The sequence below is a fragment of the Pristiophorus japonicus genome, chromosome 9 (genome assembly GCF_044704955.1).
Source record: "Pristiophorus japonicus isolate sPriJap1 chromosome 9, sPriJap1.hap1, whole genome shotgun sequence".
Classification (NCBI taxonomy): domain Eukaryota; kingdom Metazoa; phylum Chordata; class Chondrichthyes; family Pristiophoridae; genus Pristiophorus; species Pristiophorus japonicus.
Genome location: NC_091985.1, coordinates 58,785,842 through 58,930,020, shown reverse-complemented (window position 1 = coordinate 58,930,020; position 144,179 = coordinate 58,785,842). Strand labels below are relative to the sequence as shown.

At 44.7% G+C, this 144,179-nt stretch overlaps 1 long non-coding RNA gene across 1 annotated transcript; it reads right to left on the bottom strand.

The window, feature by feature from the left end:
* Positions 1-43,298: 43,298 nt before the first annotated feature.
* LOC139272613 (uncharacterized) lies at positions 43,299-132,413 on the bottom strand. Its single transcript, XR_011594908.1, has 3 exons — positions 132,369-132,413; positions 102,009-102,116; positions 43,299-43,651 (listed from the first exon to the last, which is right to left on the bottom strand). It is a non-coding gene; the product is annotated as an uncharacterized lncRNA (long non-coding RNA).
* Positions 132,414-144,179: the final 11,766 nt, after the last annotated feature.

Below are 144,179 nucleotides of genomic sequence, written 5' to 3'. Positions count from 1 at the left end.
AATGTTTCAATTACATTTTTGAGCACTTGATTTATAAATCATATAAGAGTAAAATTATCTATGATGGTTCTCACTGGAAGATGAGAGTGAAAAGTGTTAATCTTGAAAATAATTTACTTTATTAAAATTAGTTATGGAGAATATTTTCCCAGTGAATGCTACACAAGGCTTATCCTGGATATATATTCCATTTAATCTGTTGAATAAGTTGTTTTATTTTCTCCCAGAACCATCTCCCCCAAAAACAGATTGAAATGCTTTGCCATTTTGTTCTTGTAGTTAAAAATACTGAAGATGCCCACATGGGGGCGCCATAAATATACACAGAGGATTGGCAAGAACAGCATACAAATTGGGTGAACATCTCTTAAAGGAATAGGCATCCTTTCTGAATTCCTCCTCCTCATCGCTTCGCTCTCGCCTACGAGTTGTGATGGTTAAGTCAATGCAAAGAATGAGAAACAATACGCCGTGGTGTAGGCAACTAACTTTCATTTTCAAATGACTGTGTGTTAGTTAAATCTGAAATTATTTAGCCCATTGCCAAATTTCCAATGTGTAGCGTGTCTTTACAGTCTGGAATGAATTTTAAATGTGACGTTTCAGTTAATTTTTTGAGCACTTGATTCATAAATCACATTAAAGTAAAATTATCTATGTGCAAAAATTTGGAATAAGAGTAAAAAGACGTGGTGTACTTTAGGATCATTGCTTTTTATCTTTTGCCGACATGACCCAAAAATGAGATATCCTCACTGAAGCCAAAGAAACAAAAAAAAAAAATGCTTATGTGAGAAAGCTTTTTCCACTTGACTAGTCTTTGCGGGCACTTTGCCATATTTCCCCGTTCAGTAATCGGATGAACATCTTGAACTAGCTCTTGATGCCATCAGCTCCTTGAGCCGTGCCCGAACAAGCCAGTGATAAACAATAGTTAATAGCCCAGGGGGGAGGGGGTTGGCATATCTCAGCTCTTTTCCTGCTGATCTTTCACATACGTCCATGCAAGCTTCCAAGAACAGAGCAAACACCGAATCTTGTACCAAGTGTCTGCTGCAAACTGCAGCACATCAAAACGCTTTTCGCTCATGTAACTGTATGGCGGCAGCAGAGTCCTTTTTTAAGCACTGTGCAAAGAATGGAAACTATGCTCACGTAACATCTAGCTAGTGCATTTAAGCTGTTTTTTTGTATGAATGTAAGCCTCGAGCATTTAAAAGGGGGCTGGCTGTATCATCTTGCAGAGTGAAAACTCCAAGGGGCCTAATCAAGGTATCCAATATGGCTGCAGTCATTGAGTCTGCCTCAACTAACATAACTTTTTATATCTTTTTTCAAAGTTGAGCCACAGAACTATGTACATCCACAGTGTTTTATGCTTTGCAAGTTTACATAGCAAAATGGTATAACCCATTTCATGGTTGCCATTACATACATACAGAGATACTATCATTTTGTGTGGCTTATTTTTGCATATAATCTTCATTATTTCGATGGTAATGAAAACACACCGGCTCCAATTAGCATTTGTTAGTTAGCTATTTCACTTTTAATCATATAGCTGAACAGAAAGCATGCATTGAAACCTTGTTGAATCGCCTTTGCGAAAATAAAGCCCATGTTACAGCGTGCAGTCATTTTTCATTCATTCATTCAATGCAGGATAAATGTGCCAAATCACCAGCATGTTTCACATAATGTCAGATACAGACAGGCCAGCATTCCCACTCAGTGGGAGATGAGTACAGAGCAGGTCAGTGGTATGGGTTTGCTTGCTGCTGACCCAGGAGCTGAAAATAGAAAGATCATCGTACTTTAAATGAGGCTTTTTTTATTGTGCAAGAGCAGCTTGCAAGACAAAAATTGACAGCTGTGACGAGAGGGGTTATTTCTGATACCTACCGATGGTTGCCATCGTGTCTGCTGTAACTATTAGAGCAATAATCATGTTTCTGGTTCGTTTCTAAGCATGTTTTATAATGGACTTTTGAAACTGTGCAAGAAATGTTATTATTGTGATAATTGTTGCAGATTTCAGGTTGACTGCCATTTTGGAACTGTTAAGCAAGTTTTTCTTTCTCAGCCCTTGTTTAAAAATAACAGTGTATGGGTGTAGTGACATGTTCGAGAACCCAACAAGCTGGGACACGGCAGGCTTGCGACACATTAACTTAATTCCTAATCTTGCCTCTGCTACTCTAAGGAGAAGCTGAGTTGAGGTGAGGCATCATCCGCCATGAAAGGGGGATGAGGAATTAAACAGACAGTCCACCCTGGACTGCTCTTGTGTCATTCCTAGTGGCTGACTCAGTGTGACATTGGTGGATGTCGGGAAGCAACTTCTGCCATTGTTGGTGCAGGAACTGGTAGAGCAGTGAAGCTGGGCAGATTACCTACACTAAAAAAGAGCCTATTAACTAAAATACATAACTACGTATGACATACTTTGATAGTGGTCATTTTTCTTTTTTTTATGTTACAAACCATAACGCCCATAATCATGCAGTGCATTTTTGTTATTTTTTTCCCCAACGTGAAACAAAGAAAGACTTGCATTTCTCAGGATATCCTAAAAGCACTTTACAGCCAAAGAAGTACTTTAGAAGTGTAGTCACTGTTGTAATATAAGAAACTATTGTAGTGAACTATCATAGTATCATCATTTGTAATTAAATTGGAAGCAAGTACATGTCAGATAAAGTATGTGATGGAGGAGAGTAGGTATATCATGGAAATTGAGGGAACTATCCTACAAAAAGTGAAGTGATCACATAATGGAATGACGTGACCATTCACCAAATGTTGTCCCCACTGGAAAAAATAATGTCAGTGTCCGTTTTATAATTAGTGAACAAATTCTTCATCATCAGTAATGAAGAAGCATGAAATAAATATGCCATTCATTGGACTACAAGTTTGTTTTTTGCAATTGCATCACATGGGATTCACACATTTGGCTGAGACATGTAGGTACATGCATAATGAGCTGATGGACTCCACTATAAGTGAGAAAGGTTTGGTTCAAAACTTAACATCAAAATCCCTCCCCTGCAAAAAAATAACAGGTTTCAATAGCTTGCACCACAGCAGAAAGTCTTTCCTGCATGACAAACTTAGTTCTTGTCAGAATTTGGGGCAATTTTTTCAGGGTAGAATGTTTCTAACTGTTCCAGAAATGTAGCCTGACCCAAACCCCGTAATATAGTGGTTTAAATACCCAAAGACTTACTGTTGCTTCCTTCCCCGAGCATCGCCTTCCTACTGCTCTAAAACTATCTTACAACCAAACTGCCACTCCTCCACCCTCTGCTTGCTGATATCATCAAACTATGTCTGTCATCTGGCAGAACCTTCTTCAAAATAGCCTCGATCACTTCCCTCCTCAAAAAACTTATACTTTAAATCTCTCTTCTGTCTCCAATTATCACAAGTCCCAAATGACTTTTCCAGCTGAAAAGCATTCTCCTCCAGATCGATTGTAAAATCCTTATCCTGATCTTCAAATGCCTCAATGGCCTTGCCCCACCCTAACTCAGTGACTTTCTTCCATGCTATGTCCCTAATTTTACTCTTTGCTTCTTTGTTATTTGTCTGCTCCTTTTTCCCCATCCTCTGATTTCCGTCGATGGTGGCTGCTCTTTCAGTTATCGTGCTTTGTCCTCCAGAACTCTTTTATTGAAGCCCTCAGCCTTACTTGCTCCCTTCCTGTTTTCAAATGTCTTCTCAAAACCTTTAACCCACTTTATATAGATGCAACTTGTTCTTAATCTATATTTCGATTTTAAGCTCAACACAAATGACTAGAGGATTGAAGAGATCTGGGTTTTGCAACCAATAGATCAGGACTATGCTGGTCCAGGATTCCATGCAAGAAAATGACATGTGGGGTAGATCTTGACTTTGTGCCATAGTGTATACTGGGTGATAGCGGAATTCAATCGGGAGAGATGTAAAATGGGCTGCTGACTCGCCATCACCCATTTTACAACTTGGGCAGGATTTTCGGCTTTGATGATTTTGGAGCGGTATTGGCAGTCAGGCGGTAAAGTTTGAACAGTTTGCGCCTCATTCATTAAAATTGGACAGCTGAGCCTTGAGTGTGGGGTGCAGCGCTAAGGGAGGTGTCTTAGGATGTTAGCATGGGAAAATCCCGAGCTAAAGAGCCGGGCCGGGAGTGCTCTGAGAGACGCCTGAGGAGAAAAAAAAACGAAAAATAAAAACCCACAAAAACATTCCCATTACATAGCCCACACCACCACAACGTAAATCGCAAAAAAAATTAAAAGAAAAAACAATCACATTTACCTTATTACTTATCTCTCTGCAGTCGGTATAGGTTGGACCGCCCGATTTCCCAGGCGGTCAGTGTTGGGCGCGCTATGGGGCATACGGGTCGGGCGGGAGTTAAAAAGCGCGTTGGTGTCGAAACCAGGGACGTTGCACACCAGCGCAGCTCTTCCGGGTGGTACTGCTCCGCGCCGCCACAATACCAGCCCCAAAACCCCCCGTGGGGCGCTGGAGGCTGACCGCCCTCCCAGAAGGCTTCTCCGCCGCCATTGCCGCCGCTCCGGGGTGAAAAACAGAGCACGAAGGACCGGAAAATCTAGCTTCAAAGTCAAAATCTAGCCTAGCATACCACAAAAGTCTAAGCAGGAGCTCATCAATGGGTCCCTCTCCAGTCATAGCAATATGCTATTTGGTAGATGGAGTGAAAACAAACATTCGGGGACAGAGTCCTTTTAATATTTCAAAAATGTATCTTCATTCCTGTCATAGATTGAGCTTTTCCCAGTGCTCTTGCTACTATAAGCATAAATTACTTTCAGCTAATTATGTATTCAGTACAAGTACTTACAGTTATGTTCAGCAGGGTTGTGGCATGCCACGCCCATCAGAAATACCCTTGGACTGGAGCTGGCTGCATAGAGCTATTTTATGGGAGGGAAATTCTCTCACTGTATTAAATGTAAATTTACAGTAAACTATTTGAGATTTTTTAAGATACAGTTCTATTTCTGACTTTACCCAAATGTCCTCACATATACTGAAAGTGGGACTTGCCCTAGCCAGTTCACATATCCTGAAGCAGAACGCTAAGAATTATTGAATTTATTGAGCTGTGTGGGCGTGCTGCATTGCGTACCTTTAGAATTATCCAGGCAGAGGGGTGGATTTTTTCAGCAACATTTTAAAATAACGTTGATCATGTTCAGATATATATTTTGTTGGACATTGCGTGAGAAACAGGATCAAGCTTGTTTGTGTTGCCACCCACAGTTGATTAGGTCAGATTCACACACGAAGGATAATCTATTGGAGAGATGCTGCTAGTCATAGAACCCTATCTAGTCTAAGCTGGCGGCTTCTGGAGCTAAGGGAGAAAATGTATAAAAGGAAAAGAGAATGCTTAACCTTCAAAAAAAGTATTTTTTCTAGTTTTCTTGAACATTGTTTGGGCTCCTGTTTTTACAATAATGAGAATTAAGTTGTGAACATCCATTAAAATAAAATCTAGTACACTGAGAGTGTGCATTGTACCTACACAGGTAAAAATCTTTAGTGTGTTCTTTTCAACTCTGAGCTGAGTGTCCAACGCAAAGATCACCAACTTCCGCCACTGAAACATTGCCCACTTAAAGGGTTCAATTTTCCTCAGTATTTACACCGTTGTTTTTGGAGTCGGCTGCTTTTTCTGGCCTAACTTAAAAATCCCCAGTTTCCCCAATCAATTTGCACCAGCATAACTCAGTTAGTTATGTTTTTTTTCGCCACTTGGGCAACTTTGGCCAGCTAATAGTTACTCCATTTCTACTTAGGCCAGCGTATGTGGCCACTCGAAAAAATCCTTGCGGAGAGTTAAAGAAATCGGTGCAGGTAAGGAAATCGGTACAGGTAAGTGCAGCAGATGCCCGGACAGCAGCAGAAGGAAAGGTAAGAGAGAGGGGGAGAGAGAGGTGGGGGAGGAAGAGAGAGGCGGGGGGAGAGAGACGGGGTGGGGGGAAGCCTTTCGGGTGTAGTTAGGTGCAGGGACCAGGAGGAAGGAGACCATTCGGCCAGGGCTAGGGGTGGGAGAACACAACGGCAGGAGAATCGAACCAGTGGAGACCGAGAATGGCACTGGACCGGCAAGTCCTTCTGGCAGGGTTGGAGGTAAGTTGCTATTATGTGTTTTTCAATTCTTTTAATTGCTGGGAACTGGCTGTATGCTTCACTTTGCAGCCTCAGCTCGCATTGTGTCCCTGGTTACCATGGCAACCCGATCTTTTTGGCACAGATCAAGGCTCCACCACCCTCGGGTTAGGTCACGCCAAAATGAAGAGATCCTAAGGGGAAACTTACAACACTTTTTTTTGGTGTACTTGGGCCACAAAAAATTGGGCGTAACTCTTCAAGTACGCCAAAAAAATGCTTTGGGGAAAATTGAGCCTAAAGTGCTGCCACAGTTCATCTGCTGCTGAAACGCTCAATCATGACTTTGTCTCCTCCAGACTCGACTATTCCAATGTTCTCCTGTACGCCGTCCTGTCCTCCATCCTGCATAAACTTCAACTCATACAAAACTTTGCTGCTCATAATCTATCCCGTTCCAAGTCTCGTTCACCCATCACCGTCGCTGATTTACCTTGGCTCCCGGAACCCCAAATACCTCCGAATTTAAAATTCGGATCTTTGTGCTTAAAACCCCTTCATGGCCACGCCCCTCCCTATCTCTGTATCCTCTTCCACCCCTACAACTTCCCCTTGAAAACTTTGCTCCTCTGACTCTAGCCCTTTGAGCATCCCTCCTTTCCGTCCACCATTGGCAGCCATGCCTTCAGCTGTCTAGGCTCTGAAACTCCCTCCCTTAAATCACCCTCCTCTCCACTTCCCTCTCCTCCTTTAAGACCTTCCTTAAAACCCGCCTCTTTGACTGAGCTTATGGTCACCCTGCTAATATTACCTTCTTTTCCTTACGCCTCTGTGCGTGCCCTGGAATGATTTTTCTGATGTTAAACCTGTTATATAAATGTAGGTTGCTGTGCACATAGATGCATGGAGTTTTTTTAATAGCTGTGCAAATAGGATTTCTTCGTTATCCAGAAACTATCTTATTAAATGCAAGAACGACAAAAAATACTCAAGATAAATAATCAAACAAACATGGGCTATAAAATAATGTTGCCAATATTAGTGGATGGGGGATGTGGGTTCGGGCTGGTTAACGGGGAGAGGGAAATGCTTTTTAACCCGGGCCTGAGCAGAGAAACCATTGTGGCTTTCCTGCCAAGGGAAGGCAGGTCGGCAGCTGTTAGGAAGGACGAAGTGGCCCTCCAAGGTTAGCAAGAAACTCCTCTAGGCTCCATTAGGAAATTCAGGGCCTCCCCTGCCCAGGAGGTCCGTCTCCCCACATGCATCCCATGAGACCTTCCCGAAACCCCCTCCCTGCGACTTACCTGATTGCTGGCGAGCGTTCCACTGGTGGTAGCCAGCAGCCCCTGGCCACCCAAACTTCTGCTGCCACCTAGAGGCCAGCTGATGCTTTCTGCCCCGCCCCTCAAACCTAGGCCAGCAAGTACGTCAGGTATTCACCCAGCCCCTGCCTGCCTGTGCTGAGTTAGCCAATCTCAGCTTGGGTGGCAGTAGGGTTACAGACATTAGCCTCAGTGCCCCTGGGCCAGGGGAAGGAAAAGTCAGCCAAGGTTCCCAATCCTGACAACGATCCAGTGGCTTGTACTGAACACTGTGATTGTTGAGTGAGGACAGGACTGGGCTCAGCTGTAAGCAGTTGAACAGCTCGCTGATATTTGCAGTTGAGGCTCACACTTGGGGTTAAAATCGACCCTGATATCGGTGAGTGAAGCCGGTTGTTAACCCCCTTGTGCACTGTGATGGAATTAAAAAAGCCAATAGACTGCTGAGTGTTCGACAAAAATACTTAACTTGTTTCCCCAGCATGTACCTCCTTGTTCAGAGATGTCCTCCCATGTAACAGAAATGTGAATGATCAGTTCTGGCAACTGGGAGGAAATGGAGCGAATGTGTTCTCCAGCCAGATGTGTACGTCACAGTTATATAAATTAACTCAATGTTAAACACAACCGTGGGGATAAATGCAAGAAACCAAAAAAAAGGAGATTTTCTTTAGGAATGCTGGAATCCGACAAGAGTTCCAGTGGAAACAGATGCACTCCATTTGAGTGTTTACGTACCATGACTGCCAGTATCAGGTTTACAGCATCTTCTTTCCATCAAGAAATTGCAATCCCAATTGGTCATGAATGTCATGGTGATTTATAAAGTCATGTAAATTACAAAATACATCGACAGTAAAAAGTTTTTTTTTCTCTCCCATCTTTTTATCCCCTCCTCCTTTCTGAAGGTGCTCACTGTTGCTGGGGTTATGGATCCATGGCGGGCTCCGAGTGTGAGCCTCGACGGTGAATATCAGTGAGCTGTTCAACTGCTTACAGCTGAGCCCAGTCCTGTCCTCGCTCAACGATCACAGTGTTCAGTACGAGCCACTGGATTGTTGTCAGGATTGGGAACCTTGGCTGACTTTTCCTTCCCCTGGCCCAGGGGCACTGAGTCCAATGGCTGTGACCTGACTGCCACCCAAGCTGAGATTGGCTAACTCAGCACAGACAGGCAAGCCAAGCTGTAACCCTCTGCTCTCAGTTTCATGCTGTCAATGCCGGCTGAATCACAAGAACTCCAACAGCTGTTTAGAATATAAACTGTAATTAGCAGATCAAAGAATCTGGGCCCCCATTCTAACCCAAACTGCCCGGCGGGATCAGGGTGGGTGAATGGTTAAAATTGCAAAAATCGACTCAGCGTCTCATTCCTGGCAGAAAGCTGCTGAGCACCATTCTAACTCTGGAGCCGACTCAGGTGACAAACGCACCCCCTGGAAAGAGGCAGGTACTTCATGAATAAATTAGAATAGGGATCTGATCACGTCATTTGGACCCCGATGTGATTTTAACTGGGTGGATTAGGGTTCGGGTTGCCACCTCCCCAGTGGCAGAGCGCTAAGTACAAACAAGCAGAATGGGCTGCGCAATCTGACTGACATGACTGCAAGCTGCATTTAAAGGGCCACTCACCAGCAGGCACTTCGCCCATCAGGATCTGTGTGGCATGGTGAGGAGGAGTGCATTTCCAAGGTAGTTCTGGGCTTCCAATTAGCTTTTTGTCTGATTCCCCCCCCCTCCCCCCTTGCCCTCATTAAGTACACACTGCCTGACCCGGAGCGCTTCACTGTTTACTTCACTCCTTTGGATAGACAAACAGTTCGAGGAGGAGGAGCAGCATCAGCAGCAGCCTCGCCAGCCAGGACAAGCAAAAGATGGGCCTGTTAGGCCACAGCAAGTGAGGGGTGATGCTCATAGAAGGCCATATCCAACCCACAGGGTCTATAGGCTAAGAGTTGCTTTTTGGATATCTCTGAGGAGCAGTGCCTACAGAGGCTGTGCTTCACCAGGTAGGCTGTTGTTGCCCTATTGCAGCACCTTGCAGCAGGACCTGCTGCTTGCTGGACCAGGGGGCTATGCTTAATGTTTTTGTCCCAGGATGCTTCAGGGTATATCACCCGCAACTCCCAGTTTGCAGTGCACAGCTGCATCAAGCAAGTCACCAGAGCAAGTCACCGAGAGAGGGAATGTACTAGTCTGCTCCAGCCCTCCTGGGCAGAGAAGATTAGTACGTTACCTCCATTATGGATGTCAACAGGTAGAATGAGGGAGCTATGGGGTTAGCAGCAGTGGCCAGCTTCCCTCACGTCGAGTGCATAATAGACTGCACTGATGTAGCTATCGGGCAGCTTACGGAAACAGGAAAGGCTTTCCACTCCATCAATGTTAAACTGGTGTGTGATCACTACAGAAGGATAATGCAAGTCTGCGCCAGTTTTACTGGCAGTTGCCACAACACCTTCATTCTGCGACACTCATCCATCCCCCCACTAATCCATCCACCCAAGAATGTCAGAGATTCGCTGCTCGGGGACAAGGAATATCCCCTACACACATGGCTGATGACATCGCTCCGCAACCTCACCACGCCTGAATAACACAGATATAATGGGAGCCATGGGACCCCCTGAACCATCATAAAACATTCCTTTGGCATATTGAAGCAAAGATTTAAATCCCTCGATCACTTCAGGGACTGGCTAAATATGGCACAGATAAAGTGGGCCACGTCATTGTTTTTTTGCACAACCTGGCAATGCAAAGAGCACTGATTGTTGGAGGAGGCACAGTAACAAGAAGAGGCAGCACCAAAGGAGGAAGAATTGGATGAAGGCGAGTGAGAACCAGAAGAAGGAAGGTCAGCAGAACACATTGCAGCCAAAGGGACTGGGGAGCAGTTGATAGGACAACACTTTTGGTGATCTCAATCTCATTTCCTGCAAAGTCAGAAAATGCACCACAGCAGTAACAGTCCTTGTTGCCCCGACATCACTCCCTTGATTCTGTATTGAAGGACATTGAAACCATTCAGTCAGCCTCTATGTCAATGACATTCTCACAATGCAAACTAAGAAATTGTAATGAGAAGAAACTATAGACCAACTTTGCAAATGCAATAAAGGTGTCAATTTTAATTCCAAACACAATATTCTAGTGCACTCTTTTGTCACCCAAGTGATCAACCCATGGTGCTTTCTTAACAGAAGGTTTCCTCATTCTGATACTTCTATAGGTGCTTCCCCCAGTGGCTTCAGCACATCTGATGGGAGGCTCATGTTAGGATCCTTGAGATACTGTGGTTGCTAACCTCTGGGAGCTCTATCCTCTGTTAGCCTGGTTGCAGAATGCAGGACTTCAATTACTGCCGGGGCAGTCTGGCCCAGCAGGCTTTCTGACACTGTGGCTGGTATTGGTTGAGGGGGTGGTGAGGGACTAGACATGCTAACATCTTGAGTAAGGGCAACATGTACTGCTACCACTGCCCCACTGCCACTCACATGGGGCCGGGGATTAGCACATTCACTGATTTGCGGTAAAGCAAATTGCAGGAGGTGAGTGACTTCTTCAAAGCCCTCAGTCTCTCCAAGGTGAATGTCTGTCAATCTAAGGCAGAGCACAGGTTTGAGCCCAAGCCTGCAATACTGAGTGATATAATGGCAAACTCTTATTCAGATAAGGTTACTTCAGCATATGGAAGTCAATGTGTTAAGAATAATGCCTTTGTTGTTTGTCAAAGGTAAGATACCTATACTATGAGGAAATTAAACATGAACCAACCCCTCACTGACTGTCAAACTACATGCAAAATATTTGACAGATAGCAGGAAGTATGAATCATTAAAAATAAAACCTTAAGTCTTGTGATCCAAAAATCTCCATTCCTTTGTTCTCCGATGGGCTGTACTGAATAGATATCAAAAAGTCATAACTGCACAATATCCTGAGAAATCATATATTCCTGTCTGAATTAACCAGAAACGGAAACATTTGGACTATTGTCAGCTAGTTAGTCTGAGACTGTGATGTTACTTTTAAAAGACTAATAATTCTTATGCATTTCCCTATATTTGTACTAAGCTACTACAATAGTTTTCCCTTCATTCAAAGCCAGTCTATTTTTTGTTACAAAAACAGAAAATGCTGGAAACACCCAGCAGGTCAGGTGGCATCTGTGGAGAGAGAAACAGAGCTAAAGTTTCAGGTCAGTGCCCTTTTGTCAGAACTGGCAGATGTGAGTGGCAGAGCAGGCTCTGGGAGCTGAATGGCTCACTCCTGTTCATATGTTCCTATTACTGCACCCATATAAGTGCTTAATCAGATACAACATCCCTCTCCCGAACACAATCGTCTCCGCAGCCCCTCCTGTACAATTTACTTAGTGCTGGGGACCATTCCCTCGGGTCCCCAGCGATGTCACCTCCGAGTGCCAGATTTGAATGGCTGGGTAGCCGCTTCCTGCCGACTTTGTGGGCATTTGGTCGGAAAGTCGGCAAATGGCATATTATTGAGGCCCGCCTGTTAAAATGGGCTGAGCCTCCCTACTGGACTCCAGCCTTCTGGACGGGACCTGGCACTCCCAAGGCAATGTTCCACTCTGGGAGTTAAAATAGACTCCAAAGCAATGTATTATGGAGCTCTTATATTGAGATAGCATACCAAAGGTTATGGGTGAGTGGCAGTACAGAATTACGTGCATCCATGCCTGTTATAACTTGTCTATATCCAGTTCAATTAACGATACATGATACACGGCGGGGAGAGAACTTTTGTCATCGGGGCCTGTTTATAGCAGTTGTTTTTTTAAACTGGCTGTAGCAGATGCTAGGTCTATTTGGCTCTGACAGCACTTCATCAGAAAAAGCCATCTGAGGACAGAATGGATTTAACATTTAACGTCCCAGTTAATTAAAGGCCTTTTTATTAGATTTCAAATGCAATGAGCTTTCCTTCAGTTAAATGGGAAGGGAAATCTAGAGGCTGTACTCTTTGTTCAACCTGCTCTCCATTTTGAATAAAAGAAAGTGACAATTATGCCAAACATTTCCATGATGCTTTACATATTTGAAGTAATTCCCTTAATTATTAGAACAGCCAAGCAGGGAGGAAGACCCCCATGAAGGGTTTACATGCCAATAAAAGTTGACAATTTTAAAGAAAAGTGTCATGAACATTGTTGGTGGCTCACAGACACACTACACTTGCTACATTATGGATTAGTCGGATGAGGGGCTTTCCCTGTAATTGTCCATACGTGTGTTCCAATATCAGCCACATCAAGTAATATCAGGACTCAAGGATTTGAACAGGACATTGAGAAAACTTCTAAACTGATCACTGTCATGGCTACAACCAGCACAGGACCCCAATGTGCATGTTTGAGCACCTGCAGCCGGAATTAGACGGGTCATGCTGCTCACCCATTTATAGGCTTGCCTAAAAATTGCTTTGGGACAATGGGTGGCCCATGTGCCTGTCTGATTTTCAGCAGGTGAGGAACGGGTGGCCAATAGTGGCCAAACATTTCCTCCACCTGTCTGATCTTTCCTGTCCAGTAGTATCTCCACTGGCGGTGCGACTAAGATCGAGAACTCATGAACTGGGAGACACAAATCCACAACCCTCCACTCCAACGCATTGTGAATTGATAGTTCACTACATTTCCTTTGAGCCATTGTTGTGAACCTTGCATGTGTACTGGAAATGATTTTCATAGATTCAATCCATGTTCTTGACCCAGTGCTGTAGCATTTTACAGTTCTAAAAATCTTGGACTGTCTCAAATTCATTTACACATGTGGAATGAGTGGAGCAAGTGTGACTGGTTCCAAGTTACTAATTTGACTTCTCCTGTACACAAGGAGTACAAGGAGTTCAGAGGTTTGAGATTAAGCAGAATGATGACACACACCACCAAAGGAAGAAGTTTCTTATTAGTGAGCGTGTGTGTTGGGTAGGGAAGGAAATTATTCTAGCACATTAAATAGCCTGGGATAGTACCAGTACCTCTTCCCATCCAAACCCACCCACCCCACCATCCCCCGCCCATTGATAATGCTAAATCCTAGCAGGGATGCTCCAGCATTCAGAGGTGGTAGTTAAGACTCTTTTTTTTTTACTTTCTCCCACCCTTTCCACATTTCAAAGTCAATTTTCCACTCTGCGCTTCCAGCATAGAACCTCTCTTGCTGGCATTAGATATCCAACAATCACACAGACACAATCTCAATTTTCCAGCCATTTCCACAGAAGTAAAAAAGTTACCCTCTATGCATAATCGTCATCATCATTATCATCATAGGCAGTCCCTTGGAATCGAGGAAGACTTGCTTCCACTCTTAGCATGAGTTCTTAGATGGCTATACAGTCCAATATGAGAACCACAGTCTCTGTCACAGGTGAGACAGTCAGTGGTTGAAAGAAAGGATGGGCAAGGAATCTGGTTTGCCACACGCTCCTTCCACTGCCTGCGCTTGATTTCTGCATGCTCTTGGTGACGAGACTCGAGGAGCTCAGCGCCCTCCCGGATGCACTTTCTCCACTTAGGGCGGTCTTTGGCCAGGGATTCCCAGGTGTCAGTGGGGATGTCGCACTTTATCAGGGAGGCTTTGAGGGTGTCCTTGTAATGTTTCCGCTGCCCACCTTTGGCTTGTTTGCCGTGGACGAGTTCCGAGTAGAGCGCTTGCTTTGGGAGTCTCATGTCTGGCATGCGAACTATGTGGCCTGCCCAGCGGAGCTGATCGAGTGTGGTCAGTGCTTCAATGCTGGGGATGTTGGTCTGGTCGAGGGCGCTAACGTTGGTGCGTCTGTCCTCCCAGGGGATTTGTAGGATCTTGCAGAGACATCGTTGGTGGTATTTCTACATGGCGGTTACAACGGTGGCTATACTCCAAAAGTACTTCATTGGCTGTAAAGTGCTTTGAGATGTCCGGTGGTTGTGAAAGGCACCAGTTAAATGCAAGTCTTTCTTTCTTTCTTGATTTGCCTCATCTTTCCAACCTCATAGTCGTCTTGCACTGTGTTCCCGGTGCCTCACTTAGCTTTCTCACGATAAAACAAAGTTCATTCTGGTGTGGCTGGCTAGGGGGCAGCAGCGTGGGGAGGGAGTAACATTGCTACATTTATTCTGGTCTGTTGCGGGGTCGGGGGGAAGTGTGGTTCTATTGCCTGGCTAACTCGCATGAATTTGGCATCATAAACAAGGCCAATGTGTACCTAAATATCTTCTCCAACTATCTTTTCAAGCTTTCATCTCCAACTGTATGACCCTTGCACCCACCATTGTTCTTGTAATTAATTACTGTTGATTGGTTTAATTTACTGTTCATTGTTTCTGTGCATGATCAAAGACTGACCTCAATTAAACCACTGAAGCAAATGTCAGATTAGCAAATTCTTTAGTGTTATTATAGAGATTTTCTCTTAAATTACGGCTTGTCAAGAATGATTGCTGTAAAGTTCATCGCGGAGGTCAATCTGGAAATCAGTGTTTTCAGTCTTTAGAAGCAACAGGTTGTACTGGGAATTCATGGTCACTGCAAAAGTACAGATTCCATATTATTAAAGCAAGAATTTACTGCTTCATTTGTTGCTGTTAAATACCATCCTGACATCTGACTGCTGTCCAGTGGGGACAACAAGTAGAATTTAACAATATCCCCTTTATTTAGTATAAATTTGGATTTAAAACTATAGAAAACAGCTTACATGTATTATTATATCCTGTGATTGTGGGTCTCAGCATGTAATAGTCATGTCTTAGGGCTTTAAACTTTCCATCAATCAATTTCAAAGTAGACCAGTTAACATTTTTGATATGTCGATGGGCAGGAATTGCTCTGGTTGCTATATGTAGCAATACTGTGAATATATTAAAAACCATGTTTCCATTGTTGATACATGGAATAACCAAGGCAATTCATACCCCACAAAAATAATGTTGTTGAAACAGGTTGCACAAAGTTTGCCAACAGAAAGTAGCCCTAAAGTTGTAAGATTCTACTTCTGGTGGAGTCCCGCTCGATGGAATGGCAGCTTGTCGAATCGGATGTGGAGGTCAGTGCTTCCGATTCGTGGTACTTTTTATTTTCAGGCCATTAATTTTAATCTCAGTGCAATCCCATTGTTCGTCTTACATCTCACTTTGTTTGCCCAAGGCAAAAACAGCTTGCAAGTAGTTTCAGCTGCCTGTTTGATTTGCTAATGCAACTTGCAAAAGTTACTTGCCTTATTAGCGGTTTTCAAGAGTCAGCCACAAAAATTCGACCTGCAGCATTTTGGAATTGCAGGTGTGAAAGATCGGAAAGGTTGCTGTGTTAGTGCCTCTTTTCTAATGCTGCATTGTGATCATGCCGAGTACTAGTGCCGCAGGGATCAGTGCTGGGGCCTCAACTATTTACAATCTATATTAATGACTTGGATGAAGGGACAGAGTGTAATGTAGCCAAATTTGCCGATGATACAAAGATGGGTGGGAAAGCAAATTGTGAGGAGGACACAAAAAATCTGCAAAGGGATATAAATAGGCTAAGTGAGTGGGCAAAAATTTGGCAGATGGAGTATAATGTGGGAAAACGTGAGGTTATCCACTTTGGTAGAAATAATAGAAAAGCAAATTATAATTTAAATGGAAAAAAATTGCAAAGTGCTGCAGTACAGCGAGGCCTGGGGGTCCTTGTGCATGAAACACAAAAAGTTAGTATGCAGGTACAGCAAGTAATCAGGAAGGCAAATGGAATGTTGGACTTTATTGCAAGGGGGATAGAGTATAAAAGCAGAGAAGTCCTGCTACAACTGTACAGGGTATTGGTGAGGCCAGACCTGGAGTACTGCATACAGTTTTGGTCTCCATATTTAACGAAGGATATACTTGCATTGGAGGCTGTTCAGAGAAGATTCACTCGGTTGATTCCGGAGATGAGGGGGTTGACTAATGAAGATAGGTTGAGTAGGTTGGGAGTTCAGATGAATGAGAGGTGATCTTATTGAAACTTAGAAGATTATGAGGGGGCTCGGCAAGGTGGATGCAGGGAGGATATTTCCACTCATAGGGGAAACTAAAATTAGAGGACATAGTCTTAGAATAAGGGGCCGCTCATTTAAAACTGAGATGAGGAGAAATTTCTTCTCTGTGAGGGTTGTAAATCTGTGGAATTCTCTGCCCCAGAGAGCTGTGGAGGCTGGGTCATTGAATATATTTAAAGCAGATATAGATACATTTTTGAGCGATAAGGGAGTAAAGGGTTATGGGGAGCAGGCAGAGAAGTAGAGCTGAGTCCATGATCAGATTAGCCATGATCTTATTGAATGGCGGAGCAGGCTCGAGGTACCAAATGGCCTAATCCTGCTCCTATTTCTGATGTTCTTATGTTCTTATGTACACTATGACCACAGACTGTACTCCAATTAGAATACTGTGGCCTGACTTAACTTGCCACTCTTCTTCAAGGAAACTTTTTTCTCACTTCCTCCTATGATTTATGATTGTGTGAGTCAGCATTAACTTGAACTTCCACCTCCTGCCGGGCTTGCTCCACAAAATGGGTGGGGGTTCTCTTCGATCATAGTATGGCGAACCTCCTCTGCTGTCACTCTTTTAATTGAACATCCAAGCTGTGTTCATCAAACGGGCCACTTCCGGACACATTTCTTTGCCCACCTCCATTGCTGATCTGGTAGATTTGCCACAGCAAGTTTGATCGAGAAGGGAGGAACAGGTCTTTAAGAGCCCAGTGAAGTCAGCTGCCCACGAGAGGAACCATCATAGGTGGTCCCTCGAAACGAGGATGACTTGCCTCCATGCCAAAAAGAGGACGAGTTCACAGGTGTTTCAATGAAGGACTCGAACTACATCCTGAAGGGTGGAAGATGCCTGTGCGTGGATTTTTTTAATGTGTGGTGACTGTTGCACACCAGTCACCACATGGGCTTGACAGAGCTAGGTCTTGGTCCAGTGGCAAGGATTACCCAAGACGATTGGAGACCAGCTCTGCTGCGTCAACCTAGTGCACACACATATCACAGTGTGGGCTGGCCCGTGCTGCCCCTGGGCCCCTGGCTCTCTGGCCCCGAACTCATGCCTCCCCTGGACCCCGATCACATCCCTCTACAGTCTCTCGCTGCTCCTTCGTCCGATTTTGCCGCTCCTGCTGTGTCTGCCCACGCTCCAATCACCGACCTGGATCTTGATGATGCCACTCTTCGCTGCCGTCACCTTCCTGCACCAGCTCGCGCTGTACCAACACTGTGGTGCTGACATCATTTCAGTCAGTGTTGCTCAATTGATCTTTATCGCTTTTCTATTTTTGTTTTACTTTGATGTTTGTTATTAATTACTGTACCCACCATTGAGTTTTATATTTGCTTCATTTTTTTCACCTTTTCACCATTTCTGAAGATGCTGATTCCTGCAGGAACTGGCATCTATCCGGTATCTTGGCCAAGTGGCTGTGAGTATAGATAATGATGTCAGCAAGCAATTAAACTGTGGTTGTGACAGGGCCAGGAGAATCACAGTCAAGTCAGGTCCTGTCCTGACCCAATATCCACATGTGCATACTATCCAGCAGGGTTGACCATCATACTTGCCAACCTACCGTGACTGATGTGCCTTCCAGGGGCCCTGTCTGCGTGTCCACATTTGCAGTAGCATGGACAAGACCTCCACCCCAAGGACGGTCCCCGAACTCCAAACGTCTCATGCTCCTCTTCTGCTTGATGGTGCTGTACAGCCTATTGAGAATTCTGGTGAAATTGGGATTTCAACAACAACAATTTGCATTTATATAGCGCCTTTAACGTAGTAAATCTGTCCCAAGGTGCTTCACAGGAGCATTATCAAACAAAATTTGACACCGAGCCACTTAAGGAGAGAGGTAGGTTTTATGGAGCATCTTAAAGAAGGAGTGAGAGGTGGCGAGGCGGAGAGGGTTAGGGAGGGAATTCCCACTCACAGAGTACAGCTCCATCAGGAGCATGAGTGAAAGTGGTGTTTGTGAGTTGGAGATGGGGATCGATGGTCTTTGGAGTGAAGGGAAAAAAGGGAAGGAGTGCTTTTAGGAAAAGTGTGGGAGAGGGGAACTGCCAGAACCAGTGTTTTGGTAAGATGTGGGAAGAGAGAGAGAGATATAGACTAGCAACAGAACTTCAGAGGGGGAAAGGACGGAGAAGCTGGCAGCGGCATTTGGTGGAGGTGGGGAAAGTCAAGAGCAGCATTCGCAGGGCGGGGGAGGGGGGCTGGGAGCTGTACATTGGGAAACCTGTGTCTGGTTGCTCTGTTGGTTTTTCCTTTTTACTAAAGATTTAAATTAATAATTGTGAAATATAAAAGTGTTGAAAATTAACAGATTCCACTCATTTTAATTAAAACATCAGAATTTTGCAGGGGAGCATGTCCCTGAACCCTTAGAGTGCAGCACCTGAAGGGAAGAGTGGGAGCTGTATTTGTAAGGACAGTCCCAATTCTAACGTTGCTGAATGTTGGGTGTGCTCACAGCTTAACTTACAAGTGCCACTGCACTTGCAGTATAATTATTTTATGTGCCATAGGCTTTTATTCAGGGCATGATTCCTTTGTCAGATTTTTGGGACAGTCAGCTTTTGCAAATTTTTCAGGATGGTATGTACCAGATAGCAACATGGATGGGAATCCTGGTTGATATTTTTTCTCCCTAGTCTGGGAGTTCTGAAACCAATCATGGAATCCCCACTGGAGCTCCTGCCGAAATCTGTTAACTCAGCACACACCAGGACTCAAACCCGGAACTTTGCTGCTTTATATGTTTCCGTGGCATTCTGAGCCGCTTTTGCTCATTGTTTACCTCAGCACTGGGACTAATTCCGATTTCAGGCCTTGATCTGCCCTAGCCTTCTCCTGCACACCACGGACTCAACAGACATATCTGAGCCACTGTAACTGAGGGCAACACCTTTATTTGCATTTGGTTGTATTTTGTACAAAACAGCAAACTCTTGAGTTTTGTAAGAAACAGAAAAGCAAGATGATTACAGCTTGGTTGTTTGTGCTTTAGCCTGACTGAACTTGCCAAGTTTGAGATGTTCACATTTCTGGGCACAGTTCCATACCTCGTTTCCCCTTCTCCCTCCGCTCCCCCACCACTCCCCACCACCTATCCCCCACATACACAGACATACTTGATATCCCTAACAAAACTGACTAGTGATTATCCTCATCACAAATGCAGCATTGTCAGTTGATTATGATGTTTGACACTGAAGTCAGCTGGGTTAAAATTAGCACTGCAGTAATATTGGTTCACAAGGAATGTGATTTATATTTCCATGGGCCAGGGTTACAAATACTCCTGAGGGGATTGAACCATTTCCTGCAAATCTGCAAAACGAAGTAAGGTCAGATTGCATCTGAATGGTTTTCCACATGCTTACAGACTCAGTCCATCCCTAGGACAAAGGATAGCAGAGCAGCTGAAGGGCATTAATATTCAGCTCGACACGTGAACAAATCGAATTTGTCACTTTCTCCTAAAACATTTAACATCATTTTTATTTTAAATATGCTATATGGCTCCACATGGATATCATTTTATCTTAGCATTTTGTCAATCTTGTCATGAAACCTATTTAGTATCCATAAAGATGTTATCAAGTGAGAGAATTCGTAACCTGTGTCTATGATCCTCGAATACATGTGTATGTGAGAATTTAATTGCAATTCTTTCACCAGAGGTTGGACTCTATTCTTTGCTGAGTGTTCAAAAATGGAGATTTCTCCCACTTTTCAGTCAGGGTCAGGATAAAATACTCTTCAGTCAGATATGCTGTGGGTCAGAGGTGAAGATGAACGTGTTGGCAAGGCACTAAAAAAGGATCTGGAAAAAAGAGTGCTCTATATTCAAAACCAGTGCATACCCTGCCTTCATTACAAGGCTCTAGTTACCAAGCTATCTCTCTTAAGCTGCTTTCATACTGCAGCCTGGGTTTTGGGAGAGCAACTTAATTGCACTCTTGTCCCACATTTAGCAGTAGATAATGCAGCTAGTCTTCCCGTAGACTGGCTGTTTTGTGGGCTCTATATTTTGCACGTGTTTCACATCTTGGCCAGTGTGAATATGCAAAGTGCTGATGTCATAACGCTGCAAGCATGTAGTGATGCCTGACATTGCGTCACTACCAATAAATGTGTTGTTGCGGCTGGAACAGAATGTTTATTCTCCTGGCCGGTCTCCCATCTTTCACCCTCTCTAAACTTGAGCTCATTTAAAACTCTGCTGCCCGTATCCTGACTTGCACCCAGTCTTGTTCACCCATCATCCCTGTGTTCGCTGACCTACATTGGCTCCCAGTCCAGCAACGCTTAGTTTTAAAATTCTCATCCGTTTGTTTAAATCCCTTCATGGCCTCGCCTAACGACCCCATTAAGCTGTACGTCAGCGAGGCCGTGCAGTTGTCTGGAGGCCTCGCACAGGCCATTTGCTGGCTTTTCAGTTGGAGATTTTGCCTTTGCACAAAATTTTGGGGCAGAACATTAATGGGACCGCCCGCCCCCAAAAAACTTAGGGTGGACATTGGCCTCACCCCTCCCTATCTCTGTAAGCTCCTCCAGCCCTACAAAAAATATTCCCTTTAATTTTTTCTGGCTGTACGATCCCTTTAAAGGGCTGTGCGGCCCATTCAAAATACCACACATGCACGTTTTTTCCCTTGTAAAAGCTGGTGAACCGGCTGTGCAGGGGCTCCAGAATGCTGCGCAGCTTAAAGGGAACATTGCCAGCAGCCCTCCGAGATCTCTGCATTCCTCCAATTCTGGCCTCTTGTACATCCCCGATTTCCTTTGCCCCTCTATTGGCGGCTGTGCCTTCAGCTGCCTAAGATAAGAAGGCATAAGAATTAGGAGCAGGATTAGGCCATTGGGCCCCTCGAGCCTGCTACGCCATTCAATAACATCATGGCTAATCTTTGACCTCAACTCCACTTTCCTGCCTTATTGCCGTATCCCTTGATCCCTTTAGATTCCAAAAATCTATCTATCTCAGCTTGAATATACTCTAAAGCTCTGTAACTCTTTCCTAAACTTCTTCGCCTCTCTACCTTTCACTCGTCCTTTTAGATGCTCCTTAAAACCTACCTGTCTTAACATCTCCTTATGTGGCTCGGTGTCAAATTTGGTCTGATAACGCTCCTGTGAAGCGCTTTGGTACGTTTTACTATGTTAAAGGCGCTATATAAATGCAAGTTGTTTTGTTGATACTGGCCCGAGGAAGACCAGCATACAAAAAAACAATGGGTATATCGAACTGCCAGCCTTAAAGAATTCTGCAAAATTATCTTCAGGCTGCCATCGGCTGCACAAGACCCATGCAACAGGAGCCAATGGCTGAAGAACAAAAGTGCCTTTATAAGATGGCTGAACTTTAACTCTAGTGTTTTGCTATGACACGTGAGATTAGTAAGAAATGTAACTTATAAAATGCGCTGTATTTGAGGAGGGCATTATAACAATGGTGGCCTTCTAGAGAAAGTGTTTGGGGAGGATGAAGTGCTGTGTGCCATTTTCACCACAATGATGTTGCCTGGAAGTGAAGCAATGCTACATTTTGTTGTGCCTTCTGCCACTATTCCTGTAAACAAAGTACAGCCGTAAGTCTAATTCTGAAGATAGTTCCCCATTTATTTTCTTTGTTCCACAGCCTCCTTCAAAGTTGTAACATCAGCTGGACTTCATCTCACTGGAATCAATAGAAACATGGACAGACAGTGAGAAATGCCAAGTAGTCTGGAGTATACCGTAGCCAAGCTCTGTTACACTTGTAGAGAAACAGGACACCTCAGGGTGAAATCTAGTCAAGGATCTGAAATCATTAGTGTTGCACAAAAAATGATGGCCTTTGGGATGGTGTGCATGCGGAGTAGACTGCACCAAGCCATTGTTCCTTTCTCCTCATTCTCAGTCTGGATCTCTAATGCTGCCGTATCACAAAGTGAATTCTAGTACATGTACTCCTCCGATGAAAGTTCATATCTTTCCTTAGTCATACCAATTTTCAGAGTCCAGTGTAGTCTCAGATTTCAGGCATTAATTTCATTGCAATGGCCTTCATTTACAGAATGGGTTTTGGTGAGGGATGGTATGCTTCACTCCCACTAACAACAAAGTAATGTCTGGGTTCATATGCTTTAAAAGTTCATTTCCTTTACAAACATATCAGATTGAGACACCTATTAAAGTCTTTATATATTACAATCACACTGCTTGTGTTTTCCTATCGACGGTGTTCCTCTCAAGTACATTTGCTGAGGGGGGACCAATGTCAAGGCCTGGGGTGGGGTGTGGGGGGAGGCAGGGGACAAAGTTTCCCCGTGGCCCATCCGGGGTGCTAACGAGGCATAAAAAGAGACAATTTTGGCCCATGGGTGTTTTATATTGTGGTTCCTTCAGCACAAAAATGTCCCCTCGGAGGAATGAGATTATTTTTGCGCAGTCCCAGCTGGGATCAATGTGGCACAATGTTTGTGAGTACCTGTATAAACAATGTTTCAGCTTCTTTTGAAATCCATACACATCAAGGAATAAAATTCACCTGTTTGTGGTAAATCACTATCCCCATTTGTTCCCCTCAGATTGACCCCAAGCTATTGTAAAGAACATAATAAGAAATAGGAGCAGGAGTAAGCCATCCGGTCCCTCGAGCTTGCTCCGCCATTTAATGAGATCATGGCTGATCTGATCTTGGTCTCAACTCCACTTCCCCGCCTGCTCCCCATAAGCCTTGACTCCCTTATCACTCAAAAATCTGTCTATATCCATCTTAAATGTATTCAATTTTTAATTAATTAAAGACCAAAGGCAGTGGCTGTGGCCTACTGACGATGTAGAGAAGATAAGCAGGAATGATCGTCTGATCAAAATATTTTGTCTGCGCTTCTGAAACCTATTTTTCGAGAGCCAGCATCAGTGCTCATCCGGCGCTCATGGTTGTCATGGTTTGGGCATGTGTGCCGGATGTCTACAAAGTCATCTTCCACAAAAAAATGCTTGATTAACTGCCTGAGGGAAAGAGACATCATGGGAGACACAACAGGCTCAACATGTGCTGGATTGATGTGGTGTCAAACGACTGTGACCATCTGGGAATAATGTCAGACAAGGCCAAACACCTGATGGCTGGTCGGATGAGTCAGGGAAAAACTGATGTCAGCCTCAAATCGCCTTATCATTTCTTGAGTCTAATAATTTCAAGCTGTAGCCAAGCATCCTCTTACGTTTCTCAGGCTTTACTATTAACAACATATCATGTTAACAATGTGACACCAGGCTTATAGGATTTGAAATGCACATCTGTTGCAGCTCAGAGTTCTGCAAGATTCAAAGCTCACTTCAAATGTCAAGAACAACACTGTTAAATGACAAGGACTAAACAATTATTTTTCAAAACGTTGCCATTTGAAAACTCATAAATCACCATCTTTAAAACATGTGCTTGTCATTTCAAACTTTATGCAAACTAATAACTTACAAATGAATGTCTCTGAAAATATTCAAGGATTTTGCCATTTGAGCAAAATGGAAATGCAGCGGCCAATTTGTTTTTCCATATTAAAAATGCATTTGTCAAACAGCACTTATGCTTTTATTGAGGGAGGCAATAATGTTTCGCTTGGCATGCCTTGAAATGCCAATATTTGTGTTCAAGAACATTAAAGTCTTGGACTTACTGGCTATATTTACTTACTGGTAATACACACAAACAAAATGTGTAATGTGAAGACATGTGGTTCTAATCTTTACCATCCCATCATGTGGCAGGCTCAATGTTCCCATTTATTTCCCGTGGGACATTAAACATTGGGTATCATTGGGCACATTCTTAAAAGTACCACAATTCCCCAAGGCAACAGGAATTACATTTAGAGTATGTGTTTATTAAATACAGTGAAATCATGATAAATGCACAAATAGTTTGCCAAGAAATATCTTGCTTGGATGAGACTTCAAATATTATTAAAACTGAATGCAAATGATAGAAGACTTCTTTTGATCGGGCTCATAGTATTTATCAAGATTGGAGCAGGCACCTTATGTTGCCTCAGACTGGACCTGACACAGGGAGATAAACTTTCAAAGGCTCTGTTAGAAGTGCAAAGATATTTTTATTTTGAAAGGAATGGCGCTCGCATGATAAAGTGTCATATGTTAAAGGTTAAAGGCTGGATTTTCCTCATTGTGGTGGTATCATGGCAAGGCAAGATTTCCACCCGGCATGCCGGCACTAACCCATTTCCATGGGTCAGGGGTCATTAAACAGGCAGGAAGGGTTCTGGGCCTGATCCCCGCCATCAAGTCTCAGTAAAAAATATTGAAAGGGAGTGTGGGTAGAATTTCCGCACAGTCCTGCAATCTCAATACCCCGGATAAGTGGCTGCTAATGCCGTTTCTCCAGGGGTTCCGCCCCTATTTAAAAAAGGTGGCAGACAAAAAGCAGGAAACTATAGACCAGTTAGCCTAACATCTGTCGTTGGAAAAATGCTGTTTTCCATTATTAAGGAAGCAGAAGCGGGACATTTGGAAAAGCATAATTCAATCAAACAGTGTCAGCATGGTTTTATGAAAGGGAAATCATATTTGACAAATTTGCTGGAGTTCTTTGAGGATGTAATGAGCAGGGTGGATAAGGGGAACCAGTGAATGTGGTGTATTTGAATTTCCAGAAGGCATTCGATAAGGTGCCATATAAAAAGTTACTGCACAAGATAAAAGCTCACGGGGTTGGGGTAATATATTAGCACGGATAGAGGATTGGTTAACTGACAGACAACAGAGAGTTGGGATAAATGGGTCATTTTCTGGTTGGCAAACAATAACTAGTGAGGTGCCGCAGGGATCGGTGCTGGGGCCTCAACTATTTACAATCTATATTAATGACTCGGATGAAGGGACCGAGTGTAATGTAGCCAAGTTTGCTGATGATACAAAGATGGGTAGGAAAGCAAATTGTGAGGAGGACACAAAAAATCTGCAAAGTGATATAGTTAGGCTAAGTGAGTGGGCAAAAATTTGGCAGATGGAGTATAATGTGGAAAAATGTGAGGTTATCTACTTTGGCAGAAAAAAAAGAAAAGCAAATTATAATTTAAATGGAGAAAATTTGTAAAGTGCTGCAGTACAGAGAGACCTGGGGGTCCTTGTGCATGAAACACAAAAGGTTAGTATGCAGGTACAGCAAGTAATCAGGAAGGCAAATGGAATCTTGGCCTTTATTGCAAGGGGGATAGAGTATAAAAGCAGAGAAGTCCTGCTACAATTGTACAGGGTATTGGTGAGGCCACACCTGGAATACTGCGTACAGTTTTGGTCTCCGTATTTAAGGAAGGATATAGGAAGGCTGTTCAGAGAAAGTTCACGAGGTTGATTTCGGAGATGAGGGGGTTGACTTATGAAGATAGGTTGAGTAGGTTGGGGCTGTACTCAATGGAGGTGATCTTATCGAAACATATACGATAATGAGGGGGCTCGACAAAGTGGATGTAGAGAGGATAGGGGAAACTAAAACTAGGGGACATAGTCTCAGAATAAGTGGCCGTCCATTTAAAACTGAGATGAGGAGGAATTTCTTCTCTCAGAGGGCTGTAAATCTATGGAATTCTATGCTCCAGCGAGCTATGGAGGCTGCGTCATTGAATATATTTAAGGCGGAGAAAGACAGATTTTTGAGCGATAAAGGAATAAAGGGTTATGGGGAGCGGGCAGGGTAGTGGAGCTGAGTCCATGATCAGATCAGCCACGGTCTTATTAAATGGTGGAGCAGGCTCGAGGGGCCAGGTGGCCTACTCCTGTTCTTATGTTCTTATGGTCTTCTGCCAAACTAACGGTCGGAGAGCAGGAGAACCCCCACATAAATTCCAGGATTTAATCTTCAGGAGGGAATTGAGGTTGGGAGCTGGATGGTGGGGTTCAGGCCGCTGTGAGCGGGTAGACTAATAGGTGTGCATGTAAAGCATCAAAGAATGCTTAGTGTGCCAGTCATTGGCAGAGATGGTGAACAAAGAAGATTAAGGTGCCATCTGTAATTAAAAATTTATATTGGGAAAAATCGATTGGAGCTGAAATGTGGACAGCATCCCAGCATATGTGCCACGATATGCCAGCCCAGTACCTCTGGTGCTGGCCCTGCCAAAGTATGATCCTGTGCCAGCAGAATACATGTCGGGTGCCTACTTGCCAAAGGAGGCTGCATATTATGGCATAGTGTGCTGGTTTTGGGGAGGGAACACTGGAATTCCCCAAAAAGAAAGTATAATTGCCCCTTGGTCCTCTTTAATTGCCTCATCTTTAAGGCTCTTGGTCATGACCCCGACATGGATCTCCAACTGCTCCCTAGTCCCACCGCTGAAATGACCAAACCACCTCCTTGACCTCGCTGCAGCCTTTGACATGGTCAACCACATCATCTTCCTTCATTGCTTCTCTCCATTGTCCAGCTCAGTGAGGCAGCTTGAGGACTAAACATTTGGGGAACTCAACGTGCACAACTCAGAGGGTTAAAAGATGAATCACAAAAGTTAGAACATTTTTGCAAATGTTGGAGACAGATGCTGTATTATCAGCCTCTTTTTTTTAGTACAGTAGGATGTATGGAGAACTTTGCTGCAGCAACCTAAAGCTTTTTATGAATCAGATTTCTGGTTGGGTTTTTAGAGCAGAATATGAATGCTCTCGGGTAAATTCCAATATTATTTTTGGCAGGTCTAAAGAGGAAGCTGATCACACTAAGAAAATATACTATTCTTTAGAGGAAACGCTAAAGCCCTTGGGGATCTTCATATGTTTTTAATATTTCAGCCCACAATAGTTGCATTTTTTGCTCTGATTTCATTTTTGGCCTCGTTTCTATTTTGCAATTCCTCTCCTCCATTTTGTGAATTATATATTTTTCTATTTCTGTCCACACATCACTAACCCACTTAAAGCGGGGGGGGGGGGGGGGGGGGGGAACGGGGGGGTGGTCAAACATGCTCTCAGGCTGATGCTGGTGCTGCTCTGTTGCAACCACAGGGAGGTGTTTGAGGACAGCAGTAAATGCTAACGAGTCATTCTCAGTCCTCAGGAGAAGGATGCCTGCACAACACTTCCCAAGTTGGCCTGGTGGCTATAGCAACTCATGAGAGGGAACCCAGGAGTTAGCACTGTATCAATGGACTTCAACTTAATTTTATTTTTGCTTGGCGATTTCCGTCTCCTTTCTCTCTTTCTCCTCCTCTCCTGAAGACATTAACTTCTTGCAGGTGTACATTCCAGGTGTCAGGGCACCCTCTGATATCTCACTCAGTCATTCTTCATGTGAGTCAGGCAGTGAGCGATGACAAGCTATTCAACTATATGGGGCATGCTGCATAGTGCGGCACAATCCTGTCCTCAGCCAACGTCCATGCACAGCATGGATTATTGAATAGTGATGTGGAACAAAAACCGTGGCTGTTTAATGCCTTCCTAGCCCATGTACACTGAAATCACTTTCAGCACCAGTACTGCAACCTAATCAACAAATTCAGTACACACTGAGAATCGAACCGGATACTTTCACCCAATGTGGCTCAGCAATACACTGCTTTTGAAAGTATAAGGGTTGGTAAATTCTTGGCTTTCTTTCCTGCTCTGAAAATATCCTTTGTTTCTCACAATCTGCACCTATTATTGATTTTCCCTAAAGTACACAAATCTTCCCACAAAAGGGCAGCCAGTGAGGCTGTTTTGGTAGTAACAACAACTTGCATTTATATAGTGCCTTTAACATAGTAAAACATCCCAAGGTACTTCGCAGGAGCATTATCAAACAAATTTGACACCGAGCCACATAAGGAGATGCAGTGACCAAAACCTTAGTCAAAGAGGTAGGTTTGAAGGAACGACTTAAAGGAGGAGACAGAGGTAGAGAGGTGGAGGTGTTTAATGAGGGAATTCTAGATCTTAGGGCCTCAGCAGCTGAAGGCACAGCAAAGAAAATTGGGAATTCATAAGAGGCTAGAATTTGAGGAATGCAGAGAGCTCAGAGGGTTGTAGGGCTGGAGGAGGTTATAGCGATAGAGAGGGGTGAGGCCATGGAGTGATTTGAAAATAAAGATGAGAATTTTAAAATTGAGGCGTCCACTTTGTTGTACGTTCCGTAAACAAACACATAACGGTCGATTCAGCGATGGTGATCTCGCAGAGTGTACCCATACATTCCAGGAGCTGGCATCACTGAATCAGGCAAGTAGGCCTGAGCACCTGATTTGCAGGGCACCAAATTCCCCAGGTACAGTGCAAGTTTCAAGTCCCAATTTTAGTCTAAACCACCCGCGGGAATGGGGCAGGTTCGGGTCAGGCGCTTGTTTTACACCTCGTCTAATTTTACTCTCCATTAACATCAGCGTTTCACTCCTGTACCCAGTCAACCTCCTGCTTTGTGGGAACAGATGACTGAACAGCATGCAGGTACTCTCAGATGACATTTTAACTTGGTGGCGCAACATGCAACAGTAATGCATGACATTATGTATGACCTTTCTATGGTTCAAGCTTTATGGATATGGAAGTATAGCTGTGAGAGATGCGAGACCTTGTCCCAATGCTGCCCATGCTCTGTCACTGTAGCTGCACCATGTTCATGACACAGTGCTTGCAGCATACAATCTATGGGCATAGCATCAAACTGTGAACAGCCATACCATAGCATTTTTCTTCTAACCTGAGTATTCTTTCTCATCTGCTTGCATGACTGATGGACTTGGGAGACAACATTCACTGAATCAGTCACCTCCTGAAATGCTTGCTGCACATTGTATTGCTGGGAAGAGCACCGCTTTGCTGAAAATATTGCTACCCCTCTGTTGCATCGCTTCCAACAGAACATCCAAACTATCATCATCCAGGGACGGCATTTCTATCCACATGTCCTAGACAGCCTTCCACAAGTGCTCTTCAATGCAGCAAAACTAAGAGCTGGCTTAAGTGGAGCAGCAGCCCTTTAAGAGCTGTTGCTCTCAAGATACACTACTACCTTCCATTTATTGCACTCTCTATACTTATGGAAAATATGAGGGAGAACACTTAAATTCTAATAACATGATCTTGTTGAATCTTCACATGTGCAAAGGATTGCAAGAGCACAGCGATGGTGGCTCCATTTTGTTCCAGGATCAGTGAATTGGCCCAACAGCCCAAACTTTTGTGCTAATTATAAATTGCACTAAGTTATTCTAAATTTTTAATGTTGTGACATCAGTGGTACATGGTGGTCTTTCATTCTGAAGTACTAAGCAGCTGAGCTATGCCTGTGGGTCCTCATTGTATACATGCATGATTTGGATGCTCGCTGAATCCCCTCCAAGTCACACACCATCCTGACTTGGAAATATATTGCCGTTCCTTCATAGTCGCCAAGTCAAAATCCTGGAACTCCTTCCCGAGCAGCACTGTGGGAATACCTTCACCACAAGAACTGCAGCGGTTCAAGAAGGTGGCTCATTACCACCTTCTCGAAGGAAATTAGGGATGGGCAATAAATGCTGGCCTTGCCAGCAACGCCCACATCCCAGGAAAGGAGAAAAAAAAGTCACGCACTATCCCGACTTGGACATATTATCGCTGTTCCTTCATCATCGCTGGGCCAAAAGTCTGGAACTGCTGACTTAACAGCATTCTGAGAGTATCTTCACTTCATGAACTGCAGCGGCTCAAGGAGAAGGCCCACATCATCTTCTTAAGGGCAACTAGCGATGGGAAATAAATTCCAGTCTTGCCAGCGACATCTACATCCCGAGAATGAATTTTAAAATGAAGAAGATGGATAAAGTGAAATTTCCATTTATTTTCTTGTAATTGTCTCTATAAGTAAGCCACGGAACACAATAATTATTCATCAAAATCACAGGTTATTATAATACAATTAATATTTGTTCATAAAAATCGCACTTTGCTTAAATCTTCGAAGAGTGATGACACTAGAATTAATGATGAAACTATAATCAGTAATATGAACCTTTTCTACATATAAAGCCACAGTGGTTTTACCTACTTCCATAGATGTATAGATAGCACAAAATTATAGAATATTACAACGCAGAACAAGGCTCTGCTGCACACGAGGGCAGGAAAAAGAGTGGGAGAGCTATAGTGGTGGGAGATTCTACTGTAAGGGGAATAGATAGGCGTTTCTGCAGCCACAATCGAGACTCCATGATGGTATGTTGACTCCCTGGTGCAAGGGTCAAGGATGTCTCGGAGCGGCTGCAGGGCATTCTGGAGGGGGAAGGTAAACAGCCAGTTGTCGTATTGCATATAGGTACCAACGGGATGAGGTCCTACAGGCTGAATTTAGGGAGCTCGGAGTTAAATTAAAAAGTAGGACCTCAACGGTAGTAATCTCAGGATTGCTACCAGTGCCACATGCTAGTCAGAGTAGAAATAGCAGGATAGTTAAGATGAATACGTGGCTTGAGGAATGGTGCAAGATGGAGGAATTCAACTTCCTGGGACATTGGAACCGGTTCTGGGGAAGGTGGGACCAGTACAAACTGGATGGTCTGCACCTGGGCAGGACCAGAACTGATATCCTGGGGGAGTGTTTGCTAGTGCTGTTGGGGAGGGTTTAAACTTATATGGCAGGGGGATGGGAATCTATGCAGGGAGACAGAGGGAAGCAAAATGGGGGCAGAAGCAAAAGGTAGAAAGGAGATAAGTAAAAGTGGAGGGCAGAGAAATCAAAGGCAAAAATCAAAAAGGGCCACATTACAACATAATTCTAAAAGGACAAAGAGTGTTAAAAAAACAAGCCTGAAAGCTCTGTGTCTCAATGCGAGGAGCATTCGTAATAAGGTGGATGAATTAACTGTGCAGACAGCTGTTAACGGATATGATGTAATTGTGATAACGGAGACATGGCTCCAGGTGGCCAACACTGGGAACTCAACATCCAGGGGTATTCAATATTCAGGAAGGATAAACAGAAAGGAAAAGGAGGTGAGGTTGTGTTGCTGGTTAAAGAGGAGATTAACGCAATAGTAAGGAAGGACATTAGCTTGGATGATGTGGAATCTGTATGGGTAGAGCTGCGGAACACCAAAGGGCAGATAACGCTAGTGGGAGTTGTGTACAGACCACCAAACAGTAATAGTGAGGTTGGAGACAGCATCAAACAAGAAATTAGGGATGCGTGCAATAAAGGTACAGCAGTTAACATGGGCGACTTTAATCTACATATTGATTGGGCTAACCAAACTGGTAGCAATGCAGTGGAAGAGGATTTCCTGGAGTGTATTAGGGATGGTTTTCTAGACCAATATGTCAGGGAACCAACTAGAGAGCTGGCCATCCTAAACTGGGTGTTGTGTAATGAGAGAGGATTAATTAGCAATCTTGTTGTGTGGGACCCCTTGGGGAAGCATGACCATAATATGGTAGAATTCTTCATTAAGATGGAGAGTGACACAGTTAATTCAGAGACTACAGTCCTGAACTTAAAGAAAAGTAACTTAGACGGTATGAGACATGAATTGGCTAGGATAGACTGGCGATTGATACTTAAAGGGTTGATGGTGGATAGGCAATGTCAGACATTTAAAGATCACATGGATGAACTTCAACAATTGTACATCCCTGTCTGGCGTAAAAATAAAATGGGGAAGGTGGCTCAACCGTGGCTAACAAGAGAAATTAGGGATAGTGTTAAATCCAAGGAAGAGGCCTATAAATTGGCCAGAAAAGCAGCAAACCTGAGGACTGGGAGAAATTTAGAATTCAGCAGAGGAGGACAAAGGGTTTAATTAGGAGGGGGAAAATAGAGTATGAGAGTAAGCTTGCAGGGAACATAAAAACTGACTGAAAAAGCTTCGATAGATATGTGAAGAGAAAAAGATTTGTGAAGACAAATGTAGGTCCCTTGCAGTCAGAATCAGGCAAATTTATAATGGGGAACAAAGAAATGGCAAACCAATTGAACAAATACTTTGGTTCTGTCTTCACGAAGGAAGACACAAATAACCTCCGTAAATACTAGGGGACCGAGGGTCTAGCGAGAAGGAGGAATGAAGGAAATCCTTATTAGTCAGGAAATTGTGTTAGGGAAATTGATGGGATTGAAGACCGATAAATTCCCAGGGCCTGATAGTCTGCATCCCAGAGTACTTAAAGAAGTGGCCATACAAAATAGTGGATGCATTGGTGGTCATTTTCCAACATTCTATAGACTCTGGATCAGTTCCTATGGATTGGAGGGTAGCTAATGTAACCCCACTTTTTAAAAAAGGAGGGAGAGAGAAAACAGGGAATTATAGACTGGTCAGCCTGATATTGGTAGTGGGTGAAATGTTGGAATCAATTATTAAAGATGTAATAGCAGCGCATTTGGCAAGCAGTGACAGGATTGGTCCAAGTCAGCATGGATTTATGAAAGGGAAATCATGCTTGATAAATCTTTTAGAATTTTTTGAGGATGTAATTAGTAGAGTGGACAAGGGAGAACCCATGGATGTGATGTATTTGGACCTTCAAAAGGTTTTAACAAGGTTCCACACAAGAGATTACTGTGCAAAATTAAAGCACATGTGAGTGGGGGTAATGTATTGAAGTGGATAAAGAACTGGTTGGCAGACAGGAAGCAAAGAGTGGGAATAAACGAGTCCTTTTCAGAATGGCAACCAGTGACTAGTGGGGTACCGCAAGGTTCAGTGCTGGGACCCCAGCTATTTACAATATATATTAATGATTTAGACAAAGGAATTGAATGTAATATCTCCAAGTTTGCTGATGACACTAAGCTGGGTGGCAGTGTGAGCTGTGAGGAGGATGCTAAGAGACTTCAGGATAATTTGGACAGGTGAGGTGAGTGGGCAAATGCATGGCAGATGCAGTATAATGTGGATAAATGTGAGGTTATCCACTTTGGTGGCAAAAACAAGAAGGCAGAATATTATCTGAATGGTGACTGATTAGGAAAAGGGGAGGTGCAACGAGTCCTGGATGTCATGGTACATCAGTCATTGAAAGTTGGCATGCAGATACAGCAGGTGGTGAAGAAGGCAAGTGGCATGTTGGCCTTCATAGCGAGAGGAATTGAGTGTAGGAGCAGGGAGGTTTTACTGCAGTTGTACAGGGTCTTGGTGAGGCCACACCTTGAATATTGTATACAGTTTTGGTCTCCTAATCTGAGGAAGGACATTCTTGCTATTGAGGGAGTGCAGCGAAGGTTCACCAGACTGATTCCCGGGATGGCAGCACTGACATATGAAGAAAGACTGGATCGACTAGGCTTATATTCACTGGAATTTAGAAGAATGATAGGGGATCTCATAGAAACATATAAAATTCTGACAGGACTGGACAGATTAGATGCAGGAAGAATGTTCCCGATGTTGGGGAAGTCTAGAACCAGGGGTCACAATCTCAGGGGTAAGGCATTTAGGACCGAGATGAGGAGAAACTTCTTCACCCAGAGAATTGTGAACCTGTGGATTTCTCTATCACAGAAAGTTGTTGAGGCCAGTTTGTTAGATATATTCAAAAGGGAGTTAGATGTGGCCCTTACGGCCAAAGTGATCAAGGGGTATAGAGAAAACAGGAATGGGGTACTGAAGTTGCATGATCAACCATGATCATATTGAATGGTGGTGCAGGCTCGAAGGGCCGAATGGCCTACTCCTGCATCTATTTTCCATGTTTCTATGTTTTTATGTTAAGGTAATGCGTCCATCACACTCGGGCTAGCTCTTTGGGGCTCCGGGAGGCTGGACAGAGTCCAAGGGGAGACGCCAAGCCACGGCGCCGCTCACAGCGCCTGCATCGCAATTCTTCCGGGAAACCAAAACGAAAGCGCTGGATCTGGAGAAATGCCATGGGATCTTTTATGTCCACCTGAGGGAGCAGACGGGCCTCGGTTTAACGTCTCATCCGACAGTGTGGCACTCCCTCAGCACTGCACTTGAGTGTCAGTTTAGATTTATGACTCAAGTTTCAGGAGTGAGACTCGAACCCACAACCTTCTGACTCCGAGGTGAGAGTGCTGCCCACTTTGAGACCATCAGCAGGCCGGTGCCACTGCAGGGAGCAGCGTGCAGTGGCCCGGCCCGAAATCGGCACGGTCCTGGCCTGCAAGACCATCAGCAGGCCTGGGCCTTTGAAGGGAGCAGCGTGCGGCGGCATAGCACTGCAGGGAGCAGCGCGTGCTGCTGCAGGAGGGCGATGGCTATGAAGCCAGGTCGCTGATTGCGGTGCGGGCAGGTACAGCTGGAGAGGCAAAGGAGCAGCAAGAGTCCGTGGAGGGACGTGATCGAGGCCCAGGGGAGGCGTGAATCTGGGGCCCAGAAGAGGTGAGGGTCCAGGGGCAGCACGGGCCAGCCCACATTGCAATATGTGCGCACTAGGTCCGTGCAGCAGAGCTGGTCTCCAGTTAGTCTTGGTTAATCCTTGCCACTGGACCAAGACCTAGCTCTGTCAAACCCGTGTGGTGGCTGGTGTGCAACAGCCACCACATGTCAAAAAAATCCATGCACAGGCATCTTCCACCGTTCAACATGTAGTTTGGGACCTGAAATATTAGGTCCTTCATTGAAACACCTGTGAACGCATCCCTTTTTGGTGTGGAAGCAAGTCATCCTCGATACAAGGGACCGCCTGTGACGAGCTCTTTCAAAGAGCTCCAAGGCCTTGCCCCTCCCTATCTCTGTAATTTCCTTCAACCTCATAACCCCCTGAGATGTCTGCGCTCCTCTAATTCTGCCCTCTTCAGCATCCCTGATTGAAATCGCTCAACTATTGGTGGCTGTGCCTTCTGTTGCCTAGGCCCCAAGTTCTGGAACTCCCTTCCTATACCTTTCCACCTCTCTTTCCTCCTTCAAGATGCTCCTTAAAACATGCCTCTTCAACCAAGCTTTTGGTCACCTGCCCTAATGTCTACTTACATAGAAACATAGAAACATAGAAAATAGGTGCAGGAGTAGGCCATTCGGCCCTACGAGCCTGCACCGCCATTCAATGAGTTCATGGCTGAACATGCAACTTCAGTACCCCATTCCTGCATTCTCGTCATACCCCTTGATCCCCCTAGTAGTAAGGACTACATCTAACTCCTTTTTAAATATATTTAGTGAATTGGCCTCAACAACTTTCTGTGGTAGAGAATTCCACAGGTTCACCACTCTCTGGGTGAAGAAGTTTCTCCTCATCTCGGTCCTAAATGGCTTACCCCTTATCCTTAGACTGTGACCCCTGGTTCTGGACTTCCCCAACATTGGGAACATTCTTCCTGCATCTAACCTGTCTAAACCCGTCAGAATTATAACGTTTCGATGAGATCCCCTCTCATTCTTCTGAACTCCAGTGAATACAAGCCCAGTTGATCCAGTCTTTCTTGATATGTCAGCCCCGCCATCCCGGGAATCAGTCTGGTGAACCTTCGCTGCACTCCCTCAATAGCAAGAATGTTCTTCCTCAAGTTAGGAGACCACAACTGTACACAATACTCCAGGTGTGGTCTCAGCAAGGTCTTGTACAACTGTAGTAACACCTCCCTGCCCCTGTACTCAAATCCCCTTGCTATGAAGGCCAACATGCCATTTGCTTTCTTAACCGCCTGCTGTACCTGCATGCCAACCTTCAATGACTGATGTACCATGACACCCAGGTCTCATGCACCTCCCCTTTTCCTAATCAGTCACCATTCAGATAATAGTCTGTCTCTCTGTTTTTACCACCAAAGTGGATAACCTCACATTTATCCACATTATACTTCATCTGCCATGCATTTGCCCACTCACCTAACCTATCCAAGTCACTCTGCAGCCTCACAGCATCCTCCTCGCAGCTCACACTGCCACCCAACTTAGTGACATCTGCAAATTTGGAGATACTACATTTAATCCCCTCGTCGAAATCATTAATGTACAATGTAAACAGCTGGGGCCCCAGCACAGAACCTTGCGGTACCCCACTAGTCACTGCCTGCCATTCTGAAATGTACCCATTTACTCCTACTCTTTGCTTCCTGTCTGACAACCAGTTCTCAATCCATGTCAGTACACTACCCCCAATCCCATGTGCTTTAACTTTGCACATTAATCTCTTGTGTGGGACCTTGTCGAAAGCCTTCTGAAAGTCCAAATACACCACATCAACTGGTTCTCCCTTGTCCACTCTACTGGAAACATCCTCAAAAAATTCCAGAAGATTTGTCAAGCATGATTTCTCTTTCACAAATCCATGCTGACTTGGACCTATCATGTCACCTCTTTCCAAATGCGCTGCTATTTCATCCTTAATAATTGATTCCATCATTTTACCCACTACCGATGTCAGGTTGACCGGTCTATAATTCCCTGTTTTCTCTCTCCCTCCTTTTTTAAAAAGTGGGGTTACATTGGCTACCCTCCACTCCATAGGAACTGAGCCAGAGTCAATGGAATGTTGGAAAATGACTGTCAATGCATCCGCTATTTCCAAGGCCACCTCCTTAAGTACTCTGGGATGCAGTCCATCAGGCCCTGGGGATTTATCGGCCTTCAATCCCATCAATTTCCCCAACACAATTTCCCGACTAATAACATGGCTCGGTGTCAAATTTTTAATCTCATAACACTCCTGTGAAGTGCCTTGGGACGTTTCACTACATTAAAGATACTATATAAATACAAGTTGTTGTTGTTGTAGTCCCATTCCTCTTGCTTTTTCCTGTGCCCTTTTAAATCTTTATTTTTTAAATATTTATCCATTTTCCTTTTACAAACTATTCTGGATCCTACTTGCACCACTGTTTCTTGTAGTCTATCCATGTCCCAACAACCTAGTGCAAAACTTCCCTTATCCTCGCCCTCTATTATTTCGATACTGTATATATGGCACACTTGTGCCTGTTAAGTATTTCCCTTTGTGAAATATGCCGTACGACGTACATATTTACTATGCAAAACAAGTTGCCAGTCTGCTCCATAATACTTGTTTTAATTGATGCTGTAGTCATCGTGGATTGTGAATTCGTGTAGTACTAAACCGCAGGCAATATAAGTTTATGTTTGGGTTACCAAACAATTATTTCACTGTAAATAATAACTGAGTGGTCAGATTTCCAGCACATGATGCTATTTTGGATCAAACCTGGGAACCATCTCACGGTGAATTCCTAACCTGACCATCGGTCACACCAATTGGAGAGCGAGTTAAATCTAGAAGGAATAAGCTTCTTTCCCCACTCGACTTTCCCCACCTCCAGTTGACAGTAGAGCAGATTTTTCTCTACCCATTTAGCAAACGATAATAGAAAATCGGGCAGAGAGGCTAACATGTTGGTAACAGAGACCAACTAATTTTCCACCCATTAATTTTAAATGGATGGAAAATAAGGTGGGCTCCCTTACAGACACGAGATACATGCCACCCAACTTTCTTCTTGTGCTTGGCCCAGACAATTATTTCATTCCCAATGGCAAACGAGGAAGCATTTCCCTCAGTAAACGGATGGAAAAGCTGGCAGACTCTATTACAGGCAAGTGATACTCCCCCAGCTGATTCTCATCTGTACGCTTCACCCAGGTGATTATTTAACCACCAAACACAAAAGTGTAAAGTCTACCCACCACATGCTGGGTATAATTCCACAGTTGTCAGTCGCACTCCAGTATCTCACTTAGGTTACCATTTTTCATGCCTTTGTGTGTGAGCGACAGCGGTGGCCAGCGGGGGTGGGGGGCGTAATAATGTAAAACAGGTGATAGAGAGTCAACAACCCGTTTTACAACTCACCAGATTTCTAATCCCATTGAAGTCAGGGGATATAAAAACCAGGAGAGATATTAAACGGGCTGCCGATTCGAATCACCCCTTTTACTCTGTCGCACAAAGTCAAAATTAGTCCCAGTGGGTGTTACCAGGTTATTCATCTGTGGGTGGCTTCAAAGCTGAGCTCACTCCCACCCTCATCCAAGTTACACATATATGTACTTTCCAGTGGGAGTCGCTGAAACACCATCAAGTGTGAGAGCTATGGATGATTTCTCTCCTCGCTAATTCAGGGGTGCTGAGGCAGTTGTAGTGAATCATAGAATCATAGAAATTTACAGCACGGAAGGAGGCCATTTCGGCCCATCATGTCTGCGCCGGCCGACCAAGAGGTTATCCAGCCATATCCCACTTTCCAGCTCTTGGTCCGTAGCCCTGTAGGTTACGGCACTTTAAGTGCACATCCAAGTACTTTTTAAATGTGGTGAGGGTTTCTGCCTCTACCACCCTTTCAGGCAGTGAGTTCCAGACCCCCACCACCCTCTGGGTGAAGAAATTTCCCCTCATAGCTCCTCTATACGTCCCCTCAATTACTTTAAATCTATGCCCCCTGGTTGTTGACCCCCATTGGATACAGCCTTCCAGTCACAAAAACACCCATTAACCATTACCGTTTGCTTCCTGCCTCTGAGCCAATTTTGGATCCAATTTGCCACTTTGCCCAAATCACATGGGCTTTTACTTTCGTGACCAGTCTGCCATGTAGGACCTAATCAAAAGCTTTGCTACAATCTATATACATTACATCATACACACTGCTCTTATGGACCCTCCTGGTTACCTCCTCGAAAAATTCAATCAAGTTAGTCAGACACGACCATCCCTTAACAAATCCATGCTGACTGTCCTTGATTAATCCATATAGAAACATAGAAACATAGAAAATAGGTGCAGGAGTAGGCCATTCGGCCCTTCTAGCCTGCACCGCCATTCAATGAGTTCATGGCTGAACATTCAACTTCAGTACCCCATTCCTGCTTTCTCGCCATACCCCTTGATCCCCCTAGTAGTAAGGACCTCATCTAACTCCTTTTTGAATATATTTAGTGAATTGGCCTCAACAACTTTCTGTGGTAGAGAATTCCACAGGTTCACCACTCTCTGGGTGAAGAAGTTCCTCCGCATCTCGGTCCTAAATGGCTTACCCCTTATCCTTAGACTGTGACCTCTGGTTCTGGACTTCCCCAACATTGGGAACATTCTTCCTGCATCTAACCTGTCTAACCCCGTCAGAATTTTAAATGTTTCTATGAGGTCCCCTATCATTCTTCTGAACTCCAGTGAATACAAGCCCAGTTGATCCAGTCTTTTTTGATCGGTCAGTCCCGCCATCCCGGGAATCAGTCTGGTGAACCTTCGCTGCACTCCCTCAATAGCAAGAATGTCCTTCCTCAGGTTAGGAGACCAAAACTGTACTCCAGGTGTGGCCTCACCAATGCCCTGTACAACTGTAGCAACACCTCCCTGCCCCTGTACTCAAATCCCCTTGCTATGAAGGCCAACATGCCATTTGCTTTCTTAACCGCCTGCTGCACCTGCATGCCAACCTTCAATGACTGATGTACCATGACACCCAGGTCTCTTTGCACCTCCCCTTTTCCTAATCTGTCACCATTCAGATAATAGTCTGTCTCTCTGTTTTTACCACCAAAGTGGATAACCTCACATTTATCCACATTATACTTCATCTGCCATGCATTTGCCCACTCACCTAACCTATCCAAGTCGCTCTGCAGCCTCACAGCATCCTCCTCGCAGCTCACACTGCCACCCAACTTAGTGTCATCCGCAAATTTGGAGATACTACATTTAATCCCCTCATCTAAATCATTAATGTACAGTGCAAACAGCTGGGGCCCCAGCACAGAACCTTGCGGTACCCCACTAGTCACTGCCTGCCATTCTGAAAAGTACCCATTTACTCCTACTCTTTGCTTCCTATCTGACAACCAGTTCTCAATCCATGTCAGTACACTACCCCCAATCCCATGTGCTCTAACTTTGCACATCAATCTCTTGTGTGGGACCTTGTCGAACGCCTTCTGAAAGTCCAAATATACCACATCAACTGGTTCTCCCTTATCCACTCTACTGGAAACATCCTCAAAAAATTCCAGAAGATTTGTCAAGCATGATTTCCCTTTCACAAATCCATGCTGACTTGGACCTATCATGTCACCTCTTTCCAAATGCACTGCTATGACATCCTTAATAATTGATTCCATCATTTTACCCACTACCGATGTCAGGCTGACCGGTCTATAATTCCCTGTTTTCTCTCTCCCTCCTTTTTTAAAAAGTGGGGTTACATTGGCTACCCTCCACTCCATAGGAACTGATCCAGAGTCAATGGAATGCTGGAAAATGACTGTCAACGCATCCACTATTTCCAAGGCCACCTCCTTAAGTACTCTGGGATGCAGTCCATCAGGCCCTGGGGATTTATCGGCCTTCAATCCCATCAATTTCCCCAACACAATTTCCCGGCTAATAAGGATTTCCCTCAGTTCCTCCTCCTTACTAGACCCCCCGACCCCTTTTATAACCGAAAGGTTGTTCGTGTCCTCCTTCGTGAATACCGAACCAAAGTACTTGTTCAATTGGTCCGCCATTTCTTTGTTCCCCGTTATGACTTCCCCTGATTCTGACTGCAGCGGACCTACGTTTGTCTTTACTAACCTTTTTCTCTTTACATATCTATAGAAACTTTTGCAATGTGCTCCCTACTGGAGTTCTGGTTGAGATCCGCTAACTCAGATCAAACTAGGGATTAAACCCAAAACCATCTGGTCTGCATGGGTCAGTCTCACACTAGACAGTGTCCCATGAGGCTTATATACTATCCTAAAGTATATACAGTGTGTCAGCTGTGGCATTAGTGGGTAGCACACTCACCTCTGAGTCAGAAGGTTGTGGGTTCAAGTCCCACTCCAGGGACTAGAGCACATAAATCTAGGCTGACACTCCAGTGCAGTGCTGAGGGAGTGCTGCACTGTCGGAGGTGCCATCTTTCGGATGAGATATTAAACCAAGGCCCTGTCTGCTGTCTCAGATGTATATAAAAGGTCCCATGTCTCTATTTTGAAGAAGAGCAGGGGTGCTATCACCAATGTCCTGACCAATATTTATTCTTCAATCAACATAACAAAAACAGATTATCTGGTCATTATCACATTGCTGTTTGTGGGAGCTTGCTGTGTGCAAATTGGCTGCCGCGTTTCCCACATTACAATAGCGACTACATTTCAAAAGTACTTCATTGGCTGTAAAGTGCTTTGAGACGTTCGGTGGTTGTAAATGGCGCTATATAAATACAAGTCTTTCTTTCTTTCTTTAAACAGTGGCCAGTTAGGAAGTAACATTGGCAAGACCCTATGTTCGGGTGCTGGGTTCCTTCTTGTTCAAATAATGCAGGGAAATAATGGTGGCACCCTAACACAGGGAAGAAAGCAGAGAACAAATTAAGTTTCACATTTTCGAAAATATGTTTTTTAGAAGTTAATTTAATGTAAAATGATAAAACCTCAGCTAATCTTATGACCCTTCATAAAATGTGTGATCAAAGTAAAGCTGCAGGCATCGACACCACATCATGAAAAGAAAACCACTTAAAACACTTTTGCCATAACCCACTCATGAGTTCCTGTAAGGATTACTCAGGTTTTCTATCCATATTGAAGCATTTATGGGAAAATAATGGCTATTTATGGAATCATTATCAACAGGTTAATGTCATTTGGCCTTCGATATCCTTGTAATAAACAAAATTATTGTTAACTATACATCGAATATAGAAATTCTACTGAAAGATAAGACATTGGAAGGCTGTTTTTGAACGATTAAAACTTGGATATTTGGAGTAGTTAGCAAATTAATGGAACATATATATATAAAAAAATGGTAATTCTGATAAAGTTGTTAAAATAAAGCTTGTATATTTATTATCCATAACATCTTAGCCTTCACATCCTTCAGAGAAACAGAAGTCAGCATTATTGGATTCTGTATTTCAGTTTAAGTTGCAGTGTACATTCATATTATTAAATTTGTCAGTTGGCCACCTGGCCTTTACATACAATTTGGTTTAATTCAATAAAACAGTTCGGGGGCCTGTAAGCACTTCACCTTGGTCAAAATTGGTCATTTATGGCCAGTTTATATTGCATACAATTGCTTCAAATGGAATGTAGTTCTGTACCTGTTGGTTTCTAACCTTTAACATTGCATGGGAGATTTCAGACCACAAGCAACAACACTAAGCTATCATGTATGCAAAGTTGTTTAAAAAATCTGATGGTGACTTTTAATTCCTGGTGGCAGACTTCCCCGATTGCTGAGGAATGTTCATACAGTCCGGCAAGATCACATGATGGCCTGCACAGATCAACTGAAAGGTCAGCCTGCCCAGAGCCATGTTAAGATATCAACACATGCTGTAAGCAGTCTGCTTGCTATTGACAGCACTGGGGAAAAATAATTTTTGAGGTGGTACTCCGTGCTGCCTCAAGCACCAACGCTGCCTCATTCATATTCTAGTGCTGATGTCGGGACTGCCTCTGATGGCTACACGTTAATCTAAATGCAGCATTAGTTACTTAGATTGCTGGGACTAAAGGAGGTTATTTTGTTGTTTTCTCAGGCATGATGTAAAGGAATGCATATATCAGGTAGCCAGTTAACTACATCCTGCTACATGTACTGTCTACACCCACCCACCTATTCATCAGCTTTAATCACTACTCTCCTTTGCTTTGGAATGACAGTTCCTTTTACATGTTTAAGTCTGATAAAATGCAGCATAAATATTTAATTAGATGCTTTGCAAAGTATGCAATTAAAAGACCTAATGTTAGGCTGACAGTCAGGCACTTATGTGTTTTCCTGAAATGTCCCAAACAACTTCAGTGGGAAAGTGCTTTCCAACATATGAAGAGGGTTAACGTTAATTGCCTCTAAATTACAGCTGCCAGCAAGAGCATTTCTGTGAGGGGGTAATGTAAATTAATACAGACTAGTGTGGCTGAAAGTAAATCGTTACTTTCCTGACCTGGCGATAAAATACCAGTAAATAGAAATGTCACCCTTATAAGAAATTACAACTCACAATTCTCCTGTGGCTTAGTCGTAAAGGCAGTGCCTAATGTCGGGCTGAGCCACATGGATTAAAAAAGTCTCAGATTTGATCTTTTATATTGGCAATTATTGCGTCATGGGAGAAAATGTCCTGGTGTACACGTCCCGTGTTTGCGTTGCACAATCGGGCTTTCTTGACCTGGTAACACAATCGTAGGGCCACTTTTATTGTGGATGCTGACTTCCCATGATCTGAATTAAACAAGAGCCAATGTAGAACAACCTTTAGCTCCTTTAGTTGATCTCATCCAAATTGGCAGCTGCAGTGCAACATCTGGCCTCAGTGCCCCTGGGTTGGAGGAAGGGGAAAAAAAGTCAATCGGGGTTAGCATTCATGATTGTTTTCTTTTTAAACTTTTTTCTTCCACTTTTTTCTCCCTCTCCTCTCCTTGCTATGGTATGGTTTTCATGGGCACCAGACATCCTCCAGTATTTTGCTGGTGTCCATTATTCATATCTGAACCTAGACACGTTGTGGGTTATGGGTGTCACGAACAAGGCCAGTATTTATTAAACCATACCTAATTGCCCTTGCGAAGCTGGTGGTGAGCTGCCTTCTTGAACCGCTGCAGTCCGTGTGGTGAAGATAGTCCCACAGTGCCGTGAGGTATGGACTTTGACCCAGTAATGATGAAACAATGGCTGATATATGTCTAAGTCAGGATGGCGTGTGACTTGGAGAGGAACTTGTAGATGGTGATGTTCCCATGCACCTACTGCCCTTCTAGGTGCTAGAGGTCGGGGGTTTGGGAGGTGCTGCCGAAGAAGCCATGCCAATTTCAGTATCAAACAGACTATTAAACCATGCGGCATCACAACTGTCTATTCACCTGACATCCATGCACGTACTTTTAGCAGGGGTTGCTGGATCGTACTACCAGCCCATCTGTGATCAGTTAACCTAACGCACACCAGGGCTCAAATGTTCCCGGCTGTAGTGGCTCAGCTACTCACTGAACCATTGCGGAATCTCTTCTGTGAGGTAGTGATGCTTGCTGGAAAATGTGAGTAGATATTGGGTGAGAACGGGATCAAGTTCAATACCGATACTCCCATCACTGAATAGCATCCTGATGCTCAGTGTGCAACCCCGCACATGGAGAATGGCCACACATGGTAAAGGGCAGTAGATGGTACCTGTGCAACTACATCAGCATGAGTCAGAAAAACCAGTTAAAATTAAATTACTATCCTTATTATTTTTATATTATTTTATTTCCATTTCTCTTTCAACTCTCAGTTCCACTGACGTTAATAGTGTTCTTCTTTAGCTGCAAGGGAATACTGTAATCAAAACACTTACAGATTTTTCCACTAGCTCCTAATGCTCAGGAAGCATTTTTGATCTGTTTGTACAAGAGATGCCCCATGAGTGAGATGAAAGATAGTCTGGGTGGAATATTAGCTTTAAAGTCAAATAAACATTACATCTATTTTCAATCCATGGAGGAGGTGGGAAAGAGGAGGAATTCTTTTTAATTATAATAGAAGAATGCAAAACAATTTCTGTAATGAATAACCTATGAATGAAATTGCATTTTTAGAAGTCAGGCATATCAAAGATACACGTTTGCTCATTACCATTACTGGGTTCTTAAATTCTCTTGTTTTTCATTACCTCATAGTCTACTGGGAAAAGGTTCTGTATATTTCTGATTTCTAGTGGATTTCAATTGGATTTATAGAATTGCAGTTGTATTTTGTGAGGCGTGGAAATATCTGTGCCTATTGTGTCTGTAAGCACTCTAATAATGACTCCATGAGGTAAGGTATTGTATTTGAACTGTTGTGACCTTAGTCCATTTATTGCAGCTCCTGAATGAGGGTACAGTATGGTGAGCTCCCTTTTATACTTGGTTACCTGCAGTATACAGGTGACCCCCTAGGACTCCACTAGTTGCACCCTCTAGTGGTACAGGCATAGTATATACAGTGTGAAGATATATTCAGTGGTCTTATGTAACTGTACATTGAGTGTACAGAGTATATACTTATATTATACATACACAAAATCACTCCCCCCTAAGTCTTGTGCCACTGGCCTTTGCACTATATGCTCTGGCCCTCGACTTGAGTGCCTAAAGCTCTTGCACCTTGTCTGTGCTTAGGAATGGCTCGCTCCCTGTAGACCCCCAAGTCCTGATTGCCACAACATTGGGAAATGGTCAGCAGTGGACGGTTGGAGGTTGCAGTGGGGGTTGAGTGGATTCTGGGTGTGATCCATGTGTGTCCATGGCTACATACATCCATTTCCCCCCCCACAAAAATAGACCATGTGTGTGGCTCAACACCTGCATGTGCATACATGTACAGAGAAAAAAAAAGAAGTAGGATTAGTTACATCACTGTTTGGGTTCTGCAGTAGTGGAACAAGTACATTTTACAGGTAAGGTACATACGTGGTATCACAGTCTTTCCCCTGGGGTGTAGGTGCAGGTGGGTGAGGATGTTAGTTCCAGAGTAACCAGATTGTGTGCAGGTTGTCTGATGCCGGCGCTGCGCCCCCTGCCAGCTGGGTGGGCTTGGATCGCTCCCTTGGCTGAGTCTCAGGGCCTTTGCCGTTGCCCAGTGATGGGCAGAACCACAGGAATGTGTGGTCTCCCTGTCCTCCTTTGAGGGCTGAAGTGTCTCCCTGCTGCCCTTCAGCGGTAGTGGGAGCCTGATCATCCCACGTTCCGTCGGGAGGGCTGGAGGGTGCTAGCCTCTTGCTCCCGGTACTGACCCTCGTGGCCAGAGAGGTGGGGCCGATCTTGTGCAGGGTACCAGTAGTGGTGCCTTTGCCGTCCGCTGATCACTGGCCCTGCAGAGGGTATGCTCCCTCTGTGTGTGGCCACACTCCCTGGGGTACCACATTGGTCCCAGAGGCGCAGGTTACATGATCAGGTAGCCCGCTGGACCTAGGTGTTTCCGACGGGAGGTTGCCCTTGGTTTTGTCGGCGTACATGTAGAACCCGGCATCGCACATCATTTCTTCATTTACAGTCATAATACTTTGGCTCCGACCGCAATCACCCGACTTGATATTGTTAGTTGTCTTTACATATTTGCATTTGTCAATTACATCTTTTCCATATGTACTACTGGCATCGCTGTTCAAAGTCATATTTAGATACTTGCATTTGTCAATTACATCTTTTACTACTGTATTACCGGCATCGCTGTACAAAGAATGGAACTGTCCCTTTAACTGTGATGGGTTGCCGGTCTCCTTTAAGAGGGCCTTGCAATCTTTACCCTTATCCGGTTCGCTGCTTGGCATCACGTATTGCTCCCTCAACGCTGCCCTTCGTGGTCTGGCCGACACCATCTTTACTTCAGGCGCTTCACCTCGTGGTGCGGGTGCCATCTTCTTTCTCTCCACGAGGTAGGCTGCAGTGATCCTTTTCTCCACAGGTTCTGCCACGGTTATCTTCTGCGCCAATCTTCTTCCACCGGAGTCCTGCCACTGGAGCCTGGAATGTGAGGTCTGGTCATTTGGACTGGATCATCTCGCAGTTGGGTTGAACGGTCTGTGTCGTTGCCACGCAGTTGAGTTGGACGGTTGGATTTTCAGGTGCTGTGATGGATCCAAATTTGAGGCTGCATAGGACATCGATCGTCGGGCCTTGGAGGTTTTCCCAGCTCCAACAGATTTGGATTTGTTTCATCCACCTTCTACCTAGCAGCGTTGGACCATCACCAGCAACGAACCACAAAGGTAGCTTGTGCATCGCGCCACCATGGGACACCTGGACATCCACGCTGCCAACGACTGGGATGGTGTCGTTTGTGTAGGTGAGCAGCTTCACCTGGATCGGGAGCATTTTAGGTTGTTCGATTGGATTGTTCCAAAGTTTCTCAAAGGCTGTCTAATTTATCAGTGATTGGCTCGCCCCTGTGTCTGTTATGTATGTAACCCTTGGCAACCTGTATCATACCACCATCAGAGGGCCTACCTGTTGGAGTCCCAAGGGATCCCAGCATCCCTTGGGAGCATTGCATATAAGCAGGCCTCCCATGCTGTACAAACACTCTGGAGTTTAATTAAAGGAGCTAAGTTCACACGTACTCATTGCATTCAGTACTCAGTATTATCATTTTATTATGAGCATAACAATTGGCGATGAGATAACGAACAACCACGCGAAAATGCAAAGAACTGTTGGTATCCTGGAGAAATTCTCTGAAGGGGATGATTTGGAGGCCTTCGTGGACCGACTCAACCAAAACTTTGTGGCCAACAAGCTGGAAGGGAACGAGAACACTGCCAAATGAAGGGCAATCCTCCTTACCATCTGTGGGGCAACAACCTATGGACTCATGAAGAATCTTCTACCTCTGGTGAAACCAATAACCAAATCCTATAAAGAACTGTATACGCTGGTCCGGGAGCACCTAAATCCAAAGAAAAGTGTTTTGATGGCAAGATATCGGTTCTACACGTGTCAACGGTCTGAAGGCCAGGAAGTGGCGAGCTACGTCGCCGAACTAAGGCACCTTACAGGACATTGCGAATTCGATGGATTCCTTGAGCAAATGCTAAGAGACTTTTTTGTGCTTGGCAGGTTATTCTTTGCAAACTATTGACTATTGACCGAATCTGTGCAAAGCTATAACGATAGCGCAGGCATTTATGTCCACCAGCGACAACACCAAAAAAATTTCACAGCATAAAGAGGTTTCGGCTAGTACTGTACACAAAGTAACGTAATTTTCAGGCAGGAATGCATATGGCAGAACGTACATGCCGGCAGCTGCACGACCTCATATGACCCAGAGTCCACCATCAAGCATTAATGCGAAGCAGTTAATACCTTGTTGGCACTGTGGGGGTGATCATCGAGCCCATCAATGCCGCTTCAAACACTATGTGTGCAAAGGCTGTGGAACAATGGGACACCTCCAGTGAATGTGCAGACGAGCTGCAAACCCTGCAAACCACCACATTGCAGAGGAAGATCGATCCATGGTGGATCAGGTTGAACTAGAGACTCGAACCGAGGAGGCAGAAGTGTACGGGGTACACACCTTCACCACGAAATGTCCACTGATCATGTTAAAAGTTGAACTGAATGGAATTCCAGTATCCATGGAACTAGACACGGGTGTGAGTCAATCTTTCATGAGCAAAAAGGCCTGCGACAGGCTGTGGTGCAACAAGGCACACAGGCCCAAGCTTAGCCCCATTCACACCAAGCTAAGAACTTACACCAAAGAGCTGATCCCTGTTATTGGCAGCGCAGAAGTAAAATTCTCCTATGATGGAGCAGTGCACGAATTCCCACTATGGATTGTGCCAGGAGATGGCCCCACACTCTTCGGCAGAAGCTGGCTGGGAAAAATCCGCTGGAACTGGGACAACATCCAAGCGATTTCGTCCGTCGACGACGCCTCATGTGCCCAGTTTCTGAGCAGGTTCCCGTCATTGTTTGAGCCAGGCATTGGAAGCTTCTCGGGGACGAAGATGCAGATCCACTTGGTTCCCGATACATGGCCCATCCACCACAAGGCGATGGCATATATGATGCGAGAGAAAGTGGAAATTGAGCTGGACAGGCTGCAGCGAGAAGGCATTATCACGCCGGTTGAGTTCAATGAGTGGATCATTCCAATTGTTCCGGTTCTCAAAGGCGACGGCACGGTCAGAATTTGTGGGGACTATAAACGAATAACCGTTTTTCGCTACAGGATCAGTACCCGCTACCCAAGGTAGACGACCTATTCGCGACCCTGGCTGGAGGAAAGGCGTTCACCAAGTTGGACCTGACCTCGGCCTACATGACGCAGGAGCTGGAGGAATCTTCGAAAGGCCTCACCTGCATCAACACGCACAAAGGTCTGTTCATCTACAACAGATGCCCATTTGGGATTCGTTCGGCCGCGGCAATTTTCCAACGGAACATGGAGAGCCTGCTAAAGTCAGCTCCGCACACCGTGGTCTTCCAGGACGACACACTGGTCACAGGTCAGGACACCATCGAACACTTAGAGAACCTGGAAGAGGTTCTACGTCAACTAGATCACATGGGACTCAGGTTGAAATGCTCTAAGTGTGTTTTCCTGGCGCCAGAGGTCGAGTTCTTAGGAAGATGAATCGCGGCAGACGGCATCAGACCCACCGACACCAAGATGGAGGCTATCAAGAACGCGCCGAGACCACAGAACGTGACAGAGCTGCGGTCGTCCCTGGGACTCCTCAACTATTTCAGTAATTTCCTACCCAGGTCAAGCACCTTGCTAGAACTCCTAGATGTGCTACAGCGCTAGGGAAATGACTGGGTATGGGGGAAATCACAAGAGGCTGCTTTTAGAAAGCTACAAATCTATTATGTTCCAACAAACTGCTTGTTCTATACAACCCATGTAAATGATTACTGCTAGCTTGCGATACGTCGTCATACGGGGTCGGGTGTGTGATACAACAGGCTAACGAATCAGGAACATTGCAACCGGTCGTCTATGCATCCAGGAGTTTGTAAAAGTCCGAAAGGGTCTACAGCATGATTGAAAAACAAGCTCTGGCATGCATTTAAGGGGTAAAAAAAATGCACCAGTATTTGTTTGGTCTCAAGTTTGAGCTAGAAACTGACCACAAGCTGCTCATATCACTATTCTCAGAGAGCAAAGGGATTAACACCAATGCCTCTGCCCACATCCAAAAATGGGCACTCACGCTGTCTGCATACAACAATTAAACCGCCACAGAGCAGGCACAGAGAACTGCGCTGATGGTCTCAGTCGGCTACCATTGCCCACCATTGGGGTGGAAATGGCACAGTCTGCAGACTTGCTCTTGATGATGGATGCATTCGAAAATGTAAAGTCATCCGTTATGGCCCGCCAGATCAGGACCTGGACCAGCCAGGATCCTTTACTGTCCTTGGTAAAAAAAACTGTGTCCTCCATGGGAGCTGGTCCAGTGTCCCAGCGGAGATGCATGAAGAGATCAAGCCATTCCAGCGGCATAAAGACGAAATGTCCATACAGGCGGAATGTCTTTTGTGGGGTAATCACGTGGTTTTGCCTAAGAAAGGCATGGAAATATTCATATGCGCTCTACACAGTACCCACCCAGGCAGAGTAATGATGAAAGCTATAGCCAGATCCCATGTGTGGTGGCCCAGCATTGACTCAGACTTCGAGTCATGCGTGCGCCAATGCAACACTTACTCTCAACTGAGCAATGCACCCAGAGAGGCACCGCTAAATTTGTGGTCATGGCTCACCAAATCGTGGTCTAGATTCCACGTTGACTTTGCAGGCCCATTCCTCGGTAAAATGTTCTTGGCTGTGGTGGATGCTTATTCAAAATGGATTGAATGTGTAATAATATCTATAAGCAGGTCCACTGCCATCATCGAAGCCTACAAGCCATGTTTGCCATGCACAGCCTGCCTGATGTCCTTGTTAGCAACAATGGGCCATGTTTCACCAGTGCTGTATTCAAGGAATTCATGACCCGCAATGGGATCAAGCACGTCACATCTGCCCCGTTCAAGCCCGCATCCAACGGCCAGGCAGAACGGACAATCCAAACCATCAAGCAAAGCTTGAAACGTGTGTTGGAAGGCTCCCTGCAGACCCACCTGTCCCGAGTCCTGCTCAACTGCCGCACCAGACTCCACTCGCTCACCGGGGTTCCCCCAGCCAAGCTGCTCATGAAAAGGGCGCTCAAAACAAGGCTCTATCTTGTCCACCTTGATCTCCATGATCACGTTGAGGGTAGCCGGCATCAACAAAGCATGTACCATGATCGCGCAAACTTGTCACGCGATATTGAAGTCAATGACCCTGTATTTGTACTCAACTATGGACATGGTCCCAAATGGCTTGCTGGCACGGTCATAGCCAAAGAAGAGAATAGGGTGTTTCAGGTCAAACTGGCCAATGGACTAACGTGCAGAAAGCATTTGGACCAAATCAAATTGCGATTCATAAACAGTCACTAGCAACCCGAAGCGGACACCACCAACTTTGACCCTCCAACACACACACAAGTGGAAACTGACATCACAGTTGGCCACGAAGCTGAACTCACCATGCCCAGCAGCCTGGCAAGCCCAGAGAAGAACCAACAAACACACCCATACCTGCATTTGTTATGAGACAATTGACAAGGGAGTGAAAAGCCCCAGATCGTCTCACCCTGTAAATAAGTGTAGTATTGACTTTGGAAGGGAGTGATGTTATGTATGTAACCCTTGGCAACCTGTATGATACCACCACCAGAGGGCCTACCTGTTGGAGTCCCAAGGGATCCCAACATCCCTCGGGAGCACTGTATATAAGCAGGCCTCCCATGCTGTACGAACACTCTGGAGTTTAATTAAAGGCGCTAAGGTCACACTTACTCATTGCATAAGGTACTCAGTTGTATCACTTTATTATGAGCGTAACAATGTCGACCTCCATCGAGACAGGAATATCATTGATTTCAACTTCCATTTTCAACGGGGAACTCTCGGTGGAGCAGGCAAACACTCCGTACACCTCTTCATGGGGATGAGCTGCCTCCTGGACTCTCTCTTCCTCTTCATCAGCACTGGAGCCCGGATGATCTGCCAACTCTTCAGTGACTCGGTGAGTAAAAGTTCTCTTGCACATTCACTGGAGGTGGCCTTTTGCGTTACAGCCTTTGCATGTATAGTCTTTTTAACGGCACTGATGGGCCCTGTGATTCCCTCCACAGCGCCAGCATGGGGCTGGCCGGTTGGCCCCATGTGGCGGACTCAGGGTCGCGGGACTTGGGCTAGCAGCCTTGCCTCTAAAAGGCGGCAGTCGGTTCACGGTATTTGCCGGGTTAGAGTGCGGGGGGGTGAATCATCATCCGCTTGGAATCACAGGCCGAGACCATGAACACCTGACTAACGTTAATTGCCTTCTGCAGAGTGACCGCGGTGTTTGCAGAAAGTAACCTGTGGAGGAGATCCTCGTGGCCGATTCCAATAACGAAGATGTCCCTCAGTGCTTCGGTGAGGTGGTCGCCAAAATCACATGGTGCAGCCAATTGTCTGAGGTCTGCAGCATATTTTGTGATTTTTTTTGGCCTTCAGGCCGCCGGTGTGTGTAGAACCGGCGTCTGGCTGTGAGGATGTTCTCTTTAGGTTTGAGCTGTTCCTGTATCATCGTTACGAGCTCCGCGTATGTTTTGGTTGTTGTCTTCTCTGGGGCTAGCAAGTCCCTGATGAGACCATAGACGGTGGGCCCACAACTGCTGAGCAGGATGGCTCTGCACTTATCAGCCAGCGAGGTCGGTGTGTCTCCCACCAGGTCGTTCACAATGAAGAAGTGTTTGAGCCTTTCCACAAAGGCGTCCCCATCTTCCCCATCAGCAAAGTGTTGAAAGTTGCCAAGGTTAGCCATTTTTCGCCTGGAAATTCGTAATCGCGTCACCAGTTATTGTGTCTGTAAGCACTCTAGTAATGCCTTCCCAAGGTAAGGTATTGTACTTGAACTGTTGTGACCTTAGTCCATTTATTGCAGCTCCTGAATGAGGGTACAGTATGGTGAGCTTCCTTTTATACCTGGTTACCTGCATTGTACAGGTGACCCCTAGGTCTCCACCAGTTGCACCCTCTGGTGGTACAAGCATAGTGTATACTGTGTGAAGATACATTCAGTAGTCTTATGTAACTGTACATTGAGTGTACAGGGTATATACTTATATTATACATGCACAACAGTGTCCTTGTCAAACTGGGTCATTTTGGGGACTAGCTGGTATGATGGAGATTGGTATATGTTGTCATGAACCTTAGGACCTCTGAAATTCCAACTAAAATAATGCCAGATTGTCCATCCTTAGTGTACTGCCCCTTTGCATGCAGTTCACCACCAATATGCGCGCGCCCTCTTGATCCGTGGTCTGTTGTCATAAGAGCTGTCAATCTATGACTTAAGCCGGGCATGCCTGTAGCATTCCATCCTCTGGAGACTCATATGAAGAACTATCAGACTGAATTCACCTTTCCGAGGCGAAGGAATTCAAGTGACTGGCAGCCCTGAGCTTCAAAATCATAAACTTATGCTTTAGAATCAAGTGCCCATCTTCATAAGCTTCCAAGGTGCCAAAGGTTCTGAATGCCTTTACAGCTGAAGCACAGTGAGAGTGAAATTCAACTTTGTATTGGGCACAAAGTGGGCCGCCATTACACTTCACGCTTCAATTTTCCATCCTATTCAAATCAACGGAGTGGAAAATCGGACAAGAAGTATAACGGGCGGCCCAACTACTTCTGCCCGCTTTGTGCCCCCGACAAAGTTGAATTTTACCCCTCCGTGAACTCTATCTCATTCAAATACAGGAGCTCTCACATTCTGATGCTGGCAAGGAAGTTGGGAGAGTTGTTTTAAAATTTGAGAACTGTGATTAAGTTGCATTTATATTGGGCTGGTAGAAATAATAGTGATACTGACAGTGCTCACCGCAATTAATGTGTAAATCGGATAGCGACTTCCAGTGACCGCAGTTAAATGCATAAATCAGGAAGATGCTGTCCGAGATGCCCAGCTCCTCCAAACGCTGTGCAATCATGGTATCTCACCAAGAATCTCACCTTTGAAATACATGAAAAGGCGTGAAGTTGCTGAATGTAACCTGATAGATACGCACTAAACTTGCCAAAAAATGTTGGAGCTTGTCCATTCCAGTGTAAGTACCCTTTTAACAGCATGATAAGTCTTAATTACTGCCAAACAACCTCACTGGCACTGAAAATTAACTTTAACAAGTGTGGAGTCACGTACCTCCAGATTTTAATCATCGTTGGAGATTTTTAAAAATGTAAAAAATTAAACGTATTTTTTTACTTTTTCTTTCTGTCTTTTTTTTCTCTTCTCTTAATGTAATCTTTCTATCCCTCTTTTTAATTTCACTTTCTGTACTTGATTTGACATTGAATTAAATATTCTAGCTGACACTTCCTGGTTCAAATGTTGTGCTGCTCATTAATTATTCTTCAATCTGATTGATTAAGGAGATAACCAGTTGCTTGTCCTATTCACACAGGTCCTAGATGCTCTGTAAAGGGTGCTGCGCTTTTTGAATATCTGGCTGACAGGAGCTTCCAGTGCAAAAGCCCATAAAAAGTCTGTGGGCAAGTGCAAGTGTAACAAATGACTGGTGCCGTTCATTCGTCGCTGACCGCAAAATCCAGCCCATTATATCTACAAACTGGACTTGTTCTTAACCTACAGTTCAACACATTTAGTGCCAATTCACGTATGCTGATATCAGTCTGGAGAACAACAGGTTATAAAATCAGCAAATCTATTTCCGTACACAGCAGAAATCCATGTGCAACAGGCTAAAGATTAATGGAGGAGAGAGCATTTAATAAGAGGATTACAGGGCAGCCATACTGGTTGGATCTACCTTTGGCAAATAATGGGATTAACATTTAATGGCCTTATCAGTTCTATAACCAAATGGGGTGGGATGTGGGGTGGGGGGGTGGGGGGAGGAGGTGGGAATGATTCCTATTCTTTATATTAAACATCTTAAGCCTACCCATAGTTTATAAACGTAAGAGTGACAATTGTTCTTTTTTAATAACTTTTGTAAAAGTGAAATTGAATCTAGATCTATGTGTTGGATCTTTTTTGTGAGCAATGGAAAAGCTACAAAGCAAATTTTTCAGTGATATGAAAATTGAATAAATCACAACCCAAGATCACATGTTTTATTTATGACTTAGCTATTTTTGCTGTGGTGGTAGTGGGGATGGGGGGAGGAGATGGAACTTAAAGGCTTCTGGGAATCAAATACAATGTTTGAATTTAAGCTTGCGGGCTTCTATTTGGGTGGCCCTAATGGCATCAAAACTCAATACTGTAGCAAGAATAGGCATATGTCCTGATCTCGAGCCAAGAAGACATTTTGGCAGATTAGTGTTCCCTCTGGAGACATTGGCTGCTCAAGTATGCGCATGCAGTTTACTGGGGGTGTCCACAATACATTGCATAAAAACCACAGTCCAGGGTGGGTGGGTGTGTGTAGGACTGTGGGATCAGAACACAGTGTATTTAATAATGAATAGCATACACCATGATCCTTTTCTTCAGGCTCTTTACCACTAAGTAGGGCAACGTGGGTTAGCATGAGAGGAATCAACTTGGTCCTGGTATTTTTTTAAATACATATAGATACAAAATACAAGATGTTTTCAACCTATTTGAAAATTGCAAGTATTGGTGTATTTTGAAACAAAATTGTATGTTACAGCAAAACAGCAAGTAATGATCAGATGGAATAAATCATTCCTGTAAGGAATAGAAAATGTTTACAGTTTTCATCGCTGTAACTTCATGTTGACTCCTATTTACAGGGCTGAAGTGAAGCCACATTCATATTACTGCAGTCTGGGTCCAAGCTGTGCCCTAATGACAAAACAGACGAGTGCAAAACCAGGAGCCTTGACCTGCACAGGCGCAAGACAGAACGCAATTCGTCATTGTGTTAGTGTGCAGAAAGGGAGTTAGACATCCTTTTATAGAACATATCTTTTCTTAAGTTGGATGTTGATATAACTGAAGTTTCAAAAGCTAAATTGGCAAAGCAAACTTAAAACTAATCACTATTATCCCCCGATTCTGGCCTCTTGCGCAACCCCAATGTTAATTACTCCACCATTGGCGGCCGTGCCTTCAGCTGCCGAGGTCCTAAGCTCTGGAATTCCCTCCCTAAACTTCTCCGCCACTCTCCTCCTTTAAGACGCTGATGTCTCTTTATATGGCTCGATATCAAGTTTTGTTAACAAGACAGATGAATTGACGGAAAAAATAGAAATAAATGGGTAAGATCTCTTAAGCATTAAATAAGAACATAAGAACATAAGAAATAGCAGCAGGAGTAGGCCATTTTGCTCCGCCATTTAATAAGATCATGGCTGATCTGCTTTTGGCCTCAACTCCACTTCCTTGTACACTACCCATAAACCTTGAGGTCCTTATCATTCAAAAATCTGTCTATCTCCACCTTAAATATATTTAATGATCCAGCCTCCACAGCTCTCTGGGGTAGGGAATTCCACAGATTCACGACCATCTGACAGAACAAATTTCTCCTCCTTACAGAGACGTGGTTGCAAGGTGACCAAGGCTGGGAACTGAATATTCAGGGGTATTTGATATTTTGGAAGGATAGGCAGAAAGGAAAAGGAGGTGGGGTTGCTCTCTTAATAAAGGATGAGATCAGTGCAGTAGTGAGAAATGATATTGGCTCAGAAGATCAAAATGTAGAATCAGTTTCGATGGAGATAAGAAATAATGTGGGAAATAAGTCACTGGTGGGAGTTATCTATAGGCCCCCTAACAGTAGCTACACTGTAGAAAAAATAGTATATATCAAGAAATAATGGAGGCTTGTAAGAAAAGTATGGCAATAATCATGGGCGATTTTAATCTTCATATAAATTGGACAAATCAAATTGGCAAACTTAGCCTTGAGGATGAGTTCATAGAGTGTATTCAGGTTGGTTTCTTAGAACAATACATTGTGGAACCAACCAGCGAGCACACTATTTTAGATCTGCTAATGTGTAATGAGATAGAATTAATTAATGATCTCACAGTAAAGGATCCTCCAGGGAAGAGTGTTCATGGTATGTTAGAAACATAGAAACATAGAAACATAGAAAATAGGTGGAGGAGTAGGCCATTCGGCCCTTCGAGCCTGCACCACCATTCAATATGATTATAGCTGATCATGCAACTTCAGTACCCCATTCCTGCTTTCTCTCCATACACCTTGATCCCTTCAGCTGCAAGGGCCACATCTAATTCCCTTTTGAATATATCTAATGAATTGGCCTCAACAACTTTCTGTGGTAGAGAATTCCACAGGTTCACAATTCTCTGAGTGAAGAAGTTTCTCCTCATCTCGGTCTAAATGGCTTATCCTTAGACTGGGACCCCCTGGTTTTGGACTTCCTCAACATCTTCCTGCATCTAACCTGTCCAATCCCATCAGAATTTTATATGGTTCTATGAGATCCCCTCTCATTCTTCCAAATTCCATTGAATATAAGTCTAGTTAATCCAGTCTTTCATCATATGTCAGTCCTGCCATCCTGGGAATCCGTCTGGTGAACTTTTGCTGCACTCCCTCAATAGCAAGAATGTCCTTCCTCAGATTAGGAGACCAAAACTGTACACAATATTCAAGGTGTGGCCTCACCAGGGCCCTGTTCAACTGCAGTAAGACTCCCTGCTCCTATACTCAAATCCTCTCGCTATGAAGGCCAACATGCCATTTGCCTTCTTCATTGCCTGCTGCACCTGCATGCCAACTTTCAATGACTGATGTACCATGACACCCAGGTCTCGTTGCACCTCCCCTTTTCCTAATCTGTCACCATTCAGATAATATTCTGCCTCCCTGTTTTTGCCACCAAAGTGGATAACTTCACATTTATCTACATTATACTGCATCTGCCATGCATTTTCCCACTCACCTCACCTGTCCAAGTCACCGTGCAGCCTCCTAGCATCCTCCTCATAGCTCACACTGCCACCCAGCTTAGTGTCATCTGCAAACTTGGAGATATTACATTCAATTCCTTCGTCCAAATCATTAATGTATATTGTAAGTAGCTAGGGTCCCAGCACGGAATCTTGCGGTACCCCACTAGTCACTGCCTGCCATTCTGAAAAGGATCCGTTTATTCCTACTCTTTGCTTCCTGTCTGCCAACCAGTTCTCTATCCACGTCAATACATTACCCCCAATGCCATGTGCCTTAATTTTGTACATGAATCTCTTGTGTGGGACCTTGTCAAAAGCCTTTTGAAAGTCCAAATACACCACATCCACTGGTTCTCTCTTGTCCACTGTACGAGTTACATCCTCAAAAAATTCTAAAAGATTTGTCAAGCATGATTTCCCTTTCATAAATCCATGCTGACTTGGACCGATCCTGTCACTGCTTTCCAAACGTGCTTCTATTTCATCTCTAATAATTGATTCCAACATTTTCCCCATTACCGATGTCAGGCTAACCGGTCTATAATTCCCTGTTTTCTCTCTCCCTCCTTTTTTAAAAAGTGGGGTTACATTAGCTACCCTCCAATCCATAGGAACTGATCCAGAGTCTATAGAATGTTGGAAAATGACCACCAATGCGTCCACTATTTCTAGGGCCACTTCCTTAAGTACTCTGGGCTGCAGACTATCAGGCCCTGGGGATTTATCGGTCTTCAATCCCATCAATTTCCCTAACACAATTTTCTGACTAATAAGGATTTTCTTCAGTTCCTCCTTCTCGCTAGACCCTCGGTCCCCATGTATTTCCTGAAGGTTATTTGTGTCTTCCTTCGTGAAGACTGAACGAAAGTATTTGTTCAATTGATCTGCCATTTCTTTGTTCCCCATTATAAATTTACCTGATTCTGACTGCAAGGGACCTACATTTGTCGTCACTAACCATTTTCTCTTCACATATCTATAGAAGTTTTTGCAGTCAGTTTTTATGTTCCCTGCAAGCTTACTCTATTTAAATAGAAAATATTCTATTTTCCCTCTCCTAATTAAACCCTTTGTCCTCCTCTGCTGAATTCTAAATTTCTCCCAGTCCTCAGGTTTGCTGCTTTTTCTGGCCAATTTATATGCCTCTTCCTTGGATTTAACACTATCCCTAATTTCTCTTGTTAGCCACGGTTGAGCCACCTTCTCCATTTTATTTTTATGCCAGACAGGGGTGTACAATTGTTGAAGTTCATCCATGTGATCTTTAAATGTCTGCCATTACCTATCCACCGTCAACCTTTTAAGTATCATTTGCCAGTCTATCCTAGCCAATTCACCTCTCATACCATCGAAGTTGCCTTTCTTTAAGTTCAGGACCCTAGTCTCTGAATTAACTGTATCACTCTCCATCTTAATGAAGAATTCTACCATATTATGGTCACTCTTCCCCAAGGGGCCTAGCACAACAAGATTGCCAATTAATCCTCTCTCATTACACAAGACCCAGTCTAGGATGACCTGTTCTGTAGTTGGTTCCTCGACATATTGGTCTAGAAAACCATCCCTTATACACTCCAGGAAATCCTCCTCCACCATCTTGCTACCAGTTGGTTAGCCCAATCTATATGTAGATTAAAGTCACCTATGATAACTGCTGTACCTTTATTGCACACACCCCTAATTTCCTGTTTGATGCCATCCCCAACCTCACTACCATTGTTTGGTGGTCTGTACACAACTCACACTAGCGTTTTCTGCCCTTTGATGTTCTGCAGCTCAACCCATACAGATTCCACTCAAGCTAATGTCCTTCCTTACTATTGCGTTAATCTCCTCTTTAACCAGCAATGCTATCACACCTCCTTTTCCTTTCTGTCTATCCTTCCTGAATATTGAAGACCCCTGATGTTGAGTTCCCAGCCTTGATCACCCTGGAGCCATGTCTCCGTAATCCCAATTACATCATATCCGTTAATAGCAGTTAATTCATCCACCTTATTACGAATGCTCCTCGCATTGAGACACAGAGCCTTCAGGCTTGTTTTTTTTAAACTCTCCTTGTCCTTTTAGAATTATGTTGTAATGTTGCCCTTTTTGATTTTTGCCTTTGATTTCTCTGCCCTCTACCTTTCCTTTTCTCCTTTCTACCTTTTGCTTCTGCCCCTGTTTTACTTCCCTCTGCCTTCCTGCATAGATTCCCATCCCCCTGTCATATTAGTTTAAACCCTCCCCAACAGCACTAGAAAACTAGCAAATTCAGTTTGAGGGTGAGAATCTTGGGTCTCAAACTAGTTTTCTGAACTTAAATAAAGGCATTAAAAAGGTATGAAGACAGAGTTGGCTAAAGTGGACTAGGAAAATAGATTAAAGGGTAAGATGGTAGAAAAGCAGTGGCAGACATTTAAGGAGATATTTCATTACTCTCAGCAAAGATGTATTCCAGTGAGAAAGAAAGGGTTTGAAATTGCCCATTTCATGGCCCATCCGTGGCTAACTAAGAAAGTTAAGGATGGTATCCAATAGAAAACAAAGGCATACATCATCATCATCATCATAGGCAGTCCCTCAAAATTGAGGAACATAAGAACATAAGAACAAAAGAAATAGGAACAGGAGTAGGCCATACGGCCCCTCGAGCCTGCTCCGCCATTCAATAAGATCATGGCTGATCTGATGATGGATTCAGCTCCACTTCTCTGCTCGCTCCCCTTAAACCCTTATCTCCTTATCATTTAAGAAACTGTCTATTTCTGTCTTAAATTTACTCAATGACCCAGCTTCCACAGCTCCCTGAGGCAGCGAATTCCACAGATTTACAACCCTCTGAGAGAAGAAATTTCTCATCATCTCTGTTTTAAATGGGCGGCCCCTTATTCTAAGATCATACCCTTTAGTCTCTCTATCAGTGGAAACATTCTCTCTGTATCCACCTTGTCAAGCCCCCTCATAATCTTATACTTTTTGATAAGATCACCTCTCATTCTTCTGAAGTCCAATGAGTAGAGGCCCAACCTACTCAACCTTTCCTCATAAGTCAACCCCCTCATCTCCGGAATCAACCTAGTGAACCTTCTCTGAACTACCTCCAAAGCAAGTATATTCTTTTGTAAATATGGAAACCAAAACTGCACGCAGTATTCCAGGTGTGGCCTCACCAATACCCTGTATAACCGTAGCAAGACTTCCCTGCTTTTATACTCCATCCCCTTTGCAATAAAGCCAAGATTCCATTGGCCTTCCTGATCATTCTCTGTACCTGCATACTATCCTTTTGTGTTACATGCACAAGTACCCCCAGGTCCCGCTGTACTGCAGCACTTTGCAATCTTTCTCCATTTAAATAATAACTCGCTGTTTGATATTTTTCTGCCAAAGTGCATGACCTCAAACTTTCCAACATTATACTCCATCTGCCAAATTTTTGCCCACTCAATTAGCCTGTCTATGTCCTTTTGCAGATTTTTTGTGTCCTCCTCACACATTGCTTTTCCTCCCATCTTTGTATCGTCAGCAAACTTGTCTAGGTTACACTCAGTCCCTTCATCCAAGTAATAAATATAGGTTGTAAATAGTTGGGGTCCCAGCACTGATCCCTGCGGCACCCAACTAGTTACTGGTTGCCAACCAGAGAATGAACTATTTATCCTGACTCTCTGTTTTCTGTTAGTTAGCCAATGCTCTATCCATGCTAATATATTACCCTCAACCCTGTGAACTTTTATCTTGTGCAGTAACCTTTTATGTGGCACCTTGTCAAATGCCTTCTGGAAGTCCAAATACACCACATCCACTGGTTCCCCTTTATCCACCCTGTTTGTTACATTCTCAAAGAATTCCAGCACATTTGTCAAACATGAATTCCCCTTCATATATCCATGCTGACTGCCTGACTGAATTTTGCTTTTCCAAATGTCCTGCTACAGCTTCTTTAATAATGAACTCCAACATTTTCCCAACCACAGATGTTAGGCTAACTGGTCTGCTTTTTGTCTGCCTCATTTTTTAAATAGGGGCGTTACATTTGCAGTTTTCCAAAATGCTAGGACCTCCCCAGAATCCAGGGAATTTTGGTAAATTACAACCAATGCATCCACAATCCCTACCGCTACTTCTCTTAAGACCCTAGGATGCAAGCCATCAGGTCCAGGGGCTTTATCTGCCTTTAGTCCCATTATCTTCCTGAGTATCATCTCCTTAGTAATTGTGGATGTGTTAAGTTCCTCCTCCCCATAGCCCCTTGACTATCCACTGTTGCGATATTGTTAGTGTCCTCTACCGTAAAGACTGATATAAAATATTTGTTCAGAGTTTCTGCCATCTCCATGTTCCCCATTACTAATTCCCCGGTCTCATTCTCTAAGGGACCAACATTTACTTTAGCCACTCTTTTCCTTTTTATATACCTATAGAAACTCTTGCTATCTGTTTTTATATTTTGTGTTAGTTTACTTTCATAGTCTATCTTCCCTTTCTGAATCATTTTTTTTGTCATTCTTTGCTGGCTTTTAAAGGTTCCCAGTCTTCTGGCCTCCCACTAGTTTTGGCCATTTTGTATGCCCTTGTTTTTAATTGGATAGCATCCTTTATTTCTTTAGTTAGCCACGGATGGTTCTCTTTTCTGTTACACCCTTTCCTCCACACTGGAATATATTTTTCTTGAGAGTTGTGCAATATCTCCTTAAATGTACACCACTATTCATCAACCATCCTACACTTTAATCTATTTTCCCAGTCCACTTTTATCCAACTCTACCCTCATAGCTTCACAGTCTCCTTTATTTGAGCTTAGTACACCGGTTAGAGATCCAACTTTCTCACCCTCCATTTGAATTTGAAATTCAATCCTGCTATGATCACTCATTTCAAGGGGATCCTTTACTAGGAGATTGTTTATTAATCCTGTCTCATTACGCAGGACCAGATCTAAGATAGCCTGCCCCCTGGTTGGTTCCGTTACATACTGCTCAAGGAACCCGTCCCTTATGCACTCTATGAATTCTTACTCGAGACGACCCAGATCAATTTGATTTGTCCAATCAATATGGAGGTTAAAATCACCCATGATTATTGCTGTTCCCTTTTTACAAGCCCCCACTATTTCCTGGTTTATGCTCCGACCAACAGAGTTGCTACTGTTTAGGGGGCCTATAGACTACACCCATCAGTTACTTTTTCCCCTTATTATTCCTTATCTCCACCCACACTGTTTCAACATCCTGCTCCTTTGAGCCAATATCATTTCTCACTATTGCAATGATTCCATCCTTTATCAATAGAGCTACCCCACCTCCTTTTCCTTTCTGTCTGTCCTTCCGGATTGTCAAATACCTCTGAATATTTAATTCCCAGTCCTGGTCACCTTGCAACCATATCTCTGTAATAGCTATCAGATCATATCCATTTGTCTCAATTTGTGCCATCAACTCATCTATTTTGTTACAAATGCTACATGCATTTCGATAAAGTGCCTATAAATTTGTTTTTTTTACCCTTATTTCTTGCTTGTTTCCTCTCTCCTTCAAACGCATTTTCTTTATTTTTATTTTCTAATTCCAGCTTTACTCCCCTTCCTACTGAATCTATTTTCAGGTTCCCATCCCCCTGCCAAGCTAGTTTAAACCCTCCCCAACAGCACTAGCAAACCTCCTCCCCCCCGCCCCGCCCACTAGGATATTGGTCCCGGCTCTGTTGAGGTGCAACCCTTCCGGCTTGTACAGGTCCTACTTTCCCCAGAAGCGGTCCCAGTGCCTCAGGAAACTAAAGCCCTCCTGCCTGCACCATCTCTCCAACCACGTATTCATCTGTTCTACCCTCCTATTTCTGTACTCACTAGCTCGTGGCACTGGGAGTAATCTGGAGATTACTACCTTTGAGTGAGTTATCAGGTGGCTGTACAGGTCAATACGGGAATTACTGTCTCTGTCACAGGTGGGACAGACAGTTGTTGAAGGAAAGGTTGGGTGGGGAGTCCGGTTTGCCGCATGCTCCTTCTGCTGCCTGCGCTTGTTTTCTGCATGCTCTCGGCGATGAGACTCGAGGTGCTCAGCGCCCTCCTGGATGCTCGTCCTCCATTTAGGGCAGTCTTGGGCCAGGGATTCCCAGGTGTTGGTGGGAATGTTGCACTTTATCAAGGAGGTTTTGAGGGTGTCCTTGAAACATTAGGTTAGATGAATGGGCAAATGTATGGCAGATGCATTATAATGTAGATAAATGTGAGGTTATCCACTTTGGTGGCAAAAACAGGAAGGCAGATTATTATCTGAATGATGACAGATTAGTAAAAGGGGAGGTGCAACGAGACCTGGGTGTCATGTTACATCAGTCAATGAAGGTAGGCATGCAGGTACAGCAGGCAGTAAAGAAAGCAAATGGCATGCTGGCCTTCATAGCGAGAGGATTTGAGTATAGGAGCACAGAGGCCTTACTGCAGTTGTACAGGGCCTTGGTAAGACCACACCTTAGAGTATTGTATGCAGTTTTGGTCTCCTAATCTGAGGAAGGACATGCTTGCTATTGAGGGAGTGCAGCGAAGGTTCACCAGACTAATTCCCGGGATGGCAGGACTGACATAGGAAGAAAGACTGGATCAGCTAGGCTTATACTCATTGGAATTTAGAAGAATGAGAGGGGTTCTCATAGAAACATATCAAATTATGACGGGACTGAACAGGTTAGATGCAGGAAGAATGTTCCCTATGTTGGGGAAGTCCAGAACCAGGGGTCACAGTCTAAGGATAAGGGGTAAGCCATATAGGACCGAGATGAGGAGAAACTTCTTTACTCAGAGAGTGGTGAACCTGTGGAATTCTCTACCACAGAAAATTGTTGAGTCCAGTTCATTGGATATATTCAAGAGAGTGTTAGATGTGGTCCTTACGGCTAAAGGGATCAAGGGGTATGGAGAGAAAGCAGGAATGGGGTACTGAAGTCGCATGATCAGCCATGATCATATTGAATGGTGGTGCAGGCTCGAAGGGCCGAATGGCCTGCTCCTGCACCTATTTTCTATGTTTCTATGTTACCTCTCCCCATCTGGGGATCGCTTGCCGTGTAGAAATTCCGAGTAGAGCGCTTGCTTTAGGAGTCTTGTGTTGGGCATGCGGATGATGTGGCCTGCCCAATGGAGCTGGTCAAGTGTGGTCAGTGCTTCGATACTGGGGATGTTGGCCTGGTCGAAAACAGTGATGTTGGTGCATCTATCCTCCCACAGGATTTGCAGGATCTTGCAGAGACAGCATTGGTGGTACTTCTCCAGCAATTTAAGGTGTCTACTGTATATGGTCCACGTCTCTGAGCCATATAGGAGGGCAGGTATCACTACAGCCCTGTAGACTATATGCTTGGTGCAGATTTGAGGTCCTGGTCTTCGAGCACTCTCTTCCTCAGATGACCGAAGGCTTTGCTGATGCACTGGAGGCGGTGTTGGACCTTGTTGCCGATGTATGCCCTTGTTAGAAACATAGAAACATAGAAAATAGGTGCAGGAGTAGGCCATTCGGCCCTTCTAGAAGTGCTTAATAGTAGGCTCCCGAGGTATGGAAAGTGGTCCACATTGATCAAGGCCGCGCCATGGATTTTGATGACCGGGGGCAGCGCTGTGTGGCGGGGTCAGGTTGGTGGAAGACCTTTGTCTTCCGGATGTTTAGTGTAAGGCCCATGCTTTCGTACACCTCGGTGAAGATGTTGACGATGGCTTGAAGTTCAACCTCTGAATGGGCGCTAATGCAAGCGTCGTCCGCGTACTGTAGTTCGATGACAGAGGTTTGAATGGTCTTGGATCTAGCTTGGAGGCAATGAAGGTTGAACAGGTTCCCATTGGTTCTATAATTTAGTTCCATTCCAATGGGGAGCTTGTTCAGCGTGAGATGGAGCATTGCAGCGAGGAAGATCGAGAAGAGGGTTCGCGCGATGACGCAGCCCTGCTTGACCCCAGTCTGGATGTGGATTCGTTCTGTGGTGAAAATCGGAAAGCGGCAGGCCATCCGTAGCCAACTAAGAAAGTTAAGGATGGTATTCAATTGAAAACAAAGGCATACAATGTTGCGAAGATTAGTGGTAGGCCAAAGGATTGGGACATTTTTAGAAACCTGCAAAGGACGACTAAAAAAATAACAAAGAGAGAGAAGAAAGATTATGAGAGTAAACTAGTAAAAAATATAAAAACAGACAGTAAGCACTTCTACAGGTATATAAAAAGGAAGAGAGTAGCTAAAATAAACATTGGACGCTTAAAGGATGAGACTGGGGAATTAATAATGCGAAACAGGAAAATGACAGAGACTTTCAACAAATATTTTGCATCAGTCTTCACAGTAAAAGACACTGAAAAAATCCCAATAATAATAGATAATCAAGGGGCTATAGGGAGGGGGAACTTAAAACAATCACTATCACTAGAGAAAAAGTACAGGGCAAACTAATAAGAACTAAAGGTGAACAAATCCCCTGGACCTGATGGCTTATGATCCTAGAGTCTTAAAAGAAGTGGCTGCAGAGATAGTAGATGCTTTGGTTGTAATCTACCAAAATTCCCTGACTTCTGAAGAGGTCCTAGTGGATTGGAAAACCACAAATGTAACGGCACTATTCAAGACAGGAGGGAGAGAGAAAGCAGGAAACTATACATCAGTTAGCCTAACATCAGTCATTGGGAAAATGCTGTCGTCCATTATTCAGGAAGTAATAGCAGGACATTTAGAAAATCATAATACAATCAAGCAGAGTCAGCATGGTTTATGAAAGGAAAATCATGTTTGACAAATTTGCTAGAGTTCTTTGACGATGTAACAAGCAGAGTGGATAACGGGGAACCAGTAGATGTCATGTATTTGGATTTCCAGAAGGCATTCGATAAGGTACCACGTAAAAGGCTACTGCACAAGATAAGAACTCATGGGGTTGGGGGTAATATATTAGCATGGACAGAGGATTGGCTAACTAACAGAAGACAGAGAGTCGGGATAAATGGGTCATTTTCAGGTTGGCAAACAGTAACTAGTGGGGTGCCACAGGGATCAGTGCTGGGGCCTCAACTATTTACAATCTATATTAATGATTTGGATGAAGAGACCGAGTGTAATATAGCCAAATTTGCTGATGATACAAAGATAGATGGGAAAGCAAGTTGTGAAGAGGACACAAAAAATCTGCAAAGGGATATAGATAGGTGAAGTGAGTGGACAAAAATTTGGCAGATGGAGTATAATTTGGGAAAATGTGAGGTTATCCACTTTGGTAGGAAGAATAAAAAAGCAAATTATTATTTAAATGGGGAGAGACTACAAAATGCTGTGGTACAGAGAGATCTGGCGGTCCTTGTACATGAAACACAAAAGGTTAGCATGCAGGTATAGCAAGTAATTAGGAAGGCAAATGGAATGTTGGCCTTTTTTGCAAGGGGGATGGAGTATAAAAGTAGGGAAGTCTTGCTACAACTGTATAGGGTATTGGTGAGACCACAGCTGAAGTACTGTGTACAGTTTTGGTCTCCTTATTTATGGACAGAAATACTTGCTTTGGAGGCAGTTCCGAGAAAGTTCATGGGGTTGATTCCTGAAGTGAAGGGGTTGTCTTATGAAGAAAGGTTGAGCAGTTTGGGCCTGTACTCAATGGAGTTTAGAAGAATGAGAAGTGATCTTATTGAACCATATAGGATTCTGAGGGGGTGGATAGGGTAGATGCAGAGAGAATGGTTGTCCTCATGGGGGAATCTAGAACTAGAGGGCTAAGTTTCAGAATAAGCCCATTTAAAATTAAGATGAGGAAGGATTTCTTCTCTCAGAGGGTCATGAATTTTTTGGAATTCTCTACTCCAGAGGGTGGCTGAGGCTGAGTCATTAGATATATTTAAGGTCGAGATAGACAGATTTTTGAACAATGGGGGTGTCAAGAGTTATGGGGAGTGGGCAGGGAAGTGGAGTTGAGGCCAAGATCAGATCAGCCATGATCTTATTGAATAGTGGAGCAGGCTCGAGGGGCCAAATGGCCTACTCCTGCTCCTATTTCTTATGTTCTTATGTTTTTTTGTTTGATAATAGCTCCAGTGAAGTGTCTTGGGGCATTTGTAATATGATAAAAGCACTATATAAATGCAAGTTGTTGTTGTATTATATCTCTCTGTACCACACCATTTTGTACTCGCTCTCCATTTAAATAATAATTTGCTTTTTTATTCTTCCTACCAAAGTGGATAACCTCACATTTTCTCACATTATACTCCATCTGCCAAATTTTTGTCCACTCACTTCACCTATCTATATCCCTTTGCAGATTTTTTGTGTCCTCTTCACAACTTGCTTTCCCACCTATCTTTGTATCATCAGCAAATTTGGCTACATTACACTCGGTCCCTTCATCCAAGTTATGGTGATGATGTCATCTCAATGGAATATTTTTTATATGCAACAAAGGGTATTTTAAGAAGAAAATAGTTCATGGTTCATTTAGATTTTATTTCTATTATACAAATGAAAAATCTAATGTGTGGTGTATCAAGGAATACACAGTGAGCAACCATGATCAATATTGCACTTAAATTGCTGACCGTAACTCACTGATACCTTTGTCACTCATGAGTTATTAGCCCATTCGTGAGATGTATAATCTATTCCACAGCCCCTCATCATATACCCTCTGTGTGTCCTTTCAAAACTCGAATCGTGTAAACATCTGGTGGATGTTAGACCGACAGAAATAGTGGCAATTGGACACTTCAAGATAGGGAGCTTGAGGTTAGATTTAAGCTTGACATTGATTTCTCTAATTTGATATTAATGTATGTGACTGGAATTACTCCAAGTGCCTTAAACTGGGTGCTGGTGTTATACCTTGTTCAATGCCCCTGTTACACTGTGCCAGACAGTGCAGTATCTGTTGCATTTTTAAGAGCAATGCAAGCAAGCAGCTGTGGTGCTCACTCATGTTAAATGAAAGAGAATCCTGCTCTCCCACAAGCTCACCCAAACACAGTTCTGCTCACTGGCCTCTGAGTGCTGAAGAAATTTCTACTGATAGAGAAAAACTAATGGGTCACACAGATGTTTCTTGCAATTAGAAATGTCACCAGTAGTGTCTGAGCTTATTTTAAGCTATACATTTAAAAGTTGCATGTTAGGAAGGGGAAGAATGACTCAGGACCAATGTTCCCTCTGAACTGTACCCATGTGTGGCTGTGCAGTAATCTGCAAGGTACCGTGCCAGCCTCTCAGCAGCTTTTCCATTTGAAATATCACTCATGTGCAGAAAGTTAAAGGGACCGCACATTGAAATAAACAGATTGTGCAAAACTAAGATAATTTAGAGGGAACATTGCCAGGACTCCTGCTCCTGATCACTATCTAATGACCCATTCTGGAAAGCGCGTTTGTGTAGACATCAGGTGAGGACAGTTTTGTGGCCACTTCCCCCACAATCGAATAAGCCACTGACATTCACAATCTCTTTCTCTTCCTTATCTACATGCTGCCCTCTGCAAACATGGAGTCAGCTTCAACATGAAAGCTGATGACACTGGACTCTTCTTCTCCACCACCTCCTGTGATCCCTCTACTTCCTCTGTGCTGTCAGACAGTTTGCCCAACTGTCTTGGATGAACAATAATTTCCTCCAGCTAAACATTGGTGACAATAAAGGCATCATCTTTGTGCCCTGTCACAAACTCCATGGGGCCGAAATTGATGGCATTACCGTCCAGCCACTGACTGCCGCCCGCTGTCGCCGACATTCCTCCTCGAGTTGTGCCCAGTGCCAGTTTCGATTTGGGCTGGAGCGGGCGGGAGGGGAGAACCGCCGGGAACCGTCCGCTGATGTCAGCGGACAGCCAAGTGTTGCAACTGACCTCCCACCCGCCCAGATGCCAGATTGTTATGGGCGGGAGTCGATGGGAGTCTGCGCCAGGACGGGGGTGGACCGCTGCGGGGAGATTTGTCTATCCCCGACGGTGAGTATGAAGAACTGAAAAAAAAGGTGAGCAAACAATGTTGAGCATTGTTAATATCATTGGCGCAATATGTTATTTGCCAACTTGTTTGGGGGGAAAGCCCTGTGGAATTTCAAAGTTTATGATTAGACAAGACCAACAATTTGCATTTATATATCACCTGTAACATCGTAAAGTGTCCCAAGACACTTCACAGAGGCAGAGCGAAAAAATGGATGCCAAACCAAAGAAGGAGATATTAGAAGGGCTGATCAAAAACCTGGTTAAAGAGCTGGGTTTAAAGGAGCATCTTAATGGAGGAGCACGAGGTGAAAGGACAGAGGGGTTTATGGAAGGAATTACAGAACATGAAACCTAGATTGTTGAAGACATGGCCATCAATGACAGAGCAAAGGGAGTGGGGGGGAATGCACCAGAGGCCACAGTCAGAGGAATGGAGAGTAGGAGGGGATGTTAGAGCTGAAGCAGGTTACAGAGCTTTAAACATGAAGATTTAAACACAAAGATGAGAAATTTAAACTGGGAGCTAATGTAGGTCAGCCAGGATAGGAGTGATGGTGAGCAGGACTTAGTGCAGGATAAGATAAAGCAATAAAGTTTTGGTTAACGTGAAGTTTATAGAGGGCGGAGGTTGGGAGGCCGGCCAGGAAAGCATCGTAATAGCCAAGTCTGGCGATCACAAAGGCATGGATGAGAGTTTCAGCAGTAGATGGGCTGAAGTATGGATGGAGGCAGGTGATGTCATGGAGGTGGAAGTAGGCGTTCTTTGTGATGGGCTTGTTCAGTAGGCCTATGGTCTGCTTGGTGATGTTCCTGTTGGCAGCATGGCTCTCACTATATGAGTGCTGGGCACGAGTGTTCGGGTTGCGGAGGGGAATCATGAGCCAGGGTGGAGAGTGGATTGCTCTCGTCTCCGAACAGCCACCCTCGAGCTTGACGTGATGGCTTGATGAGTGCTGGCACACCGGTCTGGCCCAGGTTGAAGGCATCGTGGCTGCCGGCAGGATAGCAGGCATTGACATTGAGGAGTCACTATGTACACCAACTGCATATTAAGTGAGTGGGAGCCTTTGCAGTTACAGAAGATCTCAGAATTGTTTTGCGGTGCCTGGAAAGCCATGTGGGTGCAGTTGATGATGGCCTGCACCATCGGGAAGTCCACTTTCCTGGCAAAGCCACATGCACACTCATCTTGCTTCTCTCTGATGATCGGGAAGCCAATGTAATCCCTTCTCCTGCTGTTGAGAGCCCTGTTGACCTTCCTCCTCCCTGTGCATATGTTCCTGTCTTTCGCGCTGTCTCCGCTCCCTCTGCCATAGATCCTGGTGGGTGAGGTTGCTACCAGCAACACGGATATGGCATGTGCCGCTGGAACCAGTATCAGCTGGTGGTAGAATGCCGAGCACCGGTTTAGTGCCATTTCGTGGTGCTAACGTCTGGCGCAAAACACACGTGTTTCACCAACTTTTTCTTTCAAATTAGATAACTACGTCGTAATTATTTCTTGAATCTCCAGTTATATTTTATAATAGATATGTAGGAATAGAAATCATCTCTGACAATTGCATGCTTTAACACAGAAAGGCTTGCATGACACCTCTTCATTCAATAATCACTTGATGTATGTCTCTGGAATGCCCTCCCTAAACCCCTCCGCCTCTCTACCTCTCTTTCCTCCTTTAAGACGCTCCTTAAAACCTACCTCTATGACCCTCATCTGCCGTAATTTCTTCTTATGCGGCTTGGTGTCAAATTTATTTGTTTTGTCTTGGGATGTTTTCCTACGTTAATCATCATCATAGGCAGTCCCTCGGAATTGAGGAAGACTTGCTTCCACTCCTGAAGTGAGTTCTTTGGTGGCTGAACAGTCCAATACGAGAGCCACAGACTCTGTCACAGGTGGGACAGATAGTCGTTGAGGGAAGGTGTGGATGGAACTGGTTTGCCGCACCCTCTTTCCGCTGCCTGCGCTTGATTTCTACATGCTCTCGGCGTTGAGACTCGAGGTGCTCAACGCCCTCTCAGATGCACTTCCTCCACTTAGGGAGGTCCTGGGCCAGGGACTCCCAGGTGTCAGTGAGGATGTTGCACTTTATCAGGGAGACTTTGAAGGTGTCCTTGTAGCGTTTCTGCTGGCCATTTTTGGCTCATTTGCCGTGAAGGAGCTCCGAGTAGAGCACTTGCTTTGGGAGTCTTGTGTCTGGCATGTGTGGCATGCCCAGCGGAGCTGATCAAGTGTGGTCAGTGCTTCAATGCTGAGGATGTTAGCCTGGACGAGGACACTAACGTTGGTGCGTCTGTCCTCTCGGGATTTGCAGGATCTTGCGGAGACATTGTTGGTGATATTTCTCCAGCAACTTAAAGTGTCTGCTGTACATGGTCCATGTCTCTGAGCCATGCAGAAGGCATTAAAGGTGCTATATAAATACAAGTTGTTGTTGTTATTAGCTGAAGTTCATTTGAAATCCTTTTGTGCTAGTTTTATTTATGGTGGTGTATTTGAGTTGCCGGCACTAGCTGGCAGCCTCAGGTCAAGGTCGTTTTGATGTTTTTCAAAGCCCAGACACTTGAATCATTCATGTTGTTTTTGCTTATACTGGTATTATATTTAAATGTATTTTATTTGCTGGGCAGTATTGTGAGGCCACTAATGATACATACAGACAGTTAAGGACCATTGACATGAAGGAGGATAACACTCACATTTATCGAGCAGAGGATATGATCAAATGTGTTATTTGTCTGAGATGTTTTTTGGGTAGAATGTAGGGTGCTGGGTGCCTTCCCTTGTGGGCCCTGAGTGAAAGGAAGTGGAGCAATTCTAATGCACCTCCCAGTGGCCACAAAATTCACAGCTCGAAGCTTAATCTGCCATAGTCTCACTTTAACGAGAGCAAACACATCCAGAGATTGTGGGCAATAAGACCCTAGAACAATAATAGGTGCTCCTGTGAACTATTGATGAAGTATATTGTTGCGATAGTGTAAAGGGAGCTTTACCATGCATTCAAACTGCGTTGTATCTCACCTGAGTCTACTTGATCCAATATTGAGTGTAAGAAATGGATAATGTTCCACTCTCTAGCTCTGACACGGCAGCGTGACAATGTTGCTTTTGACTTAATTGAACCTGAAATTACGGCCTCCCTGGATCCGTACGGAGTGTGTACGGACCCGGGAAGGCATTGCAAAAGCTGGTTTTTGGCACACAATACGCATGCGCCGAAAACCGGCTTTTCCGATCTGTCAAGTTCTGGCTTGACAGATCGCACGCATCTCAAGGAGAAGGACATTCGCATGGGCAAGATTGCGATATTTGCCCATCATTTGCCCAGCGAATATCCTTAAAACTCTTGCGGCTGGTAAAAGCAGGCGCATAGCCTACTTTTACCAGTGTAAATGTTTTAAAACATACAAAAAACATATAAAAATAAAATTTAAAAACACATTTTTATGTTAAAAACCCTGCCCACTAGGGTAAGTTTATATTAAACCATAATTACAAAACTTTAAAAAAAAATCAGAAAAATATATATTTTTTGTACCACATTTATTAACTTTAATTTAAATATGTGGGGCGTTTTTTAAAATGTTTTATTTGTGTTTAGGTGTTGGTGGGGGCGGCGGGGTTCTCATTCATAATAATAACTCCTACCTACAGAGTCCCCATTATTCTGAATGAGAAAATACTTTACCTTGTTTGGGTGTCCAGGCCAACGTGACTCCAGCTCCAGCTTTACGTCCATTCAGACGTGCACGCGCTCCAATGCGTATGCCTCTTAGGCCTAAAACCCCAACCGCTGCTGGGCGCCCGAGCAAATGGTTAAGTGCGCATCTTTTCTCTTCTTTTCAGGTGACCGCCCAGGAAGCCCAGAACCGGGATTTCAGGGCCATGATTTATTCACAGGAAAATCCCTTGCTTGTTACAAGTTATGCAATCACAGCATGGTATTTGTTTCAACCGAAAATTCTTAGGCCTCGAAATTTAGTACCTAAATGTTCTACCTCATAATACAAAAGCAAAGTTTTGAATTGTGCCATGACTGTTCCATTCATTTTCCCCACCCTCACGGCACTCAAGTAGGGTTGTCATATAGGTCAAATAAGGCGTATTAGACAATCCCAAAGCCATATTACTGGTAGCACTGTATTTTTACTTAAATGGATATAGATATGTAGAACACACTGGCTCTATGGTTATTGATTCATTGCAGGCAAAGACGGGCTAACAGCTAAGCAAAGCTGCAAGAGTTAATGAATCATAATATTCTAGAACTAGCCATGTCACCAAAATGTGGTGTTTGTCTATACAAGCACTATTTATTTATTTATTGACAGGAAATGTCCTTGCTTGTTATAAACTCTGCATTGTTTGACAGAACAATCCTGCTTTTCCCCACTAGAGAATGAATGAAGACAATTCAAGTGAATCCTTAGAAACTTACTTGAATAAATGCAGAAACTAGATCAATGAATCAGTAAAGGTAATTATTGCAGCTTTAGTGTAAAGCTGACTAACACAGGTTGTTCACACAACACTAAGTCATGTAAAAAAAAAGCAATTTCCCTCCATTGACCAACTTTTTGGTTCAGATATTTGCAGTAGGAAACTTAAGAAATCCTCATAACTAAGAGCTTAGACTGTGGTTTTGTGGATGAATAGTGGTTAAGTGTTAATTGATTTTTAGAAAAAACCATCCAGGTTCTGATTACCTCACACCTGAGTCAGCAGAAGTTTCCTTTTCACACCCTTCAACGTAAATTGCCTTGGGTTACTTCAGTACAATGGGCTATTCTTTCTTGACAGGAGTTGATGGGCCTTTAGTTGTGGCATGCCATGTTATGCTTCAAGAAGCTCAGAGCAATGATTAATCTACTGTAACAAAAACATTTCTCATGGTGCGTGGCGGTTTCTAAAACTTTATAATCTCTGGACCATTAATGTAACAATGAGTGCTAGAGGTTAGTAAAGTTTTCCATTTGTATTGCTATGCTATGGCAACATGCAATGACTGTAACCATTTGCTGAGCATTTAATTGGCCACTCAGAATGAATCATTAAGGAAACAAATTGCAAAAAACAACCAATGCAAACTACAGCTAATCTTTATGTACCGCTTTCTTTTTTAGTTGAACATAAACAATGTACTCTGCTTGCCAAATATTAAGAGGTCTCAGGAATTTGTCTCCACTCAAAGGGCTCAATCTTCCCCAATGCCATTTTTTGGTGCATTACAAGAGTTATGCCCGTTTTTTTTGACCCCGACTACTCCAAACAAAATACCTTGCACGTTTCCCCCGATATAATTTTTTAATTGGCGCCGCACAGCCTGTCCTTTTAGTTTTGGAGGTTGGAGCCTAATGTCTGTGTCGAAAAAATGATGCCCCATCCACCCCCCCCCCCACTTCTGCACGTGCATGGAAAAAAAAATGACTCTTTTACGTGACTGCTGTGGGCGCGCTTGCCCAGTACAGCTCCCGGTCTGCATTTGGCCATTTTTAAAGAGCCAGTTGTGTGTTGAGAACTTTAATTCTCAGTGGAAAAATCGGAGCTGCAATGCAATATGCAATGCGGCTCAAGGACCAAGAATTTCTTAACAGGATGAAGTGGTGGCACTAGTTACTGTAATTGAGGCCAGATGGTACGAGCTGGACACCAGCAGAGGTCACATAAAAGTTTCACCAAAAGAAATGAAAAATCGCTGGAACCAAGTTGCAGAAGATTACTGTGCAATGATGACCACCCCGAGGTCTGGAGGCCAGTGCAAAAAGAAATGGCAGGACCTTGGTCAAGTAGTTAGTGTAAATAATATTTTCATTTATTCACTGGAATTGCAATTGTAAATGTAACCATCTGTATGTCCCACCCAGCAGAAAGACACCCTCTCTTTAAAAAGTTATATTTTCATCTTTGCAGAGGAAGGTGGCCCACAACAAAAGGGAAAGAACTCGAACAGGAGGAGGCCCGGCAAATCTACACCCACTGACACGCTTGGAAGAGAGGGTCACTGCTTTGATGGGTCCGGCCTGGAGAAAAGCAGCCACCACTGCACAAGCTGGGCCCACACTCGAGGGAGAGTATAAGTCCTGCAAATTCCACAGTCTGGCTTTGCTAATTGTTAAGTACTGCACAAGCTAGCCATGCTTCGGTTCATGGGGATGCCTCCGTCGGCTACGCTTCGGTTGATGCAAAGTGCCAACATTCATCGTGGTCCTTCAAATGAGCCTGCTGCCTGCGCTGTGTGAGCCTACTCATGCCACCCTGCCTCCTCCTCTGCTGTTAACCATTTGTCTGTTCTGTTATATTTTGCAGAACTTGAGGCCAAACCTGACAAGGCTGGAGAAGATTCAAACGTGGACGAGCCTGAGGAGGAGAGCATCTTCCAATCCTACGTTCCAGACCAAGAACATGGGGGTGAGGGGAGGGAGACGTGATGGATGAAGCCCCACTGTTGTACTCACTCTGGAGGAGATGCAGGTGCTGCCCATTGAGGTGCCAGGCCCTTTCCTGAGTGGTACGAGTGTTGGGACATTCCATGGTTTCTCACAGTCCAAGGCTGGGGATTCCAGTGGGGTGCAGCGAGGCACACCCAGGGTGAGGAGGGGAAGGAGAGGTTGACAGATCCTGCACCTCAGGAGAGCGCTAATAGATGTGATTCAGATGATGGCAATGAGTGCAGAGAGCATTGATCTTGCACGATCACTCCTGGACAACATCAGTAGGGTGGGTGATGAGGTATCGGGATTGTTGAGAGAAGTAACAACACTTCACGAGAAATGGGAACACTGTCTGGGCACATGAGGGAGAGAATGTCACAGGCAGCTGATACACTCTCGGTGCACATGAGGGAGGAAATGTTGGAGTTAGCTGCAATAAGGGAACACGCCCAGACCCCACGGCCATTGACAGAATCAAATGCCACTCCCATTCCAATTCCCAGACCAGCCTCTGAAGAGGCCCAAGCCGGGCCCTCCACATTACCACCTGCCCATGCCCCCATCAAGAAGTGCGCATTACCCGAGAGGCTCGAAAGAATAAGCTTGGTACCAATCTGAGAAATGCTGCGCTGCCACCTGCGGGCAGGGGTGGAATCACTAAGACCAAGCGCAGCGGGCGGTCTTGGAATAAGGTGCAGCCTTTCTTTACTGTTGTTGTTATTATTATTGTTGTTACTGTTGTAACAGTTCTCAAATTAAAAGTTTTTTGTAAGTGATGTAAATTTACAAGTTTAAAAGTTTGTAAGTGATCATGGGCTAGAATTTCCCCTCCGATCGCTGGAGCCGGATCCTTAGCGGTATTCCTGCAGTTGCGTCTGTTTAACCGCCGGAATACCGATGGTGCATGCTCCCGCGGTTTTCGGGTCCTCGATGTTGGCATTGGCGAAGCCTAGCGATTGGGGACTGGAGCACACGGCAAAAACAAGAGAAAACTCTTTAGTAAGGGAAACAGAACCTCTCCAGAAATGGCCGGAAAATCTTCTCTGTGCATGCGCGGTCATTCTCCCGTGATTTCGAGGTCAAGGGTGACCCTGCAAAGGTGCAGAGAAGAGTAGGACGGAAGAGTAAAACACAAAAGTGTCTGAAGTTTCCCTGCTGGAGCAGTGCCTTGTATGAGCTGCGCTGTTGCAGGTCATGGTGTTGGTGACCATTTACGGTCAGATTAGTGTTTAGTTGACCGCTCTTTTTTAAAGTTTCTGGCTTTGTGATTTAAAATAAATTGGAGATGCTGTAACAGCTGGAGTGATCAGCCAACCTGTTATAATGGTGAAAAGTTTTGAGGAATCTCCACTCTGAATGAAGTTTGTATCCCAGCTGGCAATACTTAATCATGCAAGCCCAAGTCAGGTAAGTACTTTAAAAATGGGCAGTTGTGATCAGAGTGATAACGGGTGGTAGCGGGCCCAAAAAAATACTTTTTGGTGGAGATTAGCGCTAGAGGGGAATTTTGGGTGATTTCTGGGCAGCAAATGTGGCCAGGTGATTTGCAGCAACAAGGTAATTTGCAGCAAGGTAATCGTAGGCCGCAATTACCGCCGACAATAATCGGGAGGTAAAACGGGTGGCACAGGACAATAATTTAAATTTTTGACCAAAACGGGCAGTAACTGGGCGTTAAATAGGCAATCCTAGAGGAAATTTAACAGAAAACTTTAAAGTTTGATACAAGATTATTTTTATTTAAGTTAAGTGCAAACAAGTGTTTGTTAAACTTTTGAATAAAGTTATAACTGAATCATTTCCATTTGCAGGTACTTATGCTGGGCTCTGGTTCTGCAGGTACCAGCCACACACATGTCCCTTGCCTGAGTGGTTATTATTCACATGCAAACCTGGTCAATGCATGTTAGAGGCTATTTTATCATGGGGAGCACTACTGCCAAATCCAACCTTGTCTTCATCCAACACTCCATCAGAAAGGAATGTGATTGTAGGGCTGAATAACCTTTTGCTGTTCCAAGACGTTTAACATCTACACATTCAATCTTTCCAGCAGTGGTAATTAGATAACAATCAGGAGAGAGAACTGTTTTCATGCTTGGGGTCACCAGACACCAGGGGGCGCCACTGTCAGAGGTCATCGGGCTGTACGCGCGCATGCGCGGTCACTGGTACATAAGCATGGGTATCTTGTCACGGGGGTTACTTTGGGCGCGAATAAAGTTGGATCAGGTTTACAGTAACAAGTTGTGTGAGTCATTACATTCACTACATTTGGCGATGAGGTAACTTAAGAACCTTTGCATGTACAATGGGCATTATTGGAATTCTGGTGAGATTCGCGGATGGCGAGGATTGGGCGGATTTTATCGATCGCCTGGATAAGTATTTTGTGGCCAACAAAATGGAGAGAGACGCTGACACAGTTCTGCGCAGGGCAGTTTTCCTTACCATTTGTGGTCCAAAGATTTATGGCCTACATAAGAACATAAGAACATCAGAATTAGGAACAGGAGTAGGCCATTCAACAAGATCATGGCTGATCTGGCTGTGGACTCAGCTCCACTTACCCGCCCGCTCCCCGTAACCCTTAATTCTCTTATTGGTTAAAAATCTATCTATCTGTGATTTGAATACATTCAATGAGCTAGCCTCAACTGCTTCCCTGGGCAGAGAATTCCACAGATTTACAACCCTCTGGGAGAAGAAATTCCTTCTCAACTCGGTTTTAAATTGGCTCCCCCATATTTTGAGGCTGTGCCCCCTAGTTCTAGTCTCCCCTCCCAGTGGAAACAACCTCTCTGCCTCTATCTTGTCTATCCCTTTCATTATTTTAAATGATTTTAAAGATCACCCCTCATCTTTCTGAACTCCGACGAGTAAAGACCCAGTCTACTCAATCTATCAGCATAAGGTAACCCCCTCATGAAGAATCTTCTCTCGCCTTTACGCCCAACGGACAAAGAATACGGGGATTTGTGCACTCTAGTACGTGACCATCTTAAGCCAAAAGAGGTGATCATCATCTCACGCTATCGCTTCTACACGCATGTTCGTGCTGAGGGCTGGAATGTGTCGGGATTCGTCGCCGACCTACAACGTCTTGCTGAGCCGTATAAGTTCAGGAACGTGTTGGAAGACATGCTGTGAGATTTCTTCGTGATAGGCATCAACCATGATGTGATTCTTCGGAAGTTATTGGCTGAAGAGAAGCTGGATTTGAGCAAGGCCATCGCGACTGCCCAGGCATGCATGACGACTGATGATAATTTGAGGCAGATATCACCGAAAAGTCGGAGCTCCATGGCAAGTACTGTAAACAAGATTGTGTCATCATCTGGCAGAGCTGCTTATGGCAGGGCCTACTCAACTGCTTATGTGAAACCTGTAGCTGCTCAAAGTCCGCCAACTGGTACGAATACTATTTTACCCTGTTGGCGTTGTGGGGGCAATCATCGGCCTCACTAGTGTCGATTTAAACAGTACTCCTGCAATGGCTGTTCGAAAGTGGGGCATCTTCAGAGAATGTGCCCACAACTGAGCAAGCGTGCTGCCACTCATCACATTGCTGATGATGATCAGTCCAGTGCTGGCCCGGATACACACCCCAAGGAGGAAGTGTATGGTCTGTATTCGTTCTTGGGAAAGAGCCAGCCGATAATCGTTAATGTGAAGCTGAATGGCGTGCCTATATCAATGGAGCTGACACGGGTGAGAGTCAGTCGATAATGAGCCAAAGGACATTCGACAAGCTGTGGGACACTGAGGCTGTGAAGCCTAAGCTGAGTCCAGTCAATGCCAAGTTGCGTACTTACACTAAGGAACTCATACCGGTGATTGTCAGTGCAGTAGTCAAGGTGTCATATGATGGTGTGGTTCATGATCTACCGTTATGGATCGTCCCAGGTAATGGTCCAACGCTGTTCGGCAGGAATTGGCTTGAGAAAATCAAGTGGAATTGGAATGATATCAAAGCGTTGTCATCGGTGGATGAGACTTCATGTGCTCAAGTGTTGACGAAGTTTACTTCTTTGTTTGAACCGGGCATTGGCAATTTTACTGGTGCCAAGGTGCAGATTCACCTGGATTCTGATGCAAGGCCTGTCTATCATGAAGCTCGGTCTGTTCCTTACATGATGAGGGAGAACGTTGAAATTGAGCTTGACAGACTCCAACATGAAGGGGTCATATCACCGGTCGAGTTTAACGAGTGGGCATGTCCCATTGTTTCTATGTTGAAGAGTGATGGCACTGTCAGGATTTGTGGAGACTACAAGGTTACGATTAACCGATTTTCGAAACAGAATCAGTACCCATTACCGAAGACTGATGACCTGTTCCCCATGCTGTTTGTCTACAACAGGTGTCCTTTTGGAATTCGTTCGACTGCAGCCATATTTCAGAGGAATATGGAGAGTTTACTGAAGTCCGTTCCTAGAATTGTCACGTTTCAAGATGACATTCTGGTCATAGGTTGAGACACTACTGAACATCTTAACAATCTTGAAGATCATCTGGACAAAGTGGGGCTCAGGCTGAAATGTTCAAAGTGTGTCTTCATGGCACCTGAAGTTGAATTCCTGGGGTGGAAGATTGCTGCTGATGGCATCAGGCCTGCTGATTCGAAAACCTAGGCCATCAAAAATGTACCCAGGCATCAGAATGTGGCGGAGCTGTGTTCATTCCTTGGGCCACTCAACTACTTTGGTAATTTCTTACCCAGTTTGAGCACTTTGTTTGAGCCACTGCACATGCTACTCAGAAAAGGCAACAACTGAGTCTGGGGTGTGTCCCAAGATAGAGCCTTTGAGAAAGCTAAGAATCTGCTCTGTTCAAACAAGGTTCTTGTTCATTATGATCCGTGTAAGCGTCTTGTATTGGCCTGTGATGCTTCATCATATGGGGTTGGCTGTGTACTCCAACAAGCAAATGAGTCGGGTAAGCTACAACCTGTTGCGTATGCTTCGAGAAGTTTGTCAAAGGCGGAAAGAGCTTACAGCATGGGAGAAAAAGAAGCTTTGGCCTGTGTGTATGGGGTCAAAAAGATGCATCAGTACCTATTTGGTCTTTGTTTTGAACTCGAAACGGATCACAAGCCACTCATTTCATTGTTTTCGGAAAATAAAGGTATTAATACCAATGCATCGTCCCGTATCCAGAGGTGGGCGTTGATATTGTCTGCCTATGATTATGTTATTCATCATAGACCTGGCACTGAGAATTGTGCCGATGCACTGAGTCGTCTGCTGCTGCCCACACATGAGGTGGAGACGCCTCAATCTGTAGATCTACTGTTAGTAATGGATGCTTTTGAGAGTGAAGGAACTCCTGTCACTGCTCAACAAGTTAGGATCTGGACCAACCATGATTCCATTTTATCGGTTGTGAAACATTGTGTCCTCAGTGGTGATTGGTCTGCAATACCTATGGAAATGTGTGATGAGACCAAATCTTACAATTGTCGCAAAGTTGAACTGTCCGTTCAGTCAGATTGTTTACTGTGGGGTAATCGTGTAGTTATGCCGAAGAAAGGTAGAGAAAACTTTGTACGCAAACTACATAGCACTCATCCTGGTATTGTCATGATGAAAGCCATTGCTAGGGCTCATGTATGGTGGCCTGGAATTGACTCAGATCTGGAATCAGGTGTGCATCAGTGCAATACTTGCATGCAGCTAAGTAAAGTACAAGCAGAATCTCCGCTGATTCTTTGGTTGTGGCCATCCAAACCATGGTCGAGGATCCACATTGATTTTGTGGGCCCTTTCCTGGGAAAGATGTTTTTTGTTGTGGTGGATGCATATTCAAAGTGGATAGAAAGTGTATTATTATGTCATCCAGTACATCCACAGCTACTATTGAGAGCCTTCGTGTCATGTTTGCTACTCATGGTTTGCCTGACATTATTATGAGTGACAACGGATCTTGCTTCACAAATCTAGAGTTTCAAGAGTTCATGAAACTCAATGGTATTAAACATGTGAGGTCAGCCCCATTCAAACCTGCTTCTAATGGTCAAGCAGAGCGTGCTGTTCAACGATCAAGAAGAGTATGATACGTGTAACTGAGGGTTCACTGCAGACTCGCTTGTCCTGTATATTGCTCAGTTACAGGACCGGACCTCATACGCTTACTGGGGTCTCCCCTGCTGAACTACTGCTGAAGAAAAATCTCAAGACCAAGCTCTGTCTTGTTCATCCCGATTTGAATGATCGTGTTGAAAATAGATGTCAAAGTCAGCAGGGGTATCATGATCGTGCTGCTGTGTCACGTGACATCTCTGTCAACAATCCGGTTTATGTACTGAACTATGGTCAAGGTCCAAAGTGGATCGCCGGTACTGTTACAGCCAAGGAGGGTAACAGAGTGTTTATTGTTGTGCTCAAGAACGGGCAAACATGCAGGAAACATAAAACTGCGGCACACGGATGAACTGGAACCGCTTGAGGAAGATGCAGTCAGTGACCAACCAAGCAATGTTCATTCATGAGAGGACTTTGCTGTCATTATTGAAACTGGACCTCCAGTCCCTGATGTGGTCATTACCACTCCCATCAGATCAGTTACTCAGCCTTCAGTCACAACTGACTCAGAACACTCGCCCAGAACTGAAGTTGAACTGAGACGATCAACTCGTGAGCGGAAAGTCCCAAACCGTCTCAATTTGTAAAAGGATATTAAGATCTTGAAAGGGGATGTTGTTACATATTTATCCTTGGGGTCACCAGACACCAGGAGGCGCCACTGTCGGAGGTCATCGGGCTGTATGTGCGCGTGCGCTGTCACTGGTATATAAGCGCGGGTACCTTGTCACGGGGATTACTTTGGGCACGAATGAAATTGGATCAGGTTTGCACCTGAGACTGTTTACAGTAACAAGTCTTGTGAGTCATTACATTCATTACAAGAACCATGATTTTTTTTCCTTCTCTGGTCCCCAGAGTACGGGGGACCATTGTATTACCCTGTCCTAACCCAATACATAGAATGAGAAAGAATTTAAGCACGGAAACAGGTTGCTCGGCCTAACAAGTCCATGTCAGTGGCTGTAATCCCATGTGCCCGCCCTGTTCCCATACCCCTTTATTCCCTTTTCTGTCAATCACCTATCAAACCTATTCTTACATGTAGATATATTCTCTGCTTCAAACACTAGCTCCAGTACTGCATTCCATGGCCTCACAACTCCCCGTGTAAAAGTAAGTTTCTCCTGCTCTCTGTCCTAAATCACTTAGATTTAATCTTCATCGATGTCTCCCCATTCTAGATCCACAATTAGTGGAAACAGTTTCTATGGGGAAGGAAGTAAAGCTGAAATTGGATAGCAAGAATTTAGAAAATGAATCTGTAAGACAGAGGAAACAAGACTTAGTATGTAATAATCAAGGAGGTCTTCCTGTGCTAAATGATATACACTTTAATGCAAGGAGTATAGCGAATAAGGCGGATGAGCTAAGAGCACAGGTAGATACTTGGGAGTATGACTTTATAGCCATAGGCTGAAAGAGGGGCAGGTTTGGCAGATCAATATTCCTAGTTACAGGATTTTTAGACAAGATAGAGAGGGGGACAAAAAGCGGGGGAGGGGGGTGCGTCGCGGTACTGATTAAAGAAACTATTACAGCGGTGAGGAGCGATGATATGTTAGAGGGATCATCAAATGAGGCCATATGGGTCGAATTGATAAATAAAGAAGGGGTGATCACACTGCTGGATGTGTATTATAGACCCCCAAACAGTAGGAGGGACATAGGGGAGCAAATATGTAGGCAAATTGCTGTGAAGTCCAAAAACCATAGGGTAGTAATAGTAGGGGATTTTAACTATCCAAATATTGATTGGGGCAAATATAATGTGAAGGGCAAAGAGGGTGCGGAATTCTTGAAATGCATTCAAGAGAACTTTTTTGTCAGTACGTAGCAAGCCCAACGAGAGGGGGCGGTTTTGGATTTAGTTTTGGGGAATGAATCAAGTGGGAGAGCACTTGGGGGCCAGTGACCATAATTCAGTCAGATTCAAGTTAGTTATGGATAAGGACAAGGATAGACTAGGAATAAAAGTCCTAAACTGGGGTTCTTAATGAATACTTTGCGTCTATTTTCACAAAGGAAAGGGGCAATGCAGATACTGCTATCGAGGAGGAGTGTGAAATTCTGGATGAAATAAACTTAGCGGGAGAGGAGGTATTAAGGGGTTTATCAGCTTTGAAAGTAGCTAAGTCCCCAGGCCTGGATGAAATGCATCCCAGGCTGTTGAGCGAAGTAAAAGAGAAAATAGCAGAGGTCTTGACCATCATTTTCTAGTCCTCTTTGGATCTGGGCCTGGTGCCGGAGGACTGAAGGACTGCTAATGTGGTACCCTTGTTTAAGAAGGGAGAAAGGGATAGGCCGAGTAATTACAGGCCTGTCAGTCTAACCTCAGTGGTGGGAAAATTATTGGAAAAATTACTGAAAGACAGGATAAATCTACATTTGGAAAGGCAAGGATTAATTAGGGACAGTCAGCTTGGATTTGTTAAGGGAAGATCGCGTTTGACTGACCTGATTGAATCTTTTGAGGAGGTAACCAGGAGAGTCGATGAGGGTAGCGCACGATGTAGTATATATAGACTTTAGCAAAGTTTTTGATTAAGGTCCCACGTGGTAGACTGGTCATGAAGGTTAAAGCCCATGGGACCCAGAGCAAAGTGGCAAGTTGGATCCAAAATTGGCTTAGAGGTAGGAAGAAAAGGGTAATGGTTGATGGATGTTTTTGTGACTGGAAGGGTGTTTCCAGTGGGGTTCTGCAGGGCTCAGTACTGGGTCCCTTGCTTTTTGTGGCATACATCAATGATCTAGATTTGAATATAGGGAGTATGATTAAGAAGTTTACAGATGACCCATTGGTTGTGTGGTTGATAATGAAGAGGAAAGTCATGGACTGCAGGAGGAGATCAATCTACTGGTCGGGTGGGCAGAGCAGTGGCAAATGGAATTTAATTTGGAAAGTGTGAGGTAATGCACTTTGGGAGGGCTAATAAGGAAAGGGTATACACATTAAGCGGTAGACCACTTAAAAGTGTAGATGAACAAAGGGACCTTGGAGTGCTTGTCCACAGATCCCTGAAAGTAGCAGGCCAGGTGGATAAGAGGTGGTTAAGAAGGCTTAAGGAATGCTTGCCTTTATTGGCCGAGGCATAGAATACAAGAGCAGGGAGGTTATGCTTAAATTGTATAATACTCTGGTTAGGCCACAGCTGGAATACTGTGTGCAGTTCTAGTCGCCATATTATAGGAAACACGTGATTGCACTAGAGAGGGTACAGAGGAGATTTACTGGGATGCTGCCTGGAATGGAGAATCTTAGCTATGAGGACAGATTGGATCGGCTGGGTTTGTTCTCATTGGAACAGAGGAGGCTGAGAGGAGACCTCATTGAGCTGTACAACATTTTGAGGGGCCTGGGTACAGTGGATAGCAAGGGCCTATTTCCCTTCGTGGAGGGGGTCAATTACGAGGGGGCATAGTTTTAAGGTGGTTGGTGGAAGGATCAGAGGGGATTTGAGGGGAGGATTTTTCATGCAGAGGGTTGTGTGGCTCTGGAACTCACTGCCTGGAAGGGTGATGGATGCAGAAACCCTCACCACATTTAAAAGGTGCTTGGATGGGCACTTGAAGTGCTGTAATCTGCAGGGTTACAGACCTAGAGCTGGTAATTGGGATTAGATTGGATAACCTCTTGTTGGCTGGCACAGATACGATGGTAAGCACTTCAGGGAATCGAATCCGGCCAGAGTGATCTCCTGGACTAGTTTCGATTGCCTGGATGGGTAAGAGAGGAATTTTCCCAGATTTTTTTTCCCCCAATTGGCCTGGGTTTTTATCTGGTTTTTTGCCTCTCCCAGGAGATCGCATGGCTCCGGTTGGTGTGGAGTGTAGAATGTTTTAGTACAAGGGGTGTCACAGTTGTGTGAGACGGACTGGTTGGGTTGGGTGCTCTTTAACTTTCCACCATTGTTCATAGGTTTATATGTAACCTTCAGGGCTGCTGACTGAGGGCCATGTGGTTCTTTGTTGGCCTGCACGGACACGATGGGCCGAAATGGCCTCCTTCCGCGCTGTAGATTTCTATGTTTCTATCTACACTGTCCCATTTCTTCATAACTTTAAACTTCTATCAAATCTTAATTGCATTTGTTCGAACAAAAACAGCTCAATTTTTTATATATTTCTTCACATTTAAAAGATTAAAAAACAGGACCTTGAAAGTAGAAATCTCAGGATTACTCCCAGTACCACGAGCTATTGAATATAGAAGCAGGAAAGTAGTACAGGTAACTGCGTGGCTGGAGAAGTGGTGCAGGAGGGAGCGTTTCGGATTCTTGAGGCATTGGGATTGGTTCGGGGGGACGGGTCACCTGTACAGGATGGACGGGTTATACCTGAACAGAGCTGGGACCAATTTTATCACTGAGAGGTTAACTAGTACTGTTGGGTAGGGTTTAAGCTAATTTGGCAGGGAGACGGGAGCCAGAAAATAGCAGAAATGAGCAGTAATGAAATATAAACAGCAGTAAAACTGGAAATATCCCCAAAATTGCAGGGGCCAGACTGAGGAAAATAGCAAATGTGACAAAGGAGTTCTTAAATTGTATGTATGTCAATGCCCATAGTTTAACTAATAGGATTGGTGAGCTGCACGCACAAGTTGCCATATGGGATTATGATGTGGCTGCATTAACAAAGGCATGGCTCATACAAGGCCAGGAATGGGTTTTTAATATTCCTGGTAACCAAATATTCAGGAATGATGGAGAAGGAAAAAGAGGCGGGATATGGCAGTACTGATTAAGGATGATGTTACAATTCTAAATAGAAAGGATATACTAGATGATTCTAGCACTGAATCCAGTTGGCTTGAGTTAAGGAACAGAGGGGGAGCTGTTACATTGCTGGGAGTTTTTGTACAGAGTTGCACAACAGTGAGAAAGAGATAGATGAGCAAATTTGTTGGCAAATTTCAATGGCATGTAAGAAAAATAGAGCAACAATATTAGGAGACTGCCCTATATAGACTGGGAAAATAGTGATAAGGGCAGGGGAGGAGAGGAATTTCTGATATGTGCACAGGAGAACTTTCTCAATCAATATATCTCCAGTCCAACAAGGATGGAAGCAGTGTTGGAGTTGGTTCTAGAAAATGAAGCATGGGAAATGGAGGGTGTTACAGTATAAGATCATCTAGCTAAAAGTGACCATTCATAATTCGGTTTAGAGTAATGATAGAAAGAGACCAGAAAACATCAAAAGTAAAAATGCTCAACTGGAAGAGAGTTATTTTCAGCGATTTAAAAAGGACCTAGCACAGGTAGGTTGGAAAAGGTGATTGCAGAGTAAAGCAGTAACAGAGCAATGGAAGGCATTCAGAGAAGAGATAGTTCAGGTACAAAATATTCACACTCCTTTGAAGGGAAAAGGCAGAGTGTTCAAAGCTAATGTGCCCTGGGTAACAAAGGAAATAAAAGACAAAATGAAACAAAAAAAGGAAACTTATAATAAATGTCACGAGCAAGATTCAGTTAATAACCAGGAAGATTACGGAAAGTACAGAAAGGAATTGAAAGAGTTAATACGGAGGTAAAGAGAGGTTACGAGAAAAAATTAGCAGGCAACGTTAAATTGAACCCCAAAACATTTTATAAACGTATATGGGCTGAAATTGCCCTCCGCCCCAAATGGGGCACACATTTCAAAATAAATGATTATTCTCCACCCCAATCCAGGGGCGGAGAATAGCACGAAATTGGCCACTTAAAATTTTTTAATTTGTCTGGGCGGTGTTTGGGGTGGCTGAGGGGCGGAAGTGGGTGGGGAGCGGGGCAGAAGGCGGGCGGTGTTATCAGTGTGCACTGAGCACGTCAGTGCGACGCTGATGACGTCAGTGCGACGCAGACGTGCCAGAGGCAAACTGATGACACAAAGGAAGCAGATAATGCGAAGACTACACTAAAAGAGTAGAGGGAAGTTATGAACAGGAAAATAATAGAGAAGACCTAATAAAAAGATTAGCATTACTGAAAGTTGGTAAATCACCTGGTCTGGATGAAATTCATCCAAGCTTGCTGAAGGAAGCAAAGGTAGAAAAAGCAGAGGCATTAGTCAAATCTTTCTATCCTCATTAGATATAGGAGTAGTGCCTGAGGGCTGGAGGGTTGCTAAGGTGATACCACTATTCAAGAAAGGGGAGAGGGATTAAACAAGTGAACTACAGGCCACTCAGTCTAACATCAGTGGTGGGGAAGTTATTGGAAACCATTATCAGGGACAAAATAGACTATTATATGGAAAAGCCTGGGTTATTCAAGGAAAGTCAACATGGATTTTTTAAAGACAAATTAAGTCTGACTAACTTGATTGAATTCTTTGATGAGGTAACAGAGAAGGTTGATCAAGGTAGTGCAGTAGATGTTGTATGTGTAGACTTTCAGAAAGCATTTGACAAAGTGGCACACAGGTGACTGATGTGTAACGGTCACCACACATTAAAAACATCCACGCAAAGGCATCTTCCACCTCCTCAATTGGGTTCAGGACTGGAACATCGGGTCCTTCATTGAAACATGTGAACTCATGTGGAAGCAAGTCATCCTCGCTCAAGGGACTGCCTATGATGATGATGATGATGATGACACAGATGACTTGTTAAGAAGATGGAAGCTCATGGAATTAAGAGGAAAGTGGCAGTATGGATATGGAATTGGCTCAGCAACAGGAAGCAGAGGATGCTGGTGGAGGATGGATGTTTCTCAGACTGCGAGGTGGTATGCAGTGGTGTTCTCAAGGGTTAGTTTTGGGTCCATTACTCTATTTAATTTTTATAAATGATCTAGACTCGGGTGTAGGGAACAACATTATAAAGTTTGCAGATGATACAATGTAGTAGATAATGATGAGGACAGTTGCAGACCAGGATGAAATAAACAGGATGGTGAAATGGGCAGAAGCATGGCAGGTGGTGTTCAATGCAGAGAAATGATGCACTTTGGGAGGACTAATATGGAAAGACCATATACTAGGAATGGCACGATTTTGAAAAGTGTAGATGAGCAGAGAGACCTTGTTGTCTGTATACACAAATCCTTAAAGGTGGCAGGGTAAGTTGATAAGGTGGTAAAAAAAAACACATGGGTTACTTGGCTTTATATATAGAGGAATAGAATGTAAAAGCAAAGAGATCATGCAGGAACTTTATAAATCACTGCTTAGGCCTCAGCTGGAGTGTTGGGTGAACAATTCTGGGCACCACATTTCAGGAAAGATGCAAATGATTAGAAAGGGTACAGAGGAGGTTTACCAGGATGTTATCTGGGATGAGGGACTTCAGTTATGAGGTGAGGTTGGAAAAGATAGGAATGTTCTCCTTGAAACAGTGATGGTTAAGAGGTGACCTAATAGAGGTTTACAAGATGATGAGGCGTTTTGACAGAGTAAATAGAGAAAGGCTGTTCCCTCTGGTGTGTGGGTCAATAACAAAAGGTCATAAATTTAAAATCATTGGCAAATAATCTGGAGGGTGATGAGGAGCAATGTTTTCACTCAGAGTTGTCGGGATCCGGAACGCTCTACCTGAAAAAGGTGGTGGTAGCTGATTCCAGAAATAATTTTAAAAAGGTTTGGGACAGATACTTGCGGATGAGGAACTTACAGGGTTATGGACAAAAAGCGGAAGTGTGGGACTAAGCACGACTGCTCTTTCAAAGATCCAGCACAGGCACAAAGTTTCTATGATTCTATGATATTTGTATTTCCTCAGAGCAGGCAGCATCATACTGAACCTGTACTGTACTTTTTTTATTACCTCCACATTCCTCCCATAGTGTGGACCCCAAAACAGCACACAGTGTTCCAACTGTGGGCTTACTAAGGGTTTATATAGATTCATCCTTACATCTTGGCCTAGAAATTAATCTCGCACTGTCGTTTTGTGTCGAAATGGCATCCGCGCCACACGCACGTACTTCTGGTGCGGGCCACGTCGAACCTGGTGAGGTCATCTGCATCAGCGCAAGGAGCATGCGCCGGAAGTATGCAGGGTACGCAGATCATGACGTCAATGATTTGACACCAGCGCTGCCATTTTTGACCTCACTGCTGTAGCTAATGCCCACCAGTGCTATTAAAGGGATCATCACCTGCTTTCAGGTTGGTTGCTGATTGATTTCTACTTACTCTTGGTGAATTTGTAGAGGTATTTCTTGGCTTAGTGTCTTATTTGAAGTTGCTGAAGTGTCCAGAGAGTGGTGTGGCAGGTCACCTCAAGGCTTCTGCTCAGACCCAGTTGTTGCCAGATGTGAGTGCTGTAATTTGTATCCCCCTTGGCCTGCAGCATGATGGGGAGAATGAGCAGAGGCGACACATGTTGCTCAAAGAGCGAGGAGAGGGAGAAGGGCTCTCAGCAGGAGACCATATCCACCCATGGTCTTCAAGGAGCCATTTCCTCCCGCAGCCTCAGTGAGGAATGGTGCATGCAACGTCTCTGCTTCACTAAGGAGGTATTCACTGAAATCTGACACCTTTTGCAGACAGACCTGTTGCCTCAGAGAGGGCGAGGATGGCATTGCCAGTTGCTGTGAAGGTGAGCATGGCCATGAATGTTTATGCATCAGGTACCTTCCAAGCTGGAGCAGGTGACATTTACAACATCTCAGTTTGCTGTTCATCATTGCATAAGGGAGGTCACTGAGGCTCTGTATGCAAAGAGAGGTAAATACTTTTCATTCTGTCTTGAAAAGCAGGGAAGCGAGCACACGGCTTTGCCAGGACAGCAGGCTTCCCCATAGTGCAGGGTGCCACTAACTGCACACACGTTGTTTTGCAGGCGTCGCTTGTGAACTTGGAGATGTATCGCAATCGGAAGGGATTCCACTCCCTCAATGTCCAGTTGGTGTGCAGCCATACTCAGCGCATCATGCAAGTCAATGCCTCGCATCCTGGTAGCAGCCATGATGCCTTCATTCTGTGGCAGCCTGCTGTACCATCTGCTTTCGATCCACCACGACAAACCAGAGGGTGGCTACTGGGCGACACGGATTATCCATTGACCAGCTGGCTCATGACTCCAGTGCACAACCCAACCACACATGGGCAGAATGTATGTAACGAAAGCCATGCTGCCACATGGAATACTATCGAGCAGACCACTGAGGTTCTTAAACAATGCTTCCACTGCCTGGACCGCTCTGGAAGAGCCCTGCAGTACTCGCCAGATGTGTCTCAAGATTTATCGTGGTCTGCTGCATGCTGCACAAACTCGCCATCATGAGGGCACAGCCATTGCCACCAGGTATACAGCAAAGAGCTGAAGAGGAAGAGGAGGAGGAATAAGAACTGAGGAGACAACCAAGACAGCCCCTTTCTGGTCGGGCTGCCTGTGATCAACTGATCCTACTGCCTACCAGTGAATGCAATCCCAATTCCCCATTCACCTGCAGTGCTGCCATTGCCTGCGCTCTCGCCGCCCACATTTAAATGATACAGATCATGACGTCAATTGGCTTGCCATGCCTGGATTGACTCACGAGATTTGATTTTAGGCATTGCTGTTCTTGATACCGCCCTCTCCAAACCATGCATGTGCATGCAGCAGTACAACAGCAATGCTGTCAGCCCTTCTTAAAGGGACACACACATCTTTCAGGTAAGTTTAGAATTTTGCTTTTGGACTGGATGTTTTACATTTTATTGTCCTAGTGGCTTGATGCAATACATTAAAAAAGTTGTTAAGTGTGCCGGGAGTGCTGCTGGAAATTTGCAAGGCTTTGGCTATTAAAGGAAGGCCTCTGAGAAAACCACATGCTCCCAGTCCTGGAGACTCCAGTTACAGTCCAGTTTAGGATGAAGCAGAGGCAGCAAAGAGACAAACTCCTCGCAGAGAGAGGAGGAAGCAGAAGAGGAAAAAGCAGAAGAGGAGGAAGCGGAAGGAAGAAGGCAACCCAGACAGCCCCTTTCTGGCTGAGATATCTGGGATTGAATCATTCGCCTGGGGTACCAGTGAACACAACCCCAATTCCCCTTTCAACATTTATCCCACACCTAACCTTCCCTTTGTTACTGACCATCACAGTGTCCACTTGGCCACAATGTTATAATAAAAGCCACCACAAAACAAACATTCCAAACCAACTTTATACATCAATCCATCCAATGTAACATAACAAAGTCAACTAATCACCCTGGTGTTTGTTCTTTATCATCGTCCTCTTGCACCACTGCCTGGCCAGGTGGGATTTCTTGGGTCTCTGAAATGAGAGTGGCACAAGTGTAGGATTGTGGTGAAGGGGAGGGTGCGAGAAAGCAAGAGGTGGTGCTTACACCATCTGCAGCTTGTAAATCAGAAGAGATTGTGGGATAATGGGGAAGTGGGATGTGAGAAGGAGGATTAGAGATTGATGGTAGGTGGGTGATGGGGACATGGTATATTGAGTAGTGTCTGAGGGTAGTGGTGCAGATGGTGGGATATGGCATTTGAAGATGCATTCACTTACCTTGACCACACGTGGGAGGTCATTGAACTTCTTTTGGCACTGCATCCAGGTCCTCGAGGTAACATTGCTGGCATTTACCTCCATGTCTATCTGTTCCCAGTGCCTTTGTAATGTCTGTCTGGAGGGCCTCCTGGCCCCCTGGAACCCTGCAGATACAGGACGTCTCTCCTCCTATCCACCTCCTGCACTAAGGCCTCCAGTGCTGCGTGGAGAACCTTGGAGTCCTTTCTCTGGCACACCACATCATTCCTGTTTCTTTGCCAGGTCAAACTCACTTCTGGAATGAACTCCAGCATCTGCTCTCGTCAAACTGCAGCTCCCCTTTAAGAGGTGCATATTAGCTTTAAGTGGTGTTAACCTTGCATGAACTTGGGGCCCCCGCTGAGCGTACAGCCACTCAGCAGCGCTGGGCTGCACGCTGCAATGATGTAAATTACTAGGCAGCACAACGTTTGCGTGCTGTCTGCATCGGAATGAACGGGCGCGGGTTGATTATGCATCGCGATCCCTGCACTGTTGAATTTTTAACCCCTTAACTTTTATCTACTATTTATAAAATCCAACTTTCTATGGCCATATCCACTTGAAGTGCTGCTAAAGTTCTCGTGAATCGGAACCACCAAAGGCCTCTGCTTCTCTACATCACTCAGCATTCCCTCATCCAAAGTATAATCATTACATTTTCGATAACCCAATTTTACCACCTCATATTTATTCACGTTGAATTCCATCTGATACCTTTTTTTACTTATTTCACCATCTCATCAGTATTTCCTTACAGCCTCCTTTGGCGATCAGAATTATTTACTGAGCCTTCTAATTTTAATATCACCTGCAAATTTGGATACCTTTGTTTTATTCATTCCTGGGATGTGGGCGTCTCTGGCAAGGCCAGCATTTATTGCCCATCCCTCCAGGGTCACTGCCCATTCCTACCGCTCTGAGAAACTGCCCTTGTGTTGTTTCCTTCCTTCTAACCAGTTTTAATCCAATTGTCTACCTTTCCCCAAATTCTATACCCTTTATATTTCTCCAATTGTCTTCTGCCAAAAGCTTTCTCAAAGTCCATGTAAACCTCATCCACTGCATTTCTGCCACCCGGCACCTCTTCAAAGAGCTCTACTGAATTTGTCAAGCTTGGTTTTACTTCCTCAAGTTTGGGTTGGCTGTTTCTAATTATTTTCCTTTCATCTAGATATTTAGTAATTTCATATTTAATTAAAGATTTCAAAGTTTTCCCTACCACAGGCCTGTAATTATCCAGGTTATTTCTATTTCCCGTTTTGGAAATGGGTCTTACATTTGCCACTCTCCAGACTTCTGGCACAGATCCACTTTCAATGGAACCCTTAAACATAGGGGGGGGGGATTTGATCCCCCTCCCCCTCAGCAGAAACTGGGCAATGTAATATTACTCCCCCTAGTGGACTACTGCGCCACCTAGTGGACGACTGTGGTAATACAACTACTGATGTAAATAATAAAAGAATCATGTGGCAAAGTCACACGATGACATATTTCTGGTTAAGAGCCAACTTGTTTGTGTGTGTTTGTTAGTGATGTCCTAAGAATATATCACATTGGTGATAGGATAATCAGATTCCCTAGCTAAAGTTTTTGTTGGTGGATACTTCAGCCAACTGACAGAGAGACTTTGAGAGGTTCCTTGTTTTACAGAATAGTTAAAAATCCAAGTTAAATTACATGCACACTTGGCTGAACTGTTGAAGTTGCCAGAGTCCAGATGGCATAATGGCATATGGGAATATTAGGGCACTTGGGTGAGTTCCATCATGACCAAGAAACTTTCAGCACATATGTAGAGTGGCTAGAAATGTTTTCACTGTGAATAGTATCGTCGCAGTCCCCGATGATGGTGGTTTTAGAAAGGAAACGGACTATTTTCTTGACTGAAGCAGGCCCCAATATGCATGAAACCCTGAAAAATGTGCTTGTTCCTGTCAAGCCAAAGAGCATGCCACTGATGGAGATTCTAAACAAGTTAGAACAGCACTACAATCCTGAGACCCTGGAAATTGCTGAAAGTTATCGTTTTGAAATACGAAATCAATTAATTACCGAGGGTATCAGTGAGGTTAGAGTAAGAGAGAGAAGTGTGAAATTGAATCAGAAGGTTAGAGTGAAGAACCATCACCATAAATAGTTAAAGTGGTTACCAGGAAGAATAGTGAAGATAAGTGGTCCTCGCACATATTTGGTCAAGATGGTTGATCATGGAAGGGTTAGGTTTGTTCATGTTGATCATATTTTACCTACAGATGTGGAAGGAGTTGAAAGTTGGAATGATTCGATTATTTCTGATAACATAACATAAGAATTAGGAACAGGAGTAGGCCATCAAGCCCCTCGAGCCTGCTCCGCCATTCAATAAGATCATGGCTGATCTGGCCGTGTACTCAGCTCCACTTACCCGCCCGCTCCCCATAACCCTTAATTCCCTTATTGGTTAAAAATCTATCTATCTGTGACTTAAATACATTCAATGAGCTTGCCTCAACTGCTTCCTTGGGCAGAGAATTCCACAGATTCACAACCCTCTGGGAGAAGAAATTCCTTCTCAACTCGGTTTTAAATTGGCTCCCCCGTATTTCGAGGCTGTGCCCCCTAGTTCTAGTCTCTCCGACCAGTGGAAACAATCTCTCCACCTCTATCTTGCCTATCCCTTTCATTATTTTAAATGTTTCTATAAGATCACCCCTCATCCTTCTGAACTCCAACGAGTAAAGACCCAGTCTACTCAATCTATCATCATAAGGTAACCCCCTCATCTCCGGAATCAGCCTAGTGAATCGTCTCTGTACCCCCTCCAAAGCCAGTATATCCTTTCTTAAGTAAGGTGACCAAAACTGCACGCAGTACTCCTGGTGCGGCCTTACCAATACCCTATACAGTTGCAGAAGGACCTCCCTGCTTTTGTACTCCATCCCTCTCGCAATGAAGGCCAACATTCCATTCACCTTCCTGATTACCTGCTGCACCTGCAAACTAACTTTTTGAGATTCATGCACAAGGACCCCCAGGTCCCTCTGCACCTCAGCATGTTGTAATTTCTCCCCATTCAAATAATATTCCCTTTTACTGTTTTTTTTTCCCAAGGTGGATGACCTCACACTTTCCGACATTGTATTCCATCTGCCAAACCTTAGCCCATTCGCTTAACCTATCCAAATCTCTTTGCAGCCTCTCTGTGTCCTCTCCACAACCCGCTTTCCCACTAATCTTTGTGTCATCTGCAAATTTTGTTACACTACACTCTGTCCCCTCTTCCAGGTCATCTATGTATATTGTAAACAGTTGTGGTCCCAGCACCGATCCCTGTGGCACACCACTAACCACCGATTTCCAACCTGAAAAGGACCCATTTATCCCGACTCTCTGCTTTCTGTTCGCCAGCCAATTCTCTATCCATGCTAATACATTTCCTCTGACTCCACGTACCTTTATCTTCTGCAGTAACCTTTTGTGTGGCATCTTATCGAATGTCTTTTGGAAATCTAAATACACCACATCCATCGGTACACCTCTATCCACCATGCTCGTTATATTCTCAAAGAATTCCTGTAAATTAGTTAAACATGATTTCCCCTTCATGAATCCATGCTGCGTCTGCTTGACTGCACTATTCCTGTCTAGATGTCCTGCTATTTCTTCCTTAATGATAGTTTCAAGCATTTTCCCCACTACAGATGTTAAACTAACCGGCCTATAGTTACCTACCTTTTGTCTGCCCCCTTTTTTAAACAGAGGCGTTACATTAGCTGCTTTCCAATCCGCTGGTACCTCCCCAGAGTCCAGAGAATTTTGGTAGATTATAACAAATGCATCTGCTATAACTTCCGCCATCTCTTTTAATACCCTGGGATACATTTCATCAGGACCAGGGGACTTGTCTACCTTGAGTCGCATTAGCCTGTCCAGCACTACCCCCTTAGTGATAGTGATGAGTCAGATAGTCTTGTGACAAGTAGAGTACCAGTAGCAGATCCTACATCAGATGTACTCGAAACAAGTCTAAGAGAAAGTCAGAATTTAAATTTGAGTCCGAGTAAAGCAGACAAACAGTCTGAAGTTGTAGGGAACTCAAATGTAGATCAATGGTTGCCCTTGGAGGAAAATCTCTCCTCAGGCTCAGCCTAGAATGAGTCTAAGTTCGACACCAAGTTTGGAAGGTTCTGTTCAAGAGTGAAGGTATCCTCTTTGAAACAGAAAATCAGTGGTTAAGTTTGATTTGTAAATATGGAAAACTGCATCCATATCTTTTGTTGTGTATAACCATGCAAGTTATGTATAATGATTATTTTGTTATGATTATTTCTTCATTAATGAGGGAGAAGTGTAATTGAGCTCACCCTTGTGGACTACTGCTCCACCTAGTGGACTAATGTGGTAATGCAACTACTGATGTAAATAAAAGAGTCATGTGGCAAAGTCACACGATGATAGGTTTCTGGTTAAGAGCCATCTTATGCATGTGTGTTTGTTAGTGATGTCGTAAGAATATATCACAGGCAGTGGGGCAATTAAAATGAAGCATGGGGCTTACCCACTCCATTGTCACCCTGATCTGGCCAAATGAAATGTTAAATTGTAGGCAACAAGAACACCTACATAAAGTCTGCAGGTCCTATTTAAAATTGCAGATTGGGAGCTGATGGCGTAATCGGAGCCCGATTGCTATTTTTACCTGAGACCTGAGCGGGAAGCAGTGATGGCTTCCCTGCCAGCTAAACCATCGGAACTGGAGCTTGGGCCAGAATAGACACCACAACAACAACAACTTGTATTTATATAGTGCCTTTAAAATAGTGAGATGTCCCAAGGTGCTTCACAGGAGTGTTATGGGATAAAAATTTGACGCCAAGCCACATAAGAAATTAGCGCAGGTAATCAAAAGCTTGGTCAAAGAGGTATGTTTTAAGGAGCGTTTTGAAGGAGGAAAGACAGGTAGAGAGGCGGAGAGGTTTAGGGAAGGAGTTCCAGAGCTTGGGGCCTAGGCAACAGAAGGCATGGCCACCAATGGTTGAGCGATTACAATCAGGGATGCTCAGGAGGGCAGAATTAGAGGAACGCAGACATCTCGGGCGGATTGTGGAGCAGGAGGAGATTACAGAGAAAGGGAGGGGTGAGGCCATGGAGGGATTTGAGAATATGGATGAGAATTTTGAAATCAAGGCTTGCTTAACTGGAAGCCAATGTAGGGCAGTGAGCACAGGGGTGATGGGTGAGTGGGTCTTGGTGCAAATTAGGACACGGACAGCCGAGTTTTGGATCACCTCTAGTTTATGTGGGGTAGAATGTGGGAGACCATCCAGGAGTGGAATAGTCAAGTCGAGAGGTAACAAAGGCATGGATGAAGGCTTCAGCAGCGGATGAGCTGAGGCAAGGGCAGAGACAGGTGATGTTACAGAGGTGGAAATAAGCGGCCTTAGTTATGCTGCGGTTATGTGGTTGAAAGCTAATTTCAGGGTCAAATATGACACCAAGGTTGTAAACAATATGATGTGTTTTTAACTATTTGTAATGTTCCTTGTGGGCCAAGGGGAGCAGGAACACTGCTCTGGGCCCGACAAGGAAACCATGGGAAGTCACTTCCCAATGACCTCTCAGCCCTTTTACGAGCATACGAAGAATGCCGGACGGGTAAAGACCCAGTGTCCCACACAATTGCGATACCTTGTGTATGAAAACATATATGGGCTGGATTTTTGGCTTGTTTCTGCGTCTGTTCTCACCTCAGAGGGGCGGCAATGGCGACGGTGAGCTCTTCCGGGCGGGCAGCCAGCTTCCAGCGCCCCGCCGGGGTTTTCAGGGCCAGTTTCGGCGGGGCGGGGACCAAAATCCCGCCGGAAGAAGCGAGCAGGTGTGCAACACCCCTAATTATGACACTGGCTCGATTTTTGGATCGCGCCCGACCGGTAGCATTCCGTACAGTGCTGAGCTGGGCCCGTCTGTGAAAGCAGGCGGTCCAACCTGTAGCGGCTGCAGTGAGGTAAGTCATGTAAGTCTGACTATTGTTTTTTACAATTTATGTTGTGGTGGCGTGAGTTATTTATTGGGAATGTTCTTGGTGGGTTTTTTTCATGTTTATTTTTATCCCCAGGCCTCTCTTGGCGTGCTCCGAGGCCAGCTGTTTATCTCGGGAATTTCACATTCTCAGCCAGCCTAGTGTCCGAAGAGAGGTGTGCAATGCCTCCCTTAGCGCTCTACCTCACACTCAGGGCCCAGCTACCCAATTTTGCTGACTGAGGCTCAAACTGTTCCCGGGCGCAAACTTTATCGCCCCACCGCCATCACCTCCCTGAAATGACCAAAGCTGAAATTACAGCCCTCACACTTCACCCACCCGAAACCACGTGATCTCCTGGGGAGGCAAAAAAACAGATAAAAAACCCAGTCCTATTTGGGAAACAAAAATTTGGGAAATTCCTCTCCGACCAATCTCGGCGATTGAAACTAGTCCAGGAGATCCCTCTGGCCCTGAATGCCCTGCAGTACCTACCTTCTGTAAGAGGTGATCTCCACTCTCACCAGAAACATGTTAAGCTCTCGATTGAAGAAATTCAACAAATCAGCATCCACCATCAGCTTGTTCCAGAGGTTCACTATTCTCTGGGAAAAGAACCACCTTCTGACATCTAATCTTGGCCTTATACAACTTAAATTTGTGACACCCCTGGCCTATTTAATTAGAACAAATTGTCAACTGGGACACAATCTATTCCCTTCATTAACTTATAAACCTCAATCAGATCACCCCGACGTCTACACTTCTCTAAAGTGCAGAGTCCCAACTCTTTTCGCCTAATTAAGATGCTTTAGACTGGGAATTAGTCTCGTGGCCCTCATCTGCACCCTCTCCAAAGCCTCAATATCACCCACCATGTGAGGCGCCCAAAGTTGAACACAGTATTCCAAGTGCGGCCTGACTACGGTCTTGTACAAGGACAAACTAGTAACCCTCGACGTGCAGATAATTGTCCTATGACAATTTTGGTTGAAACATCGGCAAGCGGCATGCTAATGAGAACCAGCTGTTCGAGTCAGCCGAGCCTCCCGGCTGCTGATCCTGTATCAGCCGACTGCTCGCTAGGACGTGTTCCCATCCGGGAGGTAAAATTGACCTCGGAACGTTTTAAATTTAAAACAAAATCATTCTCGGGATGCGGATGACGTCGAAAAGACCGACATTTATTCCCATCCTATTTTCCCTTGAGAAGGTGGTGGTGAGCCCTATCCATGACATCCTGAACCTTGAAGTCATTTGCTTTTTTAAAAATTGCCGATATTCATTCTGCAATTTTGAAACCTCCTTTTTAAAAATCTTCCATTGTTGATGTGGAGTCCTGTGTACCAATTTCTCTTTCCACCTCACCTGAGCCCACTCGCACTCCATCTTTCGAAAATCTGCCCTATTCAACTGGTTCCTTTGTTTTGTGCTAACTTTTTTCCCTTACCATTTGGAGCTTAAACCTTATCATCTTGTGGTCAATATTCCTGAGGTGCTCACCGAGATTTACCTGATCTATTTCAGTACTCACATCCAAATCTGGCAATGCCTCTCCTCTTGTAGGCATAGGAACGTGCTGCACTCATTTTAGAATTCCATTCTCTTTTCTCCATTTACTGTCTCCCTGTTTCAGTCAGTGAATGGGCGATTAAAATTTCCGAGAACAATAACGTTCTTATTCCTATTTATCTCTCTGATCTACCTACAAATGTTCTCTTCCATTTCCCTCCCACAATTAGGGGGTCTGTAGTACAACGATGCTAATGTAACAATCCCTTTATTTTTCTTTGATCTCTGGTCATATTGACTCAGTCTGAACCGCTTTTTTGTGTACATCAGTCCTCTTTACAGCAGGCCACTCTCCTTCATTAATATTGCCATTCATTCTCCTTTCTTATCTATTCTGTCCTACTTAAAAATATTATAACCTGCTCCACTCCTCAGATTGCAGTCAAGTTTCTGTTAATGTTATTAAAGCTGTATCGTCCTGTGACATAATAGCTTCTCATTCCCACACTCTGAGCATTACAATGTATGCAATTATTTTGTTTGTATTTAACGCCTTTGCTTTTCCCTTGATTTTTTTGCCCAAGCTAATACTTTGTTACTTTGGCTGGGAAATTGCGTCTAGGGGCGGTATTATCCGTGAGGCAGGAGGTCCTGCACTAGGCGCGGAAGTCCAACTCCACTAGCGAAATTGGGGTTACCATCTCCGAGAGGAAGTGGAGCCCAAAAAAACGTGCTCCACTTCCTCTTTGGAGCGCTAAGGGGGCGGAGGCAGAGGGAGGGTGGTGCAGTGCTACGCACTGGGCCGCTGATGTAGTGCTAACGCTGCAGACTCTACGGGACTCTATCTGCACCACCGGGGAGCCAGGTGCCATGCCATCAGCCTGGCACTCAAGCAGGGTGCCGGGCTGCCAGATGGGCCCTGCGTTCAAAGGAGACAACGGGCCGCGCCTAGTAAGCCTGTCAATTTTTTTATTGACTCCCCTTTAACTAGTGACCCGCAGGCGGCTGCCTGCTATGTGCGTGCCCCCTGAAACTGTCACTGGCATCGCCCGGCGCTGCTTCAGGTGGCAATACTGAAAACAGGTCGCTGTGCACGATGATGACGTTGTCACCGCTGGCACAGCGGAGCGGGGCGCTACCGGTTACCGCCGCTGCTAATCTCTGCAGGAGTCGTTAGCGATGCTGCGCCCGGGCGAAAAGCCGTTTGTGCCAGCTTAGCTCGGGAAGTTCAAACAACCCAATTTCTCCCCTTTATCTCAATCTTTTCCCTGCTTATAATTGCTCAACTTGATTTTTCTCCTCTACTCCCTTTACCTATTCTGCATGCTCATTTTTTTATTTATATACTTACCATATCTATTTCTAGCTGGTCTACATGCACCTGCCCACCAACAGAGGTAAGAGGGTGTATCTGGTTCCTAGTCTCATTTCCATCTCTTCTGATACACCCTTATAGGTTAGAGTACTCTGGATGGACCATGGATTATTGCATTAAAAATTATGTTTTTCATAATGTATACTAGAATTTAATGATTTTATAATAGACCAATATCAGAAAAGTATTAGATTTGATCCCCACTTGTGCTGAATTCGCTGATCTCAGTTGGGTTTGCGGTTTGGGGTGCTACAATTTCCATTAGCACCCTAGTTGAGGAAGGAGGCAAAACAAAACAGCCAATGTTTCCTCACCTTCGCTGTCCGATGACTCCTGTTGGAAAGCACAAGTGTGTGGTCATCAGCTGAGGACACAATCAAGATAAGTTTTTTACCTTCCATTGCTATCAATACTCAGGCACAACCTTGAGGAATGGCCATTTAGACAAGGTACTGAAGAGTGCCTAAAAGCTGTGAAACTGAATCCCAGCAAGAATCAACACCTTCAGGAAAAGAAGAGAAAAGAGATAAGTAAATAAGCAAAATAAATGAATACAGGTCTAATTGGTTGGTGCAATAATAGAACTGCTGTAATGTACACAGTGCATACTCCAAGCCCCAACTGAGAGAAGGGATTAGAATTCCTTAGCGCTCAACTATATGTACAGACAGACCTGATACAAAATGTCATTTGTGTTGGCGTATGATAAGAGAACACAACATGCAACTTCTGCTGTTTGAACGGTGACTTGATTATCTCCGATGCCGGTACAGCAGGGCAATGGATTGCCCTCTTCCCTTCTTGGAATTTTTTGTACCCAGTTTTCTCTTGTTCTTTCCAAAGATGTTGATTCATGTTGGGAATGAACCTTGGAATGAAGATCTATTATCTGGCGGATAGCCTCCAATACCTCACTCAAGTGGTCTTTCATTATGTGGGAGCCTAGACAGTGAGTGTCAGCAGGTTATTCAACTATGGAAGGCAACACAGCCTGGCCCAAATCTGGCCTCACCCAACATTCATACATGTTCCCTTTCCTACAGGGGGCTCTCAGTAGCAGTTAGGAGCAGCAGCCCCGGCTGAATAGTTTCTCTAGCCCAGCAGTGCTTTGACCAATTGCAGCATCACCTGTGCTGCCTCAGCCAATGGGCTAACTCAGCACAGAGTAGCAATCAAACCTGGAACTTCTGATCTGTATAGCTCAGCACCACATTTACCCATTGAGCTATTATAGCGAGCTAGCTCGGCAACGCTAAATGCTGTTGCATTTACTAGTCATGAACTATTGGCACATAAAGTTAAATGTTATGCATGTTGATCTTTATGGAGTAATTTTAACTTTGCGATATGTTTTCAGTATGATAAAGTTATCAAAACAATTCTAAATATAAACAAACATTCTTAATGACGTTTCTAAATTCTTCAGCAACAATGGGTGTTGTCCTTTGAGAGAAACCATTCCTCAATAAGTAATTTATTAGAACGCTGTTGAGATGATCTTTCCATTTTTTAATTTGAGCAAGAACCGGAGCCTTGTTTTTCATCCAAAATAAACATGAGCTTCTCTCCTTTATTAATAACCTGGCACTGTGTCTGAGAACCATGGAGCAGAGCTTGCTCTATGCTGCATATGCCTCTGACGTGATTACTGATGATAAACACAGAACACTGTGTGACTATCTGCAGCAGCCCACTGGTTTAGAACTGAATCTTTAGCCTGAACTCTACTTTTCATTTCAAGACAACTTTAAATGGCATAAGATCTGAAATGAGTGAATCTTAAAAAGAGGTAATGAGAGATTAGGCAACTGTTCATCGTACCATGGAGTGCACTCAACACATTCTGCAAAATCCCAAGGCCACAAGATTGTCTTCAGCAAGTCTGGTTTTGATTTTTGCTATAAATTCCATTGCTGTACTTGCAAGCACAGATAAATATAGAATTTCACTCCCATCAGAGCAGTTATAATTCAACTCTTGAAGACTAAATGCAACGTTTGCAGAGCTGTTGACATTAGGGAAATGGTAAGAGTGAGATTTATGATCAAAAAGAGCGAGACAGGTCATAAACCCATTTAAACATGCGAAGCTGTGTTTATTTTTAAAAATGAGGTATATGAAAATAGGCCATATTTTTAAACCAAAATGGGCAAGTGAGTGAGAAATGAAAGGCCTGCATTTGTTCAGCTAATGTTCCATACTCAAAGTCACTTACTCAACACAAGGAAATTAATGAGAATTTCTAAAATATACTTTCAGCTGTTTTAAGTTACATATGCAGATATTGACACAGATAAGCTGATTCCCATGCAAGAATTAAAGAGGATCAAATTCACGGCCCAAAATATCAAATTGAATGTCCCCATTCTGTCTATTCTGACCAGCATTTGTATGAGCACTCTGTTAAATTAGAAACTAGCAAAACATCTATTCCCAATGTGACTTGATTATAATGTCCTCAACAGCGTTCCTTTGCAGATCAGAAGTTGCAGGTTTGATTGCTACTCTGTACTGAGTTAGCCCATCAGCTGAGGCAGCACATGTGATGTTGCAATTGGTCAAAGCACACATTGTGGATATCCATCCTCTGGCTTTGCTCCACTACCTTCCTCAAGTTTCTCTCCCTAACTCTGCCGCTGTTACTAGAACTGCGTGTTTCACCTACTGATGACTTCTGAGGTATCTTTGCCTATGATAGACAGAATAATGATGTGTTATTCCATGAATTTAAATTAAAAATAGATCATACTTTCTTCACTTTTACACCTCTCGCTTGATTGTTACAATAGAATCTTGGGTAGAATCATAGAATCATAGAATCATAGAATGATATAGCACAGAAGGAGGCCAAATGGCCCATTGTTCCTGTGACGGCTCTTTGCAAGAGCAATCAATTAATCCCACTCCCCTGCCTTTTCCCCTAGCCTTGCAAATTTTTCCTCTCCCAGTATTTATCCAATTCATTTTTGAAATTTATTGTTGAATTTGCTTCCACCACCCTTTCAGGCAGTGCATTCTAGATTGTAACAACTAGCTGCCTAACAAAAAGTTCTCATCATCTCATCTCTGGTTCATTTATGTTCCCATCTTAATTTTATTACCTCCAGTTATCGGGAGATTTAAGAAGTCCGGGTTTCTCGGAGTTCCTGGCAAATTTAATGGCAGGTCCTAATTTACATTCTTTGCATGGGTTTCCTGGCTGCAGGCAGCCAGATTGAGGCAGACATTGGAGGGAGGCGGTTCGGACATCGGGGGTCTGATTGGAGGGGTGGGGGACAGGGTTTGATCACAGGGGACGGTCCAATCATGGTGTCTGATCATGTGGAGGGGGTGCGGGGTTTGATCACATGGAACGGTCCGATCATGGTATCCAATCATGGGGAGGGAAGCAGGTTTGCTTGAGGGGCTGGGGCAAAGCATTCATGGTCAACAAGCAGTTCTGGAAAATCACTTACCTGATAGATCTGCCCCGTCTCACCTCCTTTAGCCGTCAGGTTTCCCAAGATCCAGGGAACCCGGCCTGCCGGCGTTAAAAGTAATACTCTTGTTAAATTGGAGGGATGCAGCATCAGTGAAATATTTTAGTGATGGACCCGTCTCCTGAGAGCAGGTTAGTCGCCTCCCCCCCACAACCCACCTTTGTTTAAACCAGAAGTGGAGGAAAGTTGGGGTTAAGTTCCGGATTTTAAAAATTTTAACCCCCTTCCAGGCCTCTCCGCTCATGGTGGGGTGTTAAAATTATCCTCAATGTGTCCATTTACATCAGTGATCTAAAGCTTCTTATGGACTTTATGGCAATGACACCTGACATGTATTCATCCATTTCTAATGAGACTTGGCTGCTTGTGGTTATCCTGACATGTACATAATTAATGATCCAGGTCAGTGGAGCTAAAAGGTATCGAAGATACTTTCAGCTCCAGAGTGAAGGCTGTGCTTTGGAATTGCCATCTTGGATGAGAAATGATTCTTTCAAAAAAGAATGAATTCAGCAACTGATAACATTAATTGGAGCACGAACGATACTGTTCAAGAAACTATAGCCACTAAGGACATTTTGGTAAGTGTTTACTTACAAACATTCAGGTTCCTGTCCAGTGAAGTACTTACACAGGCTAATCAGACAAACATGATTTTGTTCCTTGAGCTGCCTTCAATCCTTAATAAATATTTGTACTGGCCATAGCCCCGTTTGTTTATGGGCCATTTGCAGATTCAGGCTCATTAGAAAGTCTTGGTGAAGTATGTACTACACACAAAACAGCTCTGTATTTTCGACAGCGTGTTTGTCTATTGCACCAGCACTTGGCATTTCTGGAGAGCTTTCCTTGCTGAAAACATACCACATTTATTTTACATTATAATCCTTCTCATAAAGATTTGCGGCTCATAAAGCTCCTACTATGGGTCCATCCAAAACCTTGGCTACAAGTAATTAGTGACTTGATATAGAGACTGGCGTTTATCTTTTGGTGATAGATCAAGTCTGGGAAACTGTTATTTGGCAACATTAGGTTTTAATTTTATAGACTCAATTTTCTGACTGTTCTCAACAGTAGTGCCAGCAAGGACTGTGTAAATGTGGTTGAATAGATCGGATAAGTAGGTCTTAAGCACATATTCCACCTGATTCCTTCAGCCCTCTATTTCCTGCCCAGACTATTTTTTTCTGCACCGAGGTCTGCAAGAGCCTCATTAAAGTCCCTGCAAAGAGGCAGCATCCTGGAGGCCCGTGTATCAGCTGCTTTGTCTAAATGTTGCCTAGAACTGGGGTATCAATGCACATTCACTGCTATTAGATGGTAGGGATGGGGGGAAGTGGGGAGGGCCATGTAAGTGATTTGAACTTGTGGCTAAACTCATGTAGCAGGCTTGGCAGGGGTACAGCTCAGTCAGCTACATAAAGAAACAAATGGGGGAAAGTTCAGGTCATTTGTAAGAACCCACGGGCCGCTGCGCCGGCAATGACATCAGCATCACCGTGCGCAGTGACGCGTTTTCACCCTACGTACTGGGCTGTAGGCCGCTCGTGGGGCGAAAGTTAAAGGGGAGGTGCGGCGCTGAAAATGTTTAAAATGTCCGACTTACCGGTCGCGGCCTTCTTCACTTCAGATCACGGGGTCCGTGCTGCGATCTTGCAGCCCGGCACTCCGCTTGTGAGCCGGGCTGCTGCTATGGCGCCCTGCTCCCTGGTGGTCCAAGAATGGTCCCTTCTCCGTCCTGCAGAGTTGGCAGCTTAGCCCTCCCCTTTAATGGAAGGGGGAGGGCCCTGTCTTCCCATCAGCGCCACGTGACCCTCCGCGTGGCGCTGGGTAATTTGCATTGTTTTGCGCTCCGTTCCCACCCCCGAGAGGAAGTGGAGCATGAGATTTTGTGCTAAACTTCCTCTCGGGTCAGTAAGCACGATATCGCTGGCGTGGTAGGATTTCTGCGCCTGGCGCAGTAACTCCCGCCTCGCGGCATGGGACGGTACCAAATTTTCATCCCAAAGATTTATGGGAAGACTGCAGGCTGGATGAAACTGTTCTGCGGGCCGAAATCATATATATTTGTATATCAACTATCAGGCATTTGTTTTTTCTTTAACATACCACCGCTGGTACCGAATTTGTGCCTGCAATCTGATATGTAGTTTCATTTTGCAAAACTCCTCTCCAGGAGCACTAAAGGTCAAAATTAATCCCAATATGCTATCATATGACATATTTTCCAGCCCGAGCCCTGAAGTGGTGGGCCCAGGTCGCTGTGAGTATTGTGCTCACTGGTATCGACCAAGGCGACCCTCTTGTGATCTTCCCAGGTCTGTATGGTTAAATATTGAAAGTGAGCTTGGCGCTCTGAACTTGTTTAATGCAGGGGAAGAATTTCAAGATCGTGAAGAGCAGCCGCTGCTGCTTAAAGTGATTTTCTGTGCTCTGTTCCCGTAAATCTCGGTATTTCATTCAGGAGCACAGAGAAAAGAGGGAGAAGTGTCCCAATCTCCGATGCAGTGCTCAAGGTGCTGGTGCAGCAAGTGCAGGAATGGTGGCAGAAGACCATCCCTCACACAGGAAACCCATTGATTGGAAAGAGGTTCCTACAAGGATGAACGTGATCTCCAAAGCCCAGAAAAATTGGGAACAGATGAAGGCATCTTTTCACAGCTGCAGGAAAGCTGCATTTTTCTATGCAAAGTGTATGGGTGAAGTATGCATCCCACAAAAATGTTCCTTTCAACCTGTTACAGCTTAACTAAGGCCACGTGCAAAGCATTCAGACAACCTTTTTAAGTTCTTCCACACATTTGGGTGCATACCCTTATTGTGGCTGAGCAAAATTTGTAGCTTCCACTGAAATCTGAAACTGATGTCATGTTTACATCTATAAAGTCGCCCCCCCCAGAGTGCGCTTCCAAAAACACCTCATGTTGCTCGTTCAGTTAGTCACATATATCAGAATGTAGGGCAGACACCGGCATTTTAACAATCATGCTCCTTAAACTTTCAGTATCTCAATGCTAGTTCTTTGCTTAGAGGAAAATGTAGCACATGACAGGAGCCAGTAAAGACCCGCACAAGAGCATCCACCCCAGGGGATCGAGATAGTTAGTCTGAGGAGGAAGCACTGAGTGAGTATCAGTGAGGAGGAGCAGATGGTGGTAGCTGAAGGTCATCCTTCCTTAGCTTCAGAGAATATGGATTGTGACCCATAGGGGGGGTGAAATTGCCCTGTGCCCCAATTGGGGGCAATAACCTGTTGAGGCCGGGACTTCCTGCGCCCGGCGCAGGGGAACCCGCCCCGGCCACTGAATTGGGCTTACCGCCCCTCAGAGGAAGGGGAGCGCAATCTCGCGTGCTCCACTTCCTTTAGGGGCGGGTCCCGAGGCGATACACTGGTGAGATATGCAGCACTACATGGAATCTCCAACGTGCTTCAACACCCCTCTCCTTCGCTCAAAGGGGAGGGCTACTGCACACTCTGCAAGGCCTCTAATAGCCTTCGCTGGACCACTAGGGCTGAAAGATACTGGGCCTGCTGCCCGGCATCCAAAATGGAGTGCCGGGCTGCATGATGGCGGCCTGGACCATGCAAAAAAAAGGTAATTGTGCCGACCCGAGAGGTGGTAAAAATTGTAAGTTGGCGTTGCGGGGTGCTGGTAACCTCCCCCTTAACTTCCGCCCTGCAAGCGGATGTTGGCCAGCTTTGCAACCTGCGAGGCTGGCATTGACATCCACTCACGCCAGCCCCACAGGCCCTGGGGCAATTTCCTCCGCAGGGCGGTAATGGGTCAGCATGCGGCGCTGAGGGATTGCCGCACAAGTCAATGACGTCATTGCCGGTTGCGCGGCAGCCCGGGGTGCTGTCCGTGGGCGAAAAGTGTCTTGCACCCATTAGCGCCCCCTGGGGGTGCTAACAGGTCTGAGAAAAAAGGACAATTTCACCCCCATGGAGCCTACGTTTAAAAGTAAGATACTTTTTGAGCACCACTTTTGCTAGTCACTCAAATCTGCAATGGGCTCTCTTGGTGTGTTTCAACATGCTGGGGAGCAGATGGGTGAGGTGCATTATGCAGGCCTTCACTGCTATCATAGCTGTCCAGAGATCTGCCCCATTCATATAAGTGAACAGGCGGAAGGAGTGTCCAGCAGTAGAACCATGGCATAGTTTCAGAATAAGGGGTCGCCCATTTAGAACTGAGATGAGGAAGAATTTCTTCTCTCAGAAGGGTGTAAATCTGTGGAATTCTCTGCCCCAGAGAGCTGTGGAGGCTGGGTCATTGAATATATTTAAGGTGGAGATAGACAGATTTTTGAGCAATAAGGGAGTGAAGGGTTATGGGGACAGGGCGGGAAAGTGGAGCTGAGTCCATGATCAGATTAGCCATGATCTTATTATGTGGCGGAGCAGGCTCGAGGGGCCAAATGGCCTACTCCTTTTCCTATTTCTTATGTTCTACCATGACGACCGATACAAAATATTTGTTCAAAGTCTCTGCCATTTCCCTGTTTCCCATTACTAATTCTCCAGTCTCGCCCTCTAAGGGACCAACATTTACTTTAGCTACTCGTTTTCTTTTTATATACCTGTAGAAGTTCTTGCTGTCTGTTTTTATATTTCTTCCAGTTTACTCTCATGTGCTATCTTCTCAGTCTTTATCATTTTTTTAATCGTCCTTTGCTGGTTTCTAAAAATTTCCCAATCCCCTGGCCTTCCACTGTCCTTAGCAACATTATATGCCTTTGTTTTCAATTTGATACCAGCCTTTACTTAGTTAGCCAGGGATGGTTCATCCTTCTCTTAGCATCTTTATTTCTCACTGGAATAAATCTTTGCTGAGAGTTATGAAATATCTCTTTAAATGTTTGCCACTGCGTTTCTAAAGTCTTACCCTGTATTATATTTTCCCTATCCACTTTAACCAACTCTGCCTTCATACCTTTGTAGTTATCTTTATTTAAGTTCAGGACACTAGTTTGAGACCTAGCATTCTCACCCTCAAACTGAATTTGAAATTCTACCATATTATGATCACTCATCCCAAGACGATTTATGAGATCATTAATTAATCCAGACTCATTACACATTACCAGATCTAAAATAGCCTGCTCCCTGGTTGGTTCACAATTTATTTTTCCAAGAAACCATCCCGCATACACTCTATGAACTCTTCCTCAAGGTTACCATTTCCAATTTCAATTGTCCAATCAATATGAAGATTAAAATCACCCATGATTATTGCTGTACCTTTCTTACAAGCCTCCATTATTTCTTGATTTATACTCTGTACCACAGAGTGACTCCTGTTTGGGGCCTGTAGACCACTCCCATCAGTGACTTCTTTCCCTTATTACTTATTATCTCCACCCAAACTGATTCTACATCTAGATTCTCTGAGCCAATATCATTTCTTACTACTGCACTGGTCTCATCCATTATTAACAGAACTACCCCAGCTCCTTTTCCTTTCTGCCGATCCTTCATCATCATCATAGGCAGTCCCTCGAATCGAGGATGACTTGCTTCCACGTCAAAAATTTCACAGGTGTTTCAATGAAGCACCTTAAATTTCAGGGCTCAGAATAAATCTTGAAGCGTGGAAGATGCCTGTGTGTGGATTTTTTTAACGTGTGATGGCCATTGCACACCAGCCACCACATGGGCTTGACAGAGCTAGATCTTGGTCCAGTGGCAAGGATTAACCAAGACAACTGGAGACCAGCTCTGCTGCACGGACCTAGTGCGCACATATATCGCAGTGTGGGCTGGCCCGTGCTGCTACTAGGCCCTCGCCTCTTCTGGGCCCTGAACTTGTGCCTCTCCTGGGCCCCGATCATATCCCTCTACAAACTCTCACCGCTCCTTCGCCCCGACACTCGCTGCTCCTGCTGTACCTGCCCGTGCTCCAATCACCTTTTCTTATGAAATGGCAAATACCCCTGAATATTTAGTTCCCAGTCTTGGTCACCTTGCAACCACATCTCTGTAATGGCTATCAGATCATACCCATTTATTTCTATTTGTGCCGTCAACTCATCTATCTTGTTACGAATGCTGCGTGCGTTCAGATAAAGAGCTTTTAATTTTGTCTTATGTGTATATGCTCTGTCCCTACTTGTCACAGTGCTGTGCGGTGAGGACAGGCTGATGGAGGACCTTTGTCTTACTGATGTTTAGCTTAAGGCCCATGCTTTCGTACGCCTCAGTAAATACGTCGACTATGTCCTGGAGTTCAACTTCTGTATATGCGCAGATGCAGACGCAGCCCTGGACAATGTGGATCACTTCCCATATCTCGGGAGCCTCCGATCAAAAAGAGCAGGCATTGACGACGAGATCCAACACCGCCTCCAGTGCACCAGTGTAGCCCTCGGCCGCCTGAGGAAAAGAGTGTTTGAAGACCAGGCCCTCAAAACTGTCACCAAGCTCATGGTCTACAGAGCTGTGGCAATACCTGCCCTTCTGTATGGCTCAGAGACATGGACCATGTACAGTAGACACCTCACGTCACTGAGAAATACCACCAACGATGTCTCCACAAGATCCTACAAATCCCCTGGGAGGACAGACACACCAACGTTAGCGTCCTCGACCAGGCCAACATCCCAGCATTGAAGCACTGACCACACTCGATCAGCTTCGCTGGGCAGGCCACATAGTTCGCAAGCCAGACACGAGACTCCCAAAGCAAGCGTTCTACTCGGAACTCCTTCACGGCAAACAAGCCAAAGGTGGGCAGTGGAAACGTTACAAGGACACCCTCAAAGCCTCCCTGATAAAGTGCAACATCCCCACTGTCACCTGGGAGTTCCTGGCCAAAGATCGCCCTAAGTGGAGGAAGTGCATCTGGGAGGGCGCTGAGCACCTCGAGTTACGTCGCTGAGAGCATGTAGAAACCAAGCGCAGACAGCGGAAAGAGCATGCGGCAAACCTGTTCCACCCATCCTTTCCCTCAACGACTATCTGTCCCACCTGTGACAGGGACTATGGATCCCATATTGGACTGTTCAGCCACCTAAGAACTCATAAGAATGGAAGCAAGTCTTCCTCAATTCCGAGGGACTGCCTATGATGATGATGATGACTTGTCACACTCTGTTTATCATTACCATATCGCTACCCTGCACTTTTGCCTTCTCCTTTCTCTTTGACTTTTTTAATTTCCGCTCACCGGATCCCCCCCGCCCCCCCCCCCCCCGCCCAATATTTAGTTTAAAGCCCTATCTACAGCTCTAGAAATTCGATTTGCCAGGATACTGGTCCCAGCCTGGTTCAAGTGAAGTCTGTCCTGACGGAACAGCTCCCTCTTATCCCAGTACTGGTGACAGTGCGCCATGAAATGGAATTTCAGTTGCTGTGAAATTTCAGACCAGATCAATTCCCTGGGTGTGTCTCGCTCTCTAGTTCTTTTGGAGGAGGACAAGTATTTGAGGAGGAATTCGAGAGATTGCACTTGCCTACCCTTACACAAGGAGCAGTGTCCATAAGCCAAAATACAGGTACCTGAGGAGATCCACCTCCCCTGACCACTTTACCAGGGAAGCAGTCACAGAGTTATGTCACATCCTCCAGCTTGAATTTCAGACATTTCAGATGATTTGATTGAGCCTTGACTGTTTATGTATTTGGATTATTCCAAGTCACCTCAGAGGATATATGCCTAATCAGTCAACCAGCAGTTCACCAATGCATGTAGCAGATGGCAGATGCATTGTCACCAAGACAACTCTTTCACCACTTTCCCATGAAAAACCAACATTTGCATAAGTAACTGCATTTTTTCCATGAGGCAGGTTTCCCCAAAGTGCAGGGCATTATAGTTTGCACACATACGGCTGCTCTACGAATCCAAAGTCTTTCATGAATATAAAAGTAATGTATAATTGGACTGTCACCGTATACACAAAATAATGCAAGTGACCTGGTAGCAGTTACAGCACCATCATTTTAAGGCAAATCATCATGCCACCACTACTTGAAGGAAAAGGAAAACTGGAGGGATGGCTCCTAACTGATTGAGGACATAATCTTGCTGAGGCAGTGGTGGACATTAGATGAACGGCAATATAATGGACCACCAGTGGCCACCAGCATCATCCCGAATCATGCCAGTAGTTCAGATGTTTGAACAGGTCAGGGAGTACTTTACAGTATAGCTATCTTAAAAGCCACAAATGTTCATAAAAGCATATAACAAAGGAAGGAAAAAGGCCACCTGCTCCATAAGTCCATCCCATTCAGATACAGACAGAGTAGATAGAGAGAAACTGTTCCCATTGGCGGATGGGTCGAGAACCAGAGGACACAGATTTAAGGTGACTGGCAAAAGAACCAGAGGTGACAGGAGGAAAAACTTTTTTATGCAGCGAGTGGCCTGAAGGGGTGGTGAGGCAGACTCAATCATGGCTTTCAGTGGAGAATTGGATAAGCACCTGAAGGAAAAACATTTGCAGGGCTAACGGAGAAAGGGTGGGGAAGTATCTTGCAGAGAGCTCGACAACCAAATGGCTTCCTTCATGCTGTAACCATTCTATGATTCTATGATTCTATGATATGGTGCAGCAACATACAGCATCAACCGAACTCCTGGGTATGGCAAAAAAAAACTTGAGCTAAGTTAACAAAGTCTGGGAGATTTCTCTCCAGCCCCGAAGGAAATCAGCAAGCACCAGGAGACTAGTAATTGATGAGTGCCTTTTTTTAAATTCAGTCATGGGATGTGGTATCGCTGGCAAGGCCAGCATTTATTGCCCATCCCTAATTGCCCCTGAGAAGATGGTGGTGAGCCACCTTGAACCGCTGCAGTCCGTGTGGTGAAATTACTCCCATTGTGCTATTAGGGAGGGAATTCCAGGATTTTGAACAAGCGACGATCCCATTTACCCTGCATCCTGTCAAAGATCACAATATTATGTTGCAGGCTACACAACTTTGCTGGCTCGAGGGGCCAAATGGCCTACTCCTGCTCCTATTTCTTATGTTCTTATATTATGTTTCCAGAATTGCAAAAAGGAGGTTAAAAAGTTCATTAAAAAAAACAGGCAAGCTCATTGAGATAGCACAAATCTAAGAAAAAATGCAGCAAGAAACAATACAACCGACAGTACAAGATTACATGTCTCAAAGACCAAAGCATGCCTTTCCAGCATTGCCCATTTTACACGGATTGAGGTATCACACAGCAAGCATACTCTCGCCAAGAAATCCAGGAAATTATCTTTACGGTCATTTGAATGCACTGCAATCATTTTGAGGCCACTCAATGCAACGCTTGCATTTTTTATGAAGAACAAGAATAGGGCAAGAAGATTTTTCATACAATTTCCAGCCCCCCATCTATCTGCTCCAGACTCATGTCACCGTTTATGTGGACCAGAAAATGAACCCATATAAGTTTAGGGCTATTTGTGATAGTGCCTGACCTCAGAGAAAATGAATAAAACAACATGACCGTAAACCTGTCTTACTGCTTAACCTTCCGATTTTCGGATTAAATCCCAATAAACTGATCAGCAATCCCCTAAAAGGTGATTCCAAAAGTAAGTCAAATCCAGAATGTCATTGTTGGAATATTGAAGTTCTGCTGTGATGAATACAGCCGCTTCTCTCTCCATTTGACAGAGGGAACAGTTCATCTTCTCTCGGTGCTGACAAGCAGCTTCGATGTAGATTTACTCCATGATGAGGATGTGGCCAATCAGCATGTCAAATCCTAAAGTTTGTGAAGACCGTTATAAGCACTTATTTCACTAAAACAAAAGAAAAACACAATAGATGCTGGAAATCTGAAATAAAAACAGAAAATGCTGGAAACATGCAGCAGGTCAGGCAGCATCTGTGTGTGAGAGAAAGGTCATTGAGCTGAAACGTGAACTCAGTTTCTCTCTCTGCAGATGCTGCCTGACCTGCTGAGTGTTTCCAGCATTTTCTGTTTTTATATAAGCATTTATTTATTGCTTTAATTATATTTTATTTTCATCCAAAGTTGATTTTACTGATTAAACCTGATTGGACCACAAAGTTTCCTGATTACCAATATTTCATTTTATTTTTCACCCAAGAATGTATGTGCACATCCGATTTCATGAGATTTTATTTTGACCCAAATGTAAGAAAGAAACTGTTGTGTATCTGTAAAGCATGCACTCCCATGTTCCGCCAACAGGGAGCTCATCCCCTGAAGTCCCAAGCGATCCCAGCAACCCTTGGGAGCACTGTATATAAGCCGGCCCCTAAGGCCTGTTCCTCTCTCTGGAGTGTCTTATTAAAGACTGAGGTCACTGTTACTTTAACCTCTCTGTGTGCAGCCTCATCTGTGTTAGGAACACAATAACTGCCGACGAGAATACGAATCCAACACAAAGATGCAGCAAACTGTAGACATCCTGGAGAAGTTCTCGGAGGGTAAGGACTGGGAAGCCTATGTCGAACGGCTAGACCAGTACTTTGTAGCCAACGAGCTGGACGGAGATGGAAGCGCTGCAAAAAGGAGAGCGGTCCTCCTCACGGTCTGCGGGGCACCGACCGACAGCCTCATGAAGATTCTTTTGGCTCCGGTGAAACCCACAGATAAGTCGTATGAGGAGCTGTGTACACTGGTTCGGGAGCTTCTTAACCCGAGGGAGACCATGCTAATGGCGAGGTATCAGTTCTACACGTGTCAGCGATCTGAAGGTCAGGAAGTGGCGAGCTACGGCGCTGAGCTAAGACGACTTGCAGGACAATGTGAGTTTGATGGCTACCTGGAGCAAATGCTCAGAGACTTTTTTGTACTGGGCATTGGCCACGAGACCATCCTACGAAAACTTTGGACTGTAGAGACACCGACCCTCAGTAAGGCCATTGTGATAGCACAGGCGTTTATGTCCACCAGTGATAACACCAAACAAGTCTCTCAGTACACAAGTGCTAGCAATGTTCATAAATGAACTGAAACTGTGTTTGCGAGCAGAAATGTACAGGGCAGAAACCACGAGTCTGCAACTGCCAGCAGGCCTCAGGTGACCCAGATGACTCAAAGTCCCCAACAAAAGATGAATGCAAGGCAATTCCAACCTTGTTGGCGTTGTGGAGGCTTCCATTCAGCCATTCATGTTGCATCAAAGGGTATATTTGCAAGAGCTGTGGAACAATGGGGCACCTCCAAAAAGCTTGCAAAGGAGCTGCAAGCTCTGCAAAACCTGCTAACCATCACATGGCAGAGGAAGGTCGGTGGATCAAAGCAATTTCGAGCCTCAGAGAGAGGAGGCAGATGCTGAAGTACATGGAATGCACACTTTTTCGACGAAATGTCCACCTATTATGCTAAACATAAAATTGAATGGCTTACCCGTAGCCATGGAACTGGACACTGGCGCTAGCCAATCCATCATGAGTAAAAAGATGTTTGAGAGACTGTGGTGCAACAAGGCATTCAGACCAGCCCTGAGCCCCATCCACACGAAACTGAGAATGTACACCAAAGAGATTATCACTGTCCTGGGCAGTGCCAGGGTCAAGGTTACCTACGAGGGCAGGAATTGCCACTCTGGATTGTCCCAGGCGATGGCCCCACACTGCTTGGAAGGAGCTGGCTGGGCAAAATCCGCTGGAATTGGGATGACATCCGAGCACTATCACATGTCGATGAGGTCTCATGTACCCAGGTTCTTAACAAATTTCCTTCCCTTTTTGAGCCAGGCATTGGAAACTTTTCCGGGGCGAAGGTGCAGATCCACTTGGTCCCAGAGGCACGATCTATTCACCACAAGGCGTGAGCGGTACCTCACATGATGAGGGAGAGAGTGTAAATCGAGCTGGACAGGCTGCAACGTGAGGGCATCATCTCCCCAGTGGAATTCAGCGAGTGGGCCAGCCCGATTGTTCCAGTACTCACAAGTGATGACACGGTCAGGATTTACGGCGATGATAAAGTAACTATTAATTGTTTCTCGTTACAGGACCAATACCCGCTACCTAAGGCAGACGACCTTTTTGCGACGCTGGCAGGAGGCAAGATGTTCACCAAGCGCGACCTGACTTCGGCTTACAGAACGCAGGAGCTGGAGGAGTCTTCGAAGGGCCTCACCTGCATCAACACGCACAAGGGACTGTTCATCTACAACAGGTGCCCGCTTGGAATTCGGTCGGCTGCAGCGATCTTCCAGAGAAACATGGAGAGCCTACTCAAGTCGGTACCACACACGGTGGTCTTTCAGGACGACATATTGGTCACGGGTCGGGACACTGCCGAGCACCTACAAAACCTGGAGGAGGTCCTCCAGCGAATGGACCGCGTAGGGCTGCGGCTGAAGAGGTCGAAATGCGTCTTCATGGCAACAGAAGTGGAGTTTTTGGGGAGAAAGATCACGGCGGACAGCATTCGGCCCACAGACGCCAAGACAGAGGCTATCAGGAACGCGCCCAGGCCACAGAACGTCATGGAACTGTGGTCGTTCCTGGGACTCCTCAACTATTTTGGTAACTTCCTACCGGGGTTAAGCACCCTCTTAGAGCCCCTACATGTGTTATTGTGTAAAGGTGAGAACTGGGTATGGGGAAAAAAACAAATAATTGCTTTTGAGAAAGCCAGAAACAATTTATGCTCCAACAAGCTGCTTGTATTGTATAACCCGTGTAAAAGACTTGTGCTCGCATGTGACGCATCGTCGTATGGAGTTGGGTGTGTATTACAACAAACTAATGTTGCGGGGAAGTTGCAACCTGTCGCCTATGCTTCCAGGAGCTTGTCTAAGGCTGAGAGGGTGTACAGCATGATTGAGAAAGAGGCATTAGCGTTTGTGTTCAGGGTAAAGAAAATGCATCAGTACCTGTTTGGCCTCAAATTTGAGCTGGAAACCGATCACAAGCCCCTCACACCCCTGTTCGCTGAAAACAAGGGGATACGTACTGATGCCTCAGCCCGCATACAAAGGTGGGCACTCGCGCTATCAGCATATAACTATACCATCCGCCACAGGCCAGGCACTGAGAACTGTGCGGATGCTCTCAGTCGGCTACCATTGCCCACTACGGGGGTGGAAATGGCACAGCTTGCAAACTTGTTGATGGTGGCGCAGCCCGCAGACTTGTTGATGGTCATGGAAGCATTTGAAAACGATAAATCACCTGTCACGGCCCTGCCAGATTAGGACTTGGACCAGCCAAGGTCCTCTGCTGTCCCTAGTAAAAAAAACTGTGTGCTGCATGGGAGCTGGGCCAGTATCCCCGTTGAAATGCAAGAGCCAATCAAGCTGTTCCAGCGGCGAAAGGACGAGCTGTCCATTCCAGCAGACTGCCTGTTGTGGGGTAACCATGTAGTGCTACCCAAAAAGGGCAGGGAGACATTCATCTCGGATCTCTACAGCACACACCCGGCTATAGTAATGATGAAAGCGATAGCCAGATCCCACGTGTGGTGGACCGGTATCAACTCTGACTTTGAGTCCTGTGTACGGCAATGCAGCATATGTGCTCAGTTGAGCAACGCGCCCAGAGGGGCACCACTAAGTTTGTGGTCCTGGCCCTCCAGACCATAGTCGACATGGTTAAGGATCCATGTCGACTATGCGGGCCTGTCTCTCGGTAAAATGTTCCTGGTGGTGGTGGATGTTTTTTTAAAATGGATTGAATGTGAAATAATGTCGGGAAGCACCGCCACCACCACCATTGAAAGCCTGAGGGCAATGTTTGCCATCTACGGCCTGCCTGACATACTGGTCAGTGACAACGGGCCATGTTTCACCAGTGCCGAATTTAAAGAATTCATGACCCGCAATGGGATCAAACATATTATCTCGACCCCGTTTAAACCAGCCTCCAATGGGCAGGCAGAGCGGACAGTACAAACCATCAAACAGAGCCTTAAACGAGTCACAGAAGGCTCACAACAAACCCACCTGTCCCGAGTACTGCTCAGCTGCCGCACGAGACCCCACTCGCTCACAGGGGTGCCCCCGGCTGAGCTACTCATGAAAAGGACACTTAAAACCAGACTCTCGCTGGTTCACCCCAACCTGCATGATCAGGTAGAGAGCAGGCGGCAGCAACAAAATGTAAACGATGGTCGTGTCACTGTGTCATGGGAAATTGATCTGAATGACCCTGTGTATGTGCTAAACTATGGACATGGTCCCAAGTGGATCGCGGGCACGGTGATAGCTAAAGAAGGGAATAGGGTGTTTGTAGTCAAAGTAGACAATGGACAAATGCGCAGAAAGCACCTGGACCAAACGAGGCTGCAGCTTTTTCGAGCCCACAACACACACCCAAAGGATCAACGACACCACGCCGGACCAGGAAATCGAACCCATCACGCCCAACAGCCCAGCAAGGCCCGGCTCACCCAGCAGCCCTGCAGGGCCAACAACACGCCAGCCCAGTGAGGGCACAGCCAATGCACCAGAACAGACATTTGTACTGAGGCGGTCCACCAGGGAAAGAAAGGCTCCTGACTGCCTCACCTTGTAAATAGTTTTCACTTTGACTTTGTGGGGGGGGGGGGGGCAGTGATGTTGTGTATCTGTAAAGCATGCACTCCCATGTTTCGCCACCAGGGAACTCATCCCCTGAAGTCCCAAGGGATCGCAGCATCCCTTGGGAGCACTGTATATAAGCCGGCCCCTAAGGCCTGTTCCTCACTCTGAAGTCTTAATAAAGACTGAGGTCACTGTTCCTTTAACTTCCCTGTGTGCAGCCTCATCTGTGTTAAGAACACAATAGAAATAAAACAGGAAAACCAGAAGACTTAATTATTGCACGGTACTAGCTACAGTAACCCTATCACAGTAAGAGGCACAAATCCGAGGTTTAACCATTAGTCATTCAAAATGTTCAGAATTTCTTTCATCTTTTTAAATGGAGAGGTTATATTCTGTTTACAGTATAACCCTGGTTGGTTAGCCTTTCAGTACATGTACAGTGAAACTCAGCTATCTGGACATGTTGGTACTGAAAGAGATCTAACTCTAAAATAGTCGTAACTTTGAGTTGTCTGTACATGTAAACGCAGAAATGATGCAAAACAATTTTTAAACATAATTTCTTCAAAAAAGGTCATAGAATCAAACACTCAGTAAACACTAAAATACATTACAGTGCAGTACATGACTGCAAAAGGATATGAGAGGTTGAAAAATATGTTCCTTGCGACATAACATATTAGCTGTTACAATGAAGGGTCCATAACTTTAGGGTTGTAGCTCAGAAGATTACAGGATCAAGCCCCACTCCATGATTGAGCAATGTATGTTGACAGTCCAGTGCATGATTGAGGGAGCACAGTAATGTTGGAGGTGGCATTCTTCAGATGAACCATTAAATTGAGGCCATCTGTTCAGGTGCAGGTTAATGATTCGATGGCACGATTTGAGGAAGAGCAGAGCATTCTCCCCGTGTCCTGGTCATTCCTTCCTCAATCAACTCTGCCAAAAACATATTAATTGGGCATTCATGTCATGGATGTTTGTGAGATCTTACTGTTGATGAAACAACTGCTGCATGTGACTACATAACAGTAGTCACTACACTTCACAATCTGTGTATTTTAAGTACTTTTCAAATCCCTTCATGGCCTCGCCCCTCCCTATCTCCGTAATCTCCTCCAGCCCTACAACTCCCTGAGATATCTGTACTCCTATAATTCTGGCCTCTTGAACATCCCCAATTTCAATCGCTCTGCCATTGATTGTCATGCATTCAGCAGCCAAGGGCCTAAGCTCTGGAATACCCTCCCTAAACCTCTCCTCCTTACTACCTCTTTTTCCTCCTTTAATACTCTTCTGGTAATTTGCCCTAATATCTCCTTATGTGACTTGGTGTCAAATTTTGTTTTATAATGCTCCTGTGAAGCACCTTGGAATGTTTTACTACATTAAAAGTGCGATATAAATACGTTGTTGTTGTTTCTGATGTTTCTGAGAAGAAAGCATGGTATAAACTCAGATCTTTCTTTTGTGTATTTCTACTAATCTTAAGCCATTTGTCCTATTTGCTATATATATTACAGTAAACAAACAAGTTATTTCACCAGAACCTACAGGCAGCAGCTTCTAACAATCTTACATGTTAATAATTGACTGGCGAACTCTCCTACCATATGCTCTGATCTGTGTGTTGCTGGATAGTGGAGGGCTTCAGTGGATATGGTTGTATTTTGTTTAGCTCCCCAGAGGATGTGATTGAGGTGCGCTCTGGGTTGTTGGTCTTCCCAGCGGCCTGCTGTGCACTGCAGCTCTGTTATGTAACTTTCCACATCATTTTGGCACTTCAGAAACAATAAACATCTGTTTTATTTATGAGCCAGAAAATCCTATGGAACGTTATTCAGCGCAGCTGCAAACCATCTCGCCCAGAATGCATTGCAAGAAGAGTGATGACAAACCTGCCACAGCCGCATTAGCTAGAGGGCTGTTTGTGAAATTCGGCGCATTCCACAGGACAATATTTTCAGTGTAATGTAACCTTCTTTGTCTTCCACAGGTTCTGTCTTATCAAAATTCTTGGATATAAAATAGATTCCATATCAAGGAGCCACTCTGCATTGTCACTTTGATATTTTATAGAGTGCTAAGGTTAGCTGAAGAGGAATGGGAGGAGGCTTGTGTGGAGCATAAATGATAGCAAAGACCAGTAGGACCAAATGGCCTGCTTCTGTTCTATAGACTTTATGGCCACGATTTCGCCAACCGCGGCGAGTCGGGGACGGCCAGTATTCGTGGCGTGTGGAGAAGGCACTCCCGGCTCCAGCGTGCCCTCTCACAAAAATCTTTCCTACTTGGGCTTATTAAGCCCGCCCTGTGAGATACCTGGCCAATAAACAGGAAGCTGATCTGATGATGTCATTTGATGATGCATAGAAACATTTAAAATCATGAAAGGGATAGACAAGATAGAGGCAGAGAGATTGTTTCCATTGGTGGGGGAGACTAGAACGAGGGGGCACAGCCTCAAAATACGGAGGATCAATACGGGTTGAGAAAGAATTTCTTCTCCCAGAGGGTTGTGAATCTGTGGAATTCTCTGCCCAAGGAAGCAGTTGAGGCTAGCTCATTGAATGTTTTCAAGTCAAAGATAGATAGATTTTTAAGCAATAAGGGAATTAAGGGTTAAGGGGAGAAGGCGGGTAAGTGGAGCTGAGTCCACGACCAGATCAGCCATGATCTTATTGAATGGCGGAGCAGGCTCGAGGGGCTAGATGGCCTACTCCTGTTTCTAATTCTTATGTTCTTATCATCAGCCGGTTTCCTTAAAGGGACCATGGCCAACTTTTTTTGACAGTTGTTCTGTCAGTGTTTTTCAGCATTGAGGTGCTGGAGACACTGATAAGTACTGCACAGAGGTGCCCAGCTGCACACAGGCTCTCCCATCATTCCTTCCAGATGTGCACGGAGGGAGTCACAACACACAGGGAAATTCTCTTCCCTTACAATGAGCGGAAGAGACCTCCCCAGGACACCAACATAACCTGGTTGCACATTACACAGGAGGGCACAAGCAGGGATGTTGTCAGGAGGACCTGGCTGCAGTGGTGCAAACCTTTCAATGATCTCAGTAGATCATGAAATGTTATTACAAAGTCACACTCAACCTCATCCTGCTGTGCCACTCATCACATCCCCATCACTCTGCCTTCCCTACCCTACTCCTCCGCATCCTTACTCAGACAAACTTACTTTGCACCTCCACCCATCCCTCTCTCTCTATCTACATCATCACATCCCCATCTCACTAGCCACCCCTCACACTCATCCTCATTCTAGTGCAAGCATACCAACTGTTTTTGTCAATGTTCATGTAGAGTTTCTGCTAATGTGTCACAGATTTGTGCGCACCTTTGGAAATAGCTTATTGAGTTGTATTGAATGGTCAGACATAAGGGCATCCCACACAAAGATGATGAGTGTTAAAGGAATGGCTTGGGCATTGCAGGGATGCTTTATGGTGTTGATGTGGGGTGGTGCTAACCTGGCATATCATGTGGCAGCCAGGGTGTACAGCATAGAAACATAGAAAATAGGTGCAGGAGTAGGCCATTCAGCCCTTCGAGCCTGCACCACCATTTAATAAGATCATGGCTGATCATTCACCTCAGTACCCCTTTCCTGCTTTCTCTCCATACCCCTTGATCCCTTTAGCCGCAAGGGCCATATCTAACTCCCTCTTGAATATATCCAACGAACTGGCATCAACAACTCTCTGAGGTATGGAATTCCACAGGTTAACAACTCTCTGAGTGAAGAAGTTTCTCCTCATCTCAGTCCTAAATGCCTTACCACTTATCCTTAGACTGTGTCCCCTGGTTCTGGACTTCCCCAACATCGGGAACATTCTCCCTGCATCTAACCTGTCCAGTCCTGTCAGAATTGTATATGTTTCTATGAAATCCCCTCTCATCTTTCTAAACCCCAGTGAATAAAGGCCCAGTTGATCCAGTCTCTCCTCATATGTCAGTCCAGCCATCCCGGAAATCAGTCTGGTGAACCTTCGCTGCACTCCCTCAAGAGCAAGAACGTCCTTCCTCAGATTAGGAGACCAAAACTGAACGCAATATTCCAGGTGAGGCCTCACCAAGGCCCTGTACAACTGCAGTAAGACCTCCCTGCTCCTATACTCAAATCCCCTAGCTATGAAGGCCAACCTTCCGGATATAAAAGGGGTCAGAGGGTCTAGTAAGGAGGAGGAACTGAGGGAAATCTTTATTAGTCGGGAAATTGTGTTGGGGAAATTGATGGGATTGAAGGCCGATAAATCCCCAGGGCCTGATGGACTGCATCCCAGAGTACTTAAGGAGGTGGCCTTGGAAATAGCGGATGCATTGACAGTCATTTTCCAAAATTCCATTGATTCTGGATCAGTTCCTATCGAGTGGAGGGTATCCAATGTAACCCCACTTTTTAAAAAAGGAGGGAGAGAGAAAACAGGGAATTATAGACCGGTCAGCCTGACCTCAGTAGTGGGTAAAATGATGGAATCAATTATTAAGGATGTCACAGCAGCGCATTTGGAAAGAGGTGACATGATAGGTCCAAGTCAGCATGGATTTGTGAAAGGGAAATCATGCTTGACAAATCTTCTGGAATTTTTTGAAGATGTTTCCAGTAAAGTGGACAAGGGAGAACCAGTTGATGTGGTATATTTGGACTTTCAGAAGGCTTTCGACAAGGTCCCACACAAGAGATTAATGTGCAAAGTTAAAGCACATGGGATTGGGGGTAGTGTGCTGACGTGGATTGAGAACTGATTGTCAGACAGGAAGCAAAGAGTAGGAGTAAATGGGTACTTTTCAGAATGGCAGGCAGTGACTAGTGGGGTACCGCAAGGTTCTGTGCTGGGGCCCCAGCTGTTTACATTGTACATTAATGATTTAGATGAGGGGATTAAATGTAGTATCTCCAAATTTGCGGATGACACTAAGTTGGGTGGCAGTGTGAGCTGCGAGGAGGATGCTATGAGGCTGCAGAGTGACTTGGATAGGTTAGGTGAGTGGGCAAATGCATGGCAGATGAAGTATAATGTGGATAAATGTGAGGTTAGCCACTTTGGTGGTAAAAACAGAGAGACAGACTATTATCGGAATGGTGACAGATTAGGAAAAGGGGAGGTGCAACGAGTCCTGGGTGTCATGGTACATCAGTCATTGAAGGTTGGCATGCAGGTACAGCAGGCGGTTAAGAAAGCAAATGGCATGTTGGCCTTCATAGCAAGGGGATTTGAGTACAGGGGCAGGCAGGTGTTGCTACAGTTGTACAGGGCCTTGGTGAGGCCACACCTGGAGTATTGTGTACAGTTTTGGTCTCCTAACTTGAGGAAGGACATTCTTGCTATTGAGGGAGTGCAGCGAAGATTCACCAGACTGATTCCCGGGATGGTGGGACTGACCTATCAAGAAAGACTGGATCAACTGGGCTTGTATTCACTGGAGTTCAGAAGAATGAGAGGGGACCTCATAGAAACGTTTAAAATTCTGACGGGTTTAGACAGGTTCGATGCAGGAAGAATGTTCCCAATGTTGGGGAAGTCCAGAACCAGGGGTCACAGTCTAAGGATAAGGGGTAAGCCATTTAGGACCGAGATGAGGAGAAACTTCTTCACCCAGAGAGTGGTGAACCTGAGGAATTCTCTACCACAGAAAGTAGTTGAGGCCAATTCACTAAATATATTCAAAAGGGAGTTAGATGAAGTCCTTACTACTCGGGGGATCAAGGGGTATGGCGAGAAAGCAGGAATGGGGTACTGAAGTTGCATGTTCAGCCATGAACTCATTGAATGGCGGTGCAGGCTAAAAGGGCTGAATGGCCTACTCCTGCACTTATTTTCTATGTTTCTATGTTTCTAATATACCATTTGCCTTCTTCACTGCCTGCTGTACCTGCATGCCAACTTTCAATGACTGATGTACCATGACACCCAGGTCTCGTTGCAACTCCCCTTTTCCTAATCTGCCGCCATTCAGATAATATTCTGCCTTCGTGTTTTTGGCCCCAAAGTGGATAACCTCACATTGATCCACATTATACTGCATCTGCCATGCATTTGCCCACTCACCTAACCTGTCCAAGTCACCCTGCAGCCTCTTAGCGTCCTCCTCACAGCTCACACTGCCACCCAGTTTAGTGTCATCTGCAAACTTTGCGATATTACACTCAATTACTTCGTCTAAATCATTAATGTATATTGTAAAGAGCTGGGGTCCCAGCCCTGAGCCCTGTGGCACCCCACTAGTCACTGCCTGCCATTGTGAAAAGGACCCATTTATCTGACTCTCTGTTTCCTGTCTGCCAACGAATTCTCTATCTACGTCAGTACATTACCCCCAATAACATGTGCTTTGATTTTGACACCAATCTCTTGTGTGGAACCTTGTCAAAAGCCTTTTGAAAGTCCAAATACACCACATCCACTGGTTCTCCCTGATCCATTCTACTAGTTACATCATCAAAAAATTCCAGAAGATTTGTCAAGCATGATTCCCCTTTCATAAATCCATGTTGACTTGGACCGATACAGTTACTGCTTTCCATATGCACTGTTATTTCATCTTTAATAATTGATTCCAACATTTTTCCCACTACTGATGTCAGGCTAACCGGTCTATAATTACCCATTTTCTCTCTCCCTCCTTTTTTAAAAAGTTACATTAGCTACCCTCCAGTCCATAGGAACTGATCCAGAATCGATAGATTGTTGGAAAATGATCACCAATGCATCCACTATTTCCAGGGCCACTTCCTTAAGTACTCTGGGATGCAGACTATCAGGCCCCGGGGATTGATCGGCCTTCAATCCCATCAATTTCCCTAACACAATCTCCCGCCTAATAAGGATATCCTTCAGTTCCTCCTTCTCACTAGACCCTCGGTCCCCTAGTACTTCCGGAAGGTTCCTTCGTGAAGACAGAACCAAAGTATTTGTTCAACTGGTCTGACATTTCTTTGTTCCCTATTATAAATTCACCTGAATCTGACTGCAAGGGACCTACATTTGTCTTCACTAATCCTTTTCTCTTCACATATCTATAGAAGCTTTTGCAGTCAGTTTTTATGTTCCTTGCAAGCTTCCTCTCATACTCTATTTTCCCCCTCTTAATTAAACCCTTTGTCCTCCTCTGCTAAATTCTAAATTTCTCCCAGTCCTCAGGTTTGCTGCTTTTTCTGGCCAATTTTTATGCCTCTTCCTTGGATTTAACACTATCCTCAATTTCCCTTGTTAGCCACGGGTGAGCCACCTTCCCCATTTTATTTTTACTCCAGACTGGGATGTACAATTGCTGAAGTTCATCCATGTGATCTTTAAATGTTTGCCATTGCCTATCCACCGTCAATCCTCTAAGTATCATTTGTCAGTCTATTCTAGCCAATTCACGTCTCATACCATCGAAGTTACTTTTGCTTAAGTTCAGGACCCTAGTCTGTGAATTAACTGCGACACTCTCCATCTTAATGAAGAATTCTACCATATTATGGTCACGCTTCCCCACGGGGCCTTGCACAACAAGATTGCTAATTAGTCCTTTCTCATTACACATCACCCAGTCTAGGATGGCCAGCCCTTTAGTTAGTTCCTCGACATTTTGGTCCAGAAAACCATCCCTAATACACTCCAGGAAATCCTCCTCCATCGTATTGCTACCAGTTTGGTTAGCCCAATCTATATGTAGATTAAAGTCGCCCATGATATCTGCTGTACCTTTATTGCACGCATCCCTAATTTCTTGTTTGATGCTGCCCCCAACCTCACTACTACTGTTTGGTGGTCCGTACACAACTCCCAGTAGTGTTTTCTGCCCTTTGGTATTCTGCAGCTCCACCCATATAGATTGCACATCATCCAAACTAATGTCCTTCCTTACTATTGCATTAATTTCCTCTTTAACCTGCAACGCTACCCCACCTCCTTTTCCTTTCTTTCTATCCTTCCTGAATACTGAATACCCCTGGATGTTGAGTTCCCAGCCTTGGTCACCCTGGAGCCATGTCTCCGTGATGCCAATTATATCATATTCGTTAATTACTGCCTGTGCAGTTAATTCGTCCACCTTATCACGAATATTCCTCGCATTGAGGCACAGAGCCTTCAGGCTTGTCTTTTTAGCACACTTTGCCCTTTTAGAATTTTGCTGCAATGTGGTCCTTTTTGAGTTTTGCCTTGGGTTTCTCTGCCCTCCACTTTTACTTTTCTTCTTTCTATCTTTTGCTTCTGCCCCCATACTACTTCCCTCTGTCTCCCTGCATGGGATGAAGTGAAGTAAATGCGGCCAGGGTGAGGGCATCCCTGGTATCCCAGGCAACAATGTAGTCGGGTGCTGATGCCCTGTATCCTGTGCAGCATCAGGATTGCAGATAAGGTTGGTGTTGCTGTTGGGACTCAAGGCTGACAAGTCTCCTGGACCTGATAGCTGGCATCCTGGGGTGTTAAAAGCAGTGGCTGCAGAGATAGTGGATGGATTGGTTGTAATCTTCCAAAATTCCCTGGATTCTGGAAAGGTCCCAATGGATTGGAAAACCTCAAATGTGATGCCCCTATTCAAGAAAGGTGGGAGACAGAAAACAGGAAATTATAGGCCAGTAAATCTAACATCTTTCATTGGAAAAATGCTCAAATCCATTATTAAGGAAGTAGTAGCAGGACATTAAGGAAATCATAACACAATCAAGCAGAGTCAACATGGTTTTATGAAAGGGAAATCGTGTTTGACAAATTTGTTAGAGCTCTTTGAGGATGTAACAAGCAGAGTGGATAAAGGGGAACCAGTAGATGTAGTGTATTTGGATTTCCAAAAGGCATTCGATAAGGTGCCACATAAAAGGTTACGACACAAGATAAAAGCTCATGGTGTTGGGGGTAATATATTAGCATTGATAGAGGATTGGCTAACTAACAGAAAACCAAGAATCAGGATAAATGGGTAATTTTCAGGTTGGAAAACTGTAACTTGTCGGGTGCCACAGGGATCAGTGCTGGGGCCTCAACTATTTATAATCTTTATTGATGATTTGGATGAAGGGACTGAGTGTATTGTAGCCAAATCTGTTGATAATACAAAGATAGGAGGGAGGAGAACACAAAGGGGGAAAAATTCAGTCGTGCCTCATTTGGGGCGGTAACCCAGGTGGAGTGGTAATTTTAGCATCTTGAAAAAGTGTGCGCCTCCTGCCCAGAAATTCGTCAGATTCATCAGAGCTGACAGGGGCACTAATTCAGCCAATGTACACCAGAGCTGGAGGAGGGTGATAACGAAAGTTTGGTCGATAAATTTGGCACACTCATTGCGCATGCACGGAACTCTGAGTAAGACCCCGGGAACAGCCGATTCTTAAAGGCGCGTCAACTCAAGTATAAGCATGCACACTTCAAGACTTGCACATACCTGAGAGCAGGAGGATGGATGCAGACGCAGCTTGACAACATGCAGACCACTTCTCGGCAACGGCCCTTGAGGCACTCCTGGAGGACGTGGAACGATGCCAAGATGCCCGGCTGCCTGGAAGGGGACGAAGGCCATCCCCTAGAGTCTCCAGGAGGCTATGGAGGTGGTACAGCACATCTCTGCCCGCGACACGGTGCACAGGAGTCACTCAATGTCAGAAGAAATTCAATGACCTGGGTCATCAGGGTGAGTACCAATTACATTATCCTTGCAATGCCTTCATGTGAGCCTCACTGCTTGACAAACCCACACCTTCTCTATGTGTTGCAGGCCATGCTCCTCATTGCTGTACACACCCTCAAAGCTCTCTACAGCCTCCCCAGACATGCCCCGCCCATCCAAGCATCTCTCACCTTTTAGCTCCCGACTCAGCCTGAGGACACAAACAAGACCCTTTAACTCTCCATAAGTGGTCACAGCCTTCAGCATCATACTTACTCATACCTCCTTGTGCCCAGAGCCCACCTCTTACACACCCACTGTGAGCTGCCTTGCATTCTGAGATGCACACGTTGAGACGTTGCGACATCAGTAGCGGCTCACTTACTGCAGACAGATGTTGCACACCAGTAGCTACAGACCCACATACAACATCTTGTTTTGCCCAGTGCAGGCCAAGCTCGCCCACAATAGGTGAGAACAGCAGCGGATGGGAGGAGGGGAGCCAGATCTGCAGGACCTCAGCGACGTTGAGGAGCGAGTGTGTGCCCTCATGGACCCAGCAGTTAGAGCGGTGGCGGTTGGACAGGCAGAGCCCCCGCAGGACACTGACGGTTTGTGAATGAAATGTTTGCTTTCTGCGACAACCCTCACCCTTCATCCCACATGACTCACAACATGTATCTGCAAAATAGCGATGCCCCCTCCTTCTTGCCATCCTGACCCCACCCCGACTGCTACCCACACTTGTGCTGTTTTGTGCTTACAGATGATGAACCAAATGTGCCGCAGCCTGCCCGTCAGCCAGCGTCCTCACACAAGGGGGAGGATGAGAAGGATGTCGGGACATGTGTGGCCACCGACCGGGACCCGACCCCAGTGCCCGCGAGTGGGGATAGCAGGTCGGGGGAGGGCACCAGCAACTTCCGGGGCTTCCCAGATGCTGCACTCCTGGATTCAGTGGCCTACAGCAACACGCAGTGTGAGCGGAAGCTCAGGGGCCAGCTATCCGGAGAGTTAGTCGGCCCATGAATTCTGCTTTGAGTCAAGCAGATGTGGACCTCGATTGGGAGGCTCTGAACAGGGAGTCATTGCAGATGCACTAGGGACTGTGCCGCAGAGCGTGGCTGCACTTAGTGTGAGTGTGGCGGAGGTCGCCTCCCCCATGGGCCGTGCCTCTCAGCTGTCCACTGAGACCATCCTTGCCTGTCTAGACCGGCAAACCAGCCTCAACGAGCGACAGTGGGCTCCCAGAGGTGATAGCATGTGTGATCATTGACATGGCAGCAGCTATGACATCACAGGCCAAAGCCACAAAAGGTCTTTGTGATGTCCTGCAGACACTGTTTGCTGGCATGCAATCTCAGACTGCAACATTTCAGGTGCTCCCTGCGTTCATTCAGTCTCAGAGTGATGCCATGCAAGCTGTGTCTACTGCTATCCTCTCTGTCTTCCCCACAGTCGGACGGGGAACAGACGGTGCCGCAGCAGGTCAGCAATCTGATAGCTCCCTGCAGCTAAGCCAAGCGCTCCATTATGAGCCGCCGCCAAATAGCCCTGGCGCCGCCAACATTGGCACACTGCCTCCTCCGTGGCTGCTGATGGTCATCGTCGTCTTGCTGGACATTCGGGGTGTCGGCAGGCTCCTGTTCCTCCTCCTCCTCCTCCCCCTCCTGGGGTGACACAATACCCAACCTACGTACCTGACGTGATAACCGCTGTCAATCTTTTTGATTTTGTCAGTGGACCCGCCTCCAAACGCGCAGGGCTGGGACGATTCCGGCCAATGTAATCTTATGTAATTCTATGTAATAATAGTGGATGTGATCCACTGATATCGCTGCTTGAACCTGGTATGGAGAGACCCAATGAAGAACAGTGGGGTTAGGTATCATTTATTCGGTTTTCAGCAGACAGTTTCATAGTGCTTCAAGTTTCACACCAGTTGATGAGCTTTTAAATTTCACTTTGGAGGCTTTAATGCTTTCCACATACATTACAAATGCAAATCGCCGTTTGGATCTTGGTGAGCGGAGCTCATGCGTGTATGCAGACGGGTACAGAGCTCCATTTTTCCTGGCCAGAGGAGAATGTGGGGCTGCCAGCACAAGTCAGGTCTGCAGATGCCACATTGTTGTAAGCAGGTACAGGTCTCAAGCCTGCAGCTGCATATATCGATGGCATTGGGAAGGTGCAGTAGGGGTCAGCAGCAAGGTCGGGAGGCCTACACTGTGTTCTCTGAAACCCAGGGAGAGAGGACCTGTGGGAAGGAGGGAGGTGGGACAGTAGGAATATGTGTGTGTGTGTGTGTGTGTGTGTGTGTGTGTTAGGCCCATGCAGCAGAGCCTGGTCTCTAATCGTCTTGGATCCCCTTGCCACTGGACCAAGACCTTGCTCCGTCAAGCCCGTGTGGTAGCTGGTGTGCAACGGCCACCCCACGATAAAAAGATTCATGCACAGGTATCTTCCACCCTTTAAGTCATCCTCGACTCTGAGGAACTGACTAAGAAGAAGAGCATTATAACAGCGCCATTAGTTCCACGTACCAATGGCGAGCTGCTGCCATCTGAGCATGCAGCTTAAGTCAACAGGACACAGTGCAAGTCATGGGCTTTAACTGGAATGTGAAATTAAAATGATGTTGAGCCCCATGCTTATCACGGAGATTGGCCTAGTGAGCCAGAATAGGAACAGTAGCGGAGTTGAGTGTGTGTGAGAGTGAGAGAGAGATAATGAAGACCTGTTGCCTTAGTAAGAGGTTATAATGGTCCTGAAATTGAGGTCGGAGGCTTCCCGCAGGCAGATTCCTCCCACCACAAAAATATTTACGAATATACCTGGTGGTCCCGGAGGAACAAACACTTGCGCTACGAGGCCGCCATGTTCAGCCCAGCACAGAGGCCAAAGTATTCCAGGAACGCATGTGCAGCCTGGGTACACGTGGGCCCGACCTATGGAAGTCGCTTATCTCCATTCACAGTAATGGTGAGTTGAAGATCACCATTTCTATGAATGGGGATACCTCCAAAAACACCTAAACATTTTAAATAAATAAGAAAAACATTTCACATATTTAAAATTAATTGAAATTGAATTTAATTAAATGTTTTAGACATGAATTTTATTTTTTTGCACTTTTTTTAATGGGGCTGAAATTCCTCTGGGGGTCTTCCTCGCAATTGCCTCCTCGCTGGAGATTTTTTACAAATTTACCTGGTGGTCTAGGAGGCACCCTGATTTCCGATGGGGAGGCCTTCTCCTCGCGTGCTGCAAAACGCGCTCCCGCCCAGAGGGTTCCGGCGCAGAAGGTGCAGTCATGTGTGGCTGCTCAGCCAATCAGGTAGGTAGTTCACAGGTTCCCATTAATAGCACTGAGATGGGCATATCTATGAGTTCTCAGTGCTATTAATGGGAACAAAACCAACCACACAAAATAATAAAAAATAAAAAACAAACCACACATATGTAAAATTAATTGAAATTAAAATTATCATGCCTTATAAAAATAAAATATTTTCCCGATTTTTAAAAAAGTTTTTTAATTATGGTTAAAAATAAACTTACCATAGTGGGGAGGGTTTTTAACAATAAACTATGTGTTTATAATTTTATTTTATAATCCTTTTTGTGTGTTTTAAAACACTTGCGCTTGTAAAAGTAGGCTATGCGCCTGCTTTTTCAGGCGCAAGATTTTTGAGGACATTTGTTGGGCAAGATATGGGTATAAATAGCCCAATCTTGCCCGTACAAATGTCCTCGCTCCGGATCTGTCATCCTCGCTCCCAATCTGGCTACTTGACAGATCAGAAAAGCCGGTTTTCAGCGCATGCGCATTGCGCGCTGAAAACCGGCTTTTCTGATGTCTTCTGGGTTCCGTAGAAACTTTGTACGGGCACGAGACATCGGAATTTCCACTCCAATATGTTTTAATACATGGGTAAAAATAAACTTACCTTAATAGACAGGGTTTTTAATATAAAAATTACTGATAACATTTTATTATCTATTTTTTTAACTTTTACCCTAAGAGTTCTAAGGACATTCGCTGGGCAAGAGTTGGGCAAGAATGCCAAATCTCTGCCTGCGAAGGCCCTTCTCTCGGGGATGCATTGGAAGTGGCAGGTTTCGGCGCATGCGCATCGCACGGCAAAACCCGGAACTTGCGGGGCCTCTTCGGGTGCGTGCGCACATCGTACACACCTGGAGAGGCCGCAATTTCAGGGCCAATGATTTATAAACCTGGATATGCGGAATGCATAAAACAAAACAAGCAGGATATCTGTATCCCTCGTGGATATGGAAGCAGGCATCAGCCATTTGCAATGCCTGGGGCCCATTATTGGAATGGCACTTGTGAATTAATTAGGTATCACCTCAAAAGGAGGAAGCTGTTACATTTATTTACTATTTAGTAGTTCTAGATGTGTTTTCACACTATCTGCATACAGTGAAAATACAGGATAAACATTAGGAAATGAAAGCAAAAATGCTTAGCTTACAGAAGAAGGCTGACCATTATTTGGGATGAATTCGCTTCACATTACTGCAGCTATTTAATTGGGTCTGGTTTAAGCGCAATACTGGAAGCAAATATAAAATCTGACTCTATCATCTCTTTTTAGTATATGTTGCATAAACTATTTGGTGGGTGTTAAGAAATAGGACATACTGTACCGCCCTTGTGTAACTAAAATACAGTAACCACATGACTCACAGCCTTATTGTTCTCATGCCACAAAGAACATTTAGTCCAAGTTAACGGCAAAGTCATTATTAATACAGGAAAAGTTCCTGTAAATCATTACACTGTATTAATTTGCTAACAATGCAGGAGGTTTGGGTTATACCAGTAAAAAAATACCCACAATTATGTGTTGTTGTCTGCCAGTCATAGCATTGTCTGCACTATGTTTTGACTGGGTCATACACAACATTAAAAAACTGGCTTGGAACTGCATTCAGATGTGGGCTGAATATTATGAAAACATACCTTGAGTATGCCAATGGAATTAATATGCTTTGTCCATTTTATTTATGTTTTTTCCATTAAACATTGAAACTATTCCATTGTTGATCATCCAAGTAAGTTGCAATTTTGTGAGCTTCGTTTTCGCATTTTCTGTTTTATTTTCTCGAGCAACTCAGACAGCAGTAAATGCTGTGCTCAGGAACCTTGTGATCAGTACCGTGTAATTTTAACCCATAGACACATTCTCTGTGGACAGATGAAAGATTAGGGCACATATGGTTTAAGTTCATGTCTGACATAACAATTTATCACACTGCCCCCCTTGGAACTTACTTTTTTCCCTTTGCTCTGCTGTTTTGTTCTCAACATCCTGAAGCTTTCAAAGGGATTTCTGTGCAGCAACCAGTACAGGATTAACATATGCCAATTTATTTAAACGATATTACTGAGAATGACATGTTTACATTGCACGTCATTAGAGCAATAATGAATAAGATTAGTTCTCGATCTCTTCATGCAACCTCGACCTAATGCGACGTGAATTGATTAAAAGATTTCCCCAAGTATAAGCAAATGCCCGTACCCTCAGATTCAGTGGTATTTGCAGAATAAATATTCACTTCCAAAGCACTGTGGCGATACATTGATATCTCCTCTATGCTGGTATAATGCAGCCATCCTGAAACATGCAGGATTTTTTTCTGATTGGTTTGAAAACAAAGTTCCCCTGTTATTGTCAACCCATCTTGACCATGCCTGCCATCTGTGGAGTTACGGTGAAAACAAACAGCAAATATATGCACCATAAATGAGATCTCCGACCCACAATAAGAGCAGGAGGAAAACACATGGTACAAACTGAACTACAGTTTCTCCTTTTTTTTTGTATTTGCAGACATGCACTCAATGGGCATGAATGAACATGAGTGTGGTGTATGTAGGCACCTTTAGTAATGACTCCACGAGGCAGGGTATGATACTTAAACTGTGTAGACCTGTAGTTCTTTATTTGCAGCTCCTGAGTGCTGACAACAAGCTGTGAGTTCCCTTTTATACTGGGTTACCTGCCGTATGCAGGCAACCCCTAGGTCTCCAGCAGCAGCACCCTCTGGTGTACCGGTAAGGTGCGTGCAGTATAAGGGTACATTCAATGTGGCATAACAGTGTTACAGACATCACACAGTAAACAGGCATACATACACAACAATGAGTATAAACCTATCCTCCATCCTAGGTCCTCAGTCTTGACATGCCCCTGGACACAGAATTCACATTTTGACCAAGTGCGTACAATTAATAAGGCAACTTAATATTTAAATTATTACCACAAGCAGATTACTTTAGCTCTATTAATATGACAGGCGCATGGCGAGAAATGTCCTCTCCCTCGAGGCTGGTTTAATTCTATGATGCTGTAATGCTAACATTTGGCAGTGGTTACAATGGCTGGACTCCAGTCCAGATCTAACTAGGAGCTCAGTGGCTATATTGCTTTTCTTTAAAGTTTATCCTGATTCCTTAGCAATTTGCACAGGGCAGATTTGAGTCTACTCAGATAGTAAAAGAGTTATGAATCTTATTTATTTTCAAAATGTACTTTTTATGTATCATTGTATCAAAGGAGCAAAACAAGCTAGCTGTGGGATAGCAGCTTTGTCAGTCATGAAGCTTAAGCTTCTTGCCAGTCAATTATGATTGGGTTTACAAGTGATATAAAAATTGTGTGCCACTATTGGTAACTGTTATCAACATTTCCCACTCCATAGGTTTTACTCATGCTTTCAATCAAGATTTATCCTTGTGAATGGGTAAATTTGGCTCCTGATATTTAGATCAGGTGTGCGCCTGCAGCCTCATAAAGTAGGGAGTACTAAAATTCTTGCACAAATCTACCAGATACAGACATTATTATATAGTTCAAAAAGCAGAATTTCCGGCATCAACTCATTTCAATTACATCGCTGAGGGTAGGCCCTCCTATACTAATGCTGTGTGCAGCCACCCACCTGATTTACCTGCTGCCTGAGCCCTGCAACCAGAAGGCATGTTATTGAACAGGCTCAAGGGGCTGAACGGCCGACTCCTAATCCGATGTTCCAAATGCATACTTGAACTTATAACTAGAAAACATAGCTTTGTAATCTCATGTATTTGTGAAGATATTTTGTCTCTGTGGTGCTCTGAATGTTGCCATAAAGGAAGAAAGAGCTCAAATTTATAGTGTCTTTCACGTCTTTAGGACGTCCCAATTAATTACATTTGAAGTGTACTCACTGTTGTTCTGTAGGCAACTGTGGCGGCCAATTTGTGCACAGGAAAGTCTCAAATAGCAATGAGATGAACGATCAGTTTCTCTGTTTTTGGTGTAATCTGGTGGTGTTGGTTCAGAGTTAAATATTGGCTAGATCACTGGGAGAACTGCTCTGCCCTTCTTCAATGACGTTATTCAATGGTTGGCTCTCTATTACAGCTGTCATCCCAGGTGAAATGATGCTGGTGCCAGCCTGTTCAATCCAGACCATGGTTGATCTGGATGTCAAGCCCATAAGCCCGCCTTTGATCCATATCCGTTAATACCTGTCAAAAATCTAGCGCTCTCAATTTTGAACATTTTACTTGACCCAGCATCCACAGCCCATTGAGGAGACATTTCCAGATTTCCACGACCTTTTGTGGGAAAAAGTGCTTCCTCATTTTACTCCTGGATGACCTTGTTCTAATTTTAAGATTGGTAGCACAGCCAAAGCCAAAACTATTTAGAATAACTGCTGGCAAATTCAAAAGGAACAAATGGCTCCCTTTAATCGCAGTGGGTTCCTTGCTGCCCTGCGTCCCTTTTACTCCTTACAAAGTGACCAACATGCTGACAAACATCGTTTGTGTATAATTTTTGCAGTACTGTACACAGCTATGGAATGTATTGAAAATAATACTTGACAACATTGCCAGAGTTTTAATGAAATCAAACCCATGGTCTTCAAACTCACATGGAATTTTCAGCTCCATTTGAGATAACACCATAATATAATACACATGTTCCTAAATTTGTAAATCCATGCACATTTTAAAATGAGGACCTAAATTGAAAAATAGTCAAAAATCAGAATCCTCCACAATAAAATACAGTGAAAACATTGGGATACTTTGAATAAGTAAATGTCCGTACCAGTTACACCAATTGTAATGCTTTCCTTATGGCTTCATCTTTGCTCTGCAAGGTAAGGGATATATAATTTTTTAAACCTTCTCTTACAAATTTAAATACATTGGTACAATTTCTCCGCATCCAAACTAATGAACCCTTTTATAGTTTTAACGACCTCTATCAGATTTCCTCAGTCTTCTCTTTTCCAAAGAAAAGAGCCTACTCAATCTTTCCCAATCGTTGCAGAAATGTAATATGTTTATTGTTTAGATAGTCAAGCTTTTCAGTTTGAACCAAAGGGAATTTGAGGCTTGCTCCTCAAGCATTGTCTGTGTATGAATGCTGCAAGTTGGTAGCCAATCTATCTAATTAGTGTCTTTGTTTTGACATGGCTTCACAGATCTTGAAAGAGGTCAGTGAAATCATTTGACACAAATTCCATCTATTATGGTCCTATTCCTAATCCAAAGATGGAAGGGAAGACAGAACAAATAGTATTGGTTGAAATTACAGTGCACATGACCGACAAAATATTGGCTGGGAATTTCCAACAACAGCAATTTTGTCGCCAAATGTCAGAAGTCAGACCATTGTGTTTCCTGATCCTCCAGTGGCGAATGGGCGCCAAATTTCCTGGGAAACATTATACAGTGTAATGCACTCTTCATTATTCATATGCTAAGGGAAAGCTGTGTGAAACAGGCCTGACCCCTTAGGGCCACGTGTTCTTATCGATAGAAACATAGAAACATAGAAAATAGGTGCAGGAGTAGGCCATTCGGCCCTGCGAGCCTGCACCGCCATTCAATAAGATCATGGCTGATCACTCCCTCAGTACCCCTTTCCTGCTTTCTCTCCATATCCTTTGATCCCCTTAGCTGTAAGGGCCATATCTAACTCCCTCTTGAATATATCCAATGAACTGGCATCAACAAGTCTCTGCAGCAGGGAATTCCACAGGTTGACAACTCTCTGCGTGAAGAAGTTTCTCCTCATCTCAGTCCTAAATGGCCTACCCCTTATCCTAAGACTATGTCCCCTGGTTCTGGACTTCCCCTACATCGGGAACATTCTTCCTGCATCTAACCTGTCCAGTCCCTTACTACGAGGGGGATCAAGGGGTATGGCGAGAAAGCAGGAATGGGGTACTGAAGTTGCATGTTCAGCCATGAACTCATTGAATGGCGGTGCAGGCTCGAAGGGCCGAATGGCCTACTCCTTCAACTATTTTCTATCTATCTATGTCCCGTCAGAATCTTACACATTTCTATGAGATTCCCTCTCATCCTTCTAAACTCCAGTGAATAAAGGCCCAGTCTCTCCTCATATGACAGTCCAGCCATCCCTGGAATCAGTCTGGTGAACCTTCGCTGCACTCTCTCAATAGCAAGAACGTCCTTCCTCAGATTAGGAGACCAAAACTGAACACAGTAATCCAGGTGAGGCCTCACTAAGGCCCTGTACAACTGCAGTAACACCTCCCTGCTCCTATATTCAAATCCCCTAGCTATGAAGGCCAACATACCATTTGCCTTCTTCACCGCCTGCTGTACCTGCATGCCAACTTTCAATGATTGATGAACCATGACACCCAGGTCTCGTTGCACCTCCCCTTTTCCTAATCTGCCACCATTCAGATAATATTCTGTCTCTCTGTTTTTACCACCATGTTGACTTGGACCGATCCTGTCACTGCTTTCCAAATGCGCTGCTATTTCATCCTTAATGATTGATTCCAACATTTTCCCCACTACTGATGTCAGGCTAACCGGTCTGTAATTAACTGTTTTCTCTCTCTCTCCATTTTTAAAAAGTGGCGTTACATTAGCTACCCTCCAGTCCATAGGAACTGATTCAGAGTCGATAGACTGTTGGAAAATGATCACCAATGTATCCACTATTTCTAGGACCACTTCCTTAAGTACTCTGGGATGCAGACTATCAGGCCCCGGGGATTCATCAGCCTTCAATCCCATCAATTTCCTGCCTAATAAGGATATTCTTCAGTTCCTCCTTCTCACTCGACCCACTGTCCCCTAGTACATTCGGAAGGTTGTTTGTGTCTTCCCTCGTGAAGACAGAACCAAAGTATTTGTTCAATTGGTCTGCCATTTCTTTGTTCCCCATTATAAATTCACCTGAATCAGACTGCAAGGGACCTACGTTTGTCTTCACTAATCTTTTTCTCTTCACATATTAATAGAAGCTTTTGCAGTCAGTTTTTATGTTCCCTGCAAGCTTCTTCTCCTACTCTACTTTCCCCTGCTTAATTAAACCCTTAGTCCTCCTCTGTTGAATCCTAAATTTCTCCCAGTCCTCAGGTTTGTTGCTATTTTTAACCAATTTTTATGCCTCTTCATTGGTTTTAACACTATCGTTAATTTCCCTTGTTAGCCATGATTGAGCCACCTTCCCCGTTTTATTTTTACTCGAGACAGGGATGTACAATTGCTGAAGTTCATCCATGTGATCTTTAAATGTTTGCCATTGCTTATCCCCCGTCAACCTTTAAGTGTCCTTTGCCAGTCTAGTGTAGCCAATTCACGCCTCATACCGTCAAAGTTACCTTTCCTTAAGTTCAGGACCCTAGTTTCCGAATTAACTGTGTCACTCTCCATCTTAATAAAGAATTCTACCATTTTATGGTCACTCTTCCCGAAGGGGCCTCTCACAACAAGATTGCTAATTAGTCCCTTCTCATTACACATTACCCAGTCTGGGATGGCCAGCTCTCTAGTTGGTTCCTCGACATATTGGTCGAGAAAACCATCCCTAATACACTCCAGGAAATCCTCCTCCACCGCAATGCTACGAATTTGGTTAGCCCAATCAATATGTAGATTAAAGTCGCCCATGACAACTGCTGTACCTTTATTGCACACATCCTTTATTTCTTGTTTGATGCTGTCCCCAACCTCACTACTACTGTTTGGTGGTCTGTACACAACTCGCACTAGTGTTTTCTGCCCCATGGTATTCCGCAGCTCCACCCATACCGATTCCACATCATCCAGGCTAATGTCCTTCCTTATTATTGCATTACTTTGCTCTTTAACCAGCAACGCCTCCCCGCCTCCTTTTCCTCTCTGCCTATCCTTCCTAAATGTTGATTTCCAGCCTTGGTCACCCTGGAGCCATGATGCCAATTACATCATATCCGTTAACTGCTGTCTGCGCAGTTAATTCATCCACCTTATTCCGAATACTCCTCGCATTGAGACACAGAACCTTCAGGCATGTCTTTTTAACACATTTTGCCCCTTTAGAATTTTGCTCTAATGTGGCCCTTTTTGTTTTTTGCCTTGGTCACCTTGGAGCCATGTCTGCCCCATGGTATTCCGCAGCTCCACCCCTCTGCCCTCCACTTTTACTGTTCTCCTTTCTATCTTTTGCTTCTGCTTCCATTTTATTTCCCTCTGTCTCGCTGCATAGGTTCCCATCTCCCTGCCATGTTAGTTTAACTCCTCCCCAACAGCACTAGCAAACACTCCCCCTAGGACATTGGTTCCGGTCCTGCCCAGGTACAGACCGTCCAGTTTGTACTGGTCCCACCTCCCCCAGAACCGGTTCCAATGTCCCAGGAATTTGAATCCCTCCTTTCTGCACCACCCCTCAAGCCATGTATTCATCTGAACTATCCTGCGATTCCTACTCTGACTAGAACGTGGTACTGGTAGCAATCCTGAGATTACTACTTTTGAGGTCCTACTTTTTAATTTAGCTCCTAGCTCTCTAAATTCATCTTGTAGGACCTCATCCCGTTTTTTACCTATATCTTTGGTACCTATATGCACCACGACAACTGACTGTTCACCCTCCCTTTTCAGAATGTCCTGCACCCGCTCCGAGACATCCTTGACCCTTGCACCAGGGAGGCAACATACCATCCTGGAGTCTCGGTTGTGGCTGCAGAAACGCCTATCTAATCCCCTTACAATCGAATCCCCGATTACTTTCGCTCTCCCACTCTATTTCCTGCCCTCCTGTGCAGCAGAGCCACCCATGGTGCCATGAACTTAGCTGCTGCTGCCCTCCCCTGATGAGTCATCCCCCTCAACAGTACCCAAAGCGGTGTATCTGCTTTGCAGGGGGCTGACCACAGGGGATTCCTGCACTACCATCCTTGCACTGCTCTTCCTGTTGGTCTTCCATTCCCTATCTGGCTGTGTACCCTTTACCTGCTGTAAGACCAACTCGCTAAACGTGCTATTCACGTCATTCTCAGCATCATGGATGCTCCAGAGTTCATCCACCCGCAGTTCCAAGGCCACAATGCGGTCCGTCAGTAGCTGGAGGAGGATACACTTCCCGCACGCGTAGTCGTCAGGGACACCGGAAGCATCCCTGACTTCCAATATAGTACAGGAGGAGCATAACACGTGTCCGAGCTCTCCTGCCATGACTTAAACCCTAGATAAACTTAATTTGGCAACAGCAATGCTAAATGTTACTTACTGATAAAGAAAAGAAAAAAGAAAAGCTGCTTACCAATCACTAGCCAATCACTTACCCCCTTGGCTGTGACGTCATCTTTCGATTTCTTTCTACTTTTTTGCCTCCCTGCTGCAGGTGCACCGGTAGGCCTTTTGTAGGCCGCTCACCTCCCGAACTCCCGGACTGCTCACTGACGGGCCTTTTGTAGGCCGCTCGCCTCCCGAACTCCCGGACTGCTCACTGACGGGCCTTTTGTAGGCCGCTCGCCTCCTGAACTCCCGCCTCTCAATGGGGCGTTCCTGATAAATTAGAGGGAATTTTCTGTTGCGCGCGCACTTGCTCCGAAACAAATAGATTTCTTTCTCTTTTCTATACATATGTTTAAGCGCGAGACAGGAATTTGCATGTGACAAAGTGTGACACCTGAAGTGTGACACATGTGCCACAGATTTTTATAAATATAGATGCAACAGTTTAATGTGCAAAGTAGACTCTCACATACTGTCCACTTTCACAATCTTCTTTTAAATATAATTAACTTTGGTTCAGCGTCTTTAATTAATGTATTTTCTCCTCTTCGTTCAACCATCAACATAAGCTATGACCTTGTGCAATGACTCAGTTAGTACAGACTGCAGACACCCATACTGACATCACCGTGGAGTATTGCTACCACAGAATACACCACCACTTGGGATGCAGCTTCTGCTCACAGATAGTCCAACCACACAGTGGGGAGGGAGGACACAGGAGAAACATCCACCAGCCTGAAACAATAACACACTTGTTATCTGGAATATCAGCAGATCTGCCCTTCCCCAAATGATTCTGCAAGCTGTTGGAGACACAGACAAGAGCATACCTGAGTGACATGCTGCTGTACAGGCATCAGGCAAATTAGCCCTGATTTTCAAAATGTTTCAAGAAATGATGTGATGTGGACTATAAGAAGTTATTAGGAATGATTAAGAATATTTTTTGTGCTCTTTCTTAAATCTATGAACCAAGTGCTTTCATTAAATAAGCCCTTGAACTTCATTCCTGTGCTGTTGTTGTTCCTCCCCCACCTAAGGTGCATAATTCTTCTTCTGGAAGGTCATGAATAGCAATGGCAATGCTTTTCAAGATAAATCACGCTCAAAATATCTTTCACATCTTTCTTAGGCACATGTTAAAGAGTTCCTCCTGACTGTCTAGACATTAGAAGGACATCTTCAACATGCTAGCCCCATATTCAGTATTCCAGTTAGGTCTGTGTCTTTGCATTCATCTAAGTTTGGAAGAGATTTAAAATTAAATTAACTCATCACATTAGGCATGTTTCGAGGTCACAGACACAAATATTCATCACACAAAGCAATGAGATAGAATGAAAGTGTTGAACATAGATCCAGGATAATTCATCTACAATACATCTAATGTTTATTCATTCTTTCTGATGTTAGTACTTTAAGGAAATATAGGCATATATCTCATATCTACAATATGGTGTCAAGCAACCCAGATCATCATAGGCAGTCCCTCGAAGCAAGGATGACTTGCTTCCACACCAAAAAGAGATGCGTTCACAGGTGTTTCAATGAAGGACCTAATATTCCAGATCCCGAACTACATCTTGGAGGGTGGAAGATGCCTGTTGTTTAGATTTTTGTAACGTGGGGTGGCCGTTGCGCACCAGCCACCACACGAGCTTGACAGAGCTAGGTCTTGGTCCAGTGGCAAGGATTAACCACGATGACTGGAGATCAGCTCTGCTGCACGGACCTAGTGCGCACATATATTGCAGAATGGGCTGGTCCATGCTGCCCCTGGGCGCTTGCCCATTCTGGGACCCAGACTCACACCTCTCCTGGGCCCTGGTCACTTCCCTCTACGGACTCTTGCTGCTCCTTCGCCCTTCCTGCTGTGCCTGCCCGCACTGCAATCAGAGACCTGACTTCGCAGCCGTCGCCCTCCTGCAGTGGTATGCCACTGCCGCACGCGGCTCCCTCTGATGGCCCCGGCCTCCTGATGGTCTTGCAGGCCGGGACCGGGCCGCCCCACACTGCTCCCTCTAATGCAGCCTTTCAATCAGATAATCTAGCAATGACAACATTTTTTGCTGAATCTCCTGGTAGTGGCGTTGAGTTCAATCATACCATAAGCAAAGGCATATACATGACGTAATCATGAACTTCAATAGTGACTGACTGGATTCGAGCATCAACAACAACAACTTGTACTTATATAGCGCCTTTAATGTAGTGAAACGTCCCAAGGCGCGTCACAGGAGTATTATGCGATAAAAACAATTTGACACCGAGCCGTATAAGTAGAAATTAGCACAGGTTACCAAAAGCTTGGTCAAAGAGGTAGGTTTTAAGGAGCGCCTTCAAGGAGGAAAGAAAGGTAGAGAGGCAGAAAAGTTTAGGCAGGGAGTTCCAGAGTTTGGGGCTGAGGCAACAGAAGCACGACCACCAATGGTTGAGTGATTATA